The sequence below is a fragment of the Equus przewalskii genome, chromosome 6 (genome assembly GCF_037783145.1).
Source record: "Equus przewalskii isolate Varuska chromosome 6, EquPr2, whole genome shotgun sequence".
NCBI classification, from domain to species: Eukaryota; Metazoa; Chordata; class Mammalia; order Perissodactyla; family Equidae; genus Equus; species Equus przewalskii.
The window spans coordinates 21,390,590-21,534,768 of record NC_091836.1 but is presented as its reverse complement, the minus strand read 5'-3'; the positions used below and the strand labels follow the sequence as shown (position 1 = coordinate 21,534,768).

The 144,179-nt window shown below is 43.4% G+C and overlaps 2 long non-coding RNA genes across 3 annotated transcripts; one reads left to right on the top strand and one right to left on the bottom strand.

The window, feature by feature from the left end:
* Positions 1-45,614: 45,614 nt before the first annotated feature.
* Positions 45,615-127,619, bottom strand: LOC139083850 (uncharacterized). Of its 2 annotated transcripts, none has more exons than XR_011540849.1 (8): positions 127,516-127,619; positions 91,446-91,573; positions 75,178-75,256; positions 66,646-66,881; positions 58,076-65,882; positions 57,457-57,578; positions 50,431-50,620; positions 45,615-45,820 (listed from the first exon to the last, which is right to left on the bottom strand). It is a non-coding gene; the product is annotated as an uncharacterized lncRNA (long non-coding RNA). The 2 variants fall into 2 exon arrangements; XR_011540850.1 differs by lacking the exon at positions 127,516-127,619 and adding an exon at positions 125,609-125,743.
* LOC139083849 (uncharacterized) lies at positions 124,519-126,546 on the top strand. The gene is made up of 3 exons (XR_011540848.1): positions 124,519-124,624; positions 125,040-125,350; positions 126,253-126,546. It is a non-coding gene; the product is annotated as an uncharacterized lncRNA (long non-coding RNA).
* Positions 127,620-144,179: the final 16,560 nt, after the last annotated feature.

Below are 144,179 nucleotides of genomic sequence, written 5' to 3'. Positions count from 1 at the left end.
TCTAACCTATACAGAAGACCATGTCTAATAGATAAGGAAATGCAGCCACAAAAACAACATATGAGACTAGCCTACAGTTACCCAGATCAGTCCTAGTAGGGCTGGGTAGGACTCAGGTCCCCCAAATCCCATTTACTGTTCTTGCCAATAGACCATAATGCATTTAACTTTCTCCTTTGGTGGATTTTGTCCCAAAAAGTTTCTCCTTTCCTCTGCCTCCTCCCCTCCCCTCTACTCCGTTATTGCAAGCACAGAATCTGGCAGATGAATGACCTGGCTGATCGCCCACTTTTCCCTCTGAAATGTAGAACCCGACATCTTTTATATTTGGAATTCCAAACACAGTCACTGCTGTGTCAGAAAAATATTAACTGTTTGAGCAGCGGGCCTTGCCACCAGCCCGGGAGAATGATAAGCACAGGAGGAGGAGGCAAGCGGCTCGCTGCCTTTGTTCAGCTCTCAGGGAAGGTGCCTGACCTAGTTCGGGCGGTGATCATGCTTTTTAAAAATAAAATAGAGAGATTCAGAGGCCTGCGCTAGGAGCATTAGCTGTGTGGGGAAATGGCCTTCTTCGAGACCAATAAATGTGTGCTTTGGCTTATTTATTTGGCTTTCATTTGATGTTGAAGTGGCAACCAGTGGGCAGGTCCTGAGGCCAGGACTTCTGCAAATGTTGGGCCATTTGGGATGCTGGCAGTTCCGTTGCCATTTTTTATTCCTCTGAGTGAATCACTCTGACAGCCTGACAAGGCTGCTGAGAGACGGCGTGAGGCTCCTGTTTCGACAGTTGTCCTGTCAGACTGAATAGCATGCTGTGTCCGCGTGGGCAGGAGTCGGGGAGAGAAAAGACAGGGGAAAGATGAGGGCGCATGAGCAGAGAGCTGCACTGCAGCCTGGTATGTCCCATGGCCAGGGGCCCTGTGAACACCTCCAGAGCCACTCCCCAGGCTGGTTTGGAATTCTCTGACTTGATCGGGCAGGTGATTTGTGTTTTGTTTCCAGAAACACCAGAGAGAAAATATAGGAAAATCTCTAGACTTTCATTCATGAAAGGTTGTACGTTGTAAGGAATTCCCTAAAAGAAACTATATTTTTCCCATGGCAGTATCATTGGAAGATGACCCACACCTACACACCCACACCCCACACATGTACACACACTCACACACACATTCACACACACGCATTTACATGCACCAGCACTTCATAACCCCCTTATCTTGCTTTATTTTTTCCATAGCACTTAAAATTTTCGGAGTCACTTATTTGTGTAATGTCTGTCTCCCCCTACTAGAGAATATTAACTCCATGAGAGCAAGAACTTTGCTGTTCATTGCTGCGGGCCCAGTCAATAAAAGAGTGGCTGGCACATAGGTAGTTCTCATTAAGTAACTGTTTCTTCACTTGTGGCCTGAAGTCCTGTTATTGGGGATTTATTAACTTAGTTTTCAAAGGCTTCAGTTATCAAAATGCAATCATCCCTAGAACAGCACTTTAAGTCTTAATAATAGTTCCCAGCTAATAAATGTTAAGGACAGAAGACTCTGCCGTGATACTATGGAGCATAGACACTTTCTAGAATTAGGCTCGAGAGGAAGGCAAACAGGTGAGGAGGAGCTGGAACAGTAGTGTGAGAGACAGGTAGAAGACAGTGACAGAGCCTGAAATGTGGTCGCTTGATTATTTTGCCTTTTGGTTCTGCCTTGGAGTCATGTTTGACTCTCAGCTGTCCCCAAATCCATCATGAGCCCCTATCAAATCGTGTCAGCTCTGGTGGAAGGACTCCTCTCCATTCTCACTATTGACGCCATAGCGCCAGACCTCATTGCCTCTCCCCGCTGGGTGGTGTCACTGATCACCTAACCAGCTTGCTGCCTCCACTCTTCCCATTTTAGCCATTTTGCATACCACTTCCAGGCCAACTTTCTAAAATACCACTTTCTTCTTACTCCCCTATGGTCATCATTAGGACTGCTTATCAATATTTCTGATTCTCCCTTTACAGGCATATGATAGGCACATGCCTCATCCTGTTCAGTGAATTGGGAGCAAAGTGATGGCTGTTGCTTCTGGGCTTGAGCACTTCATTGCTGGTGTGAGACCCTCCAGAGCTCTTTCTCTCTGTTGGTAGCACAGTGACTGCCGACATTTGAGATTATTCTGGGTGCCTGAGTGACCAGGATGAGCAGACACCCCTGCTAACCCACAGAGGACATGGAGCAAAAAATTAACCTTCATTATTTGAGGCCCTGATAAGTGGAGGCTTTTATTACTGCAGCATAACACAGCCTATCCTGACTAACGCATAGCGGCCACATAAGAACCTACGCTGTTTTTCACTACCCGTGATTGTCTGTGATCTAGTACGCAGGCTGTGGTTAAACAGAACTGCATCTAAATCCGAGTTTACTACCCACCATTAGATAAGGGCAAGCTGCATAACCTCCTGAGTCTCCTCATTTGTCAAATTGGAATAATAATACTTACTTTGGGTTGATAAAAGGAAATAACCCAGTAGTAATGCAGCCTATGGCAGGCACTCAACAAACCTGCTTAATATGGGTAAGTACCTCTTTCCTCTTCCTCCTCTTTATGCTGACATTTGCATGTTTCTAACAGCTGCCTTGCCGAGCCCACCTGACTTACCTCCACTACTCACCCTTGCAACAGATGCTCATGATAGCAGGAACAGTGATTCTCAACCTGGCTTCACATTCAAAACACTCAGGCCCTCTGTTGAACTACCCATGCCTCACCCTCACCCTGGACCAATTTAGTCAGCCTCTAGAATTGGGGCTTGGGCTTGGTTTTTTAAAAAAGCTCCTCTGGCGATTTAAATTGTGCAACCAAGGCTAAGAACCCTGATCCAGAAGCACACTGCATGAGTGATGAGTACAGATTCTGGAGCCAGTTCCCTACTGCTACTTCCTAGCCATGTGACTTGGAGAAGCTTTCTCTGTGTCCTTTCCTCATTTGAAAATGAGGGTGAGAATAATAAATTCTCTACTTCACAAGCTGTTGTGAGGGTTAGTGGCATAGTGTGTAAAGCACTTCTGAGTGCACGGCCCATGGTAAATTCTCAGTGAAGGTGATCGCTCCTTCCCTCAGACTGCCCTCACCCCTGCAGTACCTCCTCCTCCTCAAGGCCCTCTCCATCTCACCCCTCCCTGAAGCTTTGCTTTGTAACTCCTTCACGCACCTTCTCTACTCCAGATCAACTGCATGTGGAGTGTGTACTGCGATTCGGCCTTTAAATATACAACGTACTGCCCTTCAACCTATTAAGTCTGTCTCCTCAACGAGACTAAAAGCTGCCAAAGGAGTGGTGATAGCCCATGCTTCCTTTTCTTCTCTGTCCCTTACAAGAACTTTGGAGGACTGTGCACATAGCACCATTTGCTGATGGATTGGCAACTGATGGATTCAAAGACCAGTTTTCTGTAATGGCTGCAGTCACTGGCACCACCAACAGCTTTAACACCCCATCACATTCTCAGGGCTGGCTCTCCTTCCAGAAATCAAGCAGAGGTTAAATAACCAGGCAGTCAAAAGATCTAGATCTGAACCATTCGGCACAGAGGACAGAAGGACAACCCTCACCTCCCCAAGTCCCTTTGAGGGTGGTGATCTCACCCATTTGGAGGAGAGAACTGAATTTTAACTTGCATATTCCAGCTGACAAATGATGCTGCTCCAAAGAAAGGGAATTCTGGGAGGATTTTACTTCTTGTTCTTCCTAATCTCCTAAGATCCATTGAAAAACACTTCCCACCTAAAAATCTATGGACCCTCCTGGCTTTGGCTCAGTTGATCTGGGATCCATCCTTCCAGGAGGCTGCCTCCTGGAAATCGCAGGCCCCCTTGTTCATCCCAGAGGCCCTTCAGATGGGGGAAGGAGAGACAGAGGAAACTGGTGACAATTTCTGAGGAGGCTGGGTTGGGTCTCTGAGCCCACCAGACTGGTATCTGTTATCACTGCCTCTTTTCTCTCCAGTAGTCACCATGAGAGGAGAGATCAGGACTGATGGTTGGGAGCTGAAGAAAAAGTTCTCAGATTCATATGAATCCTGCCAACAACTCACCTCTTCCAAATGTCCACAGGTAAAGAGGCGAAAGGAAAAGAAGGAACCAATCCTCCCCACCCGCTATGCTCCAGGCTTTTGGTGCTTTACACAGCCTTCCATCGACTCCTTGTCACAACATGTGGAATGAGTTTTCCAAATAAGGAAACGGTCTCAGACAGGAGAAGCAACTTCCCTGGTGAGGGTCAGAGCCGGAACTGGAGCCAAGTTGGACAGTGATTCTTTCATTTATTCATCCTCTTGCAGGATTTAAAGTTCCTCATGGTGATGGCAGATGATGATGGCAGGAGTTGAGGTAGAAGGGAGGAATATGAGAGATTTGAAGCTCACATGCGTGTGCACGCATTAAAAATGTACCCGGGATTTGTTTTAATCAGGTATGGTAAGATCGCAGGCATGGAAATGATTGTCATGAAGGAAGAAGTTTATAGTCATAGGTTCCTAGAAATGGGAGGCATGGCACGACACGCAGGGCCACATGGGGATAGACCAGGGTCAGTCAGGAGGCAGAAGGAGTGGGAATAGCACGCCCCAGAGCTTAATGGGGTTCTAATAGGAAGGAATGTGTGAGGCAAGGTAGGTACACTGAACAAGCTTAGGACTGGATAGTTTGAATAATTGCAGGTGGCTTTGAGCTATAGAGTGGTCTCGAGCTATCCAGTACCAGGCCCTGGGGTGATTTACCGTTTGGGAATATTGGCTTAGTGTGTGAGAGTTTGATAAGAGAGATGGTTGGGGGGGGTGGGCTCTGGATGGGTTGGTTTGTATATGAAAGGTGCACTGTCAGGAGAGTCACTGGCTGTCTCTGGGAATTAGCTAGCCTGGGAGGTCTAGGTTTTCCAGGATCAAGTTCCCAAATGCCAGAGCCTCAAGAACACAGAAAATAAAATATACAGACAATAAAATGTGTGATGGAAAACTCTATAGATGAAAACAATTGGGAGGAATAAAAGGTGATTTAGTCCCACAACTCATTCCACAAAGGACAGAAGCCTTCTCCTGAGGTAGAGTCTGAAAATGGCAACAATGAAGCTGGAAGAGGGCCAACACCTCCTCTGGGGTCGATGCAGCAGAAAGGAAGCAGCATCCTCAGGGAAGAACAAGTTTTGGTCAAGGTATGAGGATAAAGGGAGGAGTCCAAAAATGTAGGGATTTAGGAAAGAGTCATAGCTCTAGAGACAACAATGGAAACAGATCAAGAGTGGAAAACAGCGCACGGAGGTCAGACAGATGGCGTAAGACAATAGGTGAGAGGCCTGTAGGAGCTGAGAAACAAGGATTTGGCGTTATGGTTTAATTGACTGCCCTAGGTCATGGACCCACACAGGCTGAGGTCCCAAGTAGTTCAGGAAGCCTGATTAAGCTGGCAGTACATAGTCAATGCTCACTAGTTTGATAATATGGGGCTAAAATGTTCCTGAATTTTTTAATGAAAATTCTTCACAGGCAGCTGTAGAAAGGATTTCTTGGCCTCTGATTGTCCTACTCCCAGTAAAATTACAAGGCTTAGGGTGGTTCAGAGTTTTAAGACTTCACTTCTGTAAATGGAGATGCCCACGGTATTGGAGGAACTGCCTTTGACTTCTCCCCACAGAAACAGGAAATCCCTGATGTCTCCTAGTGGAGCCCCCATGGCCCATATTTCTTGGGGTCTTTGCTTTCCAAATCTGTCACTATTGCAACAAACAAAGTGAGTGCTCAGGATATCAAGACACAGGAGACAGAGGAAGTGGGTATGAGACATAGTTGACCTGAGATACTTCCAGGACCTCTAGGTTCAAAACCCAAGGAGCTCCAGGTGGTCACACAAAGATGTAGAGGGTTCGTCCCCAAACATTTTTCTCTTAACCAAAGGAATCAGTTATTGCTCAACTTCCCAGTCCGGCCATATGGAAAGCCTGAAGTTTGAACTTTTCCTGTGCCTCTGCACCTTCCTCCCAAAGCTTCTTTCTCTCCATGTTGCATGACCCCTTGCTGGTGCTGACCTTTATTCTTACTTGCCCTCCCTACCACATCCCACACTTCGTATTTGCCCCATATGATTGCTTTTTAATATGTTTATTCGTTTGTTCCTCAAATATAGAGCACCTACCATGTACCAGGCACTGTGCTAGATGTTGGCAGCCCCTGATTTCTATGCTATGTAACAATCTCTGATCAACCTAGATTCATGAAGGATCCCCTACATGCAAACACAAGGACCAGGGTGGGTCCTGGGGTGAGGTGCAGGAGGGGAGACATGCTCAATTCAACTCCTGACTGGCTGGAGCTTGCAGTCTGTAGAGGAGACATGACCTACACAGGTCTTCATTCTGTAAGACAAGCTGAGCAATGGATGGGACACTGCTAAGAGGTGTCTTTTCAATTATGGGAAGAGCAGAGTTAAATCCTAGACTCTTCCATTTAACTCACTGTTTGATGTTGGACAAGTTTCTTATTCCTCTGGGAGCTTCAGTTCATCAGGTTGTAAAATGGGAATGATAATTATCTGCCCCCAAAGTTGTGAAGATCCAACAAATTGATCCCTGTGGAAGTGTTTTATAAACTGTAAAGAAAGATGAGGATTATTAGTATCTACAGGTTAAAAAAAATTGTGTCCCCAAATCTTACTCCTGAAGGATAAGCTGTACTGTAGAAATGTTTCCCCTGTTATCCAGATCTTAAAACCAAACAAGCTGGCTTCTGAAAGGTCTGTAGCCCTAGGGAGATATTCCTAACCACACCCTTTTCCAAGTTTCTATTACAAACTCTAGTAGTTCCCAGAGAGCCAGGGAGTAAGGAGTACACAGCTTTCTGGGACGCTCACTCACAATCAGGGCCTCTGAACTTCATGGACATCCTCTCTCCAGAATGTACCCAGTCCGAGATAGCAGAGCTGAGTGCCCATTCAGATAATGAGCTGCACAGCTGTGCAGCGGCAGCCATTTCCCCAATTATGGTGGCATTAGGGAAAGTTATTGGGAAGGACTTTCTCCCACCATTGAGTCGTAAATGCTTTGCTAATTTGCCTGATGATACATTTATGATGGTTGCTTGCTGATCCTCTTCCACAATCCACCTTTAATGGCTGGTCTGTTTGGAGAGGCCAGTCTTCTCCAATGAACCAACTTTATTTCATTATGGTTTATTATTGTATTTTGTTCAGGGAGTGCCTGCAAAACGAGAAAGTGGCCCGCAAAACTCTCTCGTCACGGGTGTAATTACTGCCTCAGTGCTTAGAAAGAAAGAAAAACAAATAGTAATCTTTGCTAATTGAAACAGTAAAATATGTGCAGTTCAGAACTATTCTGTGTAGAATTTTAAGAGGAAAAAACCCTAGACACACACACACACAAAAGTACACACTCACACACAAAATGGAGTGTTGACCCTGAAACTATGAATTATAAATAAGCAGAACTCTCTCTCCTCTTTCTTGCTCACTCATCTGTCTTTCATATCTCCTTATTTTGTCTATGTGTGTATGTGTTTGAAGCTCAGTGTATTGATATTAATTATTTTTCAGATTTTGGGGGGGGTAGGATTATTCTATAATTAAATCCATTTCCCTTGAGAGAATTTACTTCCCTTATTTGCATTTCTTCTGCTCCTTTCACAGAATGAAATGTGAAAAGAAGGTTTTGTTTGCACTTGGTTCTGCAATTGCTCCACTCTCTCTTTCTTCTTTCTTTTTTTCGCAGGTTGTCCCAGCCTCTGGCCATGGCCGTAAAACACAAACCAGTCAAGGATTCTCAGGGCAATTTTGCACATCTTGGGTAAGTGTAGGGGGTGGTGGTGTTGTCCTCCATAAGAGAAGCCACTTGTTGAGTAAGTGAGCAATTCATCACATAATTAATTTGTTTCTATTGTAAAGATAAACCAACTGCTGGCTTCGGCTGGTTCTACCTCCTCACTGAATCAGACACAGCATGTGCAAAGGTGGAGAAAGCAGATGAAGCTTCATGGATAACTTTCTGGCCAATTTGATCATGTTTTTAAGAGCATAAGGATCAGAGACAGTGTGATACATGGAAAAGCAGAAGCTTTATGGTCAAACAACCTTAGGTTCAAAACGTACCTTACTTTAAGGACATTTCAAGGTGGAGCAGGCCCAGTAAAGCCTCCTTCTCACACTGACTACAGCTAAAGACTCTGGATGAAATACAAAGAGCAACTGTCTGAAGACTCCAAAAGTAAACAACTGCAAGCAGATCGTGAAGGGGAGTAACACCTGGAGGTGCAAACAACATGGGGATGAGTTCCTGGGGCTTTTCTTTCCCTTTTGTCTCACAGCATTGACCTGAGCATGACCCCACACATGGAGCGGTACCCCATTGGCGGCACTTGCAGCTAAGATTCTGATTGAAACATCATTCTTCTGGTCAGTGGAACTGAGCAAATGGGGTCCCATAGGCAGAACAGCGTGAGGGAAATATTGGAGGAGAGAGAGCTAGAGAAGAAAATCTTCTGATTCTGTGTATGAACCCACACAGGTCCAGGGTCACCGCTAAGCTGGGTATGCACGAGAAGGTATAGCAAGGGCTTGGAGAACTGAGCTGAGATACGAACCGCCACCCACAGCAGGTAAGACAGAATTTATAATTGATCCTGACTAAGCAAGATTAAAATAAAATTTTTAAAAACCAACATTTTCTAGAGGACTTTAACAGGATGTAGACGATGCACAACATAGCATTTATACTATACAGGATGCAATCCAAAATTACTTGACAGACAAGGAAACAGGAAAATGTGAGCAAATCTCAAGGGAAAGACAATCATCAGACGTTAACCGAGAGCTGATCCAGATTTTGGAATTATCAGCCAGATACTTTAAAGACTTTAAAGTGACTATTGTAATTATCTTGCATGAGATAAAGGTAAACACACATGAAAAGGATGGAAAGAAAGTTCCCAGCAGAGAAATAGAAATCATAATAAAGGACCAAATGGAAATTTTAGAATTAAAAAAAATAATCCAAATTTTTTTTTTTAAATTTTCACTAGATGGCCTCAATGTGACTTGATGGTAAATCAGTAGGCATTTTCCAATCTGAAGGACAGAGAGAAAAATTACAGCAAACTAAAAAACAGAGCCTCAGGGACTTGTGGAATGATATGAAAAGGCCATTGGTCATCATCCCAAAAGGAGAGGAGTACGGATGTTTGAAGAAATGACTAAAAACTTCTCAAATTTGGTAAAAGACATAAATTTACAGATGTGAGAAGCTCAGCAATTCCTAAACAGGATAAACTCAAAGAAAACCATGCCCAGACACATAACAGTCAAACTACTGAAAACCAAAGATAAAGAAAAAATACTGAAAGTAGCTATGCAAAAACAGTACATTGTATATAGAGAAACAATTATTTGAAATACTGTGGATTTCTCATCAGAAACCAAGAAGGTCAGAAGAAGGAGAACAACATTTTTAAAGAACTGAAAGAAATAAAACTATCACTGTAGAATTCTATATCCAGCAAAAAATATTCTTTATAAATGAAGCTGAAATAAAAACATTCTCAAATGAGGGAAAACTAAGAGAAGTCATAACCAGTAGACCTGCTGTAAAAGAATTTTTAAAGGAAGTTCTAAAGGGGAATGATAACAGAGGGAGCTTAGATCTTCAGGAAAGAAGGAAGAGCAACAGAAATGTTAAATATCTGGATAAATGTAAAAGACTATTTGTCTCCTCTTAAGGCCTTGAGAATATGTGTGGCAGTTGAAAATGGAAATTATAACATTCTTTTCTCTTTTTTTTTTTTTATTGAGGAAGATTAGCCCTGAGCTAACTACTGCCAGTCCTCCTCTTTTTTGCCGAGGAAGCCTGGCCCTGAGCTGACATTCGTGCCCATCTTCCTCCACCCCACATGTGGGACGCCCACCACAGCATGGCGTGCCAAGCGGTGCCATGTCTGCACCCGGGATCCGAACCGGCGAACCCCGGGCCACAGAGAGGTGGAGCATGCGAACCTAACCACTGCGCCACTGGGCTGGCCCCAAATTATAACATTCTTTGGTGGGGTTTTTAACATATGTAGAGGTGATATATATGACAACTATAACATAAAGGAGGAAGAGAAAGAGACCTATATAGTTTTAATGTTTCTCCATTTTACTTGAAGTAGCAAAGTATCGACTTTAACCAGACTGTGAATGGTTAGGTATGTATAATGTAATCCCTAGGCCAACTACTAAAAGTAACACAAAAAGAATAGTCAAAAAGCTGATAAGTAAATTAAATGGAATACTAAAAAAAAAATAAATAAATAAAATAATCCAAAACAAGTAGTTAGAGAGGTAAGCAGGAAATCAAAAACAGAAGGGACAAACAGAAAATGAATAATAAAATGTTACACCTAAATCCAAGTATTTCAACAATCATATTAGCTATAAGTAGTCTAAACACACCAGTTGAAAGACAGAGATTGTCAGATTGGAATTTTTTTTTTAAATCTACCTTTACTGCTTACTAACTATAAGACTTTGGAAAGTTACTTAATCTTTATGATCCATAGTTTCTTTATCAATTACAGAAGAGTAATAATATCTACCATGTAGGGATATTATAAAGATAAAATGAGGTGATGCCAGTTAAATGCCTAGTGAATAGTAAGAACTCAGTAAATGATATCAACTATCTACCAATGACCCTTAACAGTGACCTCTAACAGCTACTAAATTCATTAACAGGGGTGTAAGGCCACTATTCATTTAGCCCTGTATTCTTTTGTCTTTGAGAAAAACACTAGCAGAAAGATGTGATCACAAAAGATTGAGGATATATCTTCCCCCAAAGCATGGTTTTTTAATCCCACTCTGAATCGGACACAAAATTACTATATATTTTTTTCTTACAGTATCACTACATATTTATAATGTCTTTAGCATTAAGAATTGGTAAATTTTATAGATTGGCCCTATTTACACATCTTCCATCAACTCTAAACATTTATTTATTTGAACTAACTCCTTCAACTCTCACTAAAATAATTCCTACTTACTAAAAAGTAATATCGATTTTACTTCCCATAAGCATATTTTAATTTCACAATATTGAATGTCATAATAAGGACCCAGGCCACTCAAAATCTGCCCTTACTGACTTAGATAATTAAGGCATCCACTAATGAGCACACATCCTCCACAGGAAGGCACAGCACTGATGCAGTCTCCTTGTGGAGAAGGTAGACTCCTGGGATTCCAGCCAAAGCAGAGACAGGAACGTAGAGACTGGGAGTACATTTAAGAAGCCAAGGCTGCCAGAGTGCCAGAGAGGCCATGGACCTTGAGCTCCATCAGCAGCTGTCAAATTTCCTCAGTGAATATTTTTCCAGGGGTAAAAATACAGAGAAGTTCATCTCAACAACTATAGTGCTACCCATATGCAGGGCACAGAGCCAAGGACCAGGAATAGAGAAATGAACCAGTGAGGTGAATCAGCACGACTGCTACTCTCAGATGGCTAAAGGCCTGATGGGGAAGACAGCTCATCAACAGATCATTTCAGTCAAATGTGGTCATTGCTCCGTTCATACCCTATTGGACCAGCTTCTGAAGGCCTTGATGCCTAGAGACCGTGCTCCCTCCAACTCCAGCTGTCCTAACCATCAGTTTGGAGAATCCCTAGTCTGAGAACTTCTGGTTTTCTTCAGTCAACATCATACACATAGGGAGATTTGGGAGTCTATATATCCTCCTGGTGTTTGCAGTGTCATTTACCATTTTTGTCTCCTGTCATAGGAGCCATTATAATATTTGCTTAAGTATTTAAATCAAGCCCTTTGCTTTAAGCTAGTGGTTGCGGAGCTTTAATTAAAGCATATTTGCATACATTAATATCACCCAGCTTCTCTACATTTTAACTGTATTATTGCATTCAAAACATGACATTTCAATAACAATAGTTGTCAGTGCCTAGGCTCTTATTTATGCCACAATTACAGGTCCTGTTAATTATAGCCCCGGCCGGCTTCTCCAGCTCCTTCTGACAGAGCCGCTTTGCAGCCAGGGCTTCAGCTCTTTCAGTGTGTGCATTTCACCATTGGTAGAGCAGCTCGACCATGCAGCAAAGGGTTTAAAGACGTCGGCCTCCCATTATCTCCAGCCCTGCCAACATTCTGGGCCTTTGGGAGTCAAGAGGAGCAAATGCAGCTTTTATATCACAGACTATTGGGCCTGGCAGCTTCTGGCTAATGTCCCAGACTTTACTGAGGATGGATTGGTGTGTTTAAAGCTGAGGACCAATGCGAACTCTGATCCAGGTTGGAATCTTCTCTAAGGTTGGAGTAGTCAAACGAAAGAAAAGAATTTTGGTGGACTATGAATGCTATGAGTTGCAGTGAAGAAATAATAGGGAAGTTTCTACCTCATGAGTATTGCTGAGCATTGCTGGAGTCTAGAAAGGGATGGGAGTGGATAGCTGCTGCTTAGTCAGTGTCACTAATGAGCTGGATGCTCAGCACAATAGAAGGTCCAGTCAACTGATGAATTCCTGCTCCTACTTGTGGATTTGGTCCAGGTCACCCACCTCTCTTGACAAGCAGAGTTTATCATTCTCGCCTCTGTGCGCTCAAGGCATATGGTACTGAGTCTGTTAGGGCACTGATCTCTCAGCCTTATTCTCCTCTCAAGTTAAACTATGAGTTCCCAAGGGAAGGGACCATACTTTGTTTATCTTCCTGTTGACTGATACATATGGGCCCCCAATAAACACTCTTGGGGAAAAAATGAATAAGATACCATAATACCAGATGCTAAGGGTCTGAACCAAAGCCCCAGATCAGGTAAGGGCCCAAGTCGTGGCAGAGGCCAAGATGAAAGGTCACTACCACACCTGACAGAGGGCGAGCCTTGCTCCTGCCAGTGGACTCGCCCAGCCAGCCCAGTCACTGTCAGAGCATCCAGGGAGCCCATGACCTTCATTCTGCCCCAGCAGCCTCACCAATCATACACTGAGCATCCCCTCCCTGTGGCCCCTAAGGAAGTCTTCAGAAATCAGAAACATGACTGGCCTGGGGTGTTCCAAAACTGCAGCGACAGCGAGAGAGGGGAGGCCGTTCCAAAACCTCTTCTGCGGGCGCAGGGCCTTTCGGAACCCCATGATGAAGCCAGAGGAGTGAAAAATCAGCCTGAGCCTGACATCTCCAAACACTGAGGCTAGAACAATAAACAGTGAGCTCAGCGGGCAGGGAGACAAGGCTGCCCTGGGTTTCTCATGTTTCTACCCAAATGCTCTCCTGCAAGCTCCAGCCCACAGACAGCCTGTTTGTCTACTATGGGCCCCTGAGCTGTCACTGACCTCTGAGAGCCAGGCGGAGCTTCCTGGCCTGACAACAAGGTGACAGGAAATACTTCTGCAGCTCAGAGAACAACAGGAGGACACAGGGAGCCTGAAATTGCCATGGCCTCGTTGGAGCCCTAAGGTGGTGGGGCAGTAGGGCTGCTCGGGGAGAGCACGTACACTTGGTTTGAGCTCATGCACTGGACAGGGAGGGTGGTCCCTCCCATTGTTAGCAGCCATTTTTTATGCCCTGTCTGTGTACTGCCTTGTCTGCAAGCTTTCTGCAGAGTTCACTTCAACAAAAATATATCGAACACAGGCTCTATGCCAAGTACTGTGCTGGATTCTGGAGATAGAAAGATCAGTTAGACTCAGATTCTGTCTTAAGAGAGTTTGCCATCTAAGTGGAGAGACAAATAGTTAGTATTTCTATAGTGTTAAATGGTGATTTTGGGGTGTACATGTTACCAAAGGAGCAGAGAAGAGGATCACGAGGCTGAGCCTGGGTATCCAGGAAAGCTTCCTGGAGGAGGAGACATCTGAACTGAGTTCAGAAAATAAATAAATTGTATCCAGATGAAGAAATATGGAAAAGGTATTTCCAGCGACACAAGTAAGATGAGCAAAGGCACAAACGTGAAACCATGTGATGTGTGCAGGAAGCTAAAAGCAGTTTAATGGGGCTGGATGTACTGCAGGACAGAGACTAAGTATTGGTAAGTCTGAAGGATTGGCAGGGGTCAGGTCATGGAGGGTCTTGTAGGGTCCTTTGTGGCAAGGGAAAGAGCTTGGATTTTCTCCACAGGAAAATGGGCAGTCTCAGAAGAGGTTTAGGTAAGGAAGTGGCATCAGGGGATCTGGTTTCCAGAAAGATCTCTCGGACTGCCGTGTGGAGAACAGGTGATTAGAGGACACTCCTGGAGGTGAAGGGACCCATGAGGAGGCTGTCACTGTAACCCAGGAGAGACCTCAGGGAGAGGCAATGAGTGTAGAGAGCATTGGGAGAATTTGAGAGATATTGAGAGGATGGGCTTGACCAGACCTGGTTATGAGGCTTTAGGGGGAAAGAGAGGCATTAGGAACACCCTCGAGATTTCTGAGGTGGAGAGCTATGGGAAGGGTAGTGATGTTGTCTGAGATAATAATGGTAATTATTATCATATTAATGACTTACTATGTGCTGGACATTATTGTGAGTGCTTTGCATGGAATATTTCATTTCATATTTGCCACAACCCTATGAGATTAGGACTATTACTTTATTTTATAAATGAGGAAAACGAGACACAAAGAGTGTTAGATAACCTGCCCGAGGTCACACAACTACTAGATGGTGACCTTGAGACTGTGAACCCTGGGCAGTCAGTCTCCAAAGGCTATGACCTTGACCGCTGGGCTGTGTGGCCCCCCAGGACACAGGTGGTGCCACAGGTGCCTCCCATAGTGTCTGGCACTTGGTCGTGGGAGTCTGTCTTGGTTTGAGTTACTCTAGCAAGTACAGTCCACCCTCCATGTCAGCCAGTTCCACATCCGTGGATTCAACTAACCTCAGGTCGAAAGGCCTATGAGGGTCGCATCTGTACTGAATACATGCTGACTTTTTTTGTCGTTATTCCCTAAACAATACAGCATAACAACTATTTACATAGCATTTACATTGTATTAGGTATTATAAGTAATCGAGAGATGATTTAAAGCATATGGGAGAATGTGAATAGGTTATATGCAAATACTAATACTACACTATTTTACATAAGGGACTTGAGCGTCCACAGATTTTGGTATTTGCAAGGGTCCTGGAACCAATCTCCTGGAGATACTGAGGAATAACTGTACTTTATTTGGGAGGTTGTGACATATTAAGAAATACTTATTTGGTCTCTGCCTTCGGTTCTTGAGAAATAGCTCCTAAACCCTTGTAATTTCCTGAGTGATAGGGGTGTTAGGAGCATCTTTTGTTCTAATATTTGGTCTTTGAATCCAATTCCTGACACAGAGCACCTAAAACCCTTATAATTTCCTGAGTGATGGAAGTGATTGAAGCATCTTACACAGAGCTCCTAAATCCCTTGGAATTTCCTGGATGATAGGAGCATCTTTTGGTCTAACGAGGTGACTCTTGGTGGACTCCTGGATAGCTTCAGGACGGGGCTGGTCGCCAGAAAGACCAAGTCATGATTAGAAGCTTAGAATTTGCAGCCCCATCCTCTATCCTCCGAGGAAGGGAGAGGAGCTGGAGAGTTGCTAATCGATCATGCCTACGTGATGAAGTCTCCATAAAAATCCCTAAACTATGTGATTGAGAGAACTCCCGAGTTGGTGAACACATTCACATGCCAAGAGGATGATGCACCCCAACTCCATGGGGACAGAAGCTCCTGTGCTCGGGACCCTTCTGGACTTTTCCCTGTGTACCTCTATATCTGGCTATCCATCTGCATCCTTTATCATGTCCTTTATAATAAATGGGTAAATGTAAGTAAATATTTCCATGAGTTTTGTGAGCCATTCCAGCAAATTATCAAACTAGGGGGAGAGGGAGGACTCATGACTGTAGCCAAGTCAGACAGACGTGTGGATAACCTGAGGACCCATTACTTGCAACTGGCATCTGAAGTCGGGGGCAGTCTTGTGGGACTGAGCCCTTAAACTCGTGGAGTCTGATGTTAACTCTGGGTAGTTAGTGTTAGAATTCAATTAAATTGTAGGGCGCCCAGTTGGTATCCAGAGAGTTGGAAAATTGGTTGGTGTGGTGAAAAACCTCCCACACATCTGATGTTAGAAGTGTGATGAGTAGAGAAACAGTTTTCCTTTAGAAGTGATCCCAGGAAACATCAGTACAGGAGTGGAGAAGTGAGACAGAGGAGGGAAGAAAACCAGTAATGGTAAGGTGATGTACAGGTTACAGCTGTAACACTCGGGCTCAGTCCTTCTGGGGACTTCTGGGATCAGCGTAGAGCATGTGCCTCAGAGTCGTCCTGCCTATGGGTTGAGGAAGCTGGGGTCTGTGTCTGCTCACTCCCAGGCACTTCCAGCCAGCTGCGATGGCAGGCAGAGTGGGCTCCGGTGGTCAGAGGAAAGCAGACAGACAAAGTATCGTAGATGCTGGCAGTGGAAGTCTGGCCAGAAGACAGGTGAGAGCCAGGGGGCATTGACAGTATCTGCTACAAAACCCGGTAAGTACCTTTGAAATGCATAACACTCTGCAATGCAGAACGGAGGACTACTTCCATATGCCTGAGCTAAGGAGGGCAGAGAGACCACTGGAGACAACGTAAACTGGATATTCCAAGTGTTTAACCAACAGACGTCCCGAACCTCTTTAAAGTTGTATCATGGAACTTGCAGGACTGAAGGACTCTGGATAAAGTTCTTGCTGTGCTGGTAAGGGAGGAAACTGAAAAAAGCAGGAAAAAGAAAGAAGGCTCTGGGAGATTTTTCACCTTTCCTTATTCCAAAATCATGGGTGGAGGGAATGTCACCCAACTCAAACCTGCTGGAGGGTCCTCTAAGTAGAAGCATTGCCAGTGGCTCAGGACTCTACTTGCACGGGGTCAAGGCTGGGTGTGGGGGAGGGGATGCCTCCTCTGCGTAGCTGCAGCCCATATTCCCATCAGCAAGGTCTCCCCACAACGCCTCGCTCTGAACACAACCACATAGCCCTTACCCCAGGCTTCAACCAACTCTAGGTCTGAATTTCCATTCACTTCTCTAAAGCAGAAAATGCAAGCAGTTTTGTAGTCCAAGGTCAAGAAAATGACCACGTAGCCGTATTCCTGAAGTTTGGTGCAGAAGCAATGGAAAGATTGCAGTAGAATTAAATGTTAATTATAGTCTTAAAGGTAATTAAGACTTAGAGGATTAGAGAAGATGCTTTATAACAAGATCTGCCCATTAAGATAAAATGTGCAGATCAGGACTTAGACTCTGTGTTCAAAACCATGCAAAACTGTCTTCTAAAGAAATATAAAGTTATTCAAGTTGGGCTGACTAGATATGGAAAAATCAGAGAGATGCCTCTTGTAGATAGAGAGTTAAGAATTAAATGTCATCAAGGCTGTCACCTTCATCACCACGCTGTCGGGTAAACTGTCTACGCAGCTACTCACTTCAGATACCAGAATTTGAAATGAGATCAATCTCTCTGCCCCAAATTTCCAACAGACTCTTTTATAAAGACAAAAAAAAAGGTTCAGCTGAGAATAATCCAGCCAATACAATGAAGTATACTACATGCAGTTTCTTTTTTTTCTTTTTTTAAAGCTGTCTTTCTGGTGAAGTAAACATTGTTCCATCTCATTTAGGTTCTTGTTTGTTTGTTTGTTTGTTTGTTTTAAGAAGTTGGCCCTGAGCTAACATCTGTTGCCAATCTTCCTCGGGTTTTTTTTCCTCCCCAAAGCCCCAGCACATAGTTGTATATCCTAGTTGTACATCATTCTTCTAGGTGGGATGCTGCCACGGCATCGCGTGACCAGCAGTGCTAGGTCTGCACCCAGGATCCGAACCGCGAACCCCGGGCCACCAAAGCAGAGCTCACGAACTTAACCACTACAGCACCGAGCCAGCCCCTACATTCAGTTTCTTAAATGGTAATCTTTAGCAGGAATATGTGTATGAAATCAAGTAAGTAGTGAAGATGAAGTTCAAACTAGGTCTGTCTGATGCCAAGCTCATTGCTTTTTAACTACATCCTTCTTGTCTCCCAAATGAACAACAATGTGTAGGGACACCCACTGTCTGAGGAGTGACTGAAGATTAGGTGAGGAGGAGAGAGTTAGCGGGTGAGAGAAGCGAGCCCTGATGCTGGGTTGGGTACGAACTTGGGAAGCCTGTGCCGAGGATGAGTCCACAATGCCCCTGTTGGCCTCTCTGCTCCATGACTAGGCAGCTTCCAGCTGGAAGCGTCTCCAAATACTCAGCGCTTCCCCTGCTTAACTTTCCACTGCCACCAACAAGGATGGGGAAAGCTCACCTTCAAACACCACTCCTTTGGGATTCTCAGGTGTGCCACTTTCTCTTGTCTTTTGTTTTCCTGCCTGTTGTGGACTGAATTGTGTCCTCCCCGCACAGCCCATATGTTGCAGTCCTAACCCCCAGTACCTCAGAATGTGTATATCTTTGGAGAGAGGGCCTTCAAGGAGGTAATTAAGGTTAAACGAGGTCGTAAGGTTGGGTCCTAATCCAATAGGACTGATGTCCTTATAAGAAGAGACACCAGGGGGGCACACGCACAGAGGGAAGATCACGTGCAGACACAGCGAGAAGGTAGCCATCTGTGAACCAAGAAGAGAGGCTTCACCTGCCAACACCTTGATCTTGGACTTCCAGCCTCCAGGACTGTGAGAAATAACTTTCTGCTGTTCCAGCCATCCAGTCTATGGTATCTTGCTATGGCAGCAAGAGCAAACTAGTACACTCCACCTGCCCATCCCCCACTTCCACCCCCTAGAAAGGCCCAGCCTACAAAGTCAGAGCATCTCAATTCCCCTGTCTCTCAAATGAAGGGCTGTAGTAGACTCTCCCTAAGTCACTTCTAATTCTGGCATTCCATCCACCTGTGACGTGAATGATTCCCGTGGAGTGGGAGAGAATCTCAGGGTATAAACTGTGAGTGCATAAGATGGCTCTCTCTCAGCTCACTTAGCTCAATGGATTCTGCTGACTTTTAAAGCATTACTTAACCTCTTCCAGGATTTTATTTTTCATTCACTTCATGTTTCCTAAGTACGTGCTGACTTCTCTGTTGCTATGCCTCCCTGTTTTACCCTAAGTCCAAGTAAAATGCTCTTATAAACATTTACTTGTACTCTTTTTCATATTCTCTCCCTCTCTCCTCTCTGTCTCTCTCCCTCTAGAACTTCAGAGTCAGACACTCTAAACTTGAGACCTTGTTCTGTTACTTAACATTCAATGCATAATTTTTGGCCTGTTGGCCTTTCCAAGCCTCATATGCAAAAAAAGTATGTGGCAGAAGTTGCTGCATGCCGTCCAAATCTAGTCTCCTTTTCATTCTTAAAGGCAGACTCTGACTTTTCTTGGGGCATAAATGTGCAGAGCTAGAAGACCCAGCCCCATTGCAGCTAGATGCAGCCATGCGACTAATTCCTGGCCAGTGAAGATGGAAGTGAAAATATTGGCAGGTTGCTTATAAGAGCTAGTTTGGCTGGGAAATGAGCCCTTTGTCTTTCCTCCTTTCTTCCCTTCCTGTTTCCCAGAATACAGGAGTGATGACTGGATCTTAAGAAGCCATCTTAGACCATGAGGTAAGCAAGAGGATAAAAGAAATGCGCTGAGGATGACAAAACAGTACGATGGAGGAACATGGGTCCCTGATGACTCTGAGGAGCCTCCATACCAGCCCTGGGCTGTCTTGCTCTCAGCTTCTTTTACGTGACAGAATAAATCCTTATGTGTTTAAGCCACTGTTATTCGGGGCTTTATATTATAAGTAGCCAAAACTTTACCCATCAGATACAGAAAATAATAATACCTCATAGAATTTTTGTCAGAGTAAAATCAGATCATATATGTAAAGAAATTTAGTACATTCTGATATACAGAAAGTACTCAATAAAACTTAGCTATGATTATTAATAGTCCTATGCTTCCTTGATTCACTGAAGGAAAAAAAGAAGGGTTGTTCATTGAGTTGGGCCCCAGGTCTGTACTTTATCAGAAGCTCACCTCCTAGTGGCTTAGACTCCAGTGTCTTGGTGTCTCCAGAATTCTGCCCTGACAACGGTGCCTCTCTGTGGCATATAGACCCAGCCCAATGGCTTACCCTGGCCTGCTGATCTCAGCACTTTCATGGTTCTTTCTTATTGCTCATTCCTCTCCAAGTTTGTATACAATGTCACCTTTCCCTCTGACCTTGGTGCTCACCCTTCCTGACCCCCTCAACCCACACTCCCGGAATCTCTCAGGATCACCACACACACCCTTTGCCTTCTCATGAAGTTCCTGCTGCTTCTGAAACCTTCTCTCCAAGCCTAAACCTTCTCAAATACCTGCACATTTCCTTCTTAATAGAGTTTAACACTTCTGGCTTGAGCAGAGTGGGCCTGCCTCCAAATGCACAGTAATTTCTGAGTGGAGGTTTTATTTGTTTGTTGTTTTTTTACAGAATCTAGCTCCTTCTGTATAACAGCAGCAACTGGATTCCTGACGACAGAAACCATGTGAGATAATAAAACGTGCATTGTTTGGAGCTGTTGAGTTCTAGGGTTGCACCATAGATAAGTAACAAACTCCCGGAGGGACGTTTCATGGCATCTCTCAGAATGCCTTGCACAGCGTTGGTCTCCTAAGAGGCGTATGTTAAGTACTTGTCAGTCGATTGCTTTGACCAGGAGGACGGCCTGCTCCCTCCAGGGCATGGGAAAGTTGAAGGAAGGCTATAACGTGGACCTTTAGGGCGGCAAAGAGAATATAAAATGGTGAACTAAGGACAGCATAATACAGCAGTTTATTAGCTCTCTAGGGCTACTGTAACAAATTATTGCAAACTCAGTGGCTTAAAACAATGAAAATTTATTCTCTTATAATTCTGGAGGCCAGAAGCTAAAAATCCGTTTCGCTGGCCTACAGTCATGGCGCCAGGAGGGCTGGTTCCTTACGATGCTCAAAGGGAGAATCCACATCCCAGCTTTTCACGCTTCTGGAGTTGTGTTTCTTATACTCCTTGGCTTATGGCTGCTTCCTCCATCTCCAGAGCCAGCAGGGCAGCATCCTCAAATCTCGCTCCACTGCTGGCTTCACATCACCTTGTCTCTGTAAGGACCCTTGTAATTATGTCTGTCCCACCTGAACAATCCAGAAGAATTTCCCCATCTCAAGATCTGTAACTTGATCACATCGGTTAAGTCTCTTTTTGCCCAATGAGGAACATTCACAGCTTCTGGGGGTTAGGCTGTGGACATATTTGGGGGCCATTATTCAGCCTACCACAAGCAGAAAAACCCTACTTCTAGAGTCAGACAGACTCGAATTCAAATCTTCTGATTAACAATTGTGTGATGTTGAACAAATAATGTTTCACCAAGCCTGGGTTTTTGCATCTCCATGGCATGGACAATAAAACCTGTGAAATGACTAGGATATGTAAAACCACCTGGCACTTAGTGGTTTCTAAGTAAGTCCTGGCTTTTCTCTTCCTTCCTCTTACAGAGTAACCAGGAAGAAAAGGACCTGGGCCAAGAAGGAAGAGAACTCGGGCCCTGCGATTTGTAAGCAGTTTTGTGTGGCACTCACGGTTTACACAACGGCTTTACGTCTACTGTCTCGCTTGACTGGAATTCCCGTTTTACCAAATGAACAAAACAGAGGCACAAAAGAGTTAAGTGATTTTCCCAAAATTACCCAGCTAGGACGGGTCAGAACTAGGTTTTCTGATGCTAAATCCTAAACTTTTTCCTTTATACCCCATGCATTCAGGTAGGGCCTACAAGAATCCGAACAGCTACCAAACAAACTAAAGGAAGAGAGAAAAGAAGGACACCAAAATAGTGTGTTATTGTGAATGCTTGGAGGAATGGTGCTTGAAAGCTAGGAGAGGACAGAAAGGGAAAGAGATGATGAGAGGACTGCGTTCTCCAAAGCAGACCCAGGCTGGCTCTGGGGAAACAGCAAGAGAATGGGACTTGTCTTCACCCCGATATGATCCATTCCCATTCCTTTCCTCTCACAGAGGTGCAGAGGAGCACTGTGGAGAGTTACCTCAGACCTTTGGTCATAAATAACTTTCAGATGTGGCTACTCAGTTTGACTTATCTGATGAGATACCATCTTGGGGGTCAAAGGTCAATCCGGGGGACGATTCCATGAGCCTTGGAGGGAATTATGTGGGAGCTCGCTGTGGTGAGGCCTGTCTGGCTCCTGAGCGTGGGGTTTTCCTCTTGGTCATCTGCTGGGATGGAGCCACACTCAGGAGGTGGGAGAGCCACTCTGCTGAGGGCAGAGGTTCACACTGGACTTACACTGAGGGAGAGGGCTGTTTGACCCCACTAGGGTGAGAATAATAAAATAAAATCAATAACATGAACACATCACACTTAGCCCTTAGCATTTACAAAACTCTTTAACGTATGCTTTCTCACTGGGCCTCACAAAATCATGCTCATTTTACAGAGAAAGAAGTAGATACAATGGAAGAGCGGTCAGTTTCTGAATGTTGAATGTGGGCTAATCACTGGGCTAGGAGACTTATAAGAATTATGCAAACATAATCCTCCGCAGTTCTCCACGAGGTAGGTCTTCTCATCTCCAGATGAAGGACCTGAGGCTCAGAGAGGCTTGCCCAAGGCCACAGCTGCCAGGGGACAGAATCGGAAGTGAAACACAGAAAGGGCAAGGTGCTTACTAGCAGAGGATTGCAGACGAGAACATGCCTGTCAAATGCCTGGCACCCGGTAAAGGCTCCGTAAGCAGTAAGCGTTACTTGCTACCATCAGTGTTCTTCGAAAAGCTTTGGCCCATCTCCTCTCCAAGGATCACTCTTCCGAGGGCTTCACCCGGCCAAATCTTTGCTCTGGAGTTGGGTTAAGCCATTGCTGGCTTCAAGCCCTTCTCCATTAAAAAGGACCCACGGGGAAAATGAATGCACTGGCTTCCTACCAGTCATCACACCTTTGTGTGAGCCATTTATCAGAAGGATTATCTCTTGGGAAGCCTAGGAGGGAGCATTCCTCTCCAGTTGTCAGAGGATTTGATGAGGGAAAGCGGGGAGTGCAAGGTGCCAGCAGGTGCGTTGTGTAGGGTCTGCTTAAAGTAGCCCTGATTATGGACTGGAGAACCCTAAGTAACCATCACTCCCCCAACTGCGAACCCAGGGAGGGCACGATGGCCATCTCTCTCTTGTGGCTACAGCTGCTTTAGGCGCTTACTTGGGAATGTCTGCTTGTCCACTGATTGAAAAAATGGACACTAACACCAGTGCTTGTTTCCACAGATCAGGCCCAGCAAAGCCAGGTCTCCCCAGCTGGGCCACCTCAACTCTGACCAGCAGGGGTCACATCTGAGTGACCAGAAGCTGAGAGGTAAGGCTTAGCCTCTGAGAGTCTGGCCAGCTGACAGCAAACCTTTGGCTGCTGAGGGCTAGCCCCGCCCTTGGTCAACACATGGAGGGAATACTGAGGAAGAAGCAGCAGGGAGAGTGGTACAGCCAAGGGGAGGTGGCGCTGGTCTGGGGCCAGCACCCAAGGAGCCCAGGAATCAGGGAGCCCGCAGCCTGGATGGACAGAGGCAAGACCAGAGTGATCTACATGGCAAAGTGTGCCTCTGGAGGCTGGCGCCAATGCCACTTAAATACGTCATCTCAGACAACTGCTGAGGCAGCTGTTTGCCTAATGTCCTTCCTGGCTGGTGGCAGGAGGCTTTGTCATTTCCCCTGGATTCCACCCCAGTCAGATGGGAGCTGAATCAGTCCTGGGTCCGGGCCCATCCCAGCTGAAGGGATGGCGTGGGCCCTTTCCGTGTCCACATAGGTCTTGGCTTTGATCCTTTCTCCCTGGAGGAGGAGTCAGAGGGCCCTCCCCAGCAGTGGGGGGGACACATCACAAGAGGGCCTTGGAATAATATGCTTCTGTGGCATCCCAGAGCCTGGCCGTCGACGTACGTGAAAACACGCCTTCAATAAAACATGGAAAATTAAGTCAACCTGCCAAAGGCTTCCTGAGGGTTGGGAGTAGGGGTCACTGTAGCAGCTAACTTAATTTTTCCCTTAGTTTCTGTGTGTTCTGGAAGCAGGTGGACAAGTGCAGCCAGACTTCAAATGGCTCCACACGGGAAATGGGATTGGAAGAGCCCTCTGAGGATCTCTGAGGACAATATTTTCCCCCTTTTGGCTAATTTCTATTTCAGTGTTAAGGAGAGGTCTTTTGTCCCTCTAGGCTGCTGTCCTATTCACTTTAATTTAGAAAAGAAGCCTTTAAAATATTGAATTGAAAATTATTTTCATGGTCTGGGAAAAGAGCCCCAGCTATGGGGGGCCACAGGAACAAGGACTAACAAGGACCGGAACACAGCAGCACGCACCAGCCTGCAGGCCAGGTCAGGGGGCCCCCAGATAGGGAAGACTCATCTCCAGCATGGTCACCGCACTGAGGCCAAGGTGAGGAAAGGGAGGACATGAGGTGACACGGCCAGGTAGGGTGGGGCTGTGGGGAGTGGGGCCCCAGAACCAGCCCAAGGCAGGACTGAGCCCAAGCTTTGCCCAAACACAGAGAGCAGAGGGCTCCAAGCACGAGGTCCAGGGCAATCCCAAAGATGTCTTTCTGCCTTGTTTCTCCAGAGAAGGGGGAAATCCTCAGGCTGCTTAGGGGCCCCCATCTCCCTCAACAAGGAACTCTACTCCCTAAGGGATGACCACTTGGTCCCTGTCCCTGGCTCTGCCCCAGGACAAAGTGCAGAAAAGTCAGTTCAAAGACAGCAAGCGGGGTCAGAAGAGGTGGGCTTTGGGGCAGAGTGAATCAAATCCAGGCCCCCACTCACTGCCTGGGTGGCCCTGGGCAAGCAGCCTAATTTTCTTATGCTTCCCTTTCTTCCTCTGTAAAGTGAGGATGATGATATCCACCTCAAAAGCATTTTGTGAGGGCCAATACCTGGAGAACAGCCAGTGGAGGGCCTGTCACATGGGTGCACAATGAAAGTCCTTGTCCACTTTCCGTTTCTTCTGAGGAGGGGCCCAGGGAGAACACGGAGACCCCAGCCTCGGAGCATTTGCTGCCAAACCTAATGGCACCTGATGCCTGAGCCTCCCATTTGAGAAGGCATGATCCACCGAGGGACAGGATGGAGCCCCAAACCCTGAGGGACATTTGCTGGGTCTCACTCAGCACAGAGCCCCAGTAAGCTACCCAGGGAAGCACCCATAGCCACTCACATTTGCACAGCATGTTATAAACCTCAAAGGACCTTCCCTACGTCACAGGCATTGGCTTAACACCAGATACCGGATTAGGCAGCTAGAGCAGGTCTGTCTTCTATCTTTCTCATTTTACAGATGAGAAACCTAAGGTTTCAGCAGCTTATATAAATTGTCTGAGGTCATAGAGCTAACGAGAGACAGAGTAGGGGTTCAAACCCACTTTGGATGGTCTGGTCCAGTGCCCCCTCCACCACACCCTGTGAATGAGCATCTCTCTGCTGAAGCCACACGTGAGGCTGAGAGGGAAGAGATAGGAACCCACCCAAGCTTAACCACAGCTTCTGGGTTGGAAGGGCTGGGGTGGGGGTCGACCCTTCCAGAGTGGCTTGTTAATTTAGTGCTAGCTTGAACCCTTCAATTAGCTGTTGGACAGAGCCAGGCCCAGGAGCGATGGACAGCAGGGCTTAATGGAAATGGGGATGTTGGTGACGATATGAACAATCTGAATTATGGTCTCAATTTGCACAGAGCCTGATGGATTTGCAATAATTCCAAACCAGGTCAAGTGTCTGTGTCTCCTCTTTTGCTGATCTCACACAAAGTCTCTCCATTTGTCAGGCTCCGGCTCGCTCTCCCGGAGTAGCTGCCCGCCCTCTCCCTCCCTTTGTTAGCTCTGCTCTCTGCAGTTCTCTCTGCAGCTCTCTGACCCGAGGGCATCTCTGCAGCTGGGCCCAGGAGGACTGGGGCAGCCACTAGCAGATCTTTGGGACCTGGGAGCTTTGAGGCCATCCACAGGCACAGACCACACTGTGAAGTGAAGAAAGGGACAGCTCTCCACTATCTAGGGGCTTCATCCTGTGGTGGTTTTTAAGACAAGTGGACAGCATGACTTGGTACCTTAGGAGCTCACTGTGTGCAGGTGTAATACGGCTATAGTTAATGGATTCTGGGATATAGTTGAGTCCTCCTAATCGTAGGAATTAGGATAGCAGAAGTCTGGAAGAAGATGCCAGAAATTCCTGGCCAAGTCAGGAATAACTAACATATTCCATTGTTCACAAGCATTCTTGAAAACTGGGAAGATCTAATGACATCTTCCATCTTTCTGGACTCCTATAGCTGGGGCCTTTGAACATGCGACAGGTTGGTTTCACGGTGGGAGGGTGCTGATGTCAGCTGGAGGGCAGTGGCAGGATCTGTAGATTTGCTGCTGTCAGTCTCCCTTGTCTGGTACTAGCCTGGCTACAGTGGTGGAGGAAACCTCTCGGGTTGTCTTGGTCAACCACCAACCTGGTGCTTCTCCACAATTTCCCTAGCAAGCGGTCGGTCAGCCTCCCTCGGTGCCTTCAGTCCTGGGGATCCAGAGACTTGATGGGGCAGCCCGTGCCATCTCCAGGCTGCTGTATTGCTCAAACATTTTTCCTTCTATTAAGGAAAAAACTATCTCCCTACAGTTTCCACCCTTTCTTATGTACACCAAGGACAAAATAATGGTTAATGAAGTACTTAATTTTATTTTGGTGTGATTTGCTTGGGGATTGTAGCATAGCCTCCTCTCTTTCTTCTTCCTGGAGGATCTCCCTGGTCTACTTAACAGCATGGGTAAGGGAAAGAGCACTAGAGTAGGGTTCAGGAGACCTAGGCTGTGACCCCAGCTGAAGCAGGTGTAACACTGAGCAGGTCTGTTCATGGCTCGGTCCCTTCCCTTTCACTCGATATGAATTCATCCATACATGTTGCTGGATGAGCCACAGTTGCTGGAGAAGCACCTACTATACACTTGGCTCAAGGATGGCTGTTGTAGAATACAGAAGATTTTTAAAACAATAATAACAGCAATTATTATTATTACTATCATTTATTGAACATTTATTATATGTTAGGCATTTTGCTAAATACCTAAGCTCTTCCAATCTCACTTCTCCACCTTAACAGTTCAGGTCTATTATTCTGTCCATTCCATAGATGAAGAAACAGAGGCCCAGAGAAGTTAAGTGACTTGCTAAACATGACATAACTGATCACTGTAGAGGTGCGATTTGAACTCACATTTGTCTGGTTCTCAAAATATGCTCTTGACTGCTATGCAAAGATACCACCCCAGCCTCATGGAATCTAAAATCTAGTAGAGAAGAAAAAACTAAAACACGAGAAACTCTAGGATATACATACAAATATTGAGTCACTATGTTGTACACTTGAAACTAATATAATGCTATATGTCAATTGTACCTCAATAAAACAATTTTTAAAACCCACTAAAGACAATAAAAGATAATGAAAAGGGAGAGCAAAATTGAACTTGAATCTAAACTTCAGTCTAATAAAAGTGTGCTGTGCTAAAAACGGTAGCGCTCTCTCTCTCTATATATATATCTGTTGAATGAATGAGTGACTCTCCAGGCAGAGCAAGGCAGAAAAGTCCCAAAGAAAACATGGAATTTGAGAAAATTCCAGGGTACTATTTCCAGGGGATTAAAAGAACTGAAAGAAGAAATCCTGTGCGGAAATCACATTAAAGAAAAGATGAAGTTTTAACTACCCATTCATCCATTCACGTCCTAAACAAATGTCTTTAAGCACCTCTTTGTTACAGGCATTGTGTTAATAATACTGTGACATTCAGTCCTTGCCCTTCAAGGAACTAGCCTGGGGGAAAGTCAGGTACTTAGGGTGGTGGAGTGAAAAGGAAAAAAAAAAAGGAACACCAGGATAACAAAGTAAAACAGCAAGGAAGATGCTACTCTGTGTTGTGCAGATGGTAAATGTTTTGGCCTTGAGAGAAAAGAGAGAGCAGGGTGGGCCAGACGCGTGAGGAAAGGCTCCTTGGAGTAAGCCTTGGAGCGTGGGGAGAAGGAGGCAGGGAGAGGAAGCGTGTTGAGTGAACAGTGAGGAGGGCAGAGGGGGCGGAACAGGGACTTGGGGTGTGGTGGGCAAAGGATGCTTAGAGCCACGTGGTGAAGGACCTTGAATGCTGGGGTAAGGGATGTAACATTTATCTCCTGGACATCACAGAAGAGCTTTCCAGCGAGAAAAGGCATGGAAGTAGGACTGCATTATGGTGTGTGGAGCAGAGAGCTCGTGTGCCACCTGGACGACACAGCCTCCTTGCCACTCAGCACTTGCACGGAGTACCTACCATGCTACAGTCTGTGAGACAGGGGGTGGGGGCTTGGTGAATAAGGAGACTCTTTAAAACTGCCCATCTTTAGGGTGAGAGAAGGTTAGGAGAGAGAAAGAGAAGAGAGGCACACAGAGCCAGAGGTGGGTGGGACAGTGGCAGGAAGTCATGGCACAGGCCAAGTTCTAAGCCCCGGGAAGGCTAGGGGAGACCATGGCCACAAGGCTTCTGGGTACCCACGGGTAAGAGCACCAGATGCACCCTGGGGGCCAAACGCTCCCAAGCTGGGGAGCCTGGGAAACTGCTTTGTAAAGCATCCTGCCCCAGCTCATTCCTGAGCAGTGGGCCTGGGGCAGGTGTTCTGTAAGAGCTGAGAGGCTCTCAGTGGGATCTAAGCGGTACTAGCCAAGCCAACTGTAGTGTCTGCGCAGACAATGCAAAGGGCAAGGCTGGCTCCATTTCCCTTCCAGCAGGGCTGAGGGTGGCAGGGGCGTACTGAACAGCGGGTCTGGCAGCTGCTCCAGACTGTCAGCCTCAGCAGACCCAAACGGAAAATATCACCTGCTGGTTCTGGAGCATGGTTCTAACGCAATGGCTGGGGAGCCCCACATTCTATCTGTCCTGCCAGACAGCGACTGTGCCTTAGGGAGCAGAAAGGCCGATGTATTTATTGTCCACGGGAAATGAACAAGTAGGGCCTGGGAGGTGGGAGCAGAAAGAGATCACAGGGCTTGAGCGAAACCCCAGCCCAGCAGAGGTCAAGCACCGTGGAAAGGCATTCTTTAAACATTTCTCAAGGGATCTGAAAGTCCCTGTTTACTTAATGACCAGAAGAGCTTCAAGAAACTCTTGGAAATCATTTGTTCAATGCTTCACAATTTACAAAGGTTTCTCATTTGCATAATTCCATTTGATCACCGCCACAGCCCTTTGAAGTAGATTAAGCAGATATTACTCAGCATTTCACAAATGAGAAGGAGGGTCACAGAGGGCTGCGTCCAGCCCAAGCTTACGCAGCTCAGCAGTGGCGGTGCTGGGGTTCAAGCCAGGGCTTCTCCCTTCACAGCCCATGTTTCTCTATTAAACCACGCTCCCTACTCTATAGTGACTGTTGGATCGGAGGAGGCAAGACAAATCTTTAAAAATAAGAACCCTGGGGCCAGCCTGGTAGCGTAGTGGTTAAGTTCGTGCACCCCACTTCTGCAGGCCAGGATGCCAGGTGCAGACCTAGCACCACTGTCAAGCCACACTGTGGTGACATCCCACATAAAATAGAGGAAGATTGGCACAGATGTTAGCTCAGCAACAATCTTCCTCAAGCAAAAAGAGGAAGATTGGCAACAGATGCTAGCTCAGGGTCAATGTTCCTCACCAAAAAGAAAAGTAAAAATAAGAACCTCATGGTCGCTTTGGGAGCACACTAATCTTCCGTGAGAAATAGTTTAAGCAGTTTCGGTCACCCACTTATATCCCAGAAAGGAAGAGACTGAGATCTAACAGTTAGCTGAACTCCATGAAATGTATTCAATGTGCTGGGCATGGTATTTATATTTATTTAACATTCATTGTTTATTCATCCATTTATCCTGCAAATGTACTGTAGCAGGCATAGAGGCCTGATGAGAAACACAGAAGACATGGTTCCTGCTCTCAGAATTTAAATTCTGGTAAAGATTACCGAACATAAACAAACATACAAAATCCCCTGCATTATGCTAAGTGCAATGAAACAAAGAAATAAAGGACCAAGGTGGATAATAACGGGGAAGGAGGGTATCTTCCCTAGATACTGTAGTTGAAGATTTCCGTGACGAGGTCTCATCGGAAAGATGAGAAGAAACCAGCCATGTGAAGAGATGGCAGAAGATCATTTGAGGCTCACAGTCTGGGACAGCTGGCCGTCCCCAAGGAGGAAGATGCTGTGGAGTGTTTAGATGGAGCTAGGTTTGCCGGGCTGAACAGAATGGGAGTGTAGCACCTTGTGAAGGAGGAGCAAGTTGGGGCAGATTGCACAGGGTTGTGTTAGCCAGGGCAAAGAGTTTGGATTTAATCTCATGTAGGGCATTGAAGGCTATTACACAGGCAGAGGGCATGACCTAATATACATTTTAGGAAGGTCATTCCTATTGCTGTTTGGTGGGTGAAGGGGGTAAAGTTGAAACAAGAGGCCTAGTAAGAAGGGTAATTCACTAATTCTGCTGGGAAGTGATGATGGTGTGGATTGGGGAAGGCAGTAGAAAAGAGGCAAGTGAATGTAGAACATATTTTGGAGGTATAACTGACAGAGTTTGTCTTCGGATGCTATAGACGGGGGTTAGAGAAGGGAAAGAATCACAAATAGTTTCTAGAATTTTAATTTCGGTAATTGGATGGGTGACAGTGACATTTATTGAGATGGAGCAGACAAGTTGAGAGCAGGTTTGAGAGAAGAAGTGGGAGTGAAGAATTCTCTTTTAGACATGTTAACCATGAGATGTCAGTGGGAAATTTGGGAGAAGATGTGAAGTAGGTATTTGGATATGTAAGAGTTCAGATGATAGAGCTGGGCTGGAGACATAAATCTGATAATTTTCAGAACCTATATGGCATTTTAAAGTCATTGGAATGAGAACATCTAGAAAGAGAATCCAGAGAAGGAAAAGAGGGGGTTCATCATCCAGCCTCACTAAGTCCAGCACTTAGAAGTCCTTTAGAAGAGGAGAAGCCAGCAAAGGAAACCAGGAGTAAACAGTAGGGTAGGAAGGAAACCAGGAGCCAAGAAGTCACAGATTCCATAAAGAGTTGCATGTATCAAGAAGGAGGAACAGGGGCTGGCCCCGTGACAGAGTGGTTAAGTTCACGCTCTCCCCTTTGGCGGCCCTGGGTTTGCTGGTTCAGATCCTGAGTGTGGACCTACACACTGCTCATCCATCAGGCCATGCTGTGGCAGCATCCCACATAGAGGAACTGGAATGACTTACAAGTAGGGTATACAACTATGCACTGGGGCTTTGGGGAGGAAAAAACAAAGAGGAAGATTGGCAACAGATATTAGCTCAGGGCCAATCTTCCTCATAAAAATAAATAAACGAAAATAATTTTAAAAATAAAATAATAAAACAAGAAGGAGGTATAATCAGCAGTGCCAAATTCTGCTGAGAGGTCAAGATAAGGATTGATTTGGCCACCTGAAAGCCATCGGTGACCTTGAGGAGAGGAGTTTCAGCAGAGTATGGAGGTAGGAGCCTGGTGGGAATAGATTGAGTAGTAAATATGAAGTGTGAGACTAAAACAAACAACTCTTTCCCCCAGCAAAACAAACAAACAAAAGACAGTAGCTGGATTAATCTGGTCAAAGGCAGGTTATGAAGTATTGTAAGTTGGGAGATGCTGGAGCATGTGTGTGTGATGTGAATGATTTGGTAGCGTGGGAGAAATTAATGACTCAGTAGAGACAGGAGATGACCAAAGAAATACAATTTTTGAGAAAGTGAAGGGAGACAAAATTAGAGCATCTAAGGAAGAACTGACTTAGAGAAGAGACGCTTTTTTTCATTGTAGTAGGAGGGAAGGAGAAAATTGTTGCTGATGCAGGTGGATTTGTAGGTTCAGTGAGGAGTTAGCATCCAATAGTTTTTATTTCCTCAAAAAAGATTGAGGTCATCAACTGAGAATGAGTGTGGAGCAAGGGAATGGGGAGTTAGAAGAAAGAAGAGAAGGCATGAAATGATTATATTGGGAAATAGAGAGTCTACCGGAAGGACAGCATAGGGTTACCAGGCAGTGATGAGTGCCCAACTGAAATGCATCATCATGAATTTAATGAAAATCCAATTTGTTTTGTGACTTTCTCCATTAATGTCCAGCTGCTCAGGAGCAGGTGCAGAGAAGGAAAGCAGTATTTAGAAGCCCAACAGAGGAGTTTTGCAAGTCAAGTTTAATGGAGGCAGAGAGAAGCAGAGGAGCTGAGGTTATTTGTGAAGGAGTTGTAATGATAGACCACAGAATCTAGGCTGGACAAGGGAGAAAGTAAAGCTAGGCAGGTGCTGATAGAAAATGGAACATGAATGGGATCAAACGATTAAAGGTCATCTTAATCAAAGTTAAAGATTTGTGATAGAGGAGGTATCTATGCAAGAAAGGTGGAGTGAGAGGAGGTGGGTTGCAAAATGCTATGCTTGAAATTGAGATTTGAGAAGTGGTGTAATTTCTTTTGATTGCAAGGCCCAGAGTATGGTCATTGGAGTGAGGGGGTCAAAAAAAAAGAAAAAGAAGAAAACATGGGTGGATGTGAGAAAGTCAAGGAAAAGAAAGTCCAGAGTATGAAATAGCCCATCCTTTTCTCCTGAAGTTTGCTTATGCTTTGTTTAGAAGCAAATGGAAGATGTGCACAAAAACATATCTTGAAATGAACTCATCGCTTTCCAAGATGTAAATGCCCCACTTGAGTTAAGAAGCACATGTATGATCTATTCCAGTGTTAAGTAAGCTTTTTGTCTTTTATGGCTGTACAACTACCAGTTGTGGTGCTCTTTATGGAACATCATGAAATATGGGCACATTAAACTTAAAATAGCTCAACATAAAATTTTTTGCAATATCAGACACCATCTAATACTAGATTCCAGTTTAGATAAGTAGAGTAGCTGGTGTCAAAGTCCTAAGAGAATGAAATTTAAAGTGGAGAAAATTCTACCCATTAACTTAATGTTTCCCAAATATTGGGAAAAGACACCCATCCCCCGTTGCTCATTTTTAGCTTGAGAATGGTGTATACATGATATTCTGTCCAATTGAGTCTATAGGGCTCAAAGAAGAAAGGGAGCGACTCCAGGCCCAGGAGAGAGGAGAAGTGAGATGCTCCACCCCAAGGACTTAGTAATAAAACGAGATAGAGCTTCTTCCTTTTGATCCTTTAAGAAGGGAGTCTGAGGAGGGGTTCTGAAAATCAATGGGCAGCCCCATTCACATTTCTATATAGAGCAAAGAATAACAGAGAGAACTTCAGAAAATTGCCTGAATCTTTGTACCTGGCACATGTCTGTTGGTTTTATTACCCAACTTCTTTTTTTCTAACTAGTGGTTTAAAATACTTTGAAGTGAGAGAGAGTGTGTATATTCATCAGAAACTTGGAGTGCGCTGAAGAAAGACCTCTGTGGGCTAATTTCAATCATTTATAGCCTATTTCTAGTCTCTTTGGTCAACTCAAATGGCTTATCTGAATCAAACACTCTGTAACATGAGGCGATAAAAAATAGAAAACAACCCTAGTCCCTGCATTGCGTGGACAAAAGGAACAGACGGAAAAGGCTCCAGTTTCCCAGGCCCCAGTATCAATCTGAGCCTAGGTTCACAACAGACCTGATGGAAGAGGCTGATGAGGGCCGGAGGAGAAGTGTCCAATCTCAAGTCCTCATCCTGACAGGATGGATCTAACGCCACCCACAGCACCCAAGGACCTCACCAGAGCTCAGAACTTCTCCATGGCCCTCCCTCAAACCCCAACTATGATTTGACTTCTGGGGATGTTCAATGAACCAAAATTTCCTTCTGCTGAGTTATATGGACCACAGAAAATTGTTGTGAGCTCGTGATACCTTTGGAGCTACTGTTTAAACCTTGGACAACTGAATGGCCTTGACTCCTGTCTTTTCCCAAGTGGAAAAAACATCCAACGAGAAGATCCCCACGCACAGTGTGCACAAAGTGAAACTTCTTCACCTCGTTCCTCTTCACTCCCAAGAAATCACAACAACAATTAGCATTCTAAAAGATATCTTCTACTGAGAAAGCAAGCCCCGAGAGGTAGGACAGGCTGTGGCAGCTATGAAAAGGGACAAGAAGCGAGCTGGATCACGGAGTCTGAGAAGAGAGGGAAGCCAGTCTGAAAGGGAGCTTCACCAGCAGGAGGCTTCTTAAAGTTCTCCTGAAGTAATGATGATGATAATTTGTGAAATGTATAAATCTGAGACTTGGGGAAATGGTAGCAAATCTGAAAAGAAATGCCTTTCTCAACCCCCATAAAAAGGAGACATATCAATTGATGACTTTCTTTGTCTAAAATGCTTCTTGGGGAAGCCAAGGGAGTTGAGTGTCTAAAACTTGAAGAAAAGGGTAGAAATTTCGAAAAAGCTTAAAAAGTGATGAGAGTTTGGGGCTGGCCCCGTGGCCGAGTGGTTAAGTTCGCGCGCTCCGCTGCTGCAGGCGGCCCAGTGTTTCGTTGGTTCGAATCCTGGGCGCGGACGTGGCACTGCTCATCAAACCACGCTGAGGCAGCGTCCCACATGCCACAACTAGAAAGGACCCACAACGAAGAATATACAACTATGTACCGGGGGGCTTTGGGGAGAAAAAGGAAAAAAAATAAAATAAAATCTTAAAAAAAAAACAAAAAACTGATGAGAGTTTGGGTAAATGGGGAAGGACTCTTTGTCCTGCCCCACCCCCTCAGTCGATTAGAGTTCACTGTTGCTATGACCAAGGGAGAGAAAGGGGGTCACCTCTCCTTTGTAACTCTGCTTCTGGACTCCTGGCTTCTTGCCTCAGAATTTATCTCAGCTCCTCCTCCATGCCATTTCCAGTCTCCCAGTACAGGCTGGACATTAAGGGTGTGACCGATTTTACTGCAAGATGAGACTATTACAGTCGTGTTCAGGTTATATGACTTTAGATGTGTTGACTTCATGTTCTGCTCAGGCCATCAATGGTTCGGGTTTTAAATTAACACTCATACACATTGTAGAAGTGTGAACCAATATCGGCTCTTTAGAGGGGAGCTCGGCAATATGTACCAAAAAACTCAAAGGGAGCACATTCTCTTGGAACCAGCAAGTACTGTTCTAGGAATCCATCCTAAAGAAGTAATTGGGCATGTGCCAAAAGATTTCATAGCAAGGTTGTTTATCTCAGCACTGTTTACAATCGTGAAAACTTGGAAATAGATTTACTATCCAGCAATAGGGGACTGGTTAAATAAATTGTTCACATTCAAAAGATGGAATGTTAGGCAACCACTAAAAATAATATTGAAGGGATATATTTATTAACTTACTAATTCCCTATGTAGGTTAAATGGAAAAACAGATCACAAATGTTATTCACAAAACATACCATTTTGGTAATCTCTACATAGATGAACAGAAAAAGATAAGCACTGATATTAACAGAATTACTCCTGGGTGGCAAGATTATGAATGTTTATAGTTCCTTTTTCCTGCTTTATCTGTATTTTCTAATTTTTCTACAGTGAACAAATATTGTTTTTATAAGAAGAAAAAATATTTGTCTTAATAAAGTTTTCCTCAAAAATTTAAAAATACGTTTTCTAAGGCAAATCTCCCTTCTTGCCTCCCCCTCATTCCCATGTCCTCTCCCCAGAAGCAACCTGTTACTGGTTTCTTGGATGAATTTTCAATGATACTCTGTGCACCAACAAGCATATGCAGAAGAAAAGAATTATTTTTCAAAACCACATTAAATTAAAACTTAACCCGAGCAGTCAGGAAGAGCTGGCGGCTGAGGAAGGAAATGTATCTCAGGCGATTCTTTAACTGCCTCTGACAAGCAGGGCAGGAACCAGGGTGAAGAGAGTGAGGTACTTGCCTCAGGCGCAAAATTTAAGAGAGTACCAAGTTCTCAGTAATTGAGATAAAGATTATGCTAATATAATATTTTAAAAGTCAAAATCAATGCAAGGAATCCATGAAGAACAAAATAAAGACAGAACTAGTATTACTGTTTTTTCCCCGTTGCCTCAGGCTCCAATACGGTTCCATCTGGCACTGTTTCTGTCAGTGACTAGGAAAGGAGAGGTAGCAGAAGAGAATGCTGGGGGAAGGGGGAGGGGAAAGTGGGAAAGAGACCTGACCTATACTGAGCATTCCCTCTGCGTCAGACACTGCGGCTGGCACTTTCTGTCCGTTATGGCAGAGGATGGAACAGGTCTATCCCACTTATGATGGTTCCCTCTGCATGGAGGAAGCTCCCCGGGTAGCGCTCTGACCTTCTCTCCTGCCCCATCCCTCACTCCTCCACAGGGAGGTGAAGTGAGTCCCCCCGATGGCGGGTTTGGGTGAGGAACTGTGCACGCAAGCGTAGCCCAACCTCTTCTTGCCTCTTCCTCATGGGCTCTTCTTCCTTGCCATAAGTTTTCAGGAGCTGGCCACAATTACCTCACTTTCTCAGGGAATTACCTCCCTCTACGTAGAGGGAAGGCCCCCGGCAGCCATGTTCATACAATATGACTTCACCTGCTGGCCATTGCCGATTTGACCAGGGAAGATAGCTGACTACAGTGGGTCAGTTAGAGTCCCTCTGGACTTTGCAGGTAAGATTCGAAGAAAGCTAAGAGTTAGGACATAGGGAGAGCCAGCTCAGTCCACGTGGCTGGCTGGGCCTATAAGAGTGAATCCAGGAGTCGGGAGATGGCCACCTTCCATTCACCGTGGAGGGGGACCTGGCAGATAAAGCTGGTCTGCAACAAAGCAGATGTGAAGAGAGGTACAGAGACAAGAGACAGTGATGGGGTCCTTGTGATTTCCAGACCCTTCAGAAACCCAGCTGTGTTCCAGTTCTTGGCCTCCATGAGATGATCCTGTGTACTTAAAATAAATGTTCCTTTTCCAAGCTTAAGCTAGCTCAGCTGGTCCCAGTTATTTGCATCTGAAGAGTCCTGACTAATACAATCACCTGTGTTAGTATCACTGTTCACATCTGCAGTCATATCATGGCCGAGACCCTGCAAACTTATGTGTCTGCTGGATTGCTTTCCTGTGCTCTGGGTTACACTTCCACAGAGTATTTCATTCTCTAGATGACTTGTTCCTCTCCCCTTCTCTTTGCTTCTTTTCAGTTATAAATTCACAGACTATGAATTAAGTAGGACTGTTTTGCATTGTTTACTTCCAAGGCACGTTAGTCCACGTAAGCAACACTACCTGCTGCAACAAGCAACCCAAATGTCAGTGGTTTAGCACAATAAAAGTTTATTTCTCACTCACACAAAATCTAGCGTGGATGGTCCTCACTGGGTACCTATCCTCGGCAGCTTTTGTCCAAACAGTGATTTAGAAATCTGGGTTCCTTCCAATACATGGCTCCCCCAACTTCTAGAGTCCCATAGCTATTCACTTCCTACCACACTGTTGGGGATGGTAGCAGAAACCACAGAGGATTACACTGAATGTGTTATGGCTAAGCAGCACACATCATTTTACTCATATTCCATCCACCAAAGTCAATCACGTGGTTCACCTAGATGCAAGGGGAGCTGTGAAAGGTAGTTTAGCTATGTGTCTAGGAAGGAAAGAACAGGGTCTATACCATAGAGGAAGGTATGATGCATAAGTCCATGGCAAAAATACACTTCTTCTAGTTCTACGCCCCTGGGAAGGTCATAGCTACTCATTTTACTCATCTTTTAAAATTAGGAGGTATATATCAGTTGTTGAAACTGTGTTCTTCAGAACTCTAAGCTTCAAAACAGGTGCCCTAGAGGGAGCAGTATGCTAGAAACAGCTGGTATGGTCTCCCTAAAGTGGATTGCTAAGCTCTATGAAATTTTGCTAGCATGGTGTTAAATGAAGCCATTATTAACGTTAGATTGCCAATAGAGAAACTTATAATTAAATTATGTTTAAAACAAAGGTAACAAATATTCCGAATTTATCACTCAATTATTTTACCACATTGTATTCTGATCTATGTTCTTGAGGTTGTTTACATCAATTTTATGTTTATGGTAAAAATACTATATAATGGTATGCTTCTGAGCAATATTCCCAACTTCATGTTCAGTGACATCACATCGGTAGCTTGAAACCAGTGGAAGTATTTACATCGTAGAAATCTGAAAATGCTACAAATCAGGGCTCTTCCTCCCCAGAGCCAGGTATTAAGTACTTAGTAGCACATCACTGTGCAAGGCCACAGAGGGTAAGGAATGTGGGGCAAGCTGCGAAATGAGACAGAGCCAGAAATGCCCCAGGGCCGTGCCCCCTTCCACCCACTTCAGTCAGAGCAGATGTGGTTTTGTTAGTTGTATACACCAGCCTTCCATGTAAGCTTTTGTTTGATAAGAGTATTATACTGCTTTAAACAAAAATCTTTCTAAACTCCTAGACTACAATATTTACAAGGTCCCATCCTACCCATTCATTCTTTCCTTCATGCATTCACTTAACATTTACTCACACTTAAATTTTATGGTGTAGACAGGGGAACAACTTATTTGAAGTCAATTATGATATTAGTCAGTGTTTCACCCTGTTCCCAGGAAAGGAGAAAGAAAGCAGAATTAATGTATATTGAGCACCTATAGTTTATCTTAAGTCATTCTCATCACACTCAAAGGAAAGGAAAATGAGACTTAAAAAGTTAAGTGACCCAACCAAGGGAGACATAAGAGGCAAGTAAGATCTTCCTTTCAACTCCTCTTGCTTTCCTCACCAGATCTTGAACATTCATTCAGCAAACGTTTGTTGAGCATTTACCGTGTTCCTGACACTGTTCTAGGTGCTTGGTGTACACTGGTGACCTAAAGATGAACCAATCAAAATAAAATGTTAGCTTAAATTGATTAGAATTAGGCCAAGAGAAGTATCTTTTCCTAAGCTGTCTTAGCCTCAGCCAACCCAAGAGATATGTCTAAAGCTAATTAGATCCCTTTTTTTGTTCACTTAGCACTGTACACTATTGACTTTCAAATTGAGGGCAGAAAAGAGTAGGACAGAAGATGAAACATAAGAATGAGGCACGAGATTGTGAAAAGTGAGTCACAATCAAGAATAAAGTATTTCTTCATTCTCACCATTGCTTTTCAACATCATAGGGGAAGTTCTAGTTAATAAAATATGACAAGAAAAGGAAATAAAAGGTATACAGATTGAGAAGGAAGAAATAAAACTGTGTTTGTTCACAGATGACATGATCTTCTATGTAGAAAATCTGAAAGAGTCGACAAAAAAAACTCCTAGAACTAATAAGCAATTATAGCAAGGTTGCAGGATACGAAGTCAATATACAAAAATCAAATGCTTTCATATATACCAGTAATGAACATGTGGAATTTGAAATTAAAAACATAATACCATTTACATTAGCACCATCAAAGATGAAATACTGAGGTCTAAATCTAACAAAATATGTGGAAGATCTGTAAGAGGAAAACTACAGAACCCTGATGAATGAAATCAGAGAAAAACCAAATAAATAAATATTCCTTGTTCATGGATAGGAAGACTCAATATTGTCAAGATGTCAGTTCTCCCCTACTTGATCTATACATTCAATGTAATCCCAATCAAAATCCCAGCAAGTTATTTTGTGGATGTTGACAAGCTGATTCTGAAGTTCAGAAGGAGAGGCGAAAGACCCAGAATAGCCAATACAATGCTGAAGGAGAAGAACAAAGGTGGAGGACTGGCACTACTGGACCTTCAGACTTACTATAAAGCTACAGTAATCAAGACAAATGGATTAATGGAACAGAATAGAGAATCCATAAATATATAGTTGACATAAATATAGTCAACTAATCTTTAACAAAGGAGCAGAGGCAAACAATGGAGCAAAGACAGTCTTTTTAACAAGTGGTACTGGAACAACTAGACATCCATATGCAGAAAAAAATGAATCTAGACACAGACCTTACACCCTTCACAAAAATTAACTCAAAATGGATCACAGACCTAAATGTAAAATGCAATACTATAAAACTACTAGAAGACAACACAAGAAAAAACCTAGATGACGTTGGGTATGGCAATTACTTTTTAGACACACCACCAAAGGCGTGATCCATGAAAGAAATAATTGATAAGCTGGACTTCATTAAAATTAAACACTTCTGCTCTACAAAAGACAATGTCAAGAGAACGAAAAGACAAGCCACAAACTGGGAGAAAATATTTTCAAGACACCTATGATAAAGGACTAATATCCAAACTATACAAAGAACTCATAAAACTCAACAATAAGAAAACAAACAACCCTATTAAAAAATGGGCCAAAAACTTTAACAGACACTTCACCAAAGAAGATATGTAGATGGCAAATAAACATATGAAAAGATTCTCAAATGAAAACAACAATGAGATACCACTACGCATGTACTAGAATGGCCGAAATCCAGAGGACTGATAATACCAAATGCTGGTGAGGATGTGGAGCAACAGGAACTCTCATTCATTGCTAGTGAGAATGCAAAATGGTACAGCCACACTGGAAGACAGTTTGGCAGTTTCTTACCAAATTAAATATACTCTTACCATATGATCCAGTAATCATGCTCCTTGGTATTTACCCAAAGTAGTTAAAAACTTAGGTCTACACAAAAAGCTACCCATGGATTTTTCTAGCAGCTTTATTCATAATTGCCAAAATTAGAAGCAACTGAGATATCCTTCAGTGAGAGAATGGATAAATAAACTGGTATATCCAGACAATGGATTATTACTCAGTGCAAAAAGGAAATGAGCTATCAAGCCATGAAAAGACACGGAGAAATCTTAAGTGCATATTACTAAGTTAGAAGTCAATCTGAAGAGGCTACATACTCTATGATTCGAATTATATGACATTGTGGAAAAGGCAAAACTATGGAGACAGCAAAAAGATAGTGGTTGCCAGAGGGTAGGGATGAATAGGCAGAGTACAGAGGATTTTTAGGGAAGTGAAAATACTTTGTATGATACCATAATGAGGAATACACGTCATTATACTTTATCTAAACCCATAGAATATGCAATACTAATAGTAAGCTGTAATATAAACTATGGACTTTGGGTAATTACGATGCGTCAATGTAGGTTCATTAATTGTAATCAATGTACCACTTTGGTGAGGAATGTCGATAATGAGGGAGACGGGGGTCGGGGCTGTGGGGGTTGGCAGGGAGAACATGGGAAATCTCTGTACCTTCTCAATTTTTGCTGTGAACTAAGACTACTCTAAAAAAGTCTTAATTAAAAAAATTTTTTAATAAATAAAAGCAAAGAATAAAGTATTCCCAGCATTATGCTTTCTCTGTAAATATCAGTGGCCTGAAAGTCTTTCCTGTCCTCCAGATTTTCCTAACTCCTTCCAGCGTACATAAGTGTGCAAAGCGCTGCACCACAAACCTCTCTTCTCAGGCTCTCACTTATTCTCTGACCAGGACCCAGGAAGACCTGGTGCCAACTGAGGATCTCCGTCTGCTGGGATTTGCTAAAATCAGATGAAGATTCTTTGAAAACACCTTGAGTTCCTTTAGTCTGTGATGAACCAAGAGGGTAAAAATCAGGGAGCTTCTACTGCCATATCCCAAGCAGCTGGAGAGGTCACTGTGTAGCAGTTGCCAGCATCAACCACGTGCACAGAGCTGTGCAAGCCCCCTCAGCAGAGGGAGACAGAGAAGACCCCACTGTTAGTTACTGTGACCACTGACTACTGGCTCCCCTCCAATCCTCTTTCTCCCATGACTTCCCAAAGAAGTGAGGCCAGGGATCCAGCAGATCCAGGAGCACCGAGCATTCTGCTCTGCACCCTCTCTGAGCCTCTGGCCGACTCCAGAAGCTCTTCCCAGTCTCTGTTGCTTTTGTCCTCTTTCTCCCCAGGCCCACCACACGCCCTGATATGGGGGCTCCCAACAGTCAGTACAGGGTATGGCTCCACCCTCCAGGATTCCAGGTTCATTAGGTGACCATTTTTGCATCTTTAGGAATGTGGAGTCTTGTTATGAACTCACTTGTGCACACTCAACCCACCTTACCTGCTTCCCCTTCTCCTAGGCTCTCAAGACTTAGCCAAAACCCTCTCTCGCTAGGGCAGACGGCACAGCAGAAAAACCCACCCTGTGAGCTCCTTGGAAGAGCGAGGGTGTATTAGTCAGAGTTCTGCCAGAAAAACAGAACCAACAGGACATATAGAAAGATATAGGTATATAGATATAGATATAGACAATATAGAAAGAGAAAGAGTCAGATTTATTTTAAGGAATTGGTTCGTACTACTGGGTGAGGTGGGCTGGAAAGTCTGAACTTCGTAGGGCTAGTCAGCAGCCTGGAGACTCAGGCAAGAGCTGATGTTGCGGTTGGAGTCCAAATTCCTCAGGGCAGCAGGCTGGAACCTCACGCAGGGTTTCTATGTTGCAGTCTTGAGGCCCAATTGCTTCTACTTTTGGAAACCTCATCTTTGCTGTTAAGGCCTTCAGCTGGTTAGATGAGGCCCACCCACATTACGGGGTTAATCTGCTTCACTCAAAGTCTACTGATTTAAATGTTAATCACATCTAAAAAACTGCCTTCACAGCAACATCTAGACTGCTATTTGACTAAACAACGGAGCACCATAGCCTAGCCAAGTTGACACATAAAAATAACCATCACAGAGGGGTTTCCGCCTCAGAGCCCCTCTGCCCTTTGGCCCTTGCAGTAGGTAAAATGGACTTCTTCACCCTAGGATTTGGAAGAAGGAATTTGGGAACAACACCCTTAAGTATCATTAAATATAAAGAAGCTTTGCAATGCAGTCCAGAACAGGAGGAGGAAATATTTCACAAGAAATAAATTCACGAATTAAGTTGCTCAAAAGAAACGAGGGTTGTTGGAAGGAAATCAGTCTCTACTGTGGGAAGATATGTTTAACTCAAAGGACATTAGAGAGGAAACAAGCCATTGATCCAAACGAGCCTCCCCAAACCCCTGCCTCCTCCACGTTGTTCCCCATTCATGGGACCAGAAGTCACCCTTTCCACCCCACCTACCCCTGTGGAGCCGGCAGCCACTGGCCACAGTCTCCTCATCCCTACAGGGAGCCAGCACTAAGGAGGTGGAAGAGAAGAGTTATCCACCCGCATAGACACCCAGGACTGGAAGCTGGCCAGAGAAAGGAAGTGCTGCCTGCACGTGGGCTTTGCTTTTTCTGTAGGAAAGGGAAATGCCCACGGAAATAGAAGTAGAGCCAGGACACCAGAGGAAGAAGGGATTAAAGGAAAATGGGAGGGAGGGAGGAACATCGTGGTCCAAGCTGGAAATCCACCCAGGGCCCAGGAGCGCACATGGAAGATGGCGTCAGAGAGCTCAGCAGCAAGGCTTCTCCCCAAGTTTGGAAGGAGGGAGATGGGCAACTAGATGAGGATCATAACACCCTATTCCTGAGTAAAAGTCTGCTCAAAAGTTCTTGTTGGCCCAGCGGGGGTACTCTTTGGGAACAACCGGGGAGGGAATATTCACAACAGGCAGAAGAGAGATGGCGCCCTCCTTCCCGGCAGAATGGCAGCTCTGTTTGGCAGAGAGAAGTGCCAACTGCAGCAAACAGCTCAGCTGGAGAAACAGTAGAGCTCATCACCCAACTTCTCCCTCCATGGAGGTGGGGGCCAGACCCAGGTGCTGAGGGACAGAGACAAATGGAGACCACTACAAGGATAAGAAATGCAGCCAGCCAGTGGCCACCACCAAGAGAGACTCGGTACTAGTCAGGATCCCTCACAGAGCGCCCTCAAATCAGGATGACTCCAGGAGGGATTAACAAAAGACTCTTTACAAAAACGTAGGAGGGCAGAGGAAAAAGGGAGAAGGCAGTGTACCCAGAGGAAGGAGCAGTGACCACAACCCAGAAGGAAGGAGCCAGCAAAGAGGGCTGCCTTGAAAGGGGCAGTGGTCAAGGAAGGTGGCCAGCCCAAAGCAACCCTGTAAGGAAGAGGCCCGGGATAAATGCCCTGACCCTACATGCCCCTTTTCCTTCCATCAACCTTTGGGGCTCCCTGTTGGCCAAACTCAACAGATAGCTAGAAGGCAAGGCGCGCATTGATGCAATCCATCAAGTCAGGACAAAGAGAGATGGAAGTGAATCTGGTGGAGGAAACAGAAAGCATCTGACTTGGTCACCAACATCCATGAGAGGTCCCTGTTCCAGGGACCCTGCAAGGGGCAACCAGTGTATAATAACAGATAACTGGTCCACACTCCTTTCTGCCTCCTCCTGATCTTGAAACTGCCTACATACATATGTTAAGTATGTTTCATGCACACTCATACACATGCACACACACATACATGCACACAGAAACACATACGCGTATGCACACACTACACACAGATACATACACACATGCACACAAACGTACACATACGCACATTCCACCCTTATTCACAGTCTGCAGAGGCTTCTCCAGCTCAGTCAAAAATTACAGACGATAAAACCAACAGAATTTAAATTAAGGCAAGGAACAAAAACAGGAATGATGGGCAGACTTCTCTAATTGTTACCGTTTTTAGAAACCAGACAGTAAATGGCAAAAAGGAAAAGAACGTGCCTCCGAAAAGCAGGGAAGCTGACCAAGAGGTCTCTCCATTATTGGAAACAGAAAGGAGAGGGGCTGAGGAGTGTGATGGGACAGTTGGGACCAGGGAGGCCGCACTTCTCCAGGGAGGGTGAGGGCAGCCCGTCCTCTCCCTCCATCCATCACCCCTTCTGGCTCCCTGATGCCTCCCCACCTCCACATCTTCCTCTCCCACCCCAGGAACTAAGCATTAGCAGGGAGGATGTGCACCAGACCGGAACTCGGAAGCTGACCAGGCTTTCCACTCTGGCCACGACTTTCTCGATGTGTGACCTCGAATGTGTTCCTGAAGGTCAGCTCCAGACTATAGCATGTCTTTGTGCAAATTAGAAGAAGACGTCCCTTTTGGACAGATAAATAAGAGAGTTCCCTCTGGTTAGGATGCAGCACCTCAGGTTTCCCAACTTGGCAAATGCTGCTCGGCTGGATTTCCACCCTCCACCTCCCTCTCTCAACAGGGCCCCCTTGTACAGTGTCCCAACTGCCCAACTGTATGCGGCAGTCAGGTGTCACTTGATATCTGTACACCTCAACTTACTATCTGTACACCTCAGCTTGTCTATTATTGGGGAGAATATCCGCAAAAAAAGGGAGACCCAAAGCAGGAAACAAAACACAAGGGGAGAACCAAGGATTGAGAAGTAATTCAGGGCCTGAGGATACAGCCTACCCAGGATAGAGTGGAAAGAGCATGGGGTTCTCTGCCATATGTGACAGGGCAGGAAGCCTACATCTACTGAAACGTTAAAGGAGCAAGACGGAGGCTTTAGGGATGTCCAGTGTCTGAATTCTGGGTTACATCATCATCATCATCACTGATTTCTTGATAGAGAAGCTGACCAGCTGCCAGCACTTCCTAATCATTGCAGCCCTGCCAGTTACTAATTGATTTGGGGTAACTCTAGTCCCCAGGGTCCTCATCTGTAGAATTAGGTAAACAGAGTACCTTTCTCACAGAAGAATTAGAAGAATAAAGTGGCAGAATATACGTGAAAATGTTTTGTGACTCACACAGCATTACAAGGCTTCTTGTCGTTGTTGGATGACAAAATGCTCTTCTGATGACCCTGGGGCTTTGTTCCGGCCTCCACCTGGGTCTCTTGCTCAGTTTTTTAGGAGCTTCACCGTCAGTTTAGGAAGTGGGTTTCCGTTGTCTGCCCCCCAGATGGTCCAGGAAAAAGGCAGCTTGTGTTCTGGCAGGAGAACTTTAGGTTAGACTTAAAGAAGAACTTCCTCACATAGCGGCAGGCGAGTAAATGAGAAAGCGGACTTCCTTTCTGGGAGAGAATGGAAGGGTCTTTCAAAACAGCAGTGAGACCCTCATCTGCTGAGGAAAGTGATTTAGAAGTGTGTTTGAATTGACTCCCGGGACACCCTGAGCCATGGAGATAAGAGCCATGCTTATGAGCCCCTTCTAGGCTCCTCTGCAGGCTCCAGAGGTTAATATTTCCATTTAAATGGAAATCGAGTGCAAAATTATTAGCAACTGTTCAAAAAGAACCAAATTACAAGGAGCTGTTCTTTGTACAGTACAAACAGAGCTGCCACGGATGTTCTGCACCTTTAATATTAAGGTGAGTCCCGCAGAATGTCACTCCTCCATCTGCTAAGGAGTCGAACCCCAGGAAATGGTTTATTTGGAACACAGACTCTGTGCAGCCGTCAAACTCCCCCAAGGCCATCAGATCCTGGTGGGCCAAGGAGGGAGGCCAAATGCACACCTTCAAGCACACCTGCAGAACACAGGTCATGCCCGTCCTCATCTCCCAGGGCACTGCCTGGCACATAGAGTCAATCCTCATTATTCGCAGATTCAGTATTTGCAAACTCGCCTACTTGCTAAATTTATGTGTAATCCCAAAGCCAGTAGGCACAGCCCTCTCACGGTCATTTGCTGACACAGACAGAGCAGTGAAAATTCTGAATGACCTGCCGCACTCGATTCCAGCTGAGATGGGAGAAGGTGATGCTCTGCCTTCTAGTTTCAGCTCTCATACTGTAACAAGAGTCCTTTTCACCGTCTATTTCATGTCACATTTTTCATATTTTTGTATTTTTGCATGTGTGTGTGATGTCACTGCTTAAAATGGCGCCAGGCCTAGTGCTGAAGTGATGTCTAGTGTTCCCATGTGCAAGAAATGGAATGTGCCTTATGGAGAAAATCCGTATGTGTGAGATAAGCTTCATTCAGGCATGAGTTATAGTGCTGTCAGCCATGAGTTCAATGCTAGTGAATCAACAATGTATATTAAATTAGGTGTCTTTAGACAGAAACACATGGAAAACAAGGATGTATACTGAATGGGTGACAATGATGGATGGTGTGACCAGAGGCCCAGAGGCCCAGAGGAACCTAACCCTGTATATCCCCTAGGAGCAATGGTTCCTCGTGCACTAATTCAGCATTCATGGAGATTTATAGAAAACAACTCCTGAGGAACACAAGAGTGAGGATTGACTGCAGAAGGTGTGCAATCAGTAGTAGCTATAGCTTCTTAGGGTCGTCTCTGGGCTCAAACATGGAGGCGCTGTTCTTAATAAAAGAAAAACCCTGGCCAGTGGGTTTAAAAGATCTCCCCACTCATAAAAATGCCTTGCTCCTCAGGCCACTTTTTTCCTAAGCTCAGATCTGCAGAGCCCACCATACGGTATAAGGCCCAACAGGATCCACAGTGGGTTATGTCTTGAAGGCTTTGGCCATGCAATGTCCCCCTCCTCATATGCACGGGAGTTCCCAGGGGCCTGATGGAGAAGGGGTTACATGATTGATAGCTAGGGTGGAATCCTCTCATCTGGGACTGCAGGGGCCTCCCCAAAACTCAAAGAGTTGTCACAGCATCGAATTGTGCAGGAATTCAAAGCTCAAAATCCCAGGAAAGGTAGGGGTCCCTGGAGCGTGAAGTCTAGTTTTCAATGGGTGGGACCTAGAGCCAGCACTGAGCCCATGGGAATGAGGGCAGGAGCTGAGGAGGGGCTTGCAAGTGGCAAGGGGCTGGGGAGAGGGCCAAGCACAGGCTGGTGTGGGAGCTTGCCTTTATGAACCCTACACTGAGGGCTGGGTTGGGGGAAGCTCCCTGCAGGGTGGAGAAGAACAGGAGTCGGCCTCTTCAATAAAGCAATGTGCGCTTATAAATGCCATCAGAGGAGTGCCGTGGACAAGGCAACCCAAGGCTTTAGAGGAAAGCCCAAGATGGAGCTGGGGAGAGGCAGAGAAGGAGAAAAAATATTTCCAGTTCTCAAGCTCCCTGAGCAATTTGTTCTGGCACCAAACACACATACCCCCATCATTAATCCAAAAGCCCATGGTTAATTGGGCCCACCCTCCCTAAATGGCAATTGAGCAACGATTTACTATTGATCAAGCTTACTCCTTGGAGTCTCACCTTTGACCCCCAAGTGGTTTATCAAAGCATTCCTAATGAGTTCATAGAATACTCATCCTGAGAAAAGTTTTCTCCGCCTTTCCACATTTCAGGTGATATTTTCATGCTCTTTAGAGACTATGGTTCAGGAAATAGCCCAGCTGGCCTACCTCTTTTGGGGTCTGGCAGTGGGGCCCACAGAGCTGGGGGGAGAGCCTGGATTGCTCATTCAAAAAGCCCAGGCCACATCAGCATCTAGATTCATCCACACGTATCGCATCATCAGGCTGGGTGCCAGCTGCTAACTCCAAGCAAGGGTGTGTTAGGGTGTGACTTAAGGCCTGAGAAGTTGCCGTGTGAGTGGCTTCCTAATTGTATCCTTTCCCATCCAGGACAATTATTATCTAGATGATTCTTCAGTGGCTTACCAGCTAATTAGAATCACAGGGACGGGGGCCCAGGATTCCGCTCCTGGCTGGCCCTGTGTAGTGCAAACACTCTCCTGGCTGGTCAGACCTTGAGTTGTCTGCTCCTCGTGTCCCTAAGGCGGCTCTAGCTCAGGCTCTCGGAGAGGCAGCTCAGCAACAGGAAGCACTTGAGAAGCGGCTCTCAAAGGGGACTTCTTGCCTATCTGCTGAGGGTTGGACCTGGCTTCTGAGATAATGGTTTTTCCACACACAGTTCCAACAACTGGAAAGCTAATTAGAAGCATAAATCTGCTTGGAATTTTTTAAAGGAAAAAAATGCTCCACAACCATTCCTACTAAAGCCTATTAGAGGTAGAATCAGAAGTTAGGATCCTTGGAGAGAGTCCAGCAAACTCAGTTTGTGGTGGACCTGTGGGTGGGGTAGGGAATGAATGACATGCTGCCTCTCTCTCCCCTCTTTTCCATTCTCTCTTCCTGCTCCCCTCACCCCCGCCCCCCTTCCTCCTCCTGAGTCTTCATCTTTCTTTCTCTCTCCCCTCAACCCATATCTGTCTCTCTCTCTGTCTTTGTCTCTCTATCTTGCACTCAGAGTGCGTGGCTTGGAGGAATTAAAATGTAAAACCGTGGGGCGCTGGCTGGCTGGGCGGTTACCATGACTGCCTTCTCTCCCTTCACTGCAGGTCATGAGGCTGCAGCTGCCTTCCAAACACCCTGCTGCTATGCTCTCCAATTCGGGGAAATTCTCTGGGCTCCACCTCCACCTTTTGCTTTAAAACTTTCTTGTTTTCATGTAATTTCCTGTCATCTGCCCAGTGGCCTTGCCTCTGGATTTGCCATCTGTTCCCAGCTCTTTTGGGCTTCACGGCTCCCTTGGGTGATCTTGGCTCTGATTTCAGTTTCTTTCCAGTTGGGTCTTCTTGGTCAGTTTTCCTCATCTCTACTTTGCCTGAATCCAGGGCTGTGTCACAGCACAGGCATCGAGAAGGTGGATGACGGCCTCAGGAAAGCCTGAGTGCAGAGGTACCCCAGATACACAAACCTTGTAAGGCTGGTTGGACATGCATAAGACCAGGCACTGGGGCTGGGAGAGGGAGGTTTACCATGCTCATGTTTTAAGCCCTGGGTTGATGCTGTTTTAAGCTGACTCACTGCACTGCTCGTTGGATCCACACCGCACAGGCTAGAAGTGAGGGACAAAGGAAACCAGGTGGGTTGGGCTGGGGACGCATTCTGGGATTTGGGGTATGAGACGCAGCTTTGGAGAGTGAGACAATTAGGAGGAAAACAGGGGACTTCTGAGAAGTCTTATGAAATGTGGGTTGTGAAATGGACCCCCCTTAACGTTCTTTAAGAGATGTAAGTCAAAAGATGTAAATTATTATTTAGTGGTTGGAGTGCCCTTCTCTACATGCAACTCTATACAGAAGCTAAGCAACATGGGATCACAGCTTTTTCTCAGGTTATATCAGAAGAGTCTAAACTGTTTAACATGGCGAATCAGGTCCTACATAGCCTTAACTCTCCAGAGTCTCAGCACCATCGCTCCAGGCATAGTTTACATCCAGCCAGATGGAACTTATTTCAGTTCCTTTGACAGGCCAGGTTTTTTCTGCCTGCATTTGAAACCATCTGCCCTGGCCAATTCCTACTCAAGGTTTTAGCTTCACTGCCACTTCCCAACTCCCCAAACCTGGGCTCCATTCCTTTCCTCTGTCTCCCAAAATACCCTGTATAATCCAACCGGTTTTTCAGACTATACCATAATTGTGGATTAATTGTCTTGACTTGATTATAAATACCTTGAGGGTAGGGATTGTCTGTCTTGCTCATCACTCAGTCCTCTGTGGTTAGCATTGACTGATACATAGCAAATGCTAGATAAATACCTACTGAATGAATGACTTCCTCCAAGACACCATGCTGACTCTTGACATTTTATAATTCTCCACCCCCACTGCCACTTATATCTCTTTTCTGACAGTTTTCAGCCTTTAGAGTATAGAGTTCACCCACCTTCTTCTGCTGGAAGAGCAAGAATGGAAACACCCCGGGCGCCAGGCTCTCACCCTGGGGGTTCCATTAGCAAGAGCAGTCTCAGTGGAAGGAGAGAGGGCTATGTGGCACAGCATCCTCCAACAGGCAGGACATTCACAGCGGGGTGTTCACGTCTCCAGGACAGTCTCTGCCAGATGAGATGCAGAACCTAACCTCCAAGAGAATTTTTTCTTTCTTTAGGATTTCCTTTCTCAGGCTGCATCTTTCTCCTGAGAGAAAGAACTCATTCATTCTTCTCAATAAACAAACATGTACTGAGCACTTACTACATGCCGGTCCTTGTCATTGAGCAATTTGCATTCTAATAGGGGAAATAACCACCTAAGGACATAATTAGAAAACATGTGGACAGTGGACAGTAGGGGGTCCACAGGGAGAAGCCTAACACAACCTGCGGGCATTTGTTCAGCCCCCTGAGACCTCCATGGATGAGCCTCATTTTATTCTTTCCCAGTCAAGCCTCTTCTCTCCATTCATCTCCTCTTCAGTGAGTCCTCTGTTTTCCTTCTGCCCTAGACAGCTGGATGCTCCTGCCCACCCAGGCAGTTTCCTGGTTCTCTTCTAAAGAGTGAGAGCCTCAAACCTAGGAACATCCTCCTGGGAGGCACTGCCTTCAGCCTCAGCTCTTCTACGTCCTGGTCATCCTTCACTCACAAGTGAGGCACTGAGTGAAGCTCCAGATTTAAGCATCCAAGGATGGCAGGCTATGTGACCTAGGAAGAGGCTGCCACCCTGTCACTTTGAATTTTCTATTTGTGTGCAAGACCTAACACAGATATCTGTACACAGCAGAGCTTTTTCTAATCTTGACTTAGACTGAACCTTAGAAGAGGAAAGGAGACTCCAAGCCTCGTGTTTAGGGAGTCAAAGCATTTTCTCAGAAGACAAGACCTAGAGAGGGGGTTTAGCCTTGCAGCCTTTGAGGTTGGGCTGCTAACATTCAAATCTCAGCTCCACTGCTGAGTGGCTAACCATTAGCTGAGCTATTTATCCTCTCTGTAAGCCTGAGTTTCCTCAACTGTAAAATAGGGGTAATAATAGCTCGTATTTCATGGTGTTTCTATGAGGATTAACTTGGATAATTTATGTAAAGCCCTCCATACAGGGCCTGACACATGGCATTCAATAAATGTCAGCTTTATTTTTAGAGGCCTGTTTCAGGTATTGGGTAGCACAGTCCCCAAGCAAGACCCTAGGAGCCACATCTCGCTGGGAGAGCCAATAAGAAGGAAATTTTAAAAGAGATGACAATGATGGATTAAGTCCCACTTTTGGACTCCACATGCTGGCTTCCTCCTTTGATTTCTTCTAGGTGAATCTTAGATGGCTGCCTAGCATTTTACATCAAACAGCTGTAGGGCAGACACAGTCTGGAAAGTGTGTTATTCCAGCCCAGCAACCCAGGGCTGAAGGGCAAGGACCAACCGGAGTGACCAACAGGAAACCTCATCATCCATCCCTGGAGACACAGACAAGACAGACCCCAGATGTTGCCACTGAAACCCCCTTGCAGGCCCTTGTCCTCCCATCACTGCCACCAGGAACTTGAGTTTCCTGCTCATGACTCAGCCCTGAAGGCCTCACCTCCTCCATGACTCCCCTCCTACCACCCCAAAGATGTGGTCACTGCATCAATCCCTCAAGCAGGGCCCTTGAGTGACATGAAATCTGCTTTCCCGCAGAGGTGAGGGTGCACCCCTTACACAGAGGGCTTAGTGGGCAGCTGTCAAGTTTTCCAGCTGCCCAGCACCTTCTGAAGACCCATCATAGATTTGGGGAGTTGGCCACCCTACGGATCCTGCTTCTCAAAGATAGAAACAAGAGCAGTCACTTCCCCAGCCTCCTTTGCAGCCAAAACACAAGCAGGTGACTGATGGCCAGCAGGGATGGCCAAGGTCACATTCCGGAGCCAGCAGTGGCTTTGACACTGAAGGCAGCCGTGATGGCAATAATCAGGTCCCTGGCAGTGATGCAATCTATAGCATCCAGTCGGCGGCAGTGGCGGTACCAGCAGTTTTCTCATTAGGCCAGTTCTGCAACATGTAATGGAGCATTATTCCGGGTGTGTAGCCTCCAGTCTGCGTCTCCAGGCGCCACTGATCCTGTGAGACACCCAGCATCCCTTTACCAAACCTTTTCTGCTTAATCAGCCAGAATTGTCTTCTACTGCTTACAACTAAGAACCCTGATTCTTACAGGTAGAAATCACAGGGACACATGGTGACAATTTAGAAGTCAAATCTTACTGAGATCTCTCTTGCTTAATAATTCTGTTTAATTCTTCTAAATTCTTTATGTCCCTGGCCCTGCTCCAAAGGACAAACTCAGACCCAAATGGCTTTTAGGCAAGCAGAGCAGGCTGTGCCCCTGCACTGCAATGTGAGGAGGAATGACAGCATCTGAGCATTTGTCAAAACAGCTTCTTCCAGGGCAGAGATCCAGCCTGTCTCTGTTGGGATGATTCCAAAAGCAGGCTCCAGGGGCCACAGCTACAGGCTGGGACCAAAGGCCTCCCTCAGGCAGCTGACACATACCAAGCAAAGAGACCAAGTTCACATTGGGGTCCAGAGCTTGTGGGGTCTGAGATGTCAGGCTAAGGCAAGGAAAGAAGAGTGATGGAAAGACTGAGGAGCCTGCGCTGACTCAGAGAGATGTGTTTGTGATTCCTTGGCTGCAACTCTTCCTGTCCAGAGCTTGGGAGCAGCCACCACTTTAAGTCCCTAAAGGGCCCTGGCACTGCTCACAGAAACACTGGCGAGGTGCCTGGTTAAGCATAAACAAATTAACCTTCCCAGACTCCTGGGGAGCTGAAGAAGGAAGGCATGGCAGCCCTGGGATGTGTCTACAAGCTCCCTGCTAAGGGTCTTCCTGTTTCCCTAAGACCCTCTGATCAGCATGATTGTCCAGGAGAGACCTGGCCTCCAGCTCAAGGACAGAAGGAAGATGAAGCCACAGGGCAGCTGGAATGTGAGCTGTAGGTTTGGAGCCCCCTGAACCATTTCTCCCAGGCAACTGCCTGGCTACTGTGCAAAAGGAATCAAAGCCAAGCCAGGAGAGAGAGAGGGATGAGAGCCCCAATGGCAAAGTATGAGGCCATACATCCTCTGTGCCAGCTCTCCTCTGGTTTCAGGAGCCAAGACAGGTCCTCTTCTGCTCAAGCTAGTTTGAAGTAGCTTCTGTCACTTGCAACCAAAAGAGGCCAAACCATCATAACTTCCTAAGACAGAGTCTTATCCATGTTTCATTTTCTCTGTATGCTCACCATTGACGTTACTGGGGATGAACTATCCTTGCATGGAAGGTGAGCCATTGTGCTTCTGGCTTGAGAGGCATGTTTTATTCATGCTTTACCATGGGCACCTCACAACAGAGCCAACACAATCCAAACACCTATGAAAATAGCAGCCTAAAGACATATACTGACTCATAGCCTCTGGGAGAAATTTCTGCATAGGTCTGCAGAAGACTTTAGTCTTTAAATCTATTGATAGATTTAGTCAGAGAAGAGATCCAGGCCTCCAGCCCCGCTTCCCCCCCACCCCCCCCCACCCTCCTCTGGCCTTGCCCTTGACCCTGGGAATCTTGGATTGCCAGGCTTATCTCAGAAGACTCAGGGAACTGGCTGACTGCCCCTACCAAGTCCAGCGCTGCAGCAGTCAAATAAAATGAGGCCCCACTGTCCAGCTTTCCTGGCCCCCTCCCACCTTGGACCGTTCATATTCAGGGCTCAGCTCCAAGCTGGAGCCACACTCCCTGCATTCTTTACTCGGGATGCTGGCACAGAGCTCCAGGCCCTAGCCCAGCAACAACCGAGGCTTTGTTACCCTGGGGCATGGAAAATTCTCTCCCTGACAGGCTAATTCATTTGACTCTTATTAAGACACAGACCCCCACAGTGCTGTGTCCTCTACTCTGGTCTTTGACAAGCCCCTGGCGCATCGCCCCCAACTTCCCACAGACTCACGGGGTCGGAAGGGAGGTCATCCAGTCCAACCTCCCACCCGGGACCCATCCTCCACATCCCTGGCAGCTCCCAGCCCAGCGAGGGAAGCACCTCCCCCTGAGGCAGCTGTCCCATTGCTGGCTTTTCAGTTGTTAGAAAGTTCTTTCTCATATTGAGCTACAGCTGACCCCCCTGCCACCCCGTTCCTTTTCTATCTTATCACAGATGTAATTCACTCTCATATCTACTGGATGGCCCTGAATTTATTTGAAAACAGATCATTTTGTCCTCAAAAAAATAATTCTCCAGCTAAACAACCCATTTCTTCTTTTATTCCTTATAGTTTTCAGACTCATAGTCATTCTATCCACTCTGGCCTGGGTATTTTCCAGTTTACAAACATCAGACTTACTTTGTAGCATCAGAACCAAGACCTACTACAGGTGAAATAGTTAAAAAAAAATCCACATCAGTTAATTACAGTTTGATCCCTCTCCTTCAGCCTCACTGGAGAACTCTAGAACTTGAATAGTTGATAGGGCAGAAATGCTTAGTTGCCTCCAAATATCCTTTTCCCCTTCTTTTACTTGACAGAACCTATTTTGTTTTTTAGCTGGGCACATTGTAAAATATTTCAGAGGCAATCATCTGTTGCAGCTGTGTCATCATGAAACTAATTTCTAATCAAAGGGAGGTAAGCAGAAATGTGTGAGGAACTTCCTAGAAGCCTCCCCAAGAGTCAGGAGGTGAGCCGTTCTTTCTGCCAGCTTAATCCTGCTTCTGGGACTCAGATGTGATGACTAGAACTCTGGCAGTCATCTTGGACCACGAGGATGAGGCCCTCACATTGGAGCAATTAGACAGAAGGAGGCTAGGGCCCTGACAACGCTGTGGAGCCGCCATACCAGCCAGCGACTACCCAGCTCTAGACTCATTTTATGTGAGAAGTGAACCCTCTTGTTTAAGCTATGGCACTTGAGGCTTCTCTTAAATATGCATTCAGACCCAATCCTAAATTTACCGCCCTGTAGTCACTCTCGTGGGCTATGTGTTTACCCCAAGGGACCTCACACTAGACAATTCTGAGACCAGAAAACTTCAGCTCTACTCATTAATTCTTTTATTTTTTATCTTCTCTTTTTTCAATGCTTAACAAAACGTCACTGAAGACTGAGGGATAACATGAAGAGATTATAACCAGAAAAAACTTAAACCTGAGGTTTTCGTTTCCTAGGGCTGCTGGAACAAAATACCACAAACTTGCTGTCCTAAAACAACGTAAATCTATTCTCTCACAATTTTGGAGGCCAAAAGTCCAAAAGCAATATCACAGGGCTGGAATCAATGTGTCAGTGGGGCCACGCTCCCTCCAGAGGCTCTGGGCAGAACGTGTTCCTGTCTCCTTCAGCTCCTGCTGGCTGCCAGCATTCCTTGGCTGTGGCCACGTTGCTCAAATCTCGGACTCTGTGGTCATGTCACCTTCTCCTTCTCTTCTGTGTCAAATCTCCCTCTGCCTTTCTCTTCTAAGGATACGTATGACTGCATTTAGGGCTCACCCAGATAATCCAGGATAATTTCTCTATCTCAAGATCCTTAACGACTTACGCAAGGTTCTTTTTGGCGACACCGAGTACCATTTGCAGGTTCCAGGGATTTGCGTGTTGGTATGTTTTGAGGGTCATTATTTGAGGGCCTTCCACCACTGGATGTTAAACACGGCTCCTCTCAGAGCTTAAGACCTAAGACCACAGTGATGTCTTAAAGCAGTGTCCCCCACCTAGCTCCTGGCCTGCTGCTGTGCTGCAGGGACAAGCTTACTATCCTGCACAGAGTGTCCGAGGCTCGTCTCCCATAGCCAGGACTTAAGTCCCCAGCTCCTCCAGGCTCAAAGAGAGGAAAGTGTTTCCCATGCTTTCCTCTGCCACCTGCCTTCATACCCCACTACTAAGTCAAAAGCCCGCAGTCCCACCTTCTTCTCCTGTACCAGGACTGGCCTCTTATTAGGATGCTTGACAGCAGGATTGCCCAAAGGGATGTGGTCCAGGTCCTAAGGCTCTAAAAACAAACCAATTCATCTCAGAAGTCAGTGCTCAAGGATTCTCCTACTCATTCCTTTGAAGAAAGGCAAGGGACTTCATTGGCAAGCCAAACAGGAGGTGGAATAATGTAGATCTGAGCTCTAATTCCTCCGTTTGCCAGGTACTTCACCTCTATGCATCTCAGTTTCCTCATCCGGAAAATGGAGATAGAAGGGATAATAATACCCACCTTGCAGGGTTATTGTGAGAATTTAAAAAACTGTATGTAAATCATGTAGCACCATGCCTGGCTCCCAGAAGCTCGGAAAATGGGGGCTACGCCTCATCCATTCAGTTTTCCCACCAATAGTTGACTGAACATCCTACTAACGTTGGAGATGCGCTCATGACTCAGACAGCATCGCCCCGCAGTAGCTCACACCCTGGGTCTGATTCCCATACAAGCCATCTCCAACGGCATGTGTGCTCCAGTGCAGACTTGACCAGAGGAGCAGTGGAGGAACCCATTTGCTCTGGAGCTTCTTGTCTTGTCACTTTCTCAAAACAGGGTAGCAGAGAAAAATTTACAGAGAAGAGTGCAGGGCCCCACAATGTGGCAGGATGGCCCGGAGCTGCCAGAAGCTCCACTCCTGAAAGTGGATGCTGACTGTAAGGACACCCAGCCTTCAGAGGCTGGACTCCAGGCCACTGCACATTGCACTGACCCTCTGCTTATTACTCACATGAGGAAAATAGCCCCCTATTTAGGATTTTTAGTTAAATGCTAAAAATTGGTGGTAAATTAATTAAGATATAACTTAAACAGCACCAGCCTTCCCTCATCAACAGTTCCTAAGACAGGACAGGCAGCATTAATTGTTGCAATTAATTAGGCATTAAGCTGATAATGGGTACAGCTGCTAACAATTAACAGCTAATTATGTCAAGCACTTTAACCATTTCACAAAAGAAATGGAAATTGGAGGGAAGGGAGAGGGAGACGAAAAGAGAGAAAGCAGTTACCTTGTAAACAAATGAGATGCAGTTAGCTCCAAATGCAGCTGGATCCTGCTGTTGAAATGACAGGAGAAGTTGATACCAGCCCTGTCCCCAGCAAGGATGAGCTGCGTGGAAGCCATGTGAGTCTGAAATTGAGCAGAGGAAACTGAATAGTGAGCAGAGCCCACACGTGCCGAGCTATGATCTCAGCGCCTGGCATGCATTAACTGTGTAATCCTCACAGTACATCATGGTAGGTATTGTTATTAGTGCCATTTTATAGATGAGGAAACTGAGGCACAGAAAGGGTAAGTGACTTGCCCAAGGTCACTCATTTATAAGTGTTAGAGCCTGGATTCACACCCAGGCACATTGGCTCTAGGAAACACCCCAAAACAAGTGGACCTCACTAATTTGCTGAATTCTTAAACCCAGATAGCAATGTTTTATTGAACCATGAGCTCAACCAACTAATCTTAAGAGGAAAGAAAAAGCACCTTGTAGGCAGTTCAAACTGGAACTGTGCATTTTCTGAAGTCACAAAGCTGACAGAAATTCAAATCACTCGCAATCCAAGCTAGTATTTCATTTGTGCCCCTGAATGTAAGGCCCTCGCTCCCTCTTCTCCATGGAGACCTGTTACCTGCTGGGATCTGCCAGCCGTCTCCTCGGGGGCCCTCAGATCCTCTTCCCCAGTGGACTTTGCAGCAAGCATCATGGGTTGGTTTTCACTCAGGACTGTTTCCAACAAGCTTTATCTTTATCACTTCATGGGAGAGAAAAGGGAAAGGACTAGAAGAATCAGGCCAAACTAGCCACCTATACACACACACATACATACATGCAAGCACACACATGTGAACACACACATGTGCACACACACACGCTTACCTTACTTAGATGATTTACTAAAGAGGAGAGGGTTGCAGCAAAAAGGATCAAGTCTACTTGTCCTTACTTAAAACCAAGAGAGATAAAGTGTCTCACCTGGTGTCCAGGGGATGGCAGATAAAGTCAGGACTGAAAACTTACGTCCCCATGCTCCATATCAGAACATCTCAAATTTGAGCAAACATGAGGATCAGCGGCAGAACTCGACACTCAGATTCCTGTGTCTCTCGCCCAGAGATTTCAGTTCAGTGGGTTTGGGTGGGACCCAAGAAACTATTTCTGATAAGTTCCCAGGTGGCCATGCTGCTGGTCCACAGACCACACTTTGAGAATCACTGCTCTGTACTACCCCATTTCTGGCTACTCGTCCTTGTCCCAAGCCATCAGACCTCATCAAGGCCCACTAATTGTCCAGTCTGGCCCAGTGGGCACAAGTGTTTGTGTTGGTCCCACTGAACTGGAAGTTCAGGTGGCAGTAGTTGGTCATCCTTGCCCAGGACTGTTCTAAACAGAATCCAGGAAAAGGGGCCAAGCAGGCCTCCTGTTCCACTCCCCTGCCCCACCTCCTGTCTCACCCAGCTTGAGGGTAGAAGGAGTTCTCTGTTTGCTAGGAGTAAAAAGGAAACTGTACCACATTAGAGCAGTCATGGGAGGGCTTCTGAGTCCACAGGTGCCCCCGCCTTTGCCAATACGACCCGTGTCTCCCTCATCAGGATTCCCAAGGGGCTGAGACCTGCCTTCTCTCTCCTAGAGGCAAGCCCTTCAGGCCCACCAGCGACCCTCAGGGCCTCCTCTGTGATCACCCTATCATCTTCCTGGCGCTGGGACTCAGGCTGCCAGAGCTCTGTGACTGAAACTAGAGCTGTGGGGGCCACCTTGGGGCCAGTGGCAGCCTGTGGGGAGCACACTGTGGGCAGGAGCCTTTAGGGGGTGGAGCGAATCGTCACCACAGGGAGCTCCTTTGTGCTGGCTGGTTTCGGGCTACACTTTGGGGCTACGGAGGATGAGTTGCCCAGAAACACTTGGCCCAGCTGAGGTAAAATCACCAGTCTTCTGTACTTCCAGATGCCCCTCTTTTAGAATTCATACCCTTTCATTCAAAGAGGCTCAGAGCTCCAGTCTTGGTACGGCAAAGGGAAATTTCTGGAAAAACTTAGGCATTGGACATTGGGGACTTCACATGTGGCCTTTGGTAGGGTTATTAAAAACATCATAGGGGCACCTTCATACGCTGTTGGTCGAAGTGGAAATTTTTCCCTTCTCTCTGAAAGGAAACATGACAAAGTATATCAAAGACCTTTAAATGTATAATTCTGCTTCTAGGAATTTGCTTTAGGGAAATAATTGGACCAGGGCTCAAAGACGGATGTACAAGGGCATTCATTGCAGCATTATTTATAATATCAAAAAAGATAAACAACTTAAATGCATAAATAAAAATAAGAGTTTGGTTAAATGAGCCATAGGAAATATATTCACTGAAATATTATGCAACTAATAAAAATGATATGGAAGAATTTTTATAGACAAGAGAAAATATTCATAATAATATTGTCAAATTATAAAATTCAGCCTATAAAACAGTAGATAGAGAATGTGATTTTTGTAAAACTGTATATGACTCTGTGTGTGTGTATGTGTGTTTGTGATCTCTGGAGAGAGGGAAAAAAAACACTAAAAGGGCATACACCAAAAGGTTAATAGTGGTTATCTTTACATGATGAGTATATAGGAAATTTCTGGGTTTTCTTTTGTATTTTTCAGACTCCATTGAGCATACGATGGAGTCTGAAAAGAAAAATCATAAACTAACTAACATAATTACTAGTGATATAATTTCAGGTGACCCGAATAGGCCATGATAAACATTTTGGGGTAGAGCCTTCCTATTGTTTCTACAAGTCTATATGGTAAACTTAGAAGGATAATTATAAATACACAGATGACTTTTTAAAAAATCTGCATGCACGTGTGCAGACAGGCCAATGTGCTAGTAAAAGAAAACACATTTTCAGTACATAATATACATATTCATTGGTCCCTATACTCCTTCCATCCCCCACTCAGGCAACAAAGATTTTTTTCTCCATAATGTCTCCTAGCAGCCAAATACAGGCACTGCTAATGAATATTAATTGACCTAACATCTTGTGGTGATGAAACTGTGCACATTTCCCTGTCTCATTTGGTTGCTAGGGAACCATGTGAGACAGCCGTGGGGCCCTGGGACGTAAACCTGTTAAGTGCAGGGCAGTGTTAAACCACAAATCAGAAATACTCCACCTGGTTAATTGTGTATGCCAGCAACTATGTGTATGCATGTGGTCCTGACAAATAAACAGAAACAAATAAATATCAATAGGCAGCTTGGCAGTGGGCAGGCAAGCCAGTGGAGATGGGGGTAAACTCTCAGATACTACAGCCCCTTCACCAAGGATCTCCTGAAACCATCCTTTCTTCTGGAATCCCCTTCCGAGGATTCCATTGGCACTGTTGTTCCTTCCCCACCACTCTTCAAGGTCTAGAGTGGAACCATGCAACTGGTGCTGGAGGCAACACCTGAGAAGGGGAAGGAGGGAGTGCAATAGTTGGATATAATTACCCTGAAATTGTAGGCATCATTTCCCAGCAGCCCAGTGCTCATATCAGGTGCAACCAATAAGCTAATGAGTGAACCCGGCCTGCCTGAGATTTTCCTTCTGTACCTGACTTTGACTCTTTTTGTTTCCTCCTTCCTAACCCTTTCCTCTTCTGGCCATTCAACTAGTAGAGAACCCCTCCTTATCAGTGTTGGTCCCTTGTCTGGCCGCCTCATCCCCTTGCACTGCGCAAAGAGCACATCCCATAGCACAGGCTTCTGGAAGACCACACGCACGGAGGTTCCCTCTCTCCCTAACTCTCCTACTTCTCTTTCTTCCTCTCGTCTTCTCTCTGTAAGCCCTCACTCTACACCAATCCTCCTGACCATTCTCCCTTTCCTTTTGACTAGGCCCCTTCCCTACAAAATAAAGAAGTCCTTGTCCTTGGGTCCCTTCCTGTAATATGCCCACAGGCATGTCAAAAGCCCCTCTATTCTGTTTGGCAGGCTCCCTAAAAGGGAGGGTCAGGCTCCAGTCTCTGCATCTGCAGTCTTGGCTGGGAAATGGAAGGGTGGGCCCTGGTCCTTGGAAGTGAAAGGGAGTGAGGCTGGGGATGGTAGGTGTTCTTATTTGAGCTTCATCCAGTTTTTCCTCCAGTACCTGAAATTAAATACAACCATCAGGATTAATTTCCTTCAAAAGACTGCTCTGTAGTCCATATGAATCCGTATTTATCTAAAATATGTCCATATAAAAAAATTCATATTCTTTCTTCTTATTTCCATCCATTTATTCCTTTAACAAATACTAACTGAGCACTTGGTCCATGCCCAGAATTTTCACTGGGTCCTGTGTGGATCAATGATGAATCTAAACAAACACAGACCCTAGTGTTATGGAGCTTAAAATATTACAGAGAATCCAAAAAAACCAAAAACCAGTTAAATAACCTCACATATAATAACCTTCCACAACTGAGGAAGTGTGGTTAGGAGAGGCATGTGGAGCTAGGAGGGGAGGGGCTGGTCACCTAATTTTGGGGACGAGGGAAGGTCCTGAGGACATGGACTCTTATGTCTCAGGAAATATCAACCTGATACTCACCACCCTCCCTCACCTCACCAACGTGAGATGGTGCAGGTCTCTTCCTCCCGGGTGGAGAGGAGGTTGTGTGGTTGGGGGGAGAGAGGCTCTAGGCTCTTCTAAATGAAGAGAAAAATGAACTCATTTGCCATTTTTCTTTCTCTCCCCACTCTCCTCTGAATTTGAAAATGTTGAATTCTCAGAAAGATTCTGAAAGAAACTCCATGTCATTAAACACATAGACCGCTTTCCACAGAATGGATCCTGGTGGCTGTAGGCTTCTTTACAGGTTAAGGGTATTAGGGGGGAGCAGAGGTGGTGGGTGTGGGTGTTCAAGATTAGAGAAGCCAAGGAGTCAAGTGGCTCTGTTCAGGAAAGGAGAAGGGTAGAGAGACATCCTGAGGGAGAGAGAGAAGATCCCAGAGTGAGAACATGGGGAGAGACACAGAGATGGGGAAACAGACAAGAGGCCAGGTACTGGTGGCCAACAAGAGAGACCAGAGAGAGACACCCAACAAGAAGCTGGGGGACAGAACAGCTGCTGCCTTCTCCAGTTTCTACTACAAGACCTAGCTACAATCTATATTCCCCAAATACCTTGTGGAGTAAATTTGTGAGGAAGAGTTGAATCTACTTTAAGGTTAGTTTGGAAAAGCAGAAGCTGCTCTCAGCCTCAGAACTGGAAGGGATCCAGAGAGGTCATTCAGCCCTTTAGCTGTAATCCTCTCGCTTGTTTCTTCAGATGGACATCTGGCTTCTGTTTGAACACAAAGTGACTGGGACATCACCCCTTCTTAAGGCACCAGTTCTAATGCTGAGGACGTTTTCCCTTATATTGAGAGCAAATCTGCCTATAACATCCATCTCCTGCGCCATGATCTTCACTGGGAAATTACATAGACCAGACTGGCCCCTCCATCATGCAAGAGCCCGCTAGATACATGAAGACACAGTCTCCTTCATATCACTGTCCTCATTCATTCATTTATTCATTCCCTCTCCAAAGGCTTACTGCAAGCCTGCTCTATGATGTGCAGTGATAACTGTAAGGGAAGCCAGCCTTGACCTTAGTAGCCCAGAGCTTCCTGTGGGAGACAGAGGCACATGGACAATTTCAATAGAGAGAGGTTAGAACCTGAGAGAAGGGCCCATCCTTCTAGGACATTTTAAGAATCCACTAAAATGAAGCCACCGTATTTTTACAAAGATAATTTTTAATGTACAAGGTTCTAGCTGTAGCCTTTCCATCCCAGGCCGTGATCCTGAGGAGACTTAGTAAATGTGAACAAGGGGATCTGGCAGGTTGGAATGAGGAATGCCAAGTTAATGGACAGATTCTGCCGTCTAAATCCAGCCACCCCCACACATGGCTGGTAAGAGGCTATCCCTTCTATCGAAAAGAAACCTGAGACATTACCTCAGGTTTATCTCAGAGGAGTTGGGACGAAGTGAGGGAAAATAGCTCCCTGGCCCTCTGGCCAAGCCAACAAGGAAGATGGCATCTCCTCAGTCTAGGTCCTGAATTCCCTAGTCCCTCAGAGTCTTTGATTCTTATGACAGAGCCGTCCCACTAGGTTCCATGAAGCAGAACATAATAGCTGGGATTTTCTATGCCGGAGACTCTTCGGGCTGTGAAATGGTTCTCTTTCAGAGGTCTACCTCAGGAATGTGGGGCACAAACTTCTTGTTTGGCCAGAATGTAGAGCTGGGAGTCAGCAATATAAGAAAAGCCTGGAAACTGAACTTGGTTAGACACAAGTTTACTAAACTCTTACAAAGCAGTTCAAGCCTCCCTCAACTTGTCCCACTGGCAGTGTTCTGAAGGCCCTATGCCTCAGCCTTGCGGAGGAGGCACCTGTGTGATGCAGGCAGCAGGAGTGCCAAGCATGGACCAATCTGGCCAGCATGCAGAGATGCATTGTCCAGGAAGGCTAGACCACTGCCCACAACCACTGTTGCCCTTTGATGTCTTAGAAGTTGGACTCTAGGACACCAAAGTACTCAAAGATTTCTGTTAATTCCATTATTTGTTTTGGCATTGGGAATTCGCCATTGAATCATAGAGTTCTGGGAGCAAAAGTGGCTTTGAGATACCATCTTGTCTTTCCTATCCTCCTTGCCAAGCCATCTTAACCAGCAGAGTATCTGTTCTCTACTAGTATGAAAAGAAGAAAACATGGGAACACAAAATGGTGCAGCCACTTCGGAAAACAGCTTGGCAGTTCCTCACAATAATAAACATAGAGTTTTGACCCATCAATTACACTCCTAGATGTCGACCCAAGAGAAATGAAAACATATGTCCACCCAAAAACTTGTACATGAATGTTCACAGCAGCATTACTCATAAGAGCCAAAAATGGAAACAACTCAAATATCCATCATCTGATGAACCGATAAACAAAATGTGGTATATCCATCCAAGCAGTGGAATATTATTCATCAATAAAAGGAATGAAGCACTGATACATGTTATAAGCTGGATAAAAGTTGGAAACAGTATGCTAAGCAAAAGAAGCCAGTCACAAAAGGCCATATACTGTATGATTTCATTTATGTGAAATGTCCAGAATAGGTAAATGTATGAAGAAAATTATTGGTCATAAATGGCTGGGGGTAAGGGAAATGAGGGTGGGATGTGGAGTAAGTGCTAATGGGTATAAATATTCTTTGGGGTATGATAAAAATATTCTAAAACTGGATTATGGTAAGGGTTGTACAACTCTGTAAACTAAAAACCACTGAATTGTGTACTTTAATAGGTTGACTTTATGGTTTGTAAATTATATCTCAAGAAAACTGTAGAAGAAGGAGGAGGAGGAAGAAGAGAAGAGGCAAATTTTAGAGCCACAGAGGATAGTTTCCTGGTGCCAGGAATAACATACTCTAGTCCCCAGATAGTACATGTCTCCATGAGTGAGTGTGTATGTGTGTGTGTGTGTGTGTGTGTGTACTTCCTGGGCTCAGTCAGGAACACTCCTACTATAATAGACTGTTATTCTGGTGGCCACCAACAAGCCTTGCTTCCATGTAACCACACCCTCTTTGTGCAGTCCTCTCCCACATTGACTCTGGGCTTGGCCATGCGACTTGCTTTGGTCAATGGGACATCAGCAAGCATGACACAAACAGGTTGGATTAGTGCTTGCACACTAGCGCTGGTCCTCTTGGAATGCCCTCACTTGGATCCTTGGGCCACAATTAGAAGAGATCCAGCAACACACTGAAAAGGTCACATGGAGAGAGAGAGAGAGAGAGAGAGAGAGAGAGAATGCCCCAGCCAGCCCCCAACCATACAAGTCATCTCAGCTGAGAGAGAAGCCATGGATCAAGAATCTATCTTGGATGTTCCAGCGCCAGCAGCCACTGATGGGACCAAAGAACCACCCAGCTGAACCCAGCCCCAAGTGCAGAATCATGAAAAATAAAACATTGTTACTGTTTAAGCCATGAAGTTTTACAGCGGTTTGTTATTCAGTAAATACTGAAACACCCTGACAGCCTCCACCCTTGTCACTCAAGACTTGATAATGAGCTTCACTCTGATGGCTTTGAATTCTGAGATGGATCTAAGGAAAAACACGATTCTAATGTGTGTATAACGCGCCATTTGTCACTGTTGTTTAGTGCAATTTAACACAATATTTATCTGATTGGCATATCAGTTACTTTACATCATGGAGAATTGGCTGTACAGGGATTCTGTGCTTGGCAATGAGAAGATTGATTATGGTTATTATACTAATGGCTGAAAAAAATGAATTTCATCAAGAAAGTTGTTTTGAAGCTGTAGTGACGAGCCAAGCCTTATATGTTTACTCACAAAACACATACTGCAGACTAAGCGCTGATCCTAGAAGGCCTTGGGACCGAGATGCTGGAGCAGCCGAGACACACCTGCAATGACAGGTAAAGTGCTGCCAGGAGACAGAAACACTTTTCTTAAGCCTTTTCCCTGGCGTCGTAATCACTTTTCTATTACCCAGACCATCTTAGCAAGCAAAGTGTTTTCGAAAAAATCTCCTATCTCTCCACTAATGGCTGGGTCTACCCTCAAAAAGACGACACGGGTGGGAACCCTTCAGAAACACTTGACTTTCCTCTCAGCTCTGAGGCATCTGTTTGCATATCCTGTGATGCTGCAGCGACCACGTCTGTTTGAAAATATTAGCAGTACACACGTTTCCTTGTGTAATCAAACATTTTGACATTTAAGACTATGCCAAATAAGGGTTTTGTTCGGAGTCTATTCAAAGGGTTGGAATTTAGACGTATATTTTAAAAGATAAACCTGGAAATTTGGGGGTTAAAAACAATGTTTTCTCTCTCTATGGCAGGTTCTCGTCACTCACTTCAATTAATTGCCTCATTTTCTCACTTTATCTCATCGCGGTTACAGTTCTGCAGCTGAAGTACAGGGTCTTGGTGGAAGGAAGTCATCTTTGTGCTCAATAGAAAGTTTGTTTCAAATTCCTGGCAGGAGTCAGAGGAACGGTGTGCAACTGCTGGTCACCTCTCTGGACCCAGCTTCTCCATGGACTCATTAGACTCAGAGAGACCTCCCCAGACCTTTGCCACTGACGAGAGAAAATGAGGTTTGCTGGATGGATTTTAGCAGGGGACGGAGCTCTCACGATAACACAGCATTAGTGAAATTCACCTTTGGGGCCATTTGCTTGCTTCTAGCAGCGCTTCTCTTACGATCAGTGTTCTCTGTCCCCACTGCAATTTTCTTGCTTCGAAAAATAATAGTGTGACACATGCTTCAACTAGAAGACGTAGGACTGGCCACACTCCTTGGCACCCGGTAGATTGGTCCCACCAGCAAATGCTCACCAACCAGTGGTAAACAATTGGAGGGGACATGAAAGCTGAGAGGGAGTCTCTGTAATCGAGCTGCATAATGAGAGGAAACAGAAGAAGAGCTTCTGTTAATAATGACACAGTAATTGGAGGTCACCCAAAGAGAGCCCTGGTACACTCAATATTCACATTAGCTTTGCACAGAAACCACTGTAGCTCTTTCTAAAGGACTAATGTGAGCAATAGTGAGGTTGTTTATCAGATTTATCTGGTCCCAGCAAAATGTACTTCCACCCCAGAGGGAATTTAGGCCAGCCTGTAGCACTTCACTACGAGAGGAAAATTTTTGATTGGAGTCAGAGGGTAATTAATGCAAAGTTCAACTGCCCACCCAAAACAGACCCCATGAACTCTAGAGCCATTTTGTAGGCATTTTCTCCTACACAAAGTATGCGCAAGTGGTTACTTCCTAAGGAACAGAGAGCATTAGACACTTGCCACGGCAGGACTGACAGGCTCTGAGGGGAGCTGGGAGGCAGAGGGCAGAGTGCCAGGAGTGTGTCCAGTTGGATATCTGAGTCCCATCAATCGCATTTGAAAAACCAGTCCCCAGCTCTTTCCTTCCACCCTGCCCCCATCCCTCCAGGGTGGGACTGAGGGAAATTCATTATTGTTTGCTAAGTCAATATGAAATTCTAAGAAAGAGATAATTTTTAAAAACCCCATTGTGTGGATGGCTCATTATAACATCCAGATAAATCTTGGGTCTATTAAAATTCTTTATTGCCATAAATTATAATGGTATCGAAATAGATTTCCTTTGCAAAGGGAGTTCCATTGATATGATTCATATAACCACCCAAAAATGAAATTTGCACAGGGATAATGTGGAGGTGATGTGTTAACACCTCATTTGGGTCAGATTTTAAGGCTCCTTTAAGCAACCAGAGTAAGAAGACGCCCTTCCAACTAAGGGCTTGGCTACAGGTGGGGCTCTGCGCACCTTAAGCTTGCCCCCTAAGCTTCCCGGCTCCACTGCTATCTCAGATTTCTTCTCTTGCATGCCTCCCCAAACTCCATAAATACGAAAAACAAGATGGTTCTTGACTCACTCTCACCTTCCCAGAGAAAAACTGAAATTCAGACCTAAAACACACAGAGGATTGCAAGGACCTTAAGGGTGGTGTTTATTCCTTTGTATATCCAGTCTTGGGCATGGTAGATCATTGACAAACTTTCTAAAATGAATTAAGTAAACAGACGAAAATATAAGATCTTTGTTTCTATTTGCATTAAACCAGCAGGTGAGGGGACCTCTAAATCAGAGACTGTACTGGGTTGAATAGTGTCTCCCCAAAATTCATGCCCAATTGGAAGCTGCGAATGTGACCTTATTTGGAAATTGGGTCTTTACAGATGTAATCCAATTAAGACGAGGCCACCCTGGATGAGAGTAGGCCCTAAATCCAACATGACTGGTGTCCTTATAAAAAGAGGGATATTTGGGCACAGAGACACAGACAGAAGTACGAGGAAAAGGCCATGTGAAAACAGAGGCAGATATTGGAGTGATGCATCTACAAGCCAAGGAATGCCAAGCAACTTGCAGAAGCTCAGAGAGGCCACAAAGGATTCTTGTCTAGAGTCTTCAGAGGGAGCATAGCCCTGCCAACATCTTGATTTTGGAATTCTAGCCTCCAAAGAATAAATTTCTGTTGTTTGGAGTCACCCAATTTGTAGCGCTTTGTTACAGCAGCCCTAGGAAACTAATACAGGGACCTTCAGGGGAAGGTTATTTGGTGACTCTCTCAGGGTCTACAGGCAGCTCTCCTAAGAACTTAGTGAGAAAAACAAAGTCAAGTTAAGACCACCTTCCAAGATGCTTGGGTGAAGGAAGGATGACTCAGGCACCATCTGCTGGTCCTGCCCTCATCTCTTTTCTTTCAATCAACACAAAGAAGGAAGGAGACACCAGTCATCCCTGGAGACTCACTCAACACTCTTGCTTCACAGTGCTTTGAGCTCCTTAAGCCCCAAGGCTTTCACCTGCACACCACACCAGCCCCTCACCCCGCTAGCTCCATGCTTCCCATCTAAAATCTTAAAGCCTATGAGGCCAGCCCAGTGGTGCAGAGGTTAGGTGCACACATTCCACTTCAGCAGCCTGGGGTTCACTGGTTCGGATCCCGGGTGCGGACATGGCACCGCTTGGCAAGTCATGCTGCGGCAGGCATCCCACATAGAAAGTAGAGGAAGATGGGCATGGATGTTAGCTCAGGGCCAGTCTTCCTCAGCAAAAAGAGGAGGATTGGCAGCAGATGTTAGCTCAGGGCTAATCTTCCTCAAAAAAATAAATAAATAAATAAAAATAATAAAATAAAAATCTTAAAGTCTAATATCCCTTCTCCATCCTTAGCTGCCCACTCACCTGTCTCACGCCACTAACCACATGTGTTCATTCGTTTGGTCAATCAATCAATCAAGAATCATTCCCTACCACAATTCACTTATGACTTGGCACTCCAAATTTAGTCCTCACTGAGGTCACTCTGCAGGTGTGACTTGCCACCTGTTCTTGTGAGGGTCATAAGCAATGTTGCCCCACATAACTTTTGTAATGATAAAAATATTCCATATGTGTACACTGTAGCCACTAGTCACCAGTGTGACTAAGAAACTGAATTTCAATCATATTTAATTTTAACTTTAATTTAAATTTCAATAGTTATATGTAGCTCATGGCTACCATAGTAGATAGTTTAGGTCTAGAAGAAATTTTTTAATCAGACACAAAACACAGAGACACAAAGAGCCTTGCAGACATCACACACACACACATACTTCCCAAGGATGAACATTAATTCTCAGACCATAAGGAGGAAAAGAAACATGATGTAACCATTCCATAATTTGCAAGGCCATCTCAGCTCACAATGGAGTTAATAGCCTACATCACTATGCAGATGGGTATTAGTTCAATTCTTCTCCTCCAAACCCCAAACTCCTCTCAAAAATCCTTTGGGCCACTGAGAGTAAAAAATGGGCCTATTACTGAACCTCCCACTCCTTAATGGCTGTTCTAAGATCCTGCTGATGCTCTGACATCACCATTTACAAGGGCTTGATTAAGTAAGTTCTCAAACAAGGTGCCATTCTTTTTCCCAGTCTAGGGGAAGAGAGAATTGGAGGAGGGGAGGAGATTGTTCTTCCAGTTACATTTATTCCATCAATAATCCCCTAAGCTTTATCTCCAGCCTCCCGCTTTCTTCTAGAAGTTTCTCCTCTGGCGCATAAAGTGGTGAATTTGGACCTCAGCTCTGCTATTCTCCTGGATCTGATTTCAATCTCTGCTTCTTAACAAGCGTGTGCTCTGGCCCAAGTTCTATGAGCACATACAACATGGGTCAAATTCATTCCTATCTGCGCCGAATAAATGGAGCAGGGAACATGAAACGCCTAGTACAACATCCCTATCTCTCTCCTTCTTTGCTAATGAAGGAGGCTTTCTTAAAAAGAAATCTGCATCCTCCCTATGAACAGATACTGAGAAGTTGGGAGGCAATAGCCCCACGCTGGCTCATCAAGGACTCTGAACACAGTGCCAAACACCTAGACATTTGCAATCATCCAAACGACGGAAGTTTTCCATGTTAATCCGGATATTGCCCATAGAGGAAGCATGGTCTGGGAAGAGGTGTGTGTGTGTGCTTTGCTCTGATCACGGTAATGAAAGGGCTGCAGCATCCAGTTCTAGCTACGCAGAGTTCCTGATCCAGCGCAGTCAGAGATAAAGTTCTTCAGCTTCTGTCTTGACACAGTCAGGCCTCTGGTCCTAAAATAAGCACAGGGCTTGTTTCTCTGACTTGAATCATAGCTGCCTGAGTTAGCTGACAGGGCCTTTTAAGATTTTTCTCATCTCAGGGCGGCTCTCTGTAGAGCTCTATTTGATCAATAATAAAATAGCTATCTAACCACTCTGGCTGAGCACAAAATGGAGTTTGATTTTCAGAGAGATGTCAATGTGGGGGATGATTCTCAAGGGTGCTCTGCTTTGTGCAGATTCAGGGTGGAGCTCTGTGCCTGGCGACATCTCAGCTAAGACCCCTGAGGGGAGCATGAGTGACTGGGACAATGGGAATGCCCATGTTGCCTGCTGGTGATTTCACCCTTCACATAGCTTGTTGGCTTGCAATGATGGCAAGAGTCTTTATCATTTCTGCCTATGCACGGGGCAAAGTTGGACCCTTGGGACATAGACCAAGGCTGCCTTCTGTGGTGCCCCTTTGCCATCTCCCATTGTCACCCTCATCCTCTCTTGCTCCTTCCCCTTAACCCAAGAGAATATTAGTGTTTAAAAAAACCCACCAAGCCAGCCCCAATGGCCTAATGGTTAAAGCTCAGTGGCCCAGGGTCAGTTCCCAGGCATGGAACACACCACTCATCTGTCAGCAGCCATGCTGTGGTGGCAGCTCACATAGAAGAACTAGAAGGACAACTAGAATCTACAACCATGTACTGGGGCTTGGCAAAGGGAAAAAAAAGAGAGAGAGAAGATTGGCAACAGATGTTAGCTCAGAGTGAACCTTTCCCAGAAAAAAAACCAACCACTCACCCATAAACAATTTCATTTTCAATGCATGTGAAAACTAAAGAAAAATGCCAGACTAGTCTTTCTCCTTTCTTAAATGCTTATTAATTTATTCAACATTTATTGACTTTACTAAATGCCAGAATCTGTTTTAGACCTGGGGATACAGAAGAGAGAGCCAGACATTCAACAAGTCTTTGCAGCAACTGTTAAAATAGAGGTAGGTGGTGGAGTGTGATCTGTGGGGTCAGACAGACGTGAGTGTGAATGCCAGCACTGCAGGCTCCAGCCTTCTGGTTCCCCTCCCACCTCACTGGCCACTCTCTTTGTGCATTTTTTGCTGGTTCCTCCTCATCTTCCCCACCCCTAGGAAGAGAAGGGGTCCTAGGCTGCAGCCTTCTTTTCCACCTACTCTCACTCCCCAGGTCCCTGAGAGCTTTAGCTAGTATCTCTATGTTGTGGCTCTCATTTGTTCCTTGAGCCTTAAGAAATTTATTTCCCAAGGCCTGACTTGTTCTCAAAATCCCAGATTCATATACCCAACTGCCTACTTGCCATCTCCTCTTGGAAGTCTACTGGAGGCTCCCAAACTGAATCCTGATCTTCCCTGACTGAGCCTGCTCCTCCCAGTCTTCTCCTCTCAGCTGATGGCAACTGCATCCCTCTAATTGCTCAGGCCCAGACCCTTGGAGTCATCCTTGACTCCTGCCCTCTCGCCCACCCCACATCCAATCCATCAGCAAATCCTTTTAGCTCTGCTTTCAAGACACATCCATCACTGCTACTGCCCTGGTCTAAGGCCTCATTGTTGCTCTCCTGGATTATTGCAATAACTTTTTAAACGGCTTCTCTGCTTCCAGACTTGTCTGCCCACTTTATCCTCAATAAGTACCCAGACTTATCTTTTTAAGACCTAGACAGATACATCACTCCTCTGCTCCAATCCCTCCAATGACTTCCCATCTATCTGAGGAAATGCCCCAGGAACCCCATCTTCTGCACCTCCCCTCTCTGTCCAGCCAGACTGCCTTCCTGCCTCTTCCTTGAACATGCCATGTATGCTCCTGCCTTAGAGTCTTCTCCTCCCCCAGGTATCCTCCCGGCTCTCACCCTCACCTTTGTCTAGTCTCCGCTAAATGTCTGTGGGGCTCTCCCTCACCACCCTCTATAACAGCACCCAGCACCTCCCCATGCACTCTCTGTACCTTTATCCCGCCTTGTTTGGCTTCCTAGCACTATTGCCCTATGACATCGGCAGACTGGGTGTCTTACTTGTTCATTGTCTTTGTTTCCTTGCTAGAATCAATTCCATAAGATCAGGTTCTTATTTTTTTACCCCAGACTGTATTCCCAGAGCCTTGAAGAGTGCCACCACATAGCAGGAGCTCAATAAATGTCTGTTGAATAGATGAACAAATAAAATAATGTTCTTTAATTGTAATGGAGGAGAGTCTAAGATGCCCAGGTGCCTGCCCGGCCCAGGGCCTACGTCTGAAGAAAGCAGCCATATGCAGTTCCTTACACAGAGGTTACTATGTTTTGGATCATGTGACCCTGTGACCCTGATCACTGCTGATTAAACCAGCAATCTGCACTGCTGAGACGGCTGCTCCTGCCTCTCCCCACTGCAGCCCTGCCTCTCTCCACCTCCTCCCCTGCTGTTCCCCAGACAGCTAACATATTTGGACTAAGGCAATGCTGTCCAATGGAAATACTATGGAAGTCATATATGTAATTTCAGATTATCTAGTAACCACATTTTAAAAATGGAACAAGAAACAGGCAATATTAATTTTAATAATATATTTTATCTTGCCCAATATATCTAAAATATTATCATTTAAGCACATAAGCAATATACAAAATATTAATAAGGTACTTTACATTCTTTTCATTTCTACTGTCTTCCAAATCAGGTTTCTATTGTACACTTATAAGACATCTCAATTCAGACCTGCCACGTTTTCAAGTGCTCAATAGCCTCATGTGGCTAGTGGCTCCCACACCAGACAGTGGAACACTAAGAGGGTCACATTTAATAGCGAGTGGGCAACTGTGTCTTCATGATCAGGATCAAGGTTTTTCTCTTCTGCTTCTTTTCTTCCAACTAGCTGGTTCAATAAGTGAGTCTGGCCTCTCAGGCGATGCTGGACGTTTCCCATTTGGCAGGGCCCGTGTCCCGGAGTCAGGCCTGGCCTCCCTCCCTCACCCTCTCCTTTCCAGCTTCCCCACCTGAGACTGGGTAGACAGACGCAGAGGGAGGAAGTTGGAAGCCCCATTGAACTCTTCCAGCTTAAGCCACATTTTCCACAGCAATTTTTACCATCGTGTGGTAGACAAGGTAATGCTTAATAAAAACTGTGCTTTGTTTTCCATTTGGCTCTTTTTCCCTCTGGTATATTCCCTTAGCAAGGAACTCGAGTAGAAAAGAAATGAATGGTGGGATACAGGCACAAAATCCCATCTGTGAGCTCCAAAGACTTCTGACTCATAACAGGACGTGAGTTGGCAGGAAGATAACATCCAAAGAAGGCTCCATCCTACATATTGACTCAACTGGCCCAAGGGCATCCCTGAGATAGGCCACAGAGAGGGAGTAAGCGGAGAGAAGGCAGAAGCAGAGAAACCTCAGAGCTAAAGTAGAAAGCAGGATCCACATTAGGGGTAATGTTGGGGGTGAACAGCAGCCATAAGGGGGAGATGAGCTGAGTAGAGCGAGGGTCATCAGGAGCTGCGAAGGAACAAGATGTTAAAAAGAAAGCAAAGGCTGAACCACAAGAAGAGGGGTGATTGAAGTGGCTGCTGTTTCTGGACAACATTCCTGGTCTGCAGGAGGACTGCCTGCTTAGTTTTCTCTACTTCCTTATATGCCTGCGAGTCCTGGAATACACCGCCATCACCTGGGGCCCCTGAACGTGCCTCCATTCTTTACCACCCTGAATGGCTTACTCCTCCTGTTCCCCCAGATGGCTAAGGGTCTGCTGAATGGCCGCTGTGTCTGGCTTTATTATTCCTTGCCTTTACTCTATCCCAGAACTCCTCACTATTCGGGAAAATAGCCCTTCCAGAGACCTGCTCTCTCCTGGTCTTCATAAATGTCTGGACATGCCTGCACGCCAGGAATGGACACTTACTTTCAGGCTGAAACTCCCTTCAAATACTGGTAGGCATAGGGAGGCACATGGGCAGCAGAAAAATCCAGCTCTGGCTTTGGCTTCACGCTGCCTTCCTCATCAACCAGAGAGGGCCCTGACCAGGCCTCTCAGACTTCACAACTGCCAGGCAGTGCCCTTTATAATCAATTAATTGGCAACACTCAGCTACTCCAGAAGATCTGTCTTCGCAAACGTCATTATGAAACACTTGGAAAGCATTGCTGCTCAAAGTTCTCTGCTGGTGCTGTAACAGGGGACTCATGTGGATGTGGTACTCTGTCCTCTGGGAGCTTGAAATCTTATTTTGAAGAGAAAATAAGAAAATTTTACCTGGGAAAGATGAGATAGCATCATTGCCCATGGTTTAGACTTTGGGCTTAGAAAGCTTCTGCTGTCTGTGTTAATTTTCTTGCTAACACCATAATTGCTGCCAATTGCAGAATACTCAATATCGCCCACACTTTTCTGGTGGATAATCTACACTAAGCCATCCTTTAAAGTTCTCTCTGCTATTATCGCCTCCTCTACTTAATTAATTCCTTTGTTTAACGTCCATGCAATATTATCAACCTGTTTAGTTTTATCCCTAAATGCAGCCTGCCATCCAGCAAGAGTTAGAGAAAAAGAAAACAGAACACCTAATTACCTTTAAAGTTTTTCAGTTACTTCCGCACTTCAGCCTTGTTCTGCCACCTTTTTTGTCACCTCCAAACCAGCACTCACTTCTAACCAAGAAAAAAAAAAAAGAAAAGAAAGAAAGATCTCAATAAGAAGAAGTGGTTAGTGTGAGAGAAATGTGGTCTGCTCTCCATGCCAAGTGGCAGAGGGAAGCAGGCAGAGCTGAGCAGTGACAATGGAGGTACACCAAGAAGAGGAACCTGGACGTTTAGCTACCCCAACTTGAGTATTCACGGTCATCTTTAGATTTTGTTCAAATGTAAATACAAAATTTAAAAAATCAAAAATACTTTTATGATTCTATTTTGGATTTTCATGCTTCAGTTTCTACCTCCACCCCACATTACCATCATTAACGAATGGACGTAATCTGCTCTAAAATAGTGTTGCCCTTTGGTACAACAGAGTCCTTGTCAGGGAGAGAGTAATATGCCAGGGAATCTCCAAGTTTCTCAAAGTTCATTGTGAAAGTCTTTTTTTACATCTATAACCAACTCATTTTAGTGCTTTTTTGTTAAAAAAAAATTATTATCCACCCCTCAGCTCTTTGGAGAACACAGAGAATGACAGGAATTCTGAAATCAGTGAACAAGAGCCATGCTGCCAAAGACTCAATCTGGTGACCAACACAAAAATCACAAGAATAATAGTAACAGCTGGATCTGTGAGGAATTGTGTTCATCTGGTAGAAAGAGAGACTAGACCACAGTGTCTTGAACACATAAGGGTTTACTCATGTAAAAGAAATGTGGAGGCTGGTATGGTGCCTCCCTTATCATCAAAGACGTAGCACCCTTTTTCTCTCCACTTAGCCATCTTTGTTGTGTGGCTTCCATTTTCAAGATCCCAAGATGTTTATTGGGGATCCAACCATTATGTCCCTATTCCAGACAGGAAGAAGGGGAAAACAGCAAACAAGGCACATGCCAGATGTATAGCCGATCCTTAAGGAGCTGTTCCAAATGAATTGCTTCATTTCTTTCCCCCCACCAAATCATTTTGCATCCCACCAACCTTATACGGGGGCTGAAATTTCTAATATATTCACCTTAACCAGAAAGGTTCCTGTGGAGAGTAAAGTTATCTTTGTTGTTGTTGGCTGTCCAACACCCAACCTCCTTCTTCTTTTGGAGGACTTCCCTTATGGTGCATCATCTTATCAGGAACACAGCCCTGTTTCCCACTACAAAACCCAAAGGGACAATATCTTTCCTTCCTTGCCTTCTGGCAGTTGTGGAAACAGGGACCCACCCAGTCAGGCACGCCAATCAGACACTACTATTCAGTAGCTTCAGTCCTAGAAAAACAACACAAGAAAAAGGAATGAAGAGAATTGTCTCACAAAGGCAGCTGCGGCATCCAGCAGGGGAGTCCAATAATAGTTCAAAGTGTCCACACCAAGAGTGGAATTGTACTGGCCAGACAAGTCCAGCTAAGAGCAGTTGTTGAACTTCCTGCTTCTTAGTCCTTCAGTGCTTCTCAGTTCCTGTCTGTCTTTCAGAGCATGCCTCTGTCCACTGGCAGTTCTGAGCTTTGTCTTTTCAGTATGCCCCCTTTATGCTTAAGATAGCCAGAGCTAGTTTTGGTTACATGCAATGAAAAACACCCTAAGTGATACAATTAGGAAGATGTGTATTATTGTTCTAGTCTATGCTCTTTGGTTACCAGCAGTAGAAGCCCACACAACTTACCTCAGGTATGGAGGCAAGACCTAAACTCACAGACACAGAGACCGAAGCCCTATGGGAGAGGATACTGAGAAACTGCTGGGAACAAAAGCTGACACAGAGAGGTCACACGGACTCTCATTTCTTTCAGTCTCTTTGCATAAATATTCCTTTCTCATCTCTGCTTTATTAATCAGCTTCCTTTGCTTACTCACAGTTTCTTCATCTCCATAAGTTTTACTTCTTCTTCATGGACTCCTATATGGAATATACATGACCTTTTTGCAGATATGCTATTATTAAAGCATTCTAATTTCAAGCTCCTTATCTCTTTATTTAAAATCTTGACAATGGAACTGATTAGTGACAAGTTCAGGGATACACACAGTCAAAGCAGCTATAATAGGGCAATGGGGCTCATGCTTGGGTATATGCCTTCAGTGGGGGCTCCCAGAGTAGCAGTCTGTGAGCAGGGCAAGCAATAGAACCTTATTAATACAGAGATGCAATGTGATGTGATGTAATGTGAATACCTGGGAATGGCACAATTTTTCGAACCAGACCTCAGATGCTTAATCAATGACATGTTTTGAGCATCTACTATGTACAAGGTACAGGGCCAGGAGTTAAGGAGATTATAAAGAAGATAATGTGTGCCTTCCTTCAAGGACTTTACAATCCACACACAAAAAATGTTAAGAGATGAATTAACATATACCTGGTTAACAGTTAAAGGCGTATTACTTACAAACTGATAGAAGAATTCAAAAGAAGGAAAGGTCATATTAAACTATGATGATCAAGGAAGCCTATACAGAGACAGGGGATTTTGTTATCTTGAGGGAAGATAAGAAGTGGAATGATATTGAAAGTGAGCATAGCAGTAGGGTAACGGTGGGGGCATCTGAAACAGAGGATGAATACTAAATAGGCTGACAGACAAAATTTGAAGAAGTAAAACCCAGAAAACGAAGATCATCCATTCAAAAATTTCACCTGGTGCAATCATAGTGCTAAAGCAATCTGTATGTTTATCAATGTAAACAAAGGGGAAAGGGAAGGAAATGTGCAATTAAACTTGGGTAGTAGAGATGGGAGATTTAAGATTCTGATAATGGCAAACTACATCATGAGAACCAAAGATGGTACTGAAAATCTGGGGAATATATAAGAACATCTGTTAGAAGCATCAGAGAGCTAACAAAATAGGGGAAAAATCACTGCTCCAGGATTGAGGAGAAATGGAATCCCTGGTGAGCTTGGCATTTAGGGATGCTTTTTCCCTGGGGATGTTTGCCAACTCCAGGGGGGGTGACCTAGAAGGTGATAAACGTCTCTGGCAGTCTTGGAAAAAAAAAAAAGTAATCCAGAGACCACCATAGGAAAAATCCTAATGAATCCTCTTGGCTTGGGACTCAGAAGTATTCAGGTCATCTTAGGGACTGTGGCTCAACTTCAAATAGTTTCAAACCATAAAACTGAATCGAAGTGATTTCAAACTGTTAGTACCCCGAAGCATTTAGCAGAAACAAATATAAAAATCTTCTCTGGAAGGAGATAATATCTTGAACCTCAAAGTATTCCTACAAGCAATTTTGCAAATACAATATCCAGCACATAATCAAAAATAAGAAGGCACATGAGGAAATAAGACTACATGGACAATACTAGCAAGAGGACCAAGCAATAAAACCAGGCCCACAGGGACTACAGATATTAATTTTATCAAACTTAGACCTTAAAACGACTATGCTTCCTATGCTCAAGAATATAAAAGGGAGCTAGGAACTTTAGATGGAATTTCTGAAACTAAATACTATAATAATTGAAAGTTACAACCCAACAGGTGGTTTAAACAGCATATTAGCAAAGATGAAGGGGTAATTTATGAACAAAATTTCCAGAAAGGAACAGGGAGAGACAAAGGAATAAAGAACACAAAAGAGAGAGTAAGAGATATAGAGGATAAAGTGAACTTAATTAAAGTCCCGAAAGGAGAAGAGACGGAAAACAGAATAGAAGCAATAGTTGAAAAGACAATGGTTGAGAATTTTCCAAAACTGATGAAAGATATCAAAGCATAGATTTAAGAATTAATATTAAGGATAAATGAAAGATATTCACAACTAGGCACACCATTATTAAACTGCTGAAAACTAAACACACACACACACGGAATCTTAATACCAGACAGAGAAAATATCGAGTTACTTCCAAAGGACCTCTTACTCTCAATATTAAAGAATATCTACAACTCAATTAAAATTAAAAAGGCAAACAACTCAATAGAATAAAGGACAAGAAATATGAACAGGTACTTTACAAAAGAGGATATCCAAATGGCCAAAAACTTATAAAAACATGTTCAACTTCATTAATAATCAAGAAAATACAAATTAAAATCACAATAAAATAACACACTCATCAAAATGGCTTTTAAGTGCACAAGATAAGGTATCGATGAAGATGTGGAACAAGGGGAACTCTCATACACTTATAGTACAACAACTTTCAAAAACTAATTGTTAGTATCCACTAAAGTTGAACAGACATATTCTATATTCCAGATCAGTAATTTCAGGCATAAGCACTGAGAATCATGTATAAAAAAGTTCATCACAACACTATTTGTAATAGCCCCAAACTGGAAACTATGTAAATGACCATCAATAGCAGGATGAATAAAGATTGTGGTATATTCACACAAAAAGGCAATATATAGCTTTACTGGGAAAAAAAAGCTTTACTGAAAAAAACTCACTACAGCTACATGCAATAAAATGGATGAATCTCAAACAATATTGAGCAAATACAGTCAGACACAAAAGAATGCATAATTTATTATATAAAGTTCAGAAACATGCAAAACAAGTGTTTTGGGGTGTGTACATAGTGATAAAATTATAAAAAGAAACAAAGTCGTGATTTCCATAAAAGTCAAATATTAGTACTTTGGAGGCAAAGAAGGGTAGGATTGTGGGGATACTTCTGAGGGGCTGGGCATGATCCTATTTTTTCTTTAACCTGGGTGATGTTTTACAGGTGTTTGCTTCATGATAAGTGATTGATCTGTACATTTTTGTTTTGCTCACTTTTCTGTGTTAAATTTCACAACAAAAAATAAAGGTTTTTTAAAAAAAGAAGTAGAGTCAGACTTTCTTAAACTATTATATACTGCATATTCACTGGGTGTCAGCCACTATACTAAGCACTTTACGTATACTTCATATAATCATCCCAACAACCCTAAGAAGGACATTTTATCTCTGCCCCCTCCCCATTGACTGAGCCTTGATTTCCTTAACTGCAAAACGGGGATCATAATATTAACTCACTTCCAAATGTTATTATAGGAATTGAATGAGACATATGCAAAGAACTTAAAAAAAGTGTCTGACACATAGGAAGTACTATTTAAAGGTTAGCTATTATTTCATTAGAGAACAGTACTAAGACTAAGTAAAATCAAGCAGCTTGCACAAGCCCACACAGAGAGTAAGAGAAAAGCTAGAATTTGAGCCTATGTCAGACTCAGTGCTGGGCCCCTTCCTCTTCACCAGGTTAGTGTTTCCCTGGAGTGCCTTGTGAGTTTTATGTCAGACACTAAAGCCATCCAGTTGTAGAAGAGTGGAGCTGAGACTCCGGCTGGCCTCAGCCTGCCCCCTCCTCTGGCAGCAGAGGCTGGGCTCTCCCAGAGGGAGAGCAACGGAATTTGTTCTTTATGTGAACTGACATCTCTTATTCACAATGACACCTTCATTTTTTTTAAGGAGTGAAGGCTATCCTATTTCTTATTCCAAATTAACTTAGTAAAGGAAATGCTTTTTGGGTACATGCAGTCAGAGATGGTGGCACTGTAATTGTGCCTACTGTGGGAGGAGCTCTAGGGTCACAGCCAGCCCTAAGGCCCTTCTGGAGCCCTTCCAACCAACCCATGTTGGTTGAACCACTGTGGCACCAAGTATCTGCAAGTGGACAGCCTGATGGCCCCCAGGGCTCGTTGCTCAGCAGATGCCAAACAGGACTGAGTTGCTAGAAACCAGAGAAGTGACTGATGGAATGGAGATGGGGAGAGAAAGCAGGGCAGGTGGACAAGGGAAAGAACATTTCTCTTCATCTCAGTTTTCGTCTTTCTTTTCTTTCATGTCTGTTTTTGCCATCTCCCATTTGAATGAAATTACGTTCTTGAAGCTGAAAAAGGCTGCTTTCACTCTCTCTCCCACTTACCCCTAACCTAATCCCACTTATTAAATCAACCAAGACCCTATAATAGTTTATAGTTTGCAAAGAGCTTTTACACGTATGAGTTCTCAAAAAAAATGTGTTGTGGACTTCTGGCTTAAGTTCTGACATGTAAAAAATTTGGAAGTCATCACTTCTACCTTTTCAACAAGAAAATACTGGGCGAATGGAAAATCATTGACTTTTCTTGGACCCATCAGAGAACTGAGGTCACGGGGCAAACTACAGCCTCCAAATCTAGAAAGACAGGCACATCCAGAGAGAGATGGCTGAGATCTGCTTACCTGTAATGGAAGTCACTGGAGCCATAAACTGGTAGCAATAATTAAACGGAAATTTTGATGACTTGCTAGAGGCTGAGCATGAATTAGCATAGAGTGAGAAACTCCTGGAGCCACAGTCTCAGGGGATCCCCACACTTTGCCTCCAGGAACATCACTAGGTTCTCACAGGTGAAGATTCAAAAAAAGAAAAGTGTCTCATGGTTCTGAGAGGAGGAAAGAAAGAGTAATCACTGTGAAATACAACCAGAGCCTCCTCCATAAAAAAGGTCTATTCTTCAAGAGAAAAGACTTTGCCTGAGCCTTATTCCAGCTGGGGAAAGGAAATTCCTCCTACTCTAGCCAACTCCAACACTTCTGTCTCACCTAAGGGAGGAGAAAAATAGTCAATAGGGGTCATGGCTTCAAGGAAATAGACTGGGAATGCTGCAGCCAGGGTAGGGAGCTGGGAGGAGCAAAGCTATACCACCAGGGAAATGCTTGCAAAGGTCACAGCCCTGAGATGCAGGCCCACTAAGAGACTGAGGTTTACTTATAAGACTGTAGAATGGGCCCCCTTTCCCAACTACCACCATGCCAACAGGACTGCAGAAACCAAAGCCAAAGAGGAAATCTTGAAAGACGCCAGAGGGGGAAAAACACACTTCACCTAGAGAGGAACAAAGCTAAGAATTATGGTGAATTTTCATCAGAAACCACGTAAGGAAGAAAAGAATGAAGTGAAATATTTAAAGTGTTGAAAGAAAGAAACCTACCAACTCGGAATTCTGTATCCCTCCAAAAGCAAAGGGGAAATGAAGACTTCCTCAGACAAACAAAAAGCTAGTGAATTCATTGTCAGTAGACCTGTCTTGTAAGAAATCTTAAAAGAAGTCTTCAAGTAGAAGGAAAATGATATAGGCCAGAAACTTGGCTCCACATAGAGAAAGGAAGAGCATCAGAGAAAGAATAAATGGAGATAAAATAAAATCTTGCATTTTCCTATTCTTAATTGATCTGAAAGATAACTGTTACTGTTTTTTTAGAGCAATAATAGTAACAACGCATTGGGCGATTATAGTATATGAAAATGTGGAATGAATGACAGCAATGTCACAAGAGAAGGGAGGGAAGAATTGAAAAGCTCTGTTAAAAGGTATCTGTACTACACATAAAGTAGTACAGTATTACGTGAAAGTGGACTTGGATCAGTTAAAAATGTATATTGCAAATCTAGGGAAACCACCAAAAAACTTTTAAAAGAAATGTCATTGATAGGCTAAAAGAGGAGATAAGTGGAATCATATAAAATGCTAAATTAAAACTAGAGAAGGCAGGAAAGTGGCAGGGTGGAGAGAATAAAGAACATATATAACAAACAGAAAACAGTTACAAACATATCAATAATTTATGTCTATATCAATAATCGATATATATCAATAATCACTATATCAATCACTGTAAAAATGAATGGCCAAAAGACATCAATTAAAAGATAGAGATTGTCAGAGTGGATTAAAAAAAATAATAAGACCCAACTACATGTTGTCTAGAAGAAATCCAGTTTAAATATAAAGACTCAGATAAAAGTAAAGGGATGGAGAAAGATATACAATGCTAACACTAATCAAAAGAAGCTGGATTCGCTATATTAATTCCAGACAAAGCAAATTTCAGAATAAGGAAGATTTTCAGGGATAAAGAGGGGCATTACATAATAATGAAAGGGCTAAATTCTCTAAGAAGACATAACAATCCTTAATATGTATGAATCTAATAAAGGAATGTCAAAATACATGAGGCAAAAACTGATAGAACTGAAAAGAGAAATAGACAACCCTCTATTATAATTGGAGACTTCAGTATCCCTCTGTCAGTAACTGATAGTCAAGCAAGCAGAAAATCAATAAAGATATAGATGACCTAAAGAGCACTATCGATCAACTTGATCTAATTATTTATAGAATACTATATACAATATATGCTATTTTTTTACATTATATAATATTATATACATTATAGAACACCATCAACAAGAGGAGAACACATGTTCTTTCCAAGCTCACATGGAACAATCATCAAGATAGACCACATTTGTACCATAAAACACACCTTAACAAATTTAGAAGAATACAAATCATACAAAGTACATCCTCAGATCACAATGGAACTAAACTAGAAATCAATAACTGAAATACAGCTGAAAAGTCCCCCAAATATTTGGAAATTAACCAAAACACTTCTAAATAACCCATGCTTCACTGAAGAAGCTTCAAGATAAATAAAAAATTATTTTGAACTATATGAAAATGAAAATACAATTAATCAAAATGTATAGGATACAGCAGAAATAGAACTTAAGGGGAAACTTACAGCATTAAATTAATATATTAGAAAAGAAGAAAGATCTAAAACCAATAACCTGTGCTTCCGTCTTAGGAAACTGTATAACAAAGAGTGAATGAAGCCTAAAGCAAGCAGAAGAATAGATAATAAAATTTAGAGCAGAAGTCAATAAAATTGAAAATAGGAAAACAATAAAATCACCAAAACCAAAAAGCTAGTTCTTTGAAAAGATAGATAAAAATCAATAAGTTCTAGCCAGGTGAATGAGAGAGAGATTGAGAGAGAACACAAATTGCTAATATCAGAAACAAAAGAGGGTCATCTCTGCTCCCATTGACATTAAAAGCATAACAAAGGAATTGCAAGAAGAACTCTATGCTCACAGATTTGATCATTTAAATGAAATGCGCCAATTCCTTAAAACAAACTACCAAATTCATACAAGAAGTAGATAACCTGAATAGCCCTACATCTATTAAAGCAACTGAATTAATATTTAATTACCTTCCAAAAAAATTAAAAAGCACCAGGTCCAGATTGTTTCACTGGTGAATTCTATGAAACATTTAAGAAAGAAATAATACCAATTCTCTACAATCTTTTCCAGAAAATAGAAGCAGAAGGAAAACTTTCTAACTTATTCTATGAGGTTAGCATCACTCTATCACTAAAACCAGTTATAGATTTTATAAGAAAAGAAAATTATAGGCCAATGCCTCTGATGAACACAGATGCAGAAATCTTCAACAAAATATTAGTAAATCAAATCCAACAATGTATAAAAACAATTATACAACACAACCAAGTGGGATCTATTTCATGTATGTAGGGCTGGTTCAACATTCAAATATCAATCAACATAATTTACCACATCAACAGGCTGAAGAAGAAAAACCATACGATCATATCAATTGATGCAGAAAAAGCATTTGGCAAAATCCAACATCCAATCATGAAAAATCTCTTAGCAAACTAGGAACTAAGGGGAACTTCCTTGACTTGATAAAGAATATCTACAAAAACCAACAGCGACCAACATACTTAATGGCAAAAGACTGGACGCTTTTGCTCTAAGATTAGGAACAAGCCAAGGATGTCCTCTCTCATTATTCCTACTCAACACCATACTGGAAATCCTAGCTAATGCAATAAGATCAGAAAAGGATACTAAAAGTATGCAGATATGAAAATAAGAAAACTGTATTTATTCACAGCTAGCATGATTTTCTATGTAGAAAACCCAAAAATCTAGGAAAAAATAACACCTGGAACTAATAAGCCAGTACAGCAAGGTCTCAGGACACAAGTTCAATATACGAAAATCAAATGCTTTCCTATATACTATCAATGAATGATTGGAATTTGAAATTTTTTAATATACCATTTATAATAGCACCCAAAAAAATTAAGTACTTAGGTATAAATCTCACAAAATACAGACAGGATCTGTATGCGGAAAACTACAAAACATTGAGGAAATAATTCAAAGATCTAAATAAATGGAGAGATATTCCATGTTGCTGAATTAAAAGACTCAATATTGTTAAGACTTCAGTTCTCTCCAACTGGAGCTACAGATTCAGACCAGTCCCAGTCAAGATCCCAGCCAGCTAGTTCATAGACGTTGACAAACTGTAAAGTTTATGTGGTGCTATGGACTAAATTGCATCCCCCTTAAAATTCAGATGTTGAAGGCCTAACCCCCAATGCAGCAGTATTTGGAGATAGGGCCTTTATGGAAGTAATTGAGGTTAAATACGGTCATAAGTGTCCCTGGTCCCATAGAATTAGTGTCCTTAGAAGAAGATACACCAGGGCTTGCTCTCTCTCTACCATATGAGGACACAGTGAGAAGGAGGCTGTCTGAAAACCAGGAAGAGAGTTCTCACCATAATTCCACCACACTGGCACACTGACCTCAGACTTCCAGCCTCCAGAACTGTGAGAAAATAAACTTCTGTCATTTAAGCCACCCAGTCTATGGTATTTTGTTATGGTGGCCTGAGCAGACTAATATACACAGAAAGGCAGAAAACCTAGAATAACCAACACAATCCTGAAGAACAACAAAGTTGGAGGTATTACACTACCTGATTTTAAGACTTACTATAAATCTACAGTAATCAACCCAGCATGGTATTGACAAAAGAACAGACACATAGATCAATGAAACAGAAGCAAGAGCCCAGAGATAGACCCACACAAATATAGGCAACTAATTTTTGATGAAGGTGCAAAAGAATTCAATGGAGAAAGAATAGTCTTTTCAACATATGCAAAATATGAACCCAGACACAGACCGTATACTTTATCCAAAAATTAACTCAAAATAAATCATAGACCTAAACGTAAAATGCAAAACTATAAAACTTCAGAAGAAAACATAGGAGAATATCTATGTGATATTGGGTTTGACGTTGAGATTTTAGCTACCCCACCAAAAGCACAATCTATGAAAGAAAAAGTTGACATTGAACTTTATTAAAATAAAAAACTTCTGCTCTAAAAAAGACACCATTAAGAGAATTTAAAAAAACAAGCGATAGGGGCCGGCCCCATGGCGAAGTAGTTAAGTGATCACGTTCTGCTTCTTGGCAGCCCAGGGTTCGCCAGTCCTGATCCCAGGTGCGGACATGGCACCGCTTGGCAAAAACCATGCTGTTGTAGGTGTCCCACATATAAAGTAGAGGAAGATGGGCACAGATGTTAGCTCAGGGCCACTCTTCCTCAGCAAAAAGAGGAGGATTGGCAGTAGTTAGCTCAGGGCTAATCTTCCTCAAAAAAAAAAAAAAACAAGCCACAGACTTGGAGAAAATATTTGCAATACATATATCAGATAAATGACTTCTATCAAAAATATGCAAGGAACTCTTCAAATTCAACAACAAGAAAACAAACAAGCCAATTAAAACTAAAGCAAAAGCCTAATGGCCAAAGCTAGAACAATTTAAGCAAAAAAAAATAAATAATGTAGTATTGGATCAGAATCTAAAATACAAAATAAAAAAATCCATGAGTCCATACTGATATAAATGAATGGGGGAAAAGAAACAAATCCCCAGTGCAGAAGAATCCTAAATAATTTACATAGATACTCTGCCCTCAGGAGGTGGCACATTACTCCTCCCTCCTTAAGTATGGGCTGTGCCCAGCGACTTCCTTCCAAGGAAAAGGGCAAAGTGAAGCAATTTATTTCTACAGAAGAAACCTCATAAACATAACCTCAGCCAGGTGATCAAGGTCACCACCAACAGTGATAAGTCATGGTGATAGTACGTACCCTTGATATGATGTGATGAGAATGGCACATGACCTCTGTGGTCTTCCTCCCAAAACCCCATGACCCCAGTCTAATCATGAGTAAAACACCAGACAAATCCAAACTGAGGGACGTTCTACAAAATACATGACCCATACTCATCAAAACTGTCAAGGTCGGCAAAAACAAAGAAAGTCTGCGAAACTGTCACAGCCAAGAGGAGATAATACAACTAAAGGAAATATGGGACCAAAATTACGAAGAACAGAAAAAGGACTTTAGATAAAAACTAAAGAAATCTAAATAAAGTTTGGGTTATGGTTAATAATAATATATCAATATTAGCACATTAATTGTGGCAAATGTACCATACGTTGTAAAATGTTAACAGGAGAAACTGGGTGGGGGATATATGGGAACTCTCTTAGAAACTTTTCTGTAAATCTAAATCTATTCTAACATAAAAAGCATATATTTTTAAGCTATGTTGTAGTTTTCACTGTTTTCCCCATTTTAAGATCAGGACACAGAGGCTCTGAAAAGTTGAGTGACTCACTCAAGGTCACGGGACTAGTAAGCTGGCCCTGGAAGCCAGGTCTGTTGGACTCTACATTCCATGGCTTTCTTTTCCCTTGGGCTACCAAAAGTTCAGTGTTCCTATTGTACGGGAGGAAGACATTTCCTCTATCCACTCTGGGTTCTTCTGGCAGGAAAACGAATTAAATTCACATGAGACAGAATAACAGGAGAAAATTAAACAAAGCTTTATAACACGTATACAAGAGAGAGGCTCAGACAAACTGAGCAACTCCCCAAAATGGCGGAAGCTCTCACCTTAAATACCACCCTCAGGTAAAGACAGAGGAGGACGTTGGGGATGGGGGGAAGTCAATCATGGGAGATTACCCAAAAAGCACAGTAAACAAGAGTAAGGTTATTATATATATGCAGATTTAAGTCCTTGCCTCCCGCGTTGATGAAGAGTTTCTAGAGATAAGGTCATCCCTACTTCTTCCTGGTACAGAGAGGGAGACACCTTTACAGATGGAGATTTCCTTTACAAAAGTAAATGTCTCTTAACAAAGGGTAAGCAAATTCTACTTTTCAGAGTTTCTTTCCTGTCTGCAGTTTTTAAAAGTAACCAGCCCAAAATAATCCTCATGCCAAAGAAACACATCTTCGGGTGGCCAATTCCAGTCCCCCACATTATGTAACCACGACAAAAATTAAAGGGGGGGGGGGAGGAGGAATTCAAAAAGAAGAAAAACAGAGCATTGTAGGTCACAAACAAAAAATTAAAAATAAAAATACCATATGATCCCACTATCCCACTACTGGGTATTTATCCAAAGAACGTGAAATCAACAACTCAAAGAGATTTATGCACCCCTCTGTTCAGAGCAGCATTATTCATAAGAGCCAAGACCCAGAAGCAACACCCAAGTGCCCATCAAAGGATGCATGGATAAAGAAGATGTGGTATATACATCCAATGGAACACTACTCACAATAAAAAAAGGCAAAATCATGTCGTTTGCTACAACTTGGATGGAACTTGAGGGTATTATGTTAAGAGAAATAAGACAGAGAAAGACAAACACTGTATGATTTCATCCACATGCGGAACATAAACACATGGACAAGGAGAACAGATTAGTGGTTACCAGAGGAGAAGGGGGTGGGCAGAGGGCGAAAGGGATAAAGGGGCACGTGTATGGTGACGGATAAAAACCATTGGTGGTAAACACGATGTAGTCTAAATAGAAACTGAAATATAATACTATACACCTGAAATGTATACAATGTTATAAGCCAATATGATCTCAATAAAAAATAAATTTAAACATGGTAGTTCAGGGGGCTTTGCAAGTTACTAAAAACTTGTCAGTCCCAGGCAGGTAGCGTGGCGCCCACCCGCCCCACACTGTGCTCCTCTCCTGGGAGGGGCTGGCGGTCCTGCAGCTGTGGCCCGGCTGCACTAGGGTGTCGCCCCCACATCCCTGACATGTGCTAGAGGCACCTGCAGGGCCTCCGCCTGGCGCAGGGAGTGCGACTCGGCTCTCGCTGGGCCTGGGCGGACTCTGTTGGGCCCTGGGCGCCTCCCGCCCCCTCGGAGACCAGGCCCTCCCCGCCCCACGCCGTGGACGCTGCCTCCGGCTCCCTGGAGGTGCGGGGGCGCCTTCCTGTATCCCAGCCACACGGTTCCCCTTTGTTCTCCCTGAGCTGCAGCAGCGCGCACAATAGGCCCAGTTTAGATCTCTGCGCACGCTGATTGCTTCGTAATTGCGTCTTCCCTGGGTAGCTTGTCAGAATCCTTCTGATTTGTCGACTTTTTTTTCCTTTAAACTTAAAAAATGCTCCCTCCCTTGCTGGCTCGCTCCTTGGGGGTTATCCAGGGTGTCTGTGAATGAAAGCGTTTCATGGTCTCACGCTGATGTGCCAACTTCCCCCTGTACGTCCTGGGGCCTCAACATGCTGGGCCTGAAAGCCCAACTGCAGGATGGGGTCTGCAGGGCCAGCAGCCCGGGGGCCACGTGGACTCTCCCCCACAACAGCAGCCACCGCCCCAGGGCAGGGGGACGCAAAAACGCTTGCTTGAGGCCAGGCTGCCACTGGGCTTTCTTTGAAAAGTTGAAGTGGGTTTGCTGGGCCCTTTCACCACCTCCTGAGGTGAACCTTAGCCGACACCTGCCCTCCTTTTCTTGCTGTCTGGAATGCTGAGCTGAAAGACACCTTGCACTCTCCAAGGCCAGGTTGTCATATCACCTCTAAGCAGCACCACCCTGGCACCCTAATATGTCCATCCGCTGCACTCCCACATCGCTGGGTTTGTTCCGTGGATGTGTGTGTAACCCATGTGTCTAATAATTACAGCCACCTAAGAAGATCACACAGCAGGCTTCTCTTCCTCATTCCCCATGTGCCTGATTAAGAGCAGAGCCTAGAATTTACTCCTGACCAGTTATTGGGGGGGTGGGGGGGAGGTGCCACCCAGTGAGTTAGAGGAAGGAAGTGGGGGTTCCCAGAACTGACTTCTAGTATCTTCCATTTTCCTCCTGCCTGCTCTGGCTCATTGTCATGATGTCTCTTCTTGCTGCCATTACCCCCAAAGTCACCCATAGTCTGTGAAACCACTAGAGCCTGTTGTCCTTTCACACTTCTTCTCTGGTCCAGCCTGTTGCCTCCCCCATCAGGCAGGGGCCACGTGGAGGCAGGTCAGGATGGGGAGGGTTGCAGACCAGCACCAGGAGGGCCCGCTCTTCCTGTGGCTATGTGTGGAGCTGGGGCACAGAGACTGGAAGTCATGTCCTGGCAGAACATTGAAGGGCAAAGCTTGTGCCATGTCCATCCAGGAGGGCCACACGGAGACCAGAGACAAGGCCTAGCTAAAAGGGTGAGCGAGGGTGTGGTGGAGACAGGCACTGATGAAGCAGACGCTTGAGGGCTTCCTCACTTGCCCCTTCCCAGGCTCCACACCTAATTTTATACTCAGAGTTTTATATTTTTTCCTAAAGAGTGTCTAAAATTTCCTAACCTTCAGGTCCCCTGAATCCGTTCCAGGTGGAGGAAGTAGAAAAACTGAAGATGCGGAAGAGTGGAGGGGCAGAGGGGCTGCAAAACAGAGTAGTTCTAGATCTGGAGTGAGGATGCCCCCAGCAGGGTATCACGAACCAATGAATTCACTTAAAAACCTGGAGCAGAATACACATACCTAGACATACCTGAAAGCCACTGGATCTGCTGCCCAGAGCACTGTCATTTCTGTGCTCCAGTTGCCACCCCAAGTGAGGGAAATACTGATAACTCCCTTTCGTGCTGCCCTTGGAGTCACGGCTGCCGTTAGCCCATATGTCACCATCGTAGGAACCGGAAAAGCACCCCTTCCTCCGACACAGGCAGCCCCCCACCAAGGTACCCTTGGCAAGTGGAGCTTAGACTGGATTTCAGCCCCCTCTTCCCCCCTCAGCTGAGTACTAGTGTAATAAACAACCTACATAGCTGTACTAGCCGATGTAACCCCACAAGGGCTGCAAAGCATGGGTTTGAGGGTTGAGTTAAGCATTGATGTCCCAAAGATTTTAGCTGATGAACTCTTCCAGTTTTTACTCCCTCACCAGTGGAGCCCGCATACTTAGAACTCTGGCAAAAGCCCATGTGAGCTAAGTCAGAGGACAATCGGAATAAAGCATAGTGGTGATAGCAGCAGACAGACAGACAGACAGCAGTTCAAATCCTGGTTCTGCCATTGACTACTTGGTGAGCCTTGGGCAAGCACTTCATCTCATTGAAACTCTGTTTTCTTATCTGTGAAATGAAGCCTATAATGCATTCCTTTGAGAGTTGTGGAGAGGATTCAAGGAGATAATACTGACATATCTACAGTGTCTGGTCCATAACAAGAACTCAGTAAATGGTAGCTGTAGTTGTTGAGTGACAGACAATCTTATCCCCCACCTCCTACCTGGGATCAGGTTGTCACACTTCAAATCATGCCTCAGGGCGAGTTCCCCAGCCTCGTCTGTGCCTCAGAGAGATTCCTGATGGTCTGTTTAGCAGGTCCTCCAAAAATGTCTAGACAAACTGAGACACCTACAAAACAAATTCTAGTTAGTTGTATGAGCATCTATCTCGCATTTTTGACTGTGTGTTTCTAAATGGAAGGGAATGGTCTTATTTATCTTTGTGTCATTTCTTGTACCTGATCATTAACAGCTGTTGAGTTAAAGAATTCCCATCAAACTCTCTGATCTCAACTGCTTTTGCCTGATAGGTGGTCCTTCTGGGGCTGCTTCATTTTTTCGTAGGTTCTGCCTCCAGTCAAAAGACAAGTCCCCATGATGTGGAGAAAAGGGAACTCTCATACACTACTGGTGGGAATGCAAACTGGTGCAGCCACTATGAAAAACAGTATGGAGATTTCTCAAAAAATTAAAAATAGAAATGCCATATGATCCAGCTATTCCACTACTGGGTATTTATTGAAAGAACATGAAATAATCAATAATTCAAAAATATGTGTGCACCCCTATGTTCATTGCAGCATTATTCGCAATTATCAAGATGCGGGAAGCAACCCAAGTGTCCGTCAACAGATGAATGGATTAAAGAAAATGTGGAATAGACATACAATGGAATAGTACTCGGCCATAAAAAAGACAAAATCATGCCATTTGTGACAACATGGATGGATCTTGAGGGTATTATGGTAAGTGAAATAAGTCAGAGAAAACAAATACCATGTAATTTAACTGATATGTGGAAGATAAACAAACACATAGATAAAGAGAACAGATTAGTGGTTACCAGAGGGGAAGGGAGTGGCGGGAGGGTGAAAGGGATAATGGAGCACATTTGTGTGGTGATAGATTAAAACCAGACTATTGGTGGTGGACACAACACATTCCATGCAGAAACTGAAATATAGTGATATACACCTGAAATTTATACAGTGTTCTAAGTCAATACAACCTCAATAAAATAATTTTTTTAAAAAAAGAAAAGTCCCTATGGAAAAAAGGATTCTACTTTAAGACCTGACAGTCAAGTATGCTTTAATGTAAATAAATTTATCAGACTTAGATTCTTTGTAGAGTACTAGTTTTAATTAAGGAAAAAGGCTGAAGAGTTTGGAGGTTGGTTCTCAAATGTTTAAAAGATCTGGTAAATATATTACAGATTTTTGTAGAGGTAAGCCCTGCTAGAAGTGTCCATGACCATTGACTCTAATGATAACATTAAGTGACATTTTTTAATGCTTTCCAGCTTTGCATATACCAACAACAGTACTACGCAGTTTTATGTGTACTGACTCATTTAGTCCTCAAACCACCATATGAGGTGGATCCTTTTATTCTGTAGATGAGAAACTGAGCCACAGAAAGTTAAAGTAATTTATCCAAGGTCACACAGCTGATAAATGGTGAGATGTGAATCCAGCAATTTGAAGCCGGAAGACTTGCTGGTCACTCCTTCATTCTGCCTCTTACTAGGCATTCAGAGGGCAAAGCTCCTGGCACGGACGCCTGACTGTCCTGCAAGTCAGGCTGGAAGAACATTTTGTAATAAGACTGCGTAATTTTTGTGCCCCTCTGAAACCACAGGAAACAAGATAAAAATTAGACAGAGGAGGGAAATTATTATTATTTGCAGATATTATGATTGTATATCAGGAAAACTAAAGAGAACCAATTTAAAAAGTACCCCAAACAATAAGATTGAGATCACTATTTACAAAATTAATATTACAACAATCAATAGCTTTTCCAAAAACAACTACCAGCCAGAAAATATAATGGAAGAAAAAATATCATTTAGAATTGTAATCCAATGGAAAAAATATCTAGAAAAAACTTAAGCAATATGTAAGATCGATATGAAGTAAACTTTAAATAATTGTCTAATGCAAAATAAAAGATTTAAATAAATAGAAACATATTCCCTTTTCTTGAATAGAAAAATTTCTTACAAAGATGTCTGTCTTCCTGCATTAATCTATAAATTTAGCATGATCAACACCAAAAGAAAACAACTGTGGGGAGAGGCAGAGGGAGCGTAGACTCCTCAGAGGGACTCTGAAATCCCTCTATCGAAAAATGAAATGTAAAAACACCACAGTATGTCTGATGAAGAAGGACTGTGGGGGAAATGTTAGCCCTACCAGATATTAAAATATATCGTAAAGTCATAGTAATTAAAATAGTCTTGTACTGGCTCAACAATTAACCGCCAGAAGAATGGAAGCAAATAGAAAAACCAGAAGTAGGGGCCAGCCCAGTGGCGCAGCAGTTAAGTGTGCACGTTCCGATTCGGTGGCCCAGAGTTCGCAGGTTCGGATCCCAGGTGCGGACATGGCACCGCTTGGCAAGCCATGCTGTGGTAGGCGTCCCACATGTAAAGTAGAGGAGGATGGGCATGGATGTAGCAAAAAGAGGAGGATTGGCAGCAGATGTTAGCTCAGAGCTAATCTTCCTCAAAAAAAAAAGAGAAAAACAAAAGTAGACTCAAATATATGCAAAAATTTGGTTTATGTAGAGATAGCTTTACAACACAATGGGAAAAATATATATTATTCAATAAATGGTTTGGGATAACTGGCTAGGCCACCCAAAAAAAGAATGAATCCTTTCCTCATTTCTTTGTACCAAAATAAATTCCAGATGGATAAAATATTTAAATGTAAAAACTGAAGGCATAAGACTACTAAAAGGAAACTCAAGACCCATTTTTTTTTACATAATTTGATTTACATAATTTGATAAAGGATTTCTTTAAGCATAGCACTACTTGGAACATATTTAAAAAATGGATAAATCTGACTGCATGAAATTTAAAATGTCTACATGACAAAAATACCATAAGCCAAGTCAAAAAGCAAGCAATAAAGAAAGAAAGAAAAAGTATTGCAAAAACATGACAAAGAATTAGTTTCCACATAAAGAGTTCTAAAGATATCAATTGGAAAAAGCCAAACAACCAATAGGAAAAAAAATTATGAAAAACATCGTTACAGACAAAAAATACAACTGGCTTTTTATTGTGTGAGAGGATATTCAGTGTCACTTATATTAAAAGAAATGCAAATTAAAATCACAATGAGATTTCATTTTTTTGCCTACTAGATAGGCATAGAGCAAGAAGCTTGATAACGCATTGATTGGGAAAGCAGACACTCTGAGGCACTATTTTCGGGAGTTCCAAACAGTGTAACCTCTTTGGAGGGCAATCTGGCAGTATCTATCAAAATTTTAAATTCCACTTCTAAAAATGTGTCTGATAGATAGGATACACAAGAATGTTCTCTGCAGTACTATTTATGGTAGCAAAAGAAAGAAAAATCTAAATGTGCATCAATGGGAAACTGATTATGAAAATACTGGTATATCCATACAGTGAAATACAATGTAGCCGTTAAGAAGAACAGGCAGACCTATATGTACTAATACAGAACAGCCTCCAAAATGTCAGGCACAAAGGCAAAGTGCAGAACAGTTTGTATAATATTCTACAATTTTTTTTAAAAGTGGAGTATGTATATAAAGACTTATATATACAGTAGATCAGTTTTTTTTTAAATTGGGTGGCAACCATTTGTAGGTTGCAAACTCAATTTAGTGGATTGCCACTAATATTCTTTAATGCTTGCATTTTTTATTCTGGGATTTTTGTATGTTTTATTTAAATATTGATGAAATCATATTTGATATTAAATTTATGTTTTTCCTTATCATATATGGGAAAGGTAAAAATTATTTTGTGCAACTTTGTTACAGTTCTATAACTGCATAGTGGGTCATGATGGGAAGTGTATGTCTTACTCTGGGTTGTAGACAAAAAAATTTGAAAAACACTGATATGGATAATTCTAGAAAGACAACAAATTGGTAAACAACCTTTGGGGACTGTGGGGTCAGAAGTGGGAAGGAGAATGACTTTGCCCACATACCTTTGTACTATTTGTATTACCTATTCAATTTTTTTGAAAAAGAAAGAGAATGAGGGGCTGGCCTGGTGGCGCAGTGGTTAAGTTTACACATTCCACTTTGGTGGCCTGGGGTTCACCGGTTCAGATCCCGGCTGCAGACCTGCACACTGCTTGTCAAGCCATGCTGTGGTAGGCGTCCCACATATAAAGTAGAGGAAGATGGGCATGGATGTTAGCTCAGGCCCAGTCTTCCTCAGCAAAAAGAGGAGGATTGGCAGCAGTTAGCTCAGGGCTAATCTTCCTCAAAAAATAAATAAATTAAAATAAATTTAAAAAAATAAAGAGAATGACATAAAAGAAAAAAGAAAAAAAGGAGCAATTTTTTAAAGTATGTGTTTTGAAGTAAAGAAAGTGCTTGCTTCCGCTTCTATTGAGTGAATGCCAGGAAAAATACAGAATGTTTGGACTTCACTGTTTTTACCTTATCTTTTGACTGATAGTTTTATCCCTGACTCCAGAGACATTTTTCTCCATGTTTATCAATACATGCATTTTACTCAGAATTACATCAACACTGATGTACTTCCTTTAGGGAGCAACTCTTTTCCCTTATGAACTCCACTGAGTTGATTTAAATCCTCAGTCACTTTTATACACTGTCACCATAAACCATTTTTATTTTTCCATATCTATTTCCTTTTAATAAAATTAATTTTTATCAGAAGTATTTTCTATGTAACTTTTTAAACAAATATTTGATTCATTGATCAAGTTGTGTCCATATCAAACATTGATTAATTATTATTTCTGCCGTTAGGAAGTTTCCTTTGCCACCATTTTCAACAAGCCCAGTTTTTTTGAATCTTATTTTGCACATCTAAATTGAACCATGTAGATCCCTACCAATAAACCATGTGTGGTTTTAGTTGCTGTCAGTTTTATTTTGTGTTGATTAATCCAGCCCCAGATATTCATATGGCTTGGCTAGAATGTTTTATAGCTAATCCATGAGAAAATTGTAAACATTCTTCCTAAAATATTCCAGGCTCACCCTGCGGTCCAAGATTGGTCTGTTAGATTTTGAAGCCAATTCTTTGGCATCCTTCTGAACACTTTGAAAGATGGATACTATTTCTCCAATCCACTGAAAAAGCCAAGAACAAACTGCTCATCACACAGTGGTATTGACAGCTCTCAATTTGATTGATGGTGTCAAAACACATTATGTGGACATCTAACAATGTACCATTACTGTGGGGTCAAAATAGTAGAGTCAAAACATCCCAAGCAGGCACTCTGCTAGGGGCTTGGCTTGTAAAGTTGAAAAGCCCAACACTTTCCTTCAAAACATGTATTGTCCTACCAGACATCCAGATACCCCCAAGATAACGATACGATACTCTATGAGTAAATGCTAATGGTGATGTGCTATAAATATCATAAAGGAATTTTGTATATTTGGGCCCCTAAGAATAGGAATGAATTTTTCACAGTGAGCTGATGGAGTCTGAAGCACTGAGATCAGTCCTAGTGGGAACTTTGCTCTGACTAATGTCACCAGGTGTGCTGGGATGGGGGCAGGCAAACACAGAGAGTGGAGGTGGAATGAAGTGTGTAAAACCAGGACCCAGGGAGTCCTGTGTAGACAATTAAAGTGATGTTTCCTTCCATCCATTCTCTGGCCCATTTGTCTCTCTTCTTCTACCCCTTGGAACCTGGGTCTGAAACATGAGCTCTTTGAGATTCTAGATGTGATTTTCCTTACTGTCTCCTACCTACATCCCATTCTTCCACCCTGCCTCCCGCAGGGCTTGAGAGTAGAGCTCTAGATCACCAAGTAACAGAGGCTCGGGCAGCTGACCTCCTGAGAGGAGGAGGGACCAAGAGAGGAGGCTGGCAACCTGCCCGGCATTGGGACTGCAATATGCCCATCGTGAACACCTGATTTAAATTTCACATTGTTCTTCTTTCCTCCAGGGCAGCTTTGGCTGGCTTGAGTCTTAAACCATTTTTTTTATAATGAATTTATGACCTTGACAAACATTAATGCTAATCACAGCATTAATTCTAGAGTTTATTTAAATGTATAGCTTTGGGCTTTGGTCAAAATGTGCTTTTGTCTGCAAAGTTACCATATTACTTTCTTCATCGGACAGAATATTTGAAAAGATACCAATTGTTTTAGCAGCCAGTTCCCTGCTCAGAAACAATTAGACTGAAATGCCCACCGCTGAGGCTCGCAGACACACCAGTCCTCTGGTTCTCCCCCTAGAACTTTCTTAGCCCACCACCCAGATCAATTAGGAAGGACAGTGGCTGAGATGAGGGTGGGAGAGTTCACAGTGAGCCTCCCCACCCATTCCCCGTCTTGGGGTGACCCAAGGCCACACTCCTCAGCAGTAAGGAGACTAGGGGGCCAGAGGGAGCTCACACCTCAGGCACCTCATGGTCCCACAGCCAGCATCCCCCCAGCCCAGGCCACACCTAAAGAAGGCAGCCTGAGGAAGCAAACAACACTCTCCACAAGGAGCTGATTGCAGGCAGGAATTAATGCTTTGGAACATAGTATTATTGTATTGATTTTAAATAGATGTTTCACTTCTCTTTAGTAATGAACTGTGGGCTCTGAAGGGAGCCAAAAGAAATCAAAAGAAGAAAAGAGAAGAAATAAGAAACAAGAAAAACAACCCCCTAAAAGTCTTCCTGGGTTATAGCTGTAAAAGGAGCTTTAAAATTCTGTTTCGAATTGCTGGGTCTCTGACAGCGCAATTGTGATAAACTGATGAATGTCTATTTATACCGAAACATAAAACATATGGATGGTTATTTAGAGGACAAATGCATTTTGACAGATATCTAATTCCACTCTACTGATAGGATGTATTTTGTCAGACTCTTCATTTCATTTGAGACGCAATCACTTCTGGTTTCCAGTTCCTTGCCATGGTGGAAATGCATTTGTCAGGCCCTCCAGCCCCAAGATGGGTTTAAAATATTGCCATCACAACTCTGCTTAAAACCAAGGAAAATCGTAAACATCTCCTGTTACCCACCCACACAAGAAATATTACCAAGTAAATGCCTTTGTGCACCCAATTGTGTAGCAGAGAGAATTATTCAAAAGTCTTCAGTGTAGGTTATTGGCAAATACCAGCCACCCATGACATATTGAATTATGTATGAGCATAAAAGGAAAGGAGGTTAATTCCCTCAATGCTTAATGGGCAGAAGAAGGGTTCCCAAGATTGTACTGGAGAAGTTCTACTCTGCCTTCATGTTTCAGCTCAAGAGTTAGCTCCTCCAGGAAGCATCTTCCGACTCATCCAGGCAGAATTAAGCTTTCCTCTACGTGCTCTCCTGTACCTATCCATACCTCCGTTAGACCCTTTTATCACTCTGCATTTCAATTTTTCTGATAGAGAACTTGACTTTTCGTTTTTGTATCCTCAATGTCTAGAAGCACACCCAGTACATAGTAGGTATTCAATAAGCATTTGTTGGATGAAAAAACAAATGAATGATTATTGCTTTACAGCATTTATCACCCAAAATTACTAATCTACCTATCATTTTCCTCTGCCAAATCATGAGTTCCTGGAGTATAATGACTGTCTTATTCATATCCATTTCCTCAGCTATGAACACAGTGTCTGGCATATAGCAGATACTCAATAAATGTGTTGACCTGATGGATGGATAGATGGATGATTGTTTGAAGCTTCTGGGTATTTCTAAAAGTCACCAGCTACATATACACCAAAAGCATCCCCTCCTCTCAGCCCCTAGTCTTTAGATTTTAAACTTAAGTTTTCCAAGGATAGGTAGCATCTGTTTTTAAAATGTATTTCCTGAATACTTCAAGAACAATTGGGGAACCCTTAAAAGAAATCTAGATAAAATAGCTTGCATGTCTTTCCTTAGAGCCTATTTGATGTCCCCCAATATGCATTCTTCCATTCTTCCTCAGTAATAAAACCTCCAAATTTTAGCTGTGCACAAGGTACCTGAAATAATAACATTTTCCAGCCTCCCTTGCAGTTGGGTGTAATCATATGACTAAATTCTACCAATGGGATTTAAGTGGTAGGGTCGCATGCAACTTCCTAGAAATACCCTTAAAGGAAGGGGGCATGACCTTCTTCCCTTCTTCCTTTTTTCTACTAGATTACAGATAAGATGGCTGGGTCTCCTGCGGCCATAATGAACTATGAGTTAAAAGTCACATGCTGGGCCAGCCCTGTGGCTGAGTGGTTAAGTTCACACACTCTGCTTCAGCAGCCCAGGGTTTCACCAGTTCAGATCCTGGGTGCGGACGTGGAACTGCTCATCAAGCCATGCTGAGGCAGCATCCCACATGCCACAACTAGAAGGACGCACGACTAAAAATATACAACTATGTACCAGGGGGCTTTGGGAAGAAAAAGGAAAAGTAAAATTAAAAAAAAAAAAAAGTCACATGCTGAGGACCAGAGAACATTAAGATATCGGCCTAGGTTCTCAATCACTTTGTGGCCTGCCCAGTGAGCCCTGGACTGTCTATCTCTGTATTACTTTTACATGAGCAAAATTTGGGGGTTTAGTCACTTGCAGCCTAACCAATCCAAATATAGGCATCCTGCTTGACACATATAAGAAATATTAAGAATCTTCTATCAAACTGAATTGAATTGGATTGAATTGAACTGAACCAACACTAGGTACAGTAAGGCCATGCGCTTTTAAATAAGAGAAACTTCACTGGAAACTCAAGGTAAGAGATGTTTGAATTGACAACGCATCCCTGAGAGCAGCTAGTCTCATACCTCTTCTCACTCGGCTCTGGGAAGGTTTCCAGCTGAAGCTCATTTCATCCTCAACATATGGGAAGAAAAGGAACCATTATTGCTACTGTTAGAATATTCTGTTAGCTTCCATCTGACACAGTCCCAATCTAGAACTGTGTTTCAACCAACAGTCTCCCTAATAGAAGAAATCCCACAGAGATGACAGTTCTAACTTGGGGTTGAAAGTTACCACTCCCAGCCCATAACTAGGAAACATCTTGATTCAAATGGGCCAGAGCTCAATTTCCATCTCCATTTAAAGCTTTGACTGTGGTCATTTTTCTGATAATGTCCGGGAATTTCATGGCTTTTTAAGCAAGATGAGGTTGAATGGTTGGATTTACTGTGGGTGAAATGCTGGCAGAAAAAACTTCAATTTAGCAACTGTTATCATGGACTACAAATCAAGGACTCTGCGGAAGAGTGATGCCGTTGAAAACAGTTATTACTCAATGTTAATAAAAAAAATTATGGATCTAATAAAAGTTAATGGGGAAGTATCATGTGCCATAAAAACTGCAGTCAAAGCAAAGAATGCTGGGTTGGGGGAGGAAATTCCACTATAATTCTGTATTGTCTGCGAGCCAAAAATGGCCACGTCCATAACACTACTAAAGTGCAAATTGTCACGCAAATCAAATTAAACTGTGGAATATTTAGTAATAGGATCACCTCCTTTTGTAAAAATAGAAAGGAGCAAGTGAGAAATTACCCAGCAAACCTAATTCATTAACTACGAGCAAGATCCTGGTCTATGATTGGCTACTTTCAGTAAATATCAGTAAGCTTCTTTCTTAGGAACTCTATATGTGTCTCCCAGCTAGGCTGAGAGCTAGGTTCCTCTAAGGGGCTCTGACTAGTGGCTAAACAGAGTGGCTGTGGTTCTGAGGACTTTAAGCTTCATACAGCATCCATGATCCCTATTGAGATTGAGATAAGGGAAATCACAGGAATTCGAAACCTCCCCCATCCCTTTCGCTGCCACCCTAGTCAGGGCACCATCGCCTTCCACCTGGACTCCCCCCAGCCTCCTAACTGATCTCCCGACTTCCCTCTGGCTTCCTTCTGTCTCCACCCATTCATATCCATTTCCCACATGCCAGCCAGAGTGATATTTTTAATTTACAAATAAGATGTTATCGCTCCTCTGTTTAAAATCCTTCAGAGACTTCCCTAGGCTCTTAGGATGAAAACCAAAATACTTTTCAAGTCTCAAATGGCTTTCCACAATTTAGATCCTACCCGTTCTGTCTCATCATGAGCCACTTGCCCCCACACTCAGCCACATAGATGGGAGTAGACCCCCCCACTCTCACTTCTGAGAGTTTGCAGTTGCTGCTTCCATCACATCTACTGTCTGCCAAGATCATTCAGACTCAATGTTAATTTCATTTCCTCAGGAAGGTCTTCCCCTGACCCCAGATTAGGTTAGCTTCTGCTGATGCGTGCTCATAAGGCACCCTATACTTGCCCCTTCGATAAAATGTAGTATACTATTAATTATCTGCACAACGTCAGTCTTCCCTACTAGACTTTAAGCTTCTTAATGATAGGCTCTGCGCCTGTCCTATTTATCACTTTCCCCCAGGACCTAGGACAATGCATGAAAATTATAGGCACTCAAATCCTTAACTGTCTGAATGAATAAATACATGCATTAATAGTCCTCAAAATCCAGTTGGCTAATGCCACTGATTACAAGATGAAATGACTGCTTGTAACCCTCAATAAGATAAAGATTTAAACATAGGTCTTACACCAGAGGTTTAAAACTCAAATCAGGAAGTGCAGCGCGCTTGGAGCGGAGAGAAACTTCAGGGGTAGGCAGTGTGCACAGCCCATCCTGGAGATGGAGCAACAGGCAAGACTTTTCAGCCACCTTGAATTGCTTCTCACGGTCAGAAGTGAATCTTGCCAGGAAGACCCTTTCACGGTCTTTTGGGGAAAGAGCCTCAGAGGGCTAAAGTTGGGAAATCATCATTTTGAAACCATCAGAGTAAAGATTAGTACAGGCAATAATTATCAATAGGATGCTAAATCTGGGGGGAAATTCTGGATGGACTTAAAAGGTTTCCCCACAGATTACTTATTAGTTACAGAGGATAAAATAGTAACTATACAATGAAGAAATTGAACAACCCTTTGCCCAGTTGATGAAAATTAAGAAGGGGCAGATGGATATTGTATGACTCCACCTGTGACACTCTGAGAAGGACACAGCATCTGAAGGATTGTTCTGGCCTGGAAAGCGTAGTCCAAATCCAATGATGAGGGAGCATGAAGTAAACCCAAAGAATGAGAAACATTCTTTAAAGTAAGGTGGGAAGAGAGGTTCTATACTCAAAAATGTCAATATTATAAAAGACAAAGAAAGGCTGTGGAAATGTTCCAGATTAAAGGAGACTCAAAGGACAAGACAATAAAATGTAATACATTATCCTAGATTGGGTCCTGCACTGGAAGGGAAAAAAATGCTCTGAAGGTCACCATTGGGTGAAGTGACAAAATTGGAATACAGACAGTGAATTAGATAAAGATACCGTATTACTGTTAAACTTACCAAAGTTGATAAGTATCCTGTGGTTCTGTAAGAGAAAGCAAATACTCCTATTTTGGGGAAATACATACTGAAATATTTTGGGGTAAAGGGCCATGATGTGTCCAGCTTATTTTCATATGGTTAAGAAAAATATTACATACACACATACAGAGAGAGACAAAGAAACAGAGAGAGAGATGACAAATAATAAAGCAAATGGACTATATGTTAAAAATAGAGAAATCTGGGTTTACTTTGTGCTGTTCTTATTCCTGTAACTTTTCTGTAAGTTTGAAATTATTTCTAAATAAAAAAAAATTTAAAGGGGCCTTCAGGCTCTAAGCCCTCTCAAGATAAGCTCCTCCTGGCCACCAGGCAAAAGAAACAAAGCCCTGGCTTTCATAATGCCAAACCTTGCGAGGCACCAGAATCTTTGTCTGATGCGGAACAGGTAAGGCAAGGCGGGGGGGAGCAGTGGTGGGGGAAAGATGGGATGGACCCTGCACCATCACACATAGCCCCTATGTTCTGCCCCTTATAACTCTTGAGGGTCTCCAGAAACCACCTCAGGGACTTTAACATGCAAAGCACTACCACAGAGCTGCACACTGCCTAAGAATGTCTGGTTGCTTAGCAACCCAGACTCCTACTTGAGAAGATAAAGCTGAAACTCTCCCTCTGGGTCCCAGGGTTAGTGCACTCTGTAGAGAGAGCCTCTATTGGTCAAGTTGCAGGTGAGACTCTGGCTAGAGCTGAGATCCTAATAGGTCCTAAGCCCCATTAAGCAACATCCATGGTTCTGAGGGCTTGAGCTAGGCACAAAGTCTGGGAATCCAGGAATTCAGCCCAGTAAAATGTAAAGTGAACAAACCATCAATCAAGTCACTTCAATGCTCCCAGCCTCAGTTTCTTCACAGATCAAGGAAGATAGTTGGGATGGATCAGTGGTTCTCAAATCTAGCTGCATATTAGGATAACTTAATAAGCTGGTAACTAACCCCCATTCTGTAGTCAATGAGATCAGAATCTCTAGGGATGGGGCCCAGGCACTGGTATTTTTTGAAAGCTCTTGAGAGGATTCAAATGTGCAGGCAGTGTTGAGAATCTAGGGGCCAAATGACTTATTAAGTCTCAGGTATTTCTTTTAGAGATAATTATTTGGTGCCTATAGGGATGTCTTGATTCTGAGTCTCTTCCTCCCTTCTTTCCCTCCAAATGGGGCCCCTTGACCCCTACACTTTAGGCTCAGCTCTGCCCCAAGCCTAAAACTATCCTTGACTGAGCCCAGGTCCCTCAATCCAAGCCCAACAATCTTTGCTGCTGGTCCAACCACTATCCAGCCCCTAATTTCTCAAGGCCCAGACCTACTTTGTGCCTGCCAAGAACTGTGAAGAGTCCGAGATTTTACAATACTTGTAAAGTAAGAAGTTAACCTGCTGCATTTTCACGGATGCTGGTAGAAGACATGATATTCCTGGGTCAGAGACAAGGGACAGTTTATTACTTACAGCAGCAACAATAGTGTATCACTATTTTTACACCAGTTCCCCAAGCCCAGATATCCACAGGGCAACATGCAAAGAGCCAGATGGCACCTGCACACAAAGTGGGTTGTATTCCAGGATAGTAAGCCTGAGCTTAGGAAACTCAAATCTTTATAGTAGGCAATAAGCATGACTGCCCTTTGCTCCAGAAAGAGACACAATCTCTATCTTCCATGCTGTTCACAATACAAACATCCTTGAAAAGATAGTCCAGTGCCCTGCCTGCAAGATGTGCAGAAATGTGAAAGACCCATGGAAAATTGCCTCCCATCAGCACCCCAACTCTAACACCCTGTACGAGAGCCCCTGACTTGCTCATCTGCTTAGGATCAGGGCCTCTGGGGCTGCCCTTGCTCTTGTGAATTCTCTCAGAGCTAGTGTTCTACCTCTGAACCCCAGTTCTGCAGCCAGGACCCACTTCCCTAACACCCAACTACCTATAGCCACCCACCTGAACTGCCCATCACCACAATCCCTTGGATTATCTCTCTCCAAACTTTCTTTCCAGGCAAATGGGTCCCCAAGGCTTTGACCCATGGAGAGAGCTCTCTGAGCTGGGACAGAACATGAGAATGGGGCAGACCTGGCGAGGCAAGGGCACAGCAAGGATCCAGGGCAAAGGGAGGGTTGCAAGCTAATCACAGCCTAAACCAGTAGTTCTCAAACTTCAGTGTGTACCAGCATCACCTGGGGGAGTTGCTAAAACATGATTGTTGGGCCCCACCCCAAACATCCCTGATTGACTAGATCTGAGGCAGGGCCCGCAAATATGCATTTCTAACAAGTTCCCAGGCAGTGCCAATGCTGCCCTAGTCTAAACCTTATCAATCCCAAGTACGTGGGCCGAGAAATGACAACCAGTTTGAGAGCCAAGGAATGCCAAGTGGAGGCAGCAAGAGGAAATGTTTAGGAGATGTGGAAGGGATATTCTTCAGGCCTGCAATCCAGAGGCAGGAAAATTTTTATGAAACTCTCTCAGCCTTGCCTGTGGGTCAGGGAGGGTGCTGTTAGGATCATTTAGGATAACGATATTTTGGGCTTCCTGATGTTGACCACCTGTTATCCCAGAGGCCATGCCCACCTGCTAAACATGCTTCCTCCCAGTATCTGCGCGGGTCCTGCTGTCTGGGTCTTGTCCTACCCCATGGGTGGATGTAGTTGGAGTTATGGTCCTCTTAGCCTGCCCGGGCCCATTAGAGTTAACCCAGTCATAGTAGTGTCTGTTTTCCCCCATTTCCCCCACCATTTGTCATTTATATGTGCCAACCAAATCCATTCTTCTCCTGTTCTCTGCTCTGTGCCCCAGAGGCTGATGCCCTAACAGACTGAAACACCTGGGCTACCTAGTTTCCAGTTAAGTTTGCTCAATGGGAGGCCCTGGCAGGAGATCAAAGGATGAGAAAAGAGAAGTTCCTGGCATTTCTCTCACGCTCCTCCTTCCTCCTCAGGGCTGTCTCTCTCGCAATGTTTGCTTTCTACCCTGTCTGCCACTACTACTTGGTGGCTCCTCCAACATGGTTCCAGATTTAAAACTAGAAAATTGTTTCTATAAAACTATTTTCTCCTCCTGTCCCTTCAGGCTCATGGTGGTAATGGAGTCCGCTGTTATTGCTGAATGCATCATGGTCTGTACCTGTTACCTTAGCCCCGCCCACACCTCTGTAAGCAGTCCCTTCATTGAAGTCTCTTGAACCTCTGAGTTGGATTCTGTTTCCTGCTGGGACCCTGACTGACACCCCTATCATGCCTGGCCATACCCCAAGGTGCACCTGAGCTCCTCTCTGCTGGACAGAGATACTAAAATGTGCCTTTCTCAGTAACAGAGTGGAGAAATAGCTCGCTATGTCTCCTCGGGCATCCATCCAGGACACACCCACTCCACAGGGCTCCCTGTGTGGAGTGATGTGGAGACAGCAGAGAGGTGAAGCATAGCAGATCGGACCAGAGGCCTTGTCAGCCAGGCGTTGGAGAGCCCCTCTCCCCAGGCAGCCTCCCTCAGGCAGAAACGGGGCTTTGTGATAGGACCAAAGAGAAAGAGCAAGGCTGCGTCTCCTGAGAGCGGATGTGCTCCTGAGGCCCTGCTAACCTGGTTTCCTAAAATCATGTCAGGAACAGCAGGCTGGTACCAGCAGCACTCTGGAGTCTCGGATGATGTTGCCATGGTAACAGTAGGGTCACTGCTTAGCAACAGGCCAAAGCTGCAGGAAGTTGCTAAGATATTTTCATGTGTGTTAAAGCAAATGGATGTTTATCTCAATCTTGAGTGTAAATACACTGTGGGGGAAAAGGAGAAAACATATACACAAAAACCACCTACTGATGTGAAGAGTTGCATATCCGCTGATACTTGAGGCCTGGAGAATATGCCTTCTCTCTGAAGGAGACAGATAGGGAGACCATGTATGACCCAATGAAGTATATCCTCTTACCCCCTAAAACAGCTGCCAACCTGACTTCCTGCTCACCCAGCCTTAAAACCTTCACCACCACCTAATTTCCAACATAGTTTCCAAATCTTTCTCCCTAATGGCTTTTGAGAGGCCATGTAGTGTAGGAAGTACATGTGAGGACTCTAAAGTCAGATCGCCTGGGGTCTAAAACCCAGCTTAGGCCCTTTCTTGCTCTATTACTTTGCATAAGTAACAACTTCTCTGTGCCTCAACTTCCTCATCTGTTAAAGGGGAATATTAATAGTACCTACCTCATAGGACTGTATGTGAATTAAATAATCTATTCCACATCAAACACTTTAAACAGTGCCTGAAATTTAATGAGTGCTTTATTAAGGATAGCTGTTTTTAATATTCAATGAAGTCATGGGAAGTTTCCCACATGCCAGGTCCTAGAGAAGGAATTAAGAATATAAAGGTTGGTGAGGCGTTGGTCTTACCCAGGGCCCACAGCTACTCCACTGCGGCAAGAGCAAAGGCCCAGCTCCTTGTGTGGTCATTCAAGGTACCCCAAAATCTAGCTCCAGCCTGGCTTTCCCTCCTTAAGAGTAGTTGTGAGAATTAAATAAGGCAATAGTGTAACAGTGCAGAATGGTGCCTGGCATACAGTAAGTGCTCAATAAAGGTTACCTATTACTACTAAAATTATTATTATCATCATCATTATTACTACTATTATTATTGCTACTCCCCCAGCACACACATATCACATTCTGGTCCTTGAATAAACCTCATGCACTCCCACATTGGGGTCCTTGTTTATGCTGGTCTTGACCACCTGAAATACTTTCCCTCTTTCTTTCCACCACTCTCATGTCCATGTGACCTTTGAGAGCAGGTCCAGCCATACTTGTTCCTGAAAATCTACTCCAGGCCATGGTCATCTCCTCCACCTTGACCACATCCAAACTCTCTTCTGCCTTGTGTTTTAGATGTTTGTATCTTGCTTGCTGAACTGGTGCATAAGCCCTCTCTATCAGACACTTCTTATGCATCTTACCTGTCTTGGGCCCTTTAGCACTGTTCCACCTCTGTTGTCACCACAGTGACCAGCGCTGCATGGACTCCACCCAACCCCCACCCAGTCACCACACTGGGTCCTAAGGTCATTTTGCCTCAGCAAAGGAGACACACATGGATGCATGACCATGGGGTTCACAGATCTTACCACGTTCCCCATTGTCCAGAAGCAGCAGCCTGAAAGCCTGGCAGAATGAACAAAGGCACCAGCTCAGTGACAACTCCCCGAAGGGCTAAGGCCTTCGAAAGCCAAGGAAGGGACAGTTAGATACTATAAAGGGACAATTGCAGCAACTACAGTCTAGCAAGCACATGGCAACTACGGGCAATGAAGGGATAAATTTAGTGGCGGTCTTTGCTACCCAGTGTGTCCATGGACCGGCAGCATCAGCATGACCTGAGCACTTGTAGGGTAGAATCTCAGGCCCTCACCAGACCTCTGAATCAGATTCTACATTTTAACTCAACCCCTAGGTGATTCAAATGCACATTAAAGTGGAGAAGCCTACTAGGCAATCCACCAGGCAAGCAACCTAGAACTTTGAGCTGAAGGTGAGAGAAATCTAGAATGAGTAATGACGGAGAGTGGGGTGATGAATATTAATTATGCTCTCAAACAAGTGACAGAGGTGGGAACTGTAGATTCTTTCACTTGTCCTCTTTTCACAGAGAGGGGCTGGTTACAGCCTTGATGGAGAATTTGTGACTGAATTTGTATTTCCCACTCAGGCAAAGAGGGAGGGTATCTTGTTCTCACAAAATTGGAGGCTCGTATTCTAGTATGGGGGCTGGACATAACAGGAGAGCATTAGCAGAGCTGAGCAGTGCCGGCCTAAATTGTATCAACCTCTCCCATGTGCCCCCTCAGAGCCTGTTGGCCCACCTCTCTTGCTCCCCTAGCCACCTGCTCCACACCAGCTGTTGATTCCATACGAACTCCACCCATCACCACCCAGCCACCTCTTCCAGACTCAGACAATCATCGTATCATAGTGCATGGTGGAGGGGAGGAAGACATTTCCTCTACCAGCTTTGAGTCCTTCTGGCCAGAGAACAAATTAAATTCACATGAGACAGAATAAAAGGAGAAAATTAAACAAAGCTTTATAACAAGTATATATGGGAGAGGCTCAGGCAAGCTGAGCAACTCGCCAAAATGGCTGAAGCCACCACCTTAAATATCATCTTCAGCTAAAGACAAAGGAGAATGTTGGGGGTTGGGGGAGTCAGTTATGGGAGATTACCAGACACATACAGTGAACAAGGATCAGGTTATTATGCAGATTTAAGTCTTTGCCTTCTGCATTGATAAGGGTTTCTAGAGATAAGGTCATCCCCCCTTCTTCCTGTACAGAAAGGGAGAAACCTTTGCAGATGGAGATTTCCTTTACAAGGTAAATGTTTCTTAACAAAGGGTAAGTAAACTCTGCTTTTCAAAGTTTCTTTCCTGTCTGTAGTTTTTAAAAGTAACCAGCCCAAAATAATCCTTGTGCCAAAGAGACATATCTTGGGGTGGCCAAGTCCAGTCTCCCACAATGGTGTGGTCTGACTTCCACAGTGGCCCCAGAACGACCATGTCATACAAACTAGTTAAGTCCTCAGGGCAAAGTTTGGTGAAAGGGAACAAGAGATGGAAAAGCACCCCCTCTCTGTGCCCCTCCCTTTGACAAACTGTCCCTAGATTTAGTAGCTCAAAGGGCCTCTCTGAAGATGGTGTCATGAGACTAAGCAATTGTTGGTGCTTTGTCTCAAGCAGTGGCCAGCCTGGTCAGTACCCCTTGTGTTTCATCTTCCTCCTTCCCTTCCTCGTTCCCCCTTCTTCCTCACCCACTTCCTTAGTTTTCACTCTCCAATAAAATATTAGCAGCCTTTTGCCACAGGCTTTGCTGTCTAGGGTTCCTAAATGATGATACCTTTAAGGGCAAAGACCCATGTCTTCTCCTTTCATCTCACTCAGCACCTTGCCCCGTGGCTTACACAAGATGAGGACCAAATATTCAATGCCGGGAGAGACTTACCTAGAGAGGAGGGAAAGAAAGACCAGCAAAGATGTGGGACACTCTCACTTTGTAGGGTTTGTAAGAACTTCAACCTCAGTAGTTAAGGGTTTCAGAGGGGGAAAAATGATGCTAGAAAGCTGCTATGCTGCCCTGGCTTTGGTTTAACACCATCTTGCAAATAAATATGCAACATTCTCTAGCCTTGAAACCCTGTGCGCATTTGTTTTCCAAATATCATAATCATGACAATGGGGACTGAGTCTGGTCACCTAGCAAGTATCTTGCACAGTTTGAGCAATGGCTTATCGGCCAAGGGTGATGGCAAAACTCTTATCAGGAACATGTTTTTCCTTTTCTTAGAGTTCCCAGCACTAACTGATGATGACAACTCTCAAGGGTACCACTTTCTTAGGTTCTATTTTAAAACATGCCAGAACAGCATCAGGCCTCTGGCCTCTGACTTTTTCATGCCAAGTCCTGTTTCCACAGGAGCTACATAAGGTCCACTGCCCTTTTGGCCCTGGACTCCCAGCTGACCTAGCTGTATTCTGTGTCCCAGCCAGAGGAAACAGGCCAGGTTCAGTGGCAGCTGTGTCACTGAATCCACCACCCCATCCCAGCTTGCAGAGCACCAGAAGCACGGCTGACGAGTAGGAACCCTCAGGAAAGAGCAACCACTATGACCCTGATTCTTGTTGTTACCCTGCCCTTTACTGGAAGATTTCTGCCTGAAAGTAAGGTTCCAGTGGCATTTCATATACCAGGGGCCTCCAGGAAAAAACAAGATTATGTAACTAAGGCTCTTAACCTGAGGAAGAAATGGAAAAAAATACAGTAAAATAGCCAACATGTACTGGGGCTTTGTGTATTACAGGCCCTGTGTTATTATTTCACTGTCATCTATTATTTCACTTAATTCTAACCTAAGAGGTAGATACCATTATTCTTTCAAGTTTACAAATGAGGAAACTGTAGCTCAGAGAAGTTTAAAAACTTATCCAACCTACAGAATGGGAGAAAATATTTGCAAATCATATGTCTGATAAGGGACTTGTATCTAGAATATATAAAGTCTTTATGACTCAATTTAAAAATGGGCAAAGGATCTGAATAGACATTTTTCCAGAGAAGATATACAAATGGCCAATAAGCAAATGAAAAGATGCTCAATGTCATTAGTCATCAAGGAAATGCAGAGTAAAACCACAATGAGATACCACTTCACACCCACTAGGATGGCTAAGCTAAGAAAGACAAGTAATAGCAAGTGTTGCCGAGGATACGGAAAACATAGAACCCTCAGACGTTGCTGGTGGAAATGTGAAATGGTGCAGCTGCTGCGGAAAGCAGTCTGGCAGTTCTACAGAAAGGTAAAGACAGAGTTACTGGATGACTCAGCAATTCCACTCCTAGGTTTCATTCCCAAGAGAATGGAAAATGTATGTCCACACGAAAGCAAAAACACTGGATGTTCACAACAGCCTTATTTATAGTAGTCAAAAAGTAAAAACAATCCACAAGTTCTCAACTGATGAATGGATAGAAATTTGCCCCAAGTCACATAATCTCTTCTTCTGAGTAAATGGAAATGAGATAGGACTCTTAATTTTCCTTCAAGACATGTATGATAACGGAGAAAGGAATAGAAGTTGGTGGTGAGGAAAGAAGCTTATGCTGGTGAGGCAGTAGATAAGAAAGTTCTACTGAAATATGAGGACAGTCTCCCTATTTCCATACAATTCACACGGGAAATCTCCATGGATCTAAGACAAGAATCCTAATGGCAATGTCATCTCCAGATGAGAGTCCCCTTCACTGGGCAGGAAAGAAGCAGATTGTGCGAGAGGAGGAACACGATGCATGAAAGCATGTCTCTTAGTCTGACCTGCAGAGACATCGGGTGTACCTTTCAGGCAGTGTCTGGGTTTCCTGTAACGCAAGGGCCTGATCCACTGCAAATACTCAACAAGTATTTGGTGAATCTAATTGGTTTCTGTCTGTGCTGAAACTAAACATTCTCTTGGGAACCCCATGCCCAACACAGCCCCGGCACCTAACCCAGTGCTTCGCAAATAATGAGCATTCAATAAATATTTGTGAAAGGGATGGGTGGTTGAGTGAATAAGTATCTGTTAGCCTGGGAGACAGGTTACCATACATTTATGAGACATATCAGAGCAAAAAAAATGAGTGTACCAAGTTTAACTCCTAAGTGAAAAAATTAAGTAATTGACCATAATTTGGCCCCAAAATGTTATCCTCCTCTGTCTACCATCACCACCGCCAATAAGGCAGGACATCTGGAATTTGGGGAATGGGTTTTAAAGAATCCCCCAATTTCTGATTGATAGTTTGGTAAATGGCAACATGGAAATTTCTAGCTGGAAGGTACCGTAGAGATCCCTGAGCCCTTGAAGAAAAAGAAGGCTGGAAGAACGGTCATTTTGTGGGAGTGTGACAAGAAGCTGTGTAATTTCCCGAGGATAAGCTGAGCCCAGGCAAGGAGTTCACGCATCAACGGCAGTGCCCATAATATCAAAAGTTTATGAAATTGACACCGTGTCTGTTGCACATTATTATTTGATTACTGGCTCTGGATAATTCACTCCCCAAAAAACTGTGGCTATATGACCATGGTTTTGCTGGAAGGCATCACAATGAAAAAAGAAACCTTCCCAAAATGGCCCAGTGTGCACATTTCACACAGGTGAGTCGTGATGAAGGGCCGACTGGAGACTGCACACCCAGCCCCTTCCCCAGAACCGCGCCAGGAGAAACCTTCCCAGGCCAGGACTTCAGAAACCCGTTCACCTCCTGCAAGCACCAGGATGATAAGAGCAAAACTGTTCCCCAAGGAGAATCGCGTCCTTGGGCAGAGCAGTGGGGCGAACTAATTTCTAATAATGAGGCTGTAAGCTACAGTGTTTGTCTACAAAACAGCCTTATTCATGAAGAGTAAATATGTCAACTAATTCAGGAGGCATGCTAAATCTCCATTGTTTCTGAAGTTCAGGTTTCCTGGCTCTATAAAATGTGATGCACGCCTTCAATGTGTGCAGCAGAATCTGTGAGATTGCAGAATGCCACATTAAACTCAGAGCTCCTGGGCTAATGAGGGTAAGTCCATTTTGCAGTAATGAATTGTTGGTAATAGGCCATCATGGAACAGATGTCTCATCAGTCATTGCACTGAGACTCCCACACTCTAGAGTACTCGGATAGCGTGGGGAGTTGGCACAGACCAGGGAGGGATCCCCATCTCTGAACTCTGGAGTGGAGCCATCCCCATGAGCAGAATCAATGAGTGCCAACATAGTGTGATTGGAGGCCCCCCAAATCCTCCCTAACTCAAACTATGTCCCCACCCACCTGCCATAGGACTTAAAATATCCTCCATTGAATTGTCTCCTATTAAAATGTAAATATGTCACCTGGAAGAAGTAACACATTAAATTAGCATCCATTATCACTCATTTTCACATTAGGGAGAGCTGGGCCCTGAGGGAATGGGAAGAGGAGAGGCAGTCATTGCTGGCAGTGACTTAGAAGAGCCCTGAGAAGGTCTGGGTCAGGGAAGCAGGGCCAGGCTGGGCAGTGTGCAGCCAGCTCAGCCAATTCTTGCTCATCCCACCTACTGATGCTGCGGGCTTTTAAGTATGTGTTTCCCCAGTTACCTGAGCAACTCAAGGTGTTACCACACAAAATTGGGGTTCTCCGTTCATGCACATTAACCAAGCCAATTAAGTATGGCACCAGCCTTTGGGAAAGGAGATCAGCTTTATTCTGTGAGATCAATCTGCATGGAGACGGGGACGTGTGCCCTCAGATCTGTCGTCCCGATTCAGGATTTGGGGCAAAATTTAAGAGGTTAAGGAGAACAGGCTGGCACACGAAAGACGGGTGGAACAGGTTTTGACTGGTGGGCTTCAAGCATTTATGGTAAGGTTTTAAATATTTATGGCAGAGTTCTAAACATTTACGATGGGGTTCTAAACATTTTTGATGAGGTGGGGAAGGAATTTTAACACTGGATCTTCCTGAATGAGGGACCCTTCACTTCAGATAAGAGTCCAACTTTCAAGTTCTTGTCGTGTCCCGGTCATGGGTTCCGTGGGAAGGAGGATCTTTGGTTCTGTAATCATTTCAGGCCACAATTTCTTCTTTTGCACGTGCCCTGGCTACCTGACTTTGCAGATGTTCTGAAAGGCGATTCTTAATCACTCTACTGATAAGAGATAGAATCAGTTGAACTGGTCCTGGAGGGCCCGTGGTTACAAAGGGAGGGCTATAACTTATTTATCTTTGCAAATTCCCAGAACCTGGCACATACATATTTAGAAAATCGCAAGTACCTCTCCAAGAATGTTTGCTGAATAAGTGAATTTTATCCTCACAGCCTCCTGAGGAAATCAGAGGAAGTCTTATCATCATTTTATAGATGAGGAAACTGAGTCTCACGGAGGCCCATTTACTTGCCCAAGCACATGGGATTGAAGACATAAGCTCTAGATACACAAAGAGGCAGAGAAAAGCCTGCACTGTTTATCTAAGAAGAAGAATATACATGGGAGGTAAGAGTAGAATAAATTAGGAGCAAATTTTGGGTGCCTTTAAACATCAACCTGAGAGTTTGAGTGTTATTCCGGAAGCTCTGAAAGTTTGTTTAGTGACTGGGAAGGCAGGAAGCAGAAGAATACAGAGAAATGTGCAAAGCGACATTTTAGAAGGATTATTGGCATAGAGGAAAATACGATGGGATGGAGAATCAAGAAATTAAAGAGTAGTTAAGAGATGCTTTGTGCAGAAATAGAAGGAGGGTAGACATTTGAGAGACTTTAGGAAGAACAAATAGAGCAGTCTCAGTGACGGATGAATGAGGAGTGGGTCAGGGACAAGGAGGAATGAGGGACATTGACTGGATTTCAAACCCACTTCACTGAATGACAGAAAATGGACAGCTATGGGAAATCTGGATGGGAAGCAGACTTTTGACCAAGGATAAGTTCCACTAAAAATAATTGAGTAAGGTGACAAAGGGATACTCAAGTGAAGATGTCCATGTGGCAGTTAGAAATTTGGTGTCAAAATCTCAGAGATTTAGTGGAAGCCATGAAATTAGATGCCATCTCTGAGAAAGTAGAAAATGAGTCAAAGTCAGAACCTCCCAAACTGAAGGAGACAGAGTTGGGTAGCGTAGTGACAACTGAAGCCAAATAAGAGTGTTTCAGAAAGGTAGAAGTGACAGCTCTAGATGCTACAGAAAGGTCAAGGAAAATGAGGAGAAATGGTTGTTGGGTTTCAAGAATAGGCTATCGCTGGTTATCTTTAAAGGACAGTTCAGAAGTGTGGAAAGGGCAGGAAAATTTAAACAGGGTGGGGGCAGTGAAGAGAGGAAGCAATGGGAGGGGAGGAGAGGATTTTGTCCTCTGTGGCAGGGGCTGTTTATTTGTCCCTTTCAGTACAGGGAGATCCGAGCCTATATTTTACGTCAAGAAGAAGGAGCCAGCTCAGAGAGAGACTGAAATACAAAAGAGAGCGTGAGCGATGCTGGGGGAGGCATGACGTGGAAGCAGCAGGAAGGGAGGGGATGGAAGTCCAGGGAGGTTGAGAGAAGGAGGCGGCGGTGGGAGTCTAGCATGAGGGAAGGGAAAGCAGCAAGCAGGGAGGCAAGTCCAAGAGATCACTTTTCTGGAAAAATCAGAAAAATTAATTCCCAGGGTTCAGTCTGGCAAAAAAGAAAGTAGACTCCCCAGGGGACAGAGAGGGTCCCAGATGACAAAGGACTGGATTCAGGTGTTGCCAAGATTTGCCCAAAATGGGAGAGGAGCAAAATCATTTCTAAAGTTAGAATCTCATCTATATATTGCTGACAGTCCAAATAATGTAGTCTCTACCTAGAAAAACAAGGTCATTGAACACTAGTTCTAGAAAGATCCTGAGACTTCATCTGACCCAACTCTCACTTCACCAACTAAGAAAATAAGAGAGGTGAAGTAACTTAACCAATATCACATAGCCAGTTAAGGGCTAAACCTGGACAAGAATCTAGGACTCTTAACTCCAGGTCAAGTGTAATTCCCACCAAATAGCAACTCTGAGTGCTGGATTTCCTGGGATAATTCCAATCACATATCATTTATTCTTTCCAATAATGATTTTATTAAGTCTATAACAAAATATGATTTCATTTTTGTAACTTCAAGTGGCTTTTCATATTAAAAATTTGAAAAAAGCAATAAGCCAGAAAAAGTAAATCATTTGTCAGATGATGTCCCCCAATTTTTGGTTCTGCCATGACATGGCAGAATTATTATTAGCATGGCTCTGGAGTCAGAGAGCCCTGGCTGGGAATCCAGGTAAGCCCACCACTTACTACTTGTGTGACATTGAACCAGAGGCTTGACCTCTGCTGGGAGAGGGTCCTCAGCTCTCAAGGTGCAAAGAGGGGCGGGAGGCAGCAGCCATCAACCACGCTGTCAATATTGCCCTCAGCATGGGAGAAAAGTAAGCGGTGGGTGAGACCCAGAGAGGGAAGCAGGCAAGGCTGCGACTAATAACGTTTTCCCTCTGGAATAATCCCTGTGTTTCAGCCAGAGATGATTTGGAGGTTTTTTGAGAGGCAGACCTGAAGAAAAAAATGTAATTACTTTTTCCTGCACTTGAATTTCAAGGCGATGTCCTTTCGAAGGAAAAAAGGCACTTGAGGAAAGGAAGGGAGGTGGCAGGGAGAGAAATGAAGGATGGAAAAGGATCGTTCGTGCTGAAGCTGGTGACATTTCACCAAAGTGACTCCCTTTGGGAGCAGCTGGTACAAATGTCATTCAGCTGAGACAGTAGGAAGCAAGAGAGTGATGGGCTCTGGAGGAAATAGCATAGTCCTCTCCTCCTCTCACCAGCCACTCCCCTCCACCCAAATGCTGACTCTCTGGGGAAGAAGTCAGGACCATTTAGCTGAGGTCACTGGGCTTGTGGTGGCTACAGACAAGTGGTGGCATTCACCACAGTCATAATGAAGCACAGATCCAACCCCGGGACAGCTGCCCCAACAGCAGGGCCTGAGGTCTCTGTCTGAAGACAGCAAAGCTCTAAACTCTCTCTCTCTTTTGTGGACCAGCAGACCAGGAGAGACAAGGCCATGAAGCAGCTTCCCCCAGAGCATCCCAGGAGAAATGCAGCCACTGATGACTAAAGAGCAGGTGTGAATGTCTAGAACAGGCAACCCTGGGGCTCTTCAAGTTGATAATTTGGGGGCATGAAAGAAGGAAGGAGAAGAGAGTTAAGCCAACCCAGGGTTGAATCCCGCCTTGCCACTTACTATGTGACCTTAGCTAATTATTTAACCTCTGTGCCTCAGTTTCCTTATCTGAGAAAGAGGGATAATATAGTTCATGGAGGTGTTGGAAAGATGAGCCTAGGAGTGAGCACATGCTCGAATGACAGCGTTACATATACAGATGGATTATTAAGGAAGCATCAAATTCATTCACACTGACAAAAAAGCATAGGTCCCTAGCCAAGGTCTCGAAAGGCAGGAGAATGGACATTCATAAAACTCAAAAAAGCTTGATGAGACTGCTCTTTCGGGCTACTGATGTCCCAGACAGTGGCTGCATATCTCCAGAGATTGATGAGAACTTCAGAACTAATGTATCCTTCTGGGGCCTGAGATGCTTGTCCCACTGGCAAAACCACTTCTTAAAAATCTATTTTTGTTTTTTATTTACTTTCAATATGATTTATCCCTCCACATACTTTTCGAAACTATTCGCTGCAACCGATTGCAGCATAATGTTTGGCACCAGGTAAGTGTGCACTTACTATTGAGTGGGTCCTTGATGCCCTTGTGAGGCCCCACCTGAATCTGCTGTCCAAATGCTGATCTGGAAGGTCCTGGCCCTTCTAGAAATCAGTGGTGTCTAGTATAAACCAAGGCCTTGTAACTACCATTTAGGACTGGTTCCTATGAGGACTCTAGCAGATACATTCAAAGAAATAGCTTTGGAAAAGATTGAAAACATCAAGCTTAGAGCAAGTTTTCATCAAACACCAACTAACATAGTCACAAGCAAGAGAAAGCCAGGTGGAGAGAAAACTTATTGAACAAGTTAGAAATGAGTTTCTTCATTCTGGCAAATGCAGGTGATTCGTATGGTTCTGTTTTAGGAGCAGAGAAGAAAAATTGCTCAACAAACTAAGGCTTTCTTTCTGATTTTGAGAAAGCAATCATATATTGAATCTCACTTGTCAGAGGCTCCTTGCTCAGGTGGAATGATAGAAAACACAAGGGCTGTGTCTCCCAGCAGAGCAAGATTTGAATTCTAGCCCTAAGACTTTCTGTGAACACTTAAATGAGTTGCTTAGCCTTCCTGGACCAGAGGTTTCTCATCTGTAAAAGGAAATAACAAATGGCCAGAAGCCCCAAAGCTATGCTAACGATCCAAAAAGATTTAAACTATAATTGAAAAATTTAGGTTAAGTTGAAAGATGCTTCTTACTCAAGGTTCCAATGATTGGACTTTGTTTGATATTTTGGAGTTTTTGTTGTTGTTGCGTGTTTTTGTTTTTAATAGAGAGCTCTGTTTTTTAAAGGAAGATCTTTTAGTTTCAGCTAAACATGTCTTTGGGAAGCAAACTCTCGGGACCTGAAGACAATAACCAAGGTCTCCTAATTGAAACTAAAATACCTACAAGGGAATAAGCTGGCACTTGAGTGCTGACTCGTAAGCCTGATTACACAAAGTTCAGTATGAGAAGGAGTTTCTGACATCTGCAGTTCCCTAACGACGGAATGCATTCTTTCACTACAAAGTGAATTTCCTGCGTCTCTTCTGGTCCTCTGCTGGAACATTGTAGAAAAGGATTCCCAGATTGCAAGGAAGGTTGACTATAGGGTCCTTGTCTACACATTTGCTCACTGTTAATACTTAGGGAGGAACACACCACTGAGTAGCTAAGGAGGGGCACACAGGGTGAGGGACCCAGCCTAACCATGTTTTCTTGCAAATTAGGTGCTGTGACAACTCAGGCACTGAAACATACAGACACAGTATCTGTGTTTAATTAACAAGCTGGAGAAAACAAATGCTAATAATTGATTGATGCATGAGAATGAGTCTTTGGGAAAACACCCAGCAGAGTTCTGCCTGCCAGTTTCCCTTTGAGGCAGTGATTAGCATTCCACAGCTCCCAAAAGAAACTTCTACAGAAATGGTCTCAACTCCAAATAGATGCTGCCCTTGGCCCAGGAGGAGGGAAGATGAGGATGTGGTTCTCTATGTCTCCAGTTATCCACAGGTGCTACCCTGAGTCTCTCTGGGTTGGGTAAGCAACATGTGTCACAACAGGCATGCTTCTGTGACCCATTTACCAAGGAACCAGTAAGGCTGCGTGTTGTGAGTGGGTCCAGACCGGAAGTAGCAAGGGACAAGCAGCCCTGCCACTGGGGCTTTGACCCAGCAGACACAACCTCACTCAAAGTGTCTGTGGCAAATCAGGAGGCTGTACGGGACCTCTGGAAGCCCCGGTAGGGGAATCACAGCACAGACCTCCAGGGTATGGGAGTAAAGACCTGCCCTCCTCTCCTTCTGAGAAGCCATTCCCAGCTTGTTACTGGGCCGCAGCAGATACTAAACACCTAACCAGGAAATATCAAGCGACCACGGGACCTGAGTTTCCCCTCATGAACCTGGTGCTATCTGATCCTCCAAATCAATGAAGCTGAACATGCACAATAGCATTCTGTCACCAAAAGGAAGAAGCATATTCGAGGAGCTGAAGTCACAGTGGACCTGCCCAGCGGGAGTGGGAGCCACCTGTGAGAAGAGGCTGTTGCTGGAGACACCAGCGGAGGTCACCGTAACCCATCAAGTCCGTGCTCTCCAGGCAATAGACATCCTCTTCCAGCCAGTGAGTTACATGAGGACCAGCCCTTCTCACATAAAATAGTAGAGCAGTGCTTCTCAGCCGGGAGCAATTTTGCACTCCCCCCACCCCAACCCCCCCCCCACCCCCACATCTGAAGACAATTTTGAGTGTCACAACTAGGGGGTGCTAGAGGCATCTAGTGGGCAAAGGGCAGGGATGCTGTTAAAAAGCCTACAATGCACAGGACAGCACCTCCTGCAGCCTAACAAAGAATTATCTCACTCAAAATGTCAAGAGTGGCAAGGCTGAGAAAACTTGCTGTAGAGGAAAGGAAAGAAGAGAAAATAAAGGAAATCAGAGATTAACATATACCCAACCAAAAATAAACACAGGTACAAACTTTCTTGTTTCTACAACTCCTTACAATGTCATGGTGGGTATTCTTTCACTACCCATCCTGTTTCTTCTGTGTGCACGTTAATACTCCTGGGCATCCTCGGAGTTTTATCGCCAGGAAGAGTTTGAGTCCCTGCCCTGAGTATTTACTTATATCTCCCTAATCCTGCCCCAGACCCCAATTCCAGAGGACAACAGTCCTAGGACACTCACAGGAACACTTTTCCTACCACCCACCAATCTGATCTAGACATCCCAGATGGGAATATTTTTGGCTCAAGTTCATTTTCATCCATGCAAAAGATAAGGATATTTTATATTTGCATTATATTCCTACTCTTCATCTATGAATTCAGTATTAGAAAAACTTCTTCATTCATTAAATCAACAAATATTTTTTGAACACCTGCCATGTGTCAGATGCTAGGCAGGTGGATGTCACAATGGTATAGAGAGACCAAATTTCTGCCTGTCTTCACAGAGTTTACAGGCTATGGTTCTGTGATCACCGTTATCATTTTCATCATAGGTTTATTGAAACAAGAGGCCAGAAGAACTTACATCTCATCCAGTTCCTTCCCCAAGACCTGTGGTGCCCTCAGGTCATCTCCTGCCCTGAACCTAACCTGCCTGGAACCTATTGGTTGAGGGAAGCAGCAGGCACCATCCCCTTGTTCGTCACTGTCTTGAGAAGCTCTTCTCCACAACTTTTCCACCATTCCATGCCTGGCTTATGAGTTGCCCTCCCATTGTCTGCTTAGCCTGGGACTCTGAAGGATGTACTGGGGAAAGGCCAATGCACACACTTAAAATGGAAGCAAAAATGCCAATGTCCTTGAAGAGGCCAGAACACCCTCGCTGTAACTTGCTGAGTTCCCTAGCCTAATATTCCTCTCTTGCCACCCGGAGTAGAACGACTGTTCTCTGAGGGTCCTTGGATTGTTCCCAGTGTGAGCTTCCAGCTTGAGCCAAACTTGCGCACACTTCTGGCCTTCAGTTTGTCTAGGAATCTCTGCTGACTTGGAGGGGCAACTTGCCAGAAGCCCTTCTTCACCAGGGTCCTAGAACCCACCTGGAAAAGAATAAGGGAGTTGGGAAGAGCTGTTCTGAAGTCCGGCTTAAGAGAGAGACATCCACAGGGGTGTCTTACGCTTGTTCATTGTTCCGCTTCCATTGCCTCACCTTCTGATGCCCATGGTAGCCCCTTCTGTGATGGTGACTTCCTATTGGGCTTCCTATCATCTGTACTTTTCAACTTGTGCTTAATGTCATGAAGTGACATCTTGCCATTCACTTTATATCAGAACACTTGATAGTACCCCTTTGTGGTTAGAATGCACCCAGAATTGTGGAGTTTTCCACTTTTCTTATGTTCATGTATTTATATTATTCAGGAAATATTTATTGAGCATCTACTCTATGCCAGGCACTCTTTTAGACACTTGGAGTTTACATTCACAGAGGAAGTGGTGACAGAAAATAAACAACTTAACAGAGGTACAAAAACACTGAAGTGAGGTGAGGGATAGAGTGATGGGGATGGGAGCAGGGACACAACAGTCGGAAGGCTGCAGGTGGAGGCGTTGGCCTTCCATAGAGCAGGGCCTGCTCATCCGTTACACAGGATGGAGGCAGCATACAGGGCTCTCAGAAGACAGTAGGTTAATGAATTTGGTGATGGACAAATATAGTTCCATTCTGATATCTTCTATTTTCTTGGAAAAATGAAATGTAGGTTGTCAGTTGCCAAGAGAGGAGAGGGCTTTTGGAGGTTGAGGAGAGAGTGAGCAAAAGGATAGAAAGCCCCTTACAGACTTGAAGAGTAAATTAAATAAAAACACGTAGTAGGAGAGCTGAGGATCCACTTGAGCTTAGAAGGATCAAGTTAACGTGTGCTGGTTTTTTCCTGCGCAAAGGCAGGAGTGAAGGAGCAGACTTGGGTCAACCAGTGTTGACGTAACAGAAGGGTGAGGTGTTAGGGAGTTCAAGATGCAGGCAAGTCCTTGGGGCTGAGCACAGTCCTCGATTCCTCTGCCCTCACAGTGAGTTCCCTTCAGGACTTTTTTCTTCCCTAAGAACCTCAATGCAGGACCATCCTTATCTGTCAGGAAGTTCTTATACTACTGAAATTTGAAAGGCAAAGGGTTAGGATCTAGGTCTCTTTTCTGAGGAAGCTCCTAGGCCCTTTATGCCCCCACCTCTTTCCCAGGAGTCAGCTCTACCCACCAAGGAATATAGGAAAGGGCAAACTTTGCCAAGTCACAAAGCCTGAGCTGTCCCCAAGCCCCCAAACAAATAGGGGCCCACCGTGAGGATTTCCCCCCAGTATTCAAGAGCTGCTCCATGGCATCTTTCTCCATCCACCTCCCACTGGGTGAGACATTGGGGTGGGCTAGAGGCCCTGCATTAGCTAGTGGAGGCATGAGCTAGTGAAAAACAAATGACCTATTTGTTCCCTCATCTGGTAGAGCTCACGGAAACTTGGGTTGCACTCTTCATTTCCACAGATTTCAACGAGACAAACCAGCCACTCTGCAATTTAATAAGAATGATGTAGGCCATGGCTTAAAGATACTGCTATTCGTGTGCAGAAAAGAGTCAGAAGAGCTGGTGCAAAGACAGCTAAGACTTGGCTTTGGCAGAGGAGGTGAAACAGATGTGGAGATGAGGGGACAACCGTGTAAGGCATTGGTGGCATGTATGTGATTAATAGGCTAGTCCCTAAAAAGCAACAGCATGCAAGGTTGGCTCCAGTGCCCTTGCTTTTTGCTCTGCGTCCTCCTCGTCCCCAGCCAGACAGCCAATGCCCTCAGGCTGGCCCTCCTGTGGAGACCACATTGCCCTGCCATCTGGGCCAGCTGCCCACACTTCCCTCCCCAGCCCTAATCAAAACCAGTTTCCACTTCTGAGCACTCATAGGAGACTACCGCTAAGCTGATAAATTAATTCAAGCTAATGCAAATTATGGCTTAATATGTTACCCTTCCCAGACAACATTTACATTTCTAAAAGCAGCTTCAGTTCCTTAAATCTAAGGGAGTGACTATCATGGAAATGTCGAGCATTGTGGCAGGCAGGTAGGGGAGGCTGTGGAAAAACATTAGCATTTCTAGGGCCCTCAGAGGTCAGACATGGGAGGTCCCATCTGTTCTTTCTGATCATCAAGTACCTCGTGGGCCAAGAGGCACCAGTGTCAAATCTTCCTCTAAAACCAGGAGATTTCTATCTTAAGAAAATATGTTTATAATGCACTTACTTGGCTATTGCCTGTATTACTTTAACATATGCAGATGAGATTTTTCTGTGCAATCAAAATAAATCTATGATAGTAGTTTGCTTCATTTCCTCTTCTGCACTAGGGAATGTGACTTCCCCCAGGACAGAATAGAGAAGAGGAGACATCTGCCCATCACCAGCACAGGAGACCTCTTTCCAGAACTGGCAGCCCTGCCCAGGCCACTACAGGGCTTTCTGTGCTGATCCGGGTGCCAGGCAGGAGGATATCAGCTAAAGCCTGCTCCAGCTGCCTCCGTGCTCCTGGGAGAAGCAAAGGGGAGACCTAGGCTCCCAGAGGACTCAGCTACAGAAAGAAGTTCTGGCATGTGCCATGTAACTTCCACTTCTCCAGAAAACACTGTGGTGATGCGTGAGTCTGTACATCAGGGAACCAAACTTGTTGATGTCAAGGTTTATTGTGAGAAGCCCTAAGCTTGGCACAGAGATGGTAGTTAAGGCCCAAACAACAGCTTCCCTCAACGTCTCTCAACTTTCCTTGGTCTGTGAATGAAACAAAATCCAGCCTTCTGCTTTTCTAGACACTCATCATGCCCCCCCACCCTAGAATGGAGAGAGACTGACCCCTGATGTGCCAGAGTTAGCAGGCACAGGGACAAAGACAGGGTTACTGCTCAAGGAGCCCTGGAAAACCTGAAGACCTAGACTGAACAGCAGGCATGGAGGGGGCTGCTCATGCAATGACAATGTCCACCAAGGCTCACAGGGACCTCTGTGGCCTCCATAGCCACTCATCCATTCATCCATCCATTATGCAGTCATTGGTTATTCATTAGCTAGAGGAACCAGCAGGCAGCCCAGCTCCAGGTCACAACTGACAGCTTCCAGGAAGGGTGAGACACATCAGTTCTCCAGATGATACATTCGCTACTCATCGGTGAGCTGGGGCATGGTGTTACCATGAGGAATGTGTTTGTCTTTGGGGGTTAAGGCAGAGCCCAGCACTACGAGGACAAAGCAAAGAGCTGCTACCTGGTTCCCACTCTGATGGGAAATCAGAAGCACCCGTCACTTCCCCACTACGGGCCAGTTATCTTATTCCTTCTACAGACACAATGCTCTCCTGAGTTAATCTTCCACTAAATGTCTCCATGCTTCTGGAACTTCAATTACAGCCCCTCCTCCCCCAGGCAAATGCTGCCACCCTGCAAATGCAGTTTAAATCATCACGCACAGTTTTTTCCTGTGCTTCCTCATGCTGGTAGTGTCTTTCCATTTCCACTCTTTTCAAGGGCGCCATTCAATTTGTCTTGCCTTCCTTCCTCTCCACATCAGCCCAGCACACCAAGGTTCCCTCCAGCTTTCGGTCTCTCTGAAGGCTCCTCTCCCTCCCACTCTCATCTCAAAGATTCTCTCTGATTTCTGCTTCTGGTTTCCACCTCCCAGTTCTCAGCTGCTGACACTTGCTTTGAATCCCTTTCTTGTTTTCTGCTGCTCCATAGGATTCAATGCATCAAACTCTGCTCTGATTCCCCAGGCCTCCTCTGATTCCCCATTGCATTGAACCCTCCTGATTCTCTGAAATGTGGATATACACCCACACCCCACAACTGCTGCATCTTGTGCAAAACCTAGATATTGGCTCCCTTTGGTTCTCACTTCCAGGATGGCTTCTAGGGGCCACAGGCCATATCACAGCCCCATGCCCTGACTTCACCTAGGAGGGGAGGTCATACACACCTCTCACTGCCTTTTTTTTCCTAGAAATGGAAGATGGAGCATGAGCACTTCTAGTATGTGCTTTACTTCCTCAGGATGGAGAGGACAGAAGACCCTAGAAGGTTGGCATCCCAGTTCCATGAAAGGCAACTCTACCAGGTTGCTTGCCAAGGCCCCGTGGCCCCTACCACCCTCCCTGACATTCATAGCAGCAGCCCCTTCCCTCTTTGCCTTGGAGACAGTGGGATCACCAAACTTTACAAAGAAGAGGTCACTCGAGGCTGAACACTGTCCCCGTCACTGCTGCACATGTTTCTCCTGCAAGTCTGCGATGGAGCACTGTTTTCCTTTACATGGTAAATTTTTTTTTTCTTTTTTGGACTTCAAGTGCAGAAAGAGCTGAGTAAATCGTGTTCCTCTTTTTATGATAAATCATCCTCCCTTAGTGTTAAAGAAACAGTGAAAAGGAGCAAGGAAATAAAGAAGGAGGGCTTCTCATTTAAAATATTCGTTGACTAGCAGTCCTAACTCAGACCTTCCCTCATTTGCCCCTAAAATATAAAATCGCAGGAAAAAATCAAAGATACCCAAAAGTCTTAAAAACTAAGACTTACTGTTAACCTCTTGCTTGAATTCAGAAGGAGACTCTGCTAAATACCAGCTCAGTGGAGCTGAGTGTGAAATAGGTGGTGAGGCCAGGCCATCAGCCAGGAGGAAATGGGTCTCCCATTCTGGAAAAGGCAAAATTTATGGAGACAGTGAAAAATCAGTGGTTGCCAGGGGCTAGGGGAGAAGGAGGGAGGAATTGGTGAGCACAGAGGCTTTTTAGGGCAGTGAAAATACTCTGAATGATACCATAACGGTGGATACATGTCGTTATACATTTGTCCAAACCGACAGAATATACAACACCAAGGGTGAACCCTAATGTAAACTATGGTCTTTGGGTGATAATGATATGTCAACGTGGGTTCATCAATTGCACAGTGATACAAATATATCACTCTGGTGGAGGATGTTGATAATGGGGGAGGCATGTCATAAATAAATGAAAAGCAATAGGATATATTGGAGTAAATGAGGAAGCCATTTGGTGGTAAATCTAATTCAGCCTGACCTTGTTTTTCCAAAATGGCCTGACATGGCCTGTTTAGCATGCATTGTTCATCTGCTTTAAATATTTGCTATGTCCCAAAGCCAAGAATGATGCCCTTAAAGATAAGGATGTAACTTCCCTCCATATCGTCATTTCTTTAAGGATAAGCATCTCTTCCTCGAAACTAAGGATTAATTATTGACCTGCTCTGCTCACCTTGTGATCACTCACCTGCTAACCACCAACCTGCTGTGCCAGCTCAGCATCTCAAGACAGTAGTAAAAGAGATATTCCTGTCGTATGTGATGTATGCTCTTTGTTCCAAGACTGCATATAACCACTCTGTACACCCCACTTCTTTGGTGCCCTTCCTTCCTTGGGGAAGGAAGGCCCCAGGCTAGAGTCCTCAAACCTGGCTCATAATAAACTCACCCCAATTTTTACTTATAGATTGATTACGTATTATTTGCATCAACACATGAATGGGGCAGAGAGTATATGGGAAATCTCTCTACCTTCCCCTCAACTTTACTGCAAACCTAAAAATGCTCTAAAAAATAATCTGTTCAATATATTTAAAAGATATATAACTGAGTTAAGAATGGGAGAAGTTATTTGCTGACTACTGAAGTCTACTAAAGGTAAATCTAAATAATTACCATAAGCATAATTGCAAACTAAATGCAAATGTCAGAAATAATTCTTGAAAGAGAAGACACATAACACAAAAATAAACACATTTTTTCATTAATATACTGGATTAATAAAACTCCAGTTTACATTAAAACAGATGGAAAAGTACGGAGGGAAGAGGAAAGTAGAAAAGTGATAGTGAAAAAAAGTAAAATGTATGTCAAATTTCTTATCCTATATGTCCATAGTCAAAAAACGTTATTTTATTTGCTATTTTTATCCTCAAAAAATATATAAATAGATTTCCATTTGTGAGATTATGATGGGCTAAAAATTTGAACCAACACTATTGCTGGAAAAAACTAAAAATTCCAGAAAGATATTTATTAAATCTCTTTAAAAGCAGAAAAGACCTGACAGCATACAAGAAATTACCAGGCCAAAGTGTGAGTGAGATTAGAAATCCAACCAGGAAAACACAACAATTAAGCAGACTTTGTCCTGAGAGTGTCTATCTCTGCGAAGTTGAGCTCCACTTTTGACATCAAACTTCAGTGCCTGAACTAGACAAAAGGGACAGGTGTCACTGCAACATTTGTCTGGTGACCCCCTCCTCCCCTACATACACACACAAAGCTGGGACCCTAAAAGACTCCATCTTCAAGATAAGGGTGAAGTAGAAGTAAGCCTCCCCCTCCACCACCATCCCTCATGACCACCACCCAGTCTACTAGTAGAAAAGTTCCTTGGCATTGGTCAGAAGAGGGTAGAAAGGGTGAAGGCAAAAGTTACCTGAGAAGTTGCAGATATAAGCAGCTCCTGAGCAGATCTGTAGCTGAAATTCACATAATCTGGTTGGCCGGGGTGGGGATTGAGGAGTGGACCTCAGGTCGTGAATTTAATCTAACGTGGTTCCAGATGGGCAGTTCCCCTAGGCATGCAGCAGAAGTAAAAATAAATCCTCTCTGAAGAATGCACCTTCATACTATGCCTCAAACAATCTCTAAAAATAATATTTATCAGGGCAATGACATTCATACAGTCAAAAATAATAAAACAGGTAAAGTAAGAGGAGTGAAAACCAGCAGAAACAACAAAGAGCAGAGACAGATCAGCAAAAACTTCAGACACTGGAATTATCAAGCTAGCCTAAAATTCTTACTATGTCTAAGAAATGAAAGATCAGTTTTTAAATATCTGCAATAAATCTCTGCAAGGAAGCTGTAAAAAATTATAGCGTATGTTTTTTAAGAGAGAGGAGGGGAGTGGCAATAGTTGAAATGATAATGGCTGAGAATTTTGCAGAATTAATGAAAGATACCAATTCACAGATTTAAGAAGCCAAACAAATTCCTAGAAGAATTTAAATAAAAAGAAATCCACACCCAGTCCCAGCATAGATAAATTGAAGAACACAAGAGAAAAAAAAAGTTTTTTAATCCTAAAAGATAGATTACTTCAACGGAGCAACAGTTACACTCATAATCAACTTCTCAACAGCAGCAGTGGCACCCAGAATTCAAAAAAGTATCTTCAATGCACTGAACAGGAAGCAAATGCCCATCTAGAAATCTATTATTGGCAAAAAAAAAAAAAAAAAAAGTATATTTCCAAGATGAGGGTGAAATACTGACAGCTTCAGACCAACAATAACTGAGAATTCACCATGAGCAGAGCTTAACCAAAGGAAACTATAAAGGATGTACTTCAGGCAGAAAGAAAGTAATCCCAGATAGAAGGACTGAGATTAAAGAAGCAATGGAGATGGGTGCAGCTGGTGGCATAGTGGTTAAGTTCACATGCTCTGCTTTGGCGGCCTGGGGTTCATGTGTTCAGATCCCAGGCATGGACCTACACACTGTTCATCAAGCCATGCTGTGGCGTCATCCCACAAACAAAATGGGGGAAGATGGGCACAGACATTAGCTCAGGGCCAATCTTCCTCACCAAAAAAGAAGAAGAAGAAATGAAGAACTCAGAACATAGTGAATATGTGGGTAAAGCTAAACATTGAGTATATTAAAAGGTAGCATTAAATACTATTAATAAATAGTAATTAATACTATTAAATAGTGTTAAAGGGATAAAAAAAGAAAGAATTACTACATGACAATAATAATATATAAGCCAGGAAGGTGGTGGAAAAAAAATATTCTAAGGTTCTCATATTATCCTAAGGAGACAAGAGATATCCATTAACTTCAGACTTTGATAAATTAAGTGCCCATATAATAATTTCTCAGGTCTCCACCAAACGAATAGAAATGGAGTAAATACTTCCAAACTGGCTGAAAGAAAAATAAAGTTATTCTTTAAAATCCTCCATAAATCCAAACAAATGCAAGAAAGGGGAGTAAAAGAAACATAGACCAGGTCGAACAAACGGAAACCACAGAATAAGGTGGTGGATTTAAATGCAAACATGTCAGCAACGACATTAAATCTAAATGATTGAATGTTCCAAATAAAAAACAAAGACAGCCATGCTGGACTAAAAATAAAAACCTTGCTATATCATTCTCGCAAAAAAGCACATCAAAACTTTAAGGATACAGAAAGGTTGAAAGTAAAAGATAGTGTTTATATAGTTATTTGCTTAATAATTGTTCAATACAAAACATGTATTTTATGCATTTTTCTTTAATATCACAGTAAAAACAGTTTAAAGTACATATTTAAATGTTTCTAATACTTAAAGGTAACCAGTAACATCATATGGAAAATAGGACGTATTTTCCAAATCACTAAAAGCATATAAAACATATTCCATATAGCTTAAGACAGAAAACAAAGAAAAAGCAAAGAAGCATAAAAATGGAAAGCATAAAATAGGTGGCAAATATAAAAATAAATAAATCATTCATGAGATAAATAAAAGAAGTTTAAATACCCTATTAAAATAAAAATATTCTCCAATTGTAGTATGAATTCAAATCCTACTACATGCTGCCTACAAGAAATAGACACAAAGCAGAATAGCAAAAAAATGGTATGAAATTTTAAAAATGAGTAAAGATTTTTCAGGCAAGTGCAAAATGATGCAGCACAGAAATAGCAATGTTAAATTCTGAAAAGGTTTTATTCCGAGCAGAAAACATTCAAAAAAACATAAAACGTCACCTTATATTTGTAAAAGTCATAATCCACAATGAAAATATAATAGTCATAAATTTTTATGTCAAATAATTCAGTATCAAATTACAAAGAGCAAAAATTGTTGGAAACACAGGAAAATTGGTAAACACCATAATTGTGGAATACTTAAACACCAACCCTTTCTTGATAGATTAAGGAAAGAAAAATAAGACATAGAGGATTTGAATAATAAAATTAATAGGATGGAATTAATAGAAATACATCAAACGATGTACCCTACAATCATCAAATACACCTTCTTTTCATGTGCTCATGAATCATTTATAAAAGTTGATACCGAGCTAGAAAGAAAGCTTCAATAAGTTCCTAATGCATATATTGTGGAAGCAACATTCTCTGAAAACATCATAAAACTAGGAATTAATAAGAAAAATGTTTAGGTGAAAAAACCTAGAAACTTAAAAACAAATTCCTAAATGAAATATCTCAAAGAGAGAAAACTAAAAATAAATAATCAGAGATACACAGATGTATATAGAGAGTGTTGTTTTTATTAGTGGAATATATGAATTCACTTTAAAACTCAACAACAGAGGTATGGTGAAAAAATATTATGACTCTTCTCTTAAGCATTTGATGGGAAGTTTTTCTCAGAATTTTAATGGCATGAAAAAACTCATGACATGATATGAATGGTTAATGAATAGTATTGAATTTTATATATATTACACGCAATAATTATTACAGATAACATCAAATATATATACATATGTGTATGACATAAATGGACTGAATGTTTGTGTCCTGCAAAATTCATATGTTGAAGCCCTAAAGGCCAGTGTGGCTGTATTTTTGAGATGAGGCTTCCAAGGAAGTAATTAAGATTAAATAAGGTCGGAAGGGTGGAGCCCTGATCCTATAGGATCAGCGTCTTACAAGAAGAGACACCAGAAAGCTCACTCTGGCTCCCTCTCTCCACCTCCCGTACCCCCGGGAGCAGGCAGGCACCAAGGAAAGACCACGTGAGGCCAACAGCAAGAAGGCAGCTGTCTGCAACACAAGGAGAGCGTTCTCGCCAAATACCAACCCTACTGGCAACTTGATCTTGGGGTTCCAGCCTCCAGAACTGTGGGAAAATAGATTTCTGTAGTTTAAGCCACCCAGTCTGTGATATTTTGTGATAGCAGCCCAGGAAGACTCAGACAACTTCGAACTGAGCCTAGGGGAAATGGCAGCAAACTCCTGACCCGCTAGATATTGCTGGGCTATAGAATTACTTTTCTTTATGCTCTATTGTGAATATAACTTTCATAGTTAGAGTAGAGGGTGGGTGCCTAATCAACAAAAGAAAAAAAGACAGTACTGTCTACTGAGAAAAGGCTGAATCTGCTCATCTTATTACTTGCACACACCACTGGGAAAAACTACTCTTGGGAAGTTGACACAGGACACTTGGTCAATGAAAAATTACATGGAAACTGAGGACCTGAGAACTTGGAATAAAAACTGGTAAAGATGATAGAGGAGAATCTTCTGCTCTCCTTTGCAGGAAAAGTTTTTAAGTTTTTAACACATATATATATTTGTATATAGGTATGTATCCGCCACGTGTTTTCATTAAATTTTCTCATTTAAACGCTGCAACATCTATAGTACCAGAAAGACTATTATAGCCATTTTACAGATTAGAAGACTGAGGCTGGGAGAAATGGGACCAATGCCAAAGCTGGGACACCAGCTCTGGTCCTGTGATGTCAAATCCAATGTTCTTCCTCTATCAAGCTGCCTGAAACTTTTCTGGCTCAGAAGCAACTTTGGAATCTCCCACTCCATGTTGGAGGAAAGCTAAGATTTGACATAGAGCTTCCATATATTACTATTTCATTGTGCCTCTGTCTGTCTCAATATTGCCTAAAATGTGAATTCCTTTTTTTTTTATTGGTGAGGAAGATTGGCCCTGAGCTAACTGCCAATCTTCCTCTTTTTTTTCTTTTTTCCCCCCAAAGCCCAAGCACATAGTTGTATATCCTAGTTGTAGGTCCTTCTAGTTCTTCTGTGTGGGATGCTGCCTCAGCATGGCTTGATGAGCAGTACATAGGTCCATGCCCAGGACCCCAACCATGGAATGCCAGGCCGCCAAATCAGAGCGTGCAAACTTAATCACTACACCACTGGGCCAGCCCCTAAAATGTGTATTCTTGTAAAAAGATTGTTTCTAACTGATATTTAAAGAATGCGGGTGATCCTCTGACTCTAAAGTACAGATATCTTGGCATTTGGAAACCAGGTCAAGAGGCAGTGTAGACATACCCTTAATATATAACTCCTGGCTCCACCTCATACCTGCCGTGTGACCTTGAACCAGTTCTAAACCTCCATGAGCTTCAATTTCCTCATCTATACAATGGGGTTAATGAGAAGTATTTGAAAATATTATAGTGAGGATGACAGGTAATGTATGCCTAGTTTCTAGCACAGAATAGGCCTTTCGTAAAGCAAGCCATTAGTTTCCCTTATACGGTATTTAGAGAGCACATTCCCATTTACAAACCATTTCACATAAGTTATCTCATCAAAGCCTCAAAATTCAAATTCGGAAATGATGACATTGAGGCTTCAACAACAATATTCCACTGTTTATATATACACCACATTTTCTTTATCCATTCATCCATCAATGGACACTTCATCCATCAACAGACGCGTCATCCATTTCTCCATCCATCAATAGACACTTAGGTTGTTCCCATGTCTCAGCTATTGTAAACAATGCTGCAAGGAAATGGGGATGCAGATATCTTTTTGAGATAGTGATTTTGTTTCCTTCAGGTAAATACCTAGAAGTGGCGTTCCTGGATCATATGGTAGTTCTGTTTTCAATTTTTTGAGGAGCCTCCATACTGTTTTCCATAGCGGCTGCAGCAATTTACATTCACACCAACAGCTGCCACACCGTCTTGACTCTTCTGCAGATTCTGAGGCTGGTTCCACTAAGCTCTGCTGCACCACCCAGCATGGCATCAGTCCCTCCCATAGCATAAAAGCTCACCATCCAGAAGAGGTACTTGGAGGGTTTTTTTCTGCTAATTAGGGGCTTTTCTAAGTTGATTCCTTTGGCTCTGGTAGATGATGACTGATCCAACACAAGCTCAGCTAACTAGACACATTTCCACCTGAAGAAAACTTTCTGACTCCATTCCCTGCTTTCTTGCACTACTTCTGGCAGGGTCCTATCTGAGCCCCTTCAAAGAAGCTAGAGACAGTGTGGTACAGTGTGGTGGCCCCCAAACCTGGCTGACTATCAGCTGATTCCCTTTCTATACAACACCCCAAGCACCCTTCCCAGAGTTATGATTCACTAGGCCTGGAATGGGACGCAGGAAACCGAATTGTTTTTAAGTTTAAAATTGAAATGGCTCCCTATATACCTATTGGAATAGCTAACATCAAAAAGACTGACCGTACCAAGTATTATGGGACGTGGAATAACTGGAACTTGCACACACTGCGGATGAGAATGTAAAAAGTTAAGCATACACCTACCATATGCAGCCATCTCATACACCAGCCATTTTACTCCTAGATATTTACCCAAGAAAAATTAAAATGAAAGCACAAAAAGGCATACATGAATGTACACATCAGCTTTATTCATAATGGCCCCAAATTGCACACAACCTAAATGTCCAGCACCAGGTGAATGATGAAATGAATCATGGTACCACCATACAATGGACTACTCCCCAGCAACAAAAAAGAATGAACTATTGATACATGCAACAACATGGATGAATCTCAAATAGTCATATCACATGGAAAAAGCCAGACCTCTTCCTCCAAAAAAGACTACATACTATAGTGTTGCATTAATATGAAATTGTAGAGAATACAGGCGAATCTATAGTAACAAGAAGCAGATCATGGGTCGTCTGGGGAGAGAAGAGGGAGGTAAGAAGGGCAGTTGGGAGGGACTACAAAGGGCCACAATGAAACTTTGGGGGTGATAAATATGTTTATTGTCTTGACTGTGGTGATGGTTTCACAGTTGCATACATATGTCAAAAGTTACCAAATTATATACTTTAAATATGTTCAGTGTATTGTACCTCAATTTTTACAAAATCTAAAAGGCCTTCCAGGGAGGGACCGGCCGAATCTTAAAGAGAAGCCACTGGACTCAAGTTATCGACCAGGTACACCACACCATGACCACCCCCACCACCACCAGGTGGCACAAATCCCAAATATGTACTTTAAGTGCCACCCTGAACTCTTTAAACAAACATCTAAAATAAACATGGACTTAAAAATAAATTGACACTAAATATTTTCATTTTGGATCTTTTTGTTAACTCCTTGATTCAGATAGCTGGTACTGAAGGACTCTGGAGAAAAGTATCTGCTGCCATTGTGCATTAATGACCACCTGCAGGCCTAGCACAGGGTTGGGTTCCCTGCGGTAGAGGGGTGAGGGGAAGGGACTAGAGAAAAACAAATACAACACAACCCTGCCCTAGAGGGAATGTGTCCTAGTGGCTTACAGCTTGGGCTCAGCATTCTGACAGCTCAATCAATAGCTTGGTGACAGTAAGAAAAACACCACATTGTATAACTGAATTTTTCATTTTTCATAAAATTAGGTTGTATCACATGGACAGACAGAGGTTGGCACCAAAACCTAAGTTAAGGTGGTGCTCTTGACGAGCAGAGCAGAAATATCACCCCCCAGAGAGAGCCCGTTGCCCAGTGTGGGGAGCGTGAAGAGACAAGGCTCACAGGAAGACTAGGAGGAAAGTACAAGGAGGGAGTTTGATGTGGCAGAAAATTGGCCTGAAAGGGACCTTGGATTTTTAAACAGGAGAGGGGCAAGTTCAGATACACATTTTAGAAAAATAAATCTAGAAGATGGATCAGCATTGGGATGAGACTGAGGCCCAGCAGACAATTAGGAGGTTTTTGCAATCATCCAAGACACAGCTGATGAAGCACTGACCCACAGGGAGGGAAAATTGATCATGTGGAAGTAAAAAACAACTTAATTTGGTTATCTTCTCTGGATTCCTTTGAAGGAACAAATAAAAAGTTGAATTCATCTAATATTTTAGTTAAGAGCAAGGAACAAATTTTATTCAATAAATACAGAGATATTTTAAACACAGTTAACATTGGGAAAGGCAGTCTCATGAATGTGCCTTCTTTCAACCCCTACTCAGCTGCGTAAGAACGGGCCTGGGGGGGAACACCTCCTTACTGAGACAGAGAGCCCTCACAGCCTGTGCTGAACTTATCACCTTGTGTGGGATTATCGTTCCCTGTTTCAGACTCAATGTGTGTCCCTTTGTTCTGCTCAAGCATGTGTGTCATATGGGAGTTGGCCAACCTCACTACTATATCTGTCCCCTGTGGGGAGAGGACAGGGTCGTCCTGCTGCAGCACAAGAGGGGTGTGTGTGGGCCAATTGCTTTGCATTGGCTGCTGAGAGGGACCTGCTGGCTGTTGGGGACTAAAGCCAACTATTGGAGCTGATCTTGCTCTGTTTCTTCTCTATGTAAGCAAAGCATTGTTCCATCCAGTGCTTGACTATGTTGCCTTTTCCTTGGTGTCTCCAATACCAAAATGCAGTGGGCAGAAGTGCTCAGACGTCTGCTCCTCATGATAGGCAAAAGATGCCATTGCTCATCACTTAAAATCAATAATACAACCAAGTAGGGAGGAAGAAAGAGGAGGAGGGAGGAAGAGGAGAAGGAGAAAGAAGAGCACCGAGTTGTTGCCACAGGGCAGGTGAAAGAAGATGAGGTCTTGAACCAAGACATTGAGATTAAGAATGGAGAGAAGGATACAGGTTTGAAAAACATTTAGAGGGTAAATCTGATGGACTTAATGATATATTGACTAAAGAATATACTAACCATGTCAATCACAGTGTCTTCTACACCAGCTTCCCCTATGAAGGGTAACTGTCTAGTCCACATCATTCAAAGTGGAAATGTAAGTGGTTGTATGTTATATCACATTAACCTGCTCCTCCTGTTACAGGTGCTTGAAGTGGGATGAGCGCCTGATGTAAGGGAAGCCTTTCAGTAGGCTGACAAATACCCTGCAAAGTGGCCCGGTGTGAGAAGATGAGCTGGGCCAATCTGATTCCTAATCCCAGGAATCCAAAACATTGAACATAGAGAAAACCAGGCTGTGAACAGTAGGACCAGAGGCCCAAATGAGATCAACTTGAGGCTATATGAAGAGGAAGTAGGGTTAGAACCATGAGAGATCATACCAAGACCAAGTTATGAGGATAAGCTATGATGTAGCAAAAAGATACAGGATGAGGAAGACAATAAGGAAGTTAACTCAGAGATGAATAAAATGAGATGTTGGAGTCACATTAATGGCCAGAAAGCTCTACAAACTGCAGTTCCTGAGGTTTCTAGAACTGCCTTGGGTCCAGTTGCACTTCTTATGAGGCCTGACTCATTGCCATTAGATCCTACCTCCTCTACCTCTGCCCAAATAAGCTCCCATTACTTGAGGTAAATTGACCATGCCTCTGTCCCTTGGCAATCTAAAGACATAACTATAATAAGGAAGGTGAGAAGAAAGAGGATCCAAGGATAACTTCCAGGTTTCCAACTAGGGCGAACAGGTAGATATTAGTGTCATCAACTGAAATAGAAAATCCAAGAACAGGAATAAGGTTAGGAAGAAGAATGATACATTTATCCTTGGGCATCTTGAATTTGAGATGACCATGGGCCTTTCAGGTAGAGTCACCCAGCAGAGTTTGCCTTAGAGTTGAAATCTGAAGGAGAGGTCTGGACTAGAGATGAAGATTTCATCCTTGTGAGCGTATGGTTAATAACTAAACAGCGAGTGTGGCTGAGATCAACCAGGATGAGTGTGTACAATGAGAAATGTAGAGGGCTGAGGTTGAAACCCTGGGGAGCATGAATATTCCAGTGGCAGATGGAGGAAGGAGATCCCAAATGAGTCATACGAGGATTGGTTCAGAGATGTATGAAGGACAACAGGAAAACAAGGCACATAGAGGCCAAAAGAACAGAGTTTCAAGGAGGATGCAGTCTGAACTGCTAAATACAATGAAGTTAATAAGATAAGAACTAAAGAGAGTCTGGAAATTAGGAAACTACAGCAAAAATATGTTCAATTAAGACATAAGGATGGAAGGAAGATTACAAGGAATTGCAGCAAGTATGGGACTTTATGTCAAAATGCCTCAGGAAGGACTTGTGATCAAGATAGTGGGGCCAGTATCTTAAGAGACCTCCCCCATCCACTCCAAGCTTAGAGGGGAAATGTGTGTTTCAAAAAATGGATTAAAAATTAAAATTTTAAAGATTAAAATTCTCTATGAAAATGGAGTATAAACTAGAGTGGGCTAGAGTTGTGAGACCCACTGGGTTTTCAGGGAAACAGGACCAGAAATGGGCAGTGGGGACCAGGATTTTAATCCTATAAAATAGTAGGAACTAAATATGCCTAAAAGATGGCAAAGGACAGGAGCCTGTTTCCCCGCATGAAGTCAAGGACTGGGACTGTGCTCCCACCTGAAAATGGAAGCTTGGATTGTGGTTAAAAAGAGCCGCTTTTCATGTAGCATAGGTAATGAGGGGGAAAAAAGTTTGAAAATTAAAGGACTATCAGTTAAATACAGTTGTTTGAACATGGAAATTTATTTCTCTTCCTCCCCAATATTCCAATAAAATGAGAATAGAGAATTAAAATTGCTATAAACCGCAAGGACAAAGAGAAGGGAAGATGAGAGATGGCACTAAATGATGGATGACAGAGAAGAGGAAAAGGCATTAACAGACCCAGAAAAGCTGAATACCAAGTCCATGCAGAGGAGGATGCCAATGTCAAACCATGATGCAGAACACCGGAAAGTCTCCATGTTCTGCAGCACCAGGAGCTATGGAAGGCAGGGGTGGGGATTGGGGCTGAAAAAGACGGTCTAAATGAAAGTGAAAAAAGTAGACCTCAAGTATTCTTCTCCCCTCTTGCAGAGCTAAGCAACAACCCTTCCCCACCCCAGGATGAGATAGATGGTTCATTCTGTGCTGAAACATTTTAAACTAAAGGGCTCCATATTCAGGGAGACCAGGCCAACAAAAGAATGGAAGACAGATGCCCTATTAAAATCAGGATTTGATGAAAGTGAGACTCCCAGCCTGTTTTCATTGCTTTGCTCTGAGATATACTCCTAAGTGAATAGATTCCAGACAGGAAATTGGTGGATTCTTCTCTGAGGAAACTGAACATCCCAGGATAACAGATCTACAGATACTGACACTTGTGAGTTTCAGAATGAAGTAACAGGGTCCTCGCTTGACCACCCCACAGTAACACACACCGGTCAACAAGCACCATTCATAATGGAGCCCCGCTAAGTGCCTTACTCCTAAATAGGAAGGGTCAACCAAGTGTATCAAGACCCTTGAAGAAATCCTGCAGGATGACAAAGGAGACCAAATCAATCAGAAAAAAAAGAAATTGGAGACAATGAAGAGAAGATGAGAATGTTTTTTTAAAAAACTGTAATATTTTCAGAGAAATAAGGGATTATATTCAAGACACAATACGTTGCCATAAAAGGAACAGTCAGAGAATAATAAAAAGGTCTTGAAATTTTAAAAAATATATAGTAACTGAAGTAAGAGAAAATCAATAAAAAGGTTGAATGATAAAGTTGAGGACTTGTCCCCAAAACTAAAACAAAGAGACAAAGAAATAAAAACTAGAAGAGATAAGATCAATCCACGAGGTTCAACATTGAAATATCCAGAAAGATAGAATATAAAAGCAGAAAGGGTAAAGCTATTCTTTTAAAATAATATTTTTAAATTCCACCAAAATGAAGGATAGAAGTTTCCAGATTAAAAAGTTACAACCTGTGTCTGGTAAAGTTAAAAAAACTATACCTATGCACATAAACTTTGAAATCTTACAATATCAAGACTAAAAGAAAAGCTCTCAAGAGCCTACCTGGAGGGAAAAAATTAGATCACATACAATCTATCTAGAGTCAGTTTCAGTGGAAGCTAGAATGCAACTGAACATTGTCTTCACAAGTCAGAGGGAAAAATTATTTCATTCTAGAACCTATACTCAAAGTATCATACCAAGTATGGAATAAAGAGTAGAATAAAGATAATTGCAGAAAGCATGTTTTCAAAAAATTTGCTTTCCTTTACCTTTTCTTAGGAAGTAACTAGAGAATGTATCCATCAAAAAGAGGAAACAAATAAATAAAAGGAATACACAACACATAGGAAATAGAGGATCCTACACAGGATAAAGGCAAAGAACCAGAAGGACAGCTACACAGCAGAGCTAGAGAGCAGCTGGTGCAGAGCGAAGCTGGAGAGGAAGAGATCCAAGGAAGGGGGTTAAATAACAGGTTTAGATTACCTGACATGTTTCACTACCTGGAATGGACTTTAGAATTTTTTGGAGTGTTTAAGCAGAATCAGTGATACGTAACATAGACAACTAGTAAACAAAAACGCAATGATACATGTCTCAACATGAATTATTTTCAAGAACAAAATATTAAAAGCAAGGCATAGAATTATATGTAGGATGTAATAACTTTTATCTAAGTTTTTAAAACACAAAAATACTACCTACTATTTATTAATATGTATGAATGAAGGCTATCGCATTAAAAGTGGACTGGAAGGATATAAAATTTCATCATTTGATTTGCCTCTGAGTGAGGAATAAGGAAAATAGGACTGAGGATCAAGGACAAAGAATCTCTACTTGATCTGTGTGTATATGCATTTCAATAATTGTGAGTGGCAGTATAGTAGAGTCGTTGTCAGCTCCAATCCTGCAGCCAGAGTCTCTGGATTCATATTCCTGCTCCACTTACTAGTTTTATGACCTTGAGCGTACTACTTAACCACCATGTTACCCATTAGGCTCAGTTTTATGATAGTGTCATTCATTGTACTGAAATCATAGAATTGTTGTGAGGATAAAAATGAATCAATTTATGTAAAAACATTTAGAATAATGCCTGCTGCAAGGGAAATATATCCGCTATATATTTAATATAATTACCTGGAAAAAAGATCTGAAGCAAATTAATAACATTCATTTCTAGTCTTGTATATACAGGGATTTATAATAGTGATCCTTGTATTTCTGGGTTTTTTAACTCAAAATTTTTTAAAAGATGTTTAGAATTCAGCTAAAAAGAGAAAATATAAATACTTTACCCCCAAAAAAAGCAATAAAATATTGTTCTAAAAGTTCAAGTGAAAATTTACACTTTGGACCAGGATGTAATAACTGGGTCTAGATTTACCCTCCATGCTAAAACAACTAGGAAATTGTACCACATATATGAAATAATGGTTTTCAGACATTGGACAACAAGCAGCAGAGGACAGTGATCCTTGAGAAAAGAGAAATAAATGAAGTAAGCCCTATGATTATCCCAGATCATTGTGTGGAGGCAGTTTCCAAGCCACAGAACAGAGAAGAGAAATCCAAACAGAGCCCAACATTCTCTCTGAGTTGAGAGAGTGAGACTGGAGTCCAGGGAGACAAGGTAGCTAGAAATTACATGAAAGAACACTGGAGAGAAGGTAACTGCACAGGAAGTGAGCACCAAATATCTACAGAAGAGGGTTCTCAAATTTTTGGCTGAATGGTGATTCATACATGTATGATCTAAAACTCCACAAGGAAATAAGTAGGCCAAACAATTTTGGAGCTCACATTGAGTTCAGAATAGTTCATACTATCACCAGTGAGAATGGGGAGATTTTACAACATGTGGGGCATCAAGGAGAGTACTCAGCAAGGTAGTGCCTTTGTAGTGAGGCTAACTAATCCTGGACTAAAGGCTCCTCTAAACCCACCCTTATTAAGCATAAAACTAAACCTTAAAAGGATTGAGCTAACTCCCAATAATTATGTGACAGAGGAAAGTCCAATACTTTCTAAAGGAATACAACAAAATCCAGCAGTCAACAGCATAAAATTCATGAGGACTGGCATCCAATCCAAAATTTCCAAGCATATAGAGAAGCAGGAAAATATAGCCCACAACCAAGAGAAAAATCAATTATTAAAAACAGATGCAGAAATTATAGAATTAGCAGACAAGAATATCAGAACAGTTAATATATATTCTATATGTGCAAAAGTGTAGAGGAAAACATGAACATGGTGAGGAAACAAATGGAAAACATTAAAAAGATCCAAATGGAACTTCTAGAAACAAAAAAATACAGTAGCTGAAATGAAAAATTCACTGGATCAGATTAACAGCAGATTAGGTACCATAGGAAAAACAACCAAAATGAAGAATGAAACGCAGAAGGGAAAAAGAGCAGAACAAGAAGCCAATGAAAAAATACCAAGCAGCCTAAAATTTCTGTAATTTAAGTATGAGAAAGAGAGAAGGGAGTGGGAAAGACAGAAAAACTATTTTGAAGAAATAATAGCCAAAATATTTCTACAGTAATGAAAATGATAAATCCACAGACCCAAGAAGCTCATAAAAGCCCAAGAAGAATAAATATGCAGAACCACACCAATACACAGAATAATCAAACTTCTGAGAGCCGGGGATAAGGAGAAAATCTTAAAAGCAGACAGAGGGAAAAAAAGACATTACACAGAAGGAAAGAGAAATAGGGAAATTCATAGACTTCTCATCAGAAGCTATTGAAGACAAAAGAAAATGGAATGAGATCTCCTTTAGTATGAAAGGAAAACACTGTCAATCTACGTTTCTACACCCAGCAAAAATATTAAAAATTAAGGCAAATTAGACCTTTTCAAAGAAGCAAAAGCTGAGAAACCTTCACTACAAGAAATGTTAGAAGTAGTTCTTCAGATGGGAGGACAATAATACCTGATGGAAATCTGATCTATGCAAAGGAACAAAGAATGCCTGAAACTGTAAATCTGAAAGACAAAATTTTTTTCATTTTTGAATCTCCTTAAAAGATAATTGGTTATTTAAAGAAAAACAATAACAATGTAGTATGGTGTTTATAACACATGTGGGAGTAAAATAAGCAATTTTAAAAGAGACTGAACATGAAAAGATGCTTGACATCACCAGATATTAGAGACACACAAGTCAAAACCACAATAAGATACCACTTCACACACATTAGGATGGCTATTATTTTTAAAAAATGGAAAATAACGAGTGTTGGTGAGGATGTAGAAAAGTTGGGACCCTTGTGCACTGTTGGTTGGGATGTAAATGGTGCAGCTACTGTGAAAAACAGTTTGGCAGTTCCTCAGAAAGTTAGACATAGAATTACCATATGATCCAGCAATTCTACTTCCAGGTATATACCCAAAAACATTAAAAGCAGGGACTTAGACAGGTACTTACATACAAATATTCATAGCAATATTATTCACAATAACCAAAAAGTGGAAACAATCCAATGTCCATCAAGAGATAAATAAATAAACAAAATGTAGTATACACACACAATGGAATAATGTTAGAGCCTTAAAAAGAAATGAAACTGATACATGCTACAATATAGATAAACCTTGAAAAGATTATGCTAAGTGAAATAAGCCTGAAACAAAAGGACAAACATTTTATAACCCCTCTTATATGAGGTACCTGGAATAGGCAAATTCGTAGAGACAGAAAGTAGAATAGAGATTACCAAGGGCTGGGGAGAGGGGGAAATAGGGAGTTATTGTTTAATGGGTATAGAGTTTCTGTTTGGGATCCTGAGAAAGTTCTGGAACTGGATAGTGGTGACAGTTGTATAAAATTGTGAATGTACTTAATGATGCTGGATTATACAGTTAAAATAATTAAAAGGGAACAACTAGACAGAAGATCAATGAGAAAATAGAAGGCTTGAACAACACTATTAGACCATTGAGCCTACAGCCATGTATAGAACACTCCTCTCAACAACAGCAGAATAGACATTTTTCTCAAGTGCACATGGAACATTCTCCCACATAGACCACGTGTTAGTCCACAAAACAAATAATAAAGTTTAAAAGATTGAAATCATACAAAGTATCTCCTCTGATCACAATAGAATGAAACTAGAAATCGGTAGAAGAAGGAAAACTGGAAAGCCCAACAATATGTGAAAATTAAACAACACTCCAAAACTCAATGTTTCAAAAAAGAAATTACAAAGGAAATTAGAAAATATCTTGAGACAAATGGGAATGAGAACAACACACCAAAACTCATGAGAATTCAGCAAAAGCACTACGAAGAGGGAAATGTATAGTTATAAAAGCTTGTAATAAAAAAGAAGAAAAATCAACAACCTAACTTTTCACCTTCAGAAACTAGAAAAAGAAGCATAAACTAAACCCAAAGCTAGAAGGAAGGAAATGATAAAGATTAGAGCAGATAAAATAGGGAATAGAAAAACAATAGAGAAAAATCAACAAAACCAAGAGTTAGTTCTTTGAAAAGATCACAAAACTGATAAAACTTTAGCTACATTAACTAAGAGAATAAAGAGAGAAGACTCAAATAACTAAAATCTGAAATGAAAGAGGGGACATTAAAAACTTTACAGAAATAAAAAGGATTATAAGAAAATAATACGAACAATTATACTCCAACAAATTGGATAACCTAGACGAGATGGACAAATTCCTAGAAACATGCAACCTACCAAGAGTGAATCATGAAGAAATAGAAAATCTGAACAGATCTCCAACTAGTAAGGAGATTGAATCAGTAATCAAAAACCTCCCAAAAAGAAAAGCCCAGGAACGCATGGCTCCAATGATGAATTCTACCAAACATTTCAGAAGAATTAATACCAGTCCCCCTCAAACTCTTTCAAAAAATTGAAGAGGAGAGGACACTTCCAAACCCATTCCATGAGGCTAGCATTACCCTGATACCAAAGTCAGACAAAGAAACTATAAGAAAAGAAAACTACAGACTAATTTCCCTGATAAATATTGATGCAAAAATCCTCAAAAAAAATACTAGCAAACAGAATTCAATAGCACATTGAAAGGATCACCATGACCAAGTGAGATTTATTCCTGGAATGCAAAGATGGTTCAATAATTCAAAAATCTATCAGTGTAGTATTAACATATTAACAGAATGAAGGAAAAAGACCACTTGATCATCTCACCTGATGCAGAAAAAGCATTTGACAAAATTCAACACCCATTCATAACAAAAACACTCAACTAAGTAGGAATAGAAGGAAACTACCTCAACATAATAAAGGTCATATATGCAAAGGCCACAGCTAACGTCTTATTCAGTGGTGAAAATCTGAAAGCTTTTCCTCTAAGATCAGGAACAAGACAAGGATGCCAGCTTTCACTACTCTATTCAACACAGTACTAGA